The sequence below is a fragment of the Pleurodeles waltl genome, chromosome 5, assembly GCF_031143425.1.
Source record: "Pleurodeles waltl isolate 20211129_DDA chromosome 5, aPleWal1.hap1.20221129, whole genome shotgun sequence".
Lineage (NCBI taxonomy): Eukaryota > Metazoa > Chordata > Amphibia > Caudata > Salamandridae > Pleurodeles > Pleurodeles waltl.
Window position 1 is genome coordinate 940446982 of NC_090444.1, and position 144179 is coordinate 940591160.

Below are 144179 nucleotides of genomic sequence, written 5' to 3' on the forward strand. Positions count from 1 at the left end.
TTGGTGCACATCAAAATTTAGAGGCAAAACCCAGGGGACAAGGACATGAATAGGTCCTCTTAATGGTGCATTGCTCCCCTTGCCATGGATGCTGTTTTGCGCAAACGCACTTCTCACATCCCTGCCCTTTGTTTTAACTTATTAAAGAAGGCCCTAAGGCCAACTGACATATACTCACAATTGCAAAACAGGAGTCAGCCACAAAGAGTGTGTACCCACAGTTCCACTGACCTTGATTCCAAGGTGGGCCTGTTCCCTGGTGATGATGTCTGCCCAACAGTGTTTCGTTTGGAGGGCAGCGCATTTTACCTTTAAGATACTGGTCATTTGGGATGTTACCTTCCCCCACCGGAGCTTGCATGCCTACATCGGCATTCTTGTAACACTCTTCCCCCCAAGGCCACAATATTAGGGAGGTAATGAGTGACCAGCCATAGGAAGCCTCCCAATTCATCCTTACTGAGGTGATGGTCTTTTCCCTTCCTTGTCAGGTCCTTAAACAAACCTGCAGTACCCTTAAAGCAAATAAAACCCCAAACTTCCCCCAACTAACCCGATGGACAAAAGTACCCCAAAGACAAACACCCGACAATACAATCTCAAAACAATATAATTAACAAATATACACGATGTTAGACATGGAGTCTGTTGTTGGCAGTGAGGTTACCCCCTGTCCAAGCAAGGACCCTCACTCTCATCAGGGTAAAGGAGAATCACCCTCAGTTAACCCTTGCTCACTCCCTTGGTAGCTTGGCACAAGCAGGCAGGCTTAAGTTCAGAGTCTAGGTGTAAAGTCTTTGTACCAACACACACAGTAACTCAGTGAAATTGCTACAAAATGACACAACACAGGTTTAAAAAAATAGGAAATATTTATCGAAACAAAACAAGACCAAAATGACAAAGATCCAACATACACAAGTCAAGTTATAAGTTTTAAAAGCAAAAGAGACTTAAATTCTTGAGAAAACAGTAAAAACACTGCTAGCGTTGAAAAGTACCTGCGTAGCGTCAAAATAACACACACGGGCGAGTGTGCGTCGGAAAAGGTTAGCGATGCATTGATTTCTCACCCGAAAGCGAGACTGTGCGGCATTTCTCCTCCTCTGGTTGGGTTGGCATTTGTCGGTTTTCCTCTCCGCAGGAGAGCGATGAGGCGATCTGGGCAAGCACTCATGTCTGGGCAGGCTTTGTGTTGTTTTTCCGCACCCAGCAACGTTTGTGTCGAAAATCCTGCTGCACACTATCAGCAAAACCGTGCAATGTTGGTTTGCTACTTTATCAGCCTCTGTCAGCGGGTGTTGTGCGTACATTTTCCAGCTGTGTGTGCCAATTTTCATGACACGCTGCCAGTGGATCGTCGATTTCTGCTGTGAAGCCAACTGCGTGTCATTTTTCAGCTACTTCTCGGAAGGTGTGTAGATATTTTCTCCACACGGCTGGTCTGCCAGCTTCACCTTCCAAGGCCCCAGGATCTGGATAGGGCACCACTTGGCAGGGCAGGAGTCTCAGCAGAGAGTCCAGGTGCTGGCAGGAGAAGTCTTTGATGGCCCTGAGACTTCAACAATAGGAGGCAAGCTCAGGACAAGCACTTGGAGATTTCTTCACAAGCAGAAATGCACAACAAAGTCCAGTCTTTGTCCCCTTGCACAGGCAGAAGCAGCAACAACAGGATAGCTCCACAAAGCACAGTCAAAGACAGTGCAACACTTCTCCTCATTCTTCAGCTCTTCTCCAGGCAGAGGTTCCTCTTGATGTCCAGAAGTGATCTAATTTTCAGGGGTTTGGGTGTCCTTCTTATAGCCAGTTCTGCCTTTGAAGTAGGCCTACTTCAAAGGAAAGTCTCTCTTGTTTGTGAAATCATGACTTGCCCAGGCTAGGTCCCAGACACTCACAAGGGGGTTGGAGACTGCATTGTGTGAGGGCATGCGCAGCCCTTTCAGGTGGAAGTGACCACTCCTCCCCTCCCTCCAAGCACAGATGGCTCATCAGGATATTACACCCCAGCTCCCTTTGTGTCACTGTTTAGAGAGAGGTGCAAACAGCCCAACTGTCAAACTAACCCAGACAGGGAATCCACAAACAGGCAGAGTCACAGAATGGTTTAAGCAAGAAACTGCCCACTTTCTAAAAGTGGCATTTTCAAACACACATCTCAAAACCAACTTTACTAAAAGATGTATTTTTAAATTGTGAGCTCAGAGACCCCAAACTCTACATGCCACCTGCTCCCAAAGGGAATCTACGCTTTAATCATTTTTAAAGGCAGCCCCCATGTTAACCTATGACAAAGATAGGCCTTGTAACAGTGAAAACCTAATTCGGCGGTATTTCACTGTCAGGACATATGAACCACATTAGTATATGTCCTAACTTAAACATAAACTACTACTGAATTGGTGGCGGGTTAAGCCTTAAAAATGCACCTGTCCCTAACTACCATGAAATTATGAAAGTCTATACGCTGTATTATAGCCTAATATCTATGGCTAATGCGTGTGCACAAATCACAGCACCTGCCACCAAAAGGGCAATCACAACGGGATTAAATACAAAAGATATAAAGATAGTGCACCACTGCGCAAAGTCAATAGAGTCCAGTAACACAACATTGTCTTGTAACCGTCTTCATTTTTTTATTATTGCTTTTTCTTGCATCAACAAACAGTCAGCCAACGTGTTTCATTCTAACCAAAAGGACTTCATCAGGGCTTATATTTGTACAGTCTTTGAATTAATTGTCTTTTCATATTATTGAACTAGTAAATATCCAATGCTAGCCCATTGTTACCCATAACATAAGGGATGAGCCATGTCCGTCCCAATCGAAAAGCTTTTCGATTGGGACGGACATGGCTCATCCCTTATGTTATGGGTAACTGTGGGCTAGCATTGGATATTTACTAGTTCAATAATATGAAAAGACAATTAATTCAAAGCCTACCTTAAACATACACTGCACCCTGCCCATGGGGCAACCTAGGACCTACCTTAGGGGTGTCTTGCATGTAAGAAAAGGGAAAGTTTAGGCCTGGCAAGTGGGTAAACTTTCCAAGTCGAATTGGCAGTTTAAAACTGCACACACAGACACTGCAGTGGCAGGGTCTGAGACATGATTACAGGGCTACTCGTGTGGGTGGCACAACCAGTGCTGCAGGCCCCTAGTAGATTTGATTTACAGGCACTGGGCACCTCTAGTTGTAGGAAAGTACCATCTTCCATGGCATGTTACCCCCATTTTTACCTGTATGTCAGTATGTTTTTGCCTGTCTCACTGGGAACCTGCTGGTCAGGACCCCAGTGCTCATAGTTTATGGCCTAATGTGTATGCCTGTGTAGTGCCTAACTGTGTCACTGAGGCTTTGCTAATCAGAACCTCAGTGCTTATGCTCTCTCTGCTTTTAAATTTGTCACTGTATGCCAGTGACCTAATTTACCAATTTCAATTGCCACAGTGGAACCCCCCTTATAAGTCCCTAGTATATGGTAGCTAGGTACCCAGGGTATTGGGGTTCAAGGAGATCCATATGGGCTGCAGCATTTTTTTGCCACCCATAGGGAACGCAGACAAACCCTTACACAGGACCTCCACTGCAGTCTGTGTGAAATAGTGCACACACTATTTCACCGCCATTTTCAATTCACTTAAGTAACTTAGAAGTCACCTATATATCTAACCTTCACTTGCTGAAGGTTAGGTGCAAAGTTACTAAGTGTGAGGGAACCCTTGCACTAGCAAAGGTGCCCCAACATAGTTCAGGGCCATTTCCCCAGAATTTGTGAGTGTGGGGACACCATTACACGTGTGCACTGCATATCCGTCAATATCTATATGTAGCTTCACAATGGTAACTCTGAATATGGCCATGTTACATGTCTAAGATCAAGGGATTGTCTCCCCATTCCACATCTGGTACTGGGGAGCCAATTCCATGCATCCTGGGGGCTCAACCATGGACCCCCAGTACTGGCAAACCAGCTTCCTGATGCTTGCACTGCAGCTACACCTGCTGCCACCTCACATACAGGGTTCTGCCCTCATGGGGTCTGGGCAGCCCAGTTCCAGGAAGGTAGAACAAAGCATTTCCTCTGAGAGCAGGGTGTTACATCCTCTTTCTTTGGAAATAGGTGTTACAGGCTGGGAAGGGGTAGCCTCCTCCAGCCTCTGGGAATGATTTGAAGGGCACAGATGGTGCCCTCCTTGCATAAACCAGTTAACACCGGTTTTGGATCCCTTCTCCCCTGCTCTGTTGCGAAACTGGACAAAGGAAAGGGGAGTGACCACTCACCTGTCCATCACCACCCCAGGGGTGGTGCCCAGAGCTCCTCCAGTGTGTCCCAGACTTCAGCCACCTTGCTTTGCAAGGTGTGGGGGCACTCTGGAGGGCTCTGAGTGGCCAGTGCCAGCAGGTGACATCAGAGACCGCTCCTGATAGGTCCATACCAGATAAGGTAGCCAATCCCCCTCTCAGGGCTGTTTATGGTCTCTCCTGTGGGTTCTCATCAGATTCTGCTTGCAAGTTTCCTTCAGGAATCCTCTGCAACAACCTCAGCATCCTCTGACCTTGGATCAACCGTAGCCTGCTCCAAGAAACACTGTAACTGCATCAAAGTATCTACATGAGATACCCCCTGTCTTCATCCTGCTTCAGAAAGGTCGAAGAAATCTCCTGTGGAGTGACAGAGTCACTCCCCTGCTCCAGCAGGCACATTCCAATACGACGACCAGTACGCTTGGACTCCTCTCACAGCGACGAGCATGCGCCTAAGGACACAGAGGGTGGACATCATCGACAGACTGTCCTGAGGTCCTGCTGAGGCAATTTGGAGGAGGTAAGACCTCTTCCCTGAGAGCGACGATACCCCTGTGTACTGTGTCTAATTCACCTCCTGAGGCCTCTGTGCACTATTTGCAAAATTCCTTCATGCACAGCCTGGCCCAGATCCCCAGCACTCCATCCTGTGATGCTCAACTCGCTGAGTTGCTCTCCGGCGGCTTGGGACCTTCTTTTGTTGTGCTGCATCAACCGTGTTTTGCACCTCCTTTGTACCCAGATCCTGCAATTCCTGTGGGTGCTGGCTGGCATTCTGAGGGCTCTTTAAAGTGCTGAGAGCCCCCCTTCCTCCTCACACACAGTTGAGTCCCCCAGGTCCCTCCTGGGTCCATCCTTTGCCATTTTGATGCAAAATGCACTTTTGTCGTAGCCAAGGTTTGTTGGTGACTTCCAACACGAAATCACATCTGCAACGACCTTCACGCCGAGGGACGTCTTTTGCATCATGCAGGAACCCGCTGGCATCTTCCTAGGGTGCATTCCTGCAGCATTGGCTAACCGGGGACTCTTCTTTTGCACCCTCTTCTGGGTTGGCAGGGGCTCCTGTCCTTCCTGGAACTTCTTTTGACCTTGGACTTGGTCCCCTTCCTTTGCAGGTCTTCTGGTCCAGGAATCCAGCAGTTGTTATTTGCAGACTTGGTTGGATGCTGCAAAATACCTATCACGAGGTGTAGTGTGTCCTAAGGAAACTTGCATTACCTTACTCCTGCTTTTCTGGGCTCTTTCTGGGGTAATTTACTTACTTTTACTATAGTCTTACTCTCCCAGCGATTCTGCACACACTACACTTGTCTAGGGGGGAATTTGTGATTCACATTCCACTTTCTTAGTATATGGTTTGTGCTGCCCCTAGACCCATTTCCCCCATTGTTTTCTATAGCATTTCCTATTGTTTTAAGACTATTTACTTGTCTAATTTTGGTGTCTAGTGTATATATTGTGTATAATACTTACCTGCAGAAGGAGTATTGACTCTAAGATATTTTTGGTACTGTGTCACCCAAATAAATACCTTTATTTTTGGTAACACTGAGTATTGTCTTTACTTGTGTATAAGTACTGTGTAATTGTAAGTGGTATTGCATGAGCTTTGCATATCTCCTATTTCAGCCTAGCTGCTCTGCTATAGGTACCTCTATCAGCCTAAGCTGCTAGAACACTACTACATCACTAATAAGGGATAACTGGACTTGGTGTAAGGTGTAAGTACCCAAGATACCCACTACATACCAGGCCAGCCTCCTACATTGGTGGTGCAGCGGTGTGATAAGTACTTGCAATTACTTTACTACTTTGTTACCTATGCTTTTCACAATAAAAGCTAGCTCCAGTACGTAGAGCATATATCAGATATGCCTAGAAACAATTTTCTAACTTTCTTAAAAGTTATTTTAAACTTTGCAAACATTTTTACAAAGTTCTGAAAAGTTTTCTTCTTTTCTTTAAAAAGTTATCTCTATTATTCTACTAACTTTTTACACACTTTTCTAAACTTTTTTCTTTCAATATGTCTTCCATAGATGCTACCCATAGAGTTGTGAAAACAACATATGAAAATCTTAACTTTAAAAGTTTGAGGGGTCTCTGTATTGAAAAACGTTTGGGGATTGGGAAGAACCCCAATAAGGAGTTCCTCTTAAATCTTCTCCTCCAAGATGACCAGGGACTCAGCACTGGTCCACATCAGACAGGGTAAGAGGTAGAGGATGACTCTAACCAGGAGTGCTCAGAGGAGCAAGATGACAATCCTGGGGACGGTACTTCCACAGACCTATCTGTCAACAAGCCCCCTAGTATAACTGGTAGTGGGAAGGGTTCACACACAAGTAGGGCTCCCTTCACCCCTAGAGGCCAGGTTACTAGAGTGGCCCCTGTTAGAGATAGGTCAGCCTCTACAAACTCTCATGTTACCTCTGTTTCAGAGGCTTCACATAATTCTATCCCTGTGGACCAGTCCCTAGATAGGGAACTCAGAAAGCTGAGGTTAGATGAGGCCAGGCTGAAGCTAATGCAGCAGCAGTTTGCCTTAGACAGGGAATCCCTGGCTGTGGAGAAAGTGAGGCAGGGTTTGGGGTTAGGTCCCCATGGTGGCAGCAGCAGTTTTAGAAATACAAATGTTAGGGAACCTTCATTTGATTCTAGGAATCTGCACAAAGTTGTCCCTCCTTACAAGGATGGTGATGACATCAACAAGTGGTTTGCTGCACTTGAGAGGGCTTGTAAAGTTCAGAGGGTCCCTCATGTACAGTGGGTTGCTATCCTTTAGTTATCCTTCTCTGGCAAGGGGAGAGACAGACTTCTAATTGTCAGAGTGGATGATGCAGATAATTACCAAATTCTTAAAAATGCACTCTTGGATGGTCTGGGCTTAACCACTGAACAGTATAGACTTAAGTTCAGAGAGACCAGAAAGGAGTCATCACAGGACTGGACAGACTTTGTAGACTGTTCTGTGAAGGCCCTAGAGTGTTGGTTACATGGCAGTAAAGTGACTGATTATGAAAGCCTATATACCTTGATTCTGAGCGAGCATATCTTAAATAATTGTGCGTCTGACTTGTTGCATCAGTATCTTGTGGACTCAGATCTGACCTCGCCCCAAGAATTGGGAAAGAAGGCAGTCAAATGGATCAGAAAATGGGTGAGCAGAAAAGCTCATACAGGGGGTGACAAAGATGGCAAGAAGAAGGATGGTAAGTCACATGACAAGGGTGGGGACAAAGATAAAAAATCATCAGAGTCTTCATTAGGCCCACAAAAAACCTCTGGGGGTGGTTGGTCCAAATCCTCTTGTCATAAAGATAAGAAACCTTGGTGTTATATATGTAAAGACAAAGGCCATTGGGCAACTGATCCTCATTGTCCAAAACAAAACACCAAACCTCCCTCCACCACAACCCCAACTGCAACCACTAGTGCCCCTAGAATTAGCAGTGGTGGTGGGAAGAGCACTAATAATAGCCAGTCAAAGGGTGTAGATTGGCTCACCATTGGTAATCTATTTGGGGTTGGTCTAGTTAGGGAGATCACTTAGGCTGTTTTAGTCTCTAATGGTGGCATTGACCTAGCCACTTTAGTTGCTTGCCCCCTTAACATGGATATGTACAAGCAGCTACCCCTGATTAATGGTGTTCAGGTTGAGGCCTACAGTGACATAGGTGCCGGTGTCTCCATGGTGATGGACAAACTGGTTGCCCCTGAGCAACGCCAACTTGGTCTCCAGTACCAAGTGACAGACGCCCATAGCAACACTGTAAGCCACCCCATGGCTGTTGTGAATCTCAACTTGGGGGGTGGTTACTGGCCCGAAGAAAGTTGTGGTAGCCACTGATTTACCTGTAGAATGTCTGCTAGGCAATGATTTGGAGACTTCAGCTTGGGCTGAAGTGGAGTTGAAGGCCAATACAGCAATGCTGGGCATTCCTGGGCATATCTTTGGCTACAGCCTCTTTGAACTCCTATTTGGTCACTGTAGGAGGCTGGCCTGGCTTATAGTGGGTACCTTGTGGTACTTACACCTTGTGCCAGGTCAGTTATCCCTTATTAGTAGATTATAGGTGTTCTAGCAGCTTAGGCTGCTAGAGGTAGCTATAGCAGAGCAGCTTAGGCTGAACTAGGAGACATGCAAAGCTCCTACTATACCACTTATATCACTTAGCACTATGTCATAAGAAACACAATACTCAGAGTTACTAAAAATAAAGGTACTTTATTTTAGTGACAATATGCCAAAAGTATCTCAGAGGATATACTCCCTTAGGAGGTAAGTAATATACACAAAATATACACACACAAACCAAAATCAGGTAAGTAACAGTTAGAAAATTAGTGCAAACACTGGGGAGCACAATAGAATGCAATAGGAAGAAATAGGCCTAGGTGCAACACAAACCGTATGCTCCAAAAGTGGAATGTGAGCCACGAATGGACCCCAGGCTTAGTGTAGTGTGTAGAGGGTTGCTGGGAGTGTAAGACAACACTAAGGGTGTCCAAGATACCCCATCCCAAGACCCTGAAAAGTAGGAGTAAAGTTTCCCTACTACCCCAGAAAGACAGTAAAGGCGAGATACAGGATTCTGCAATGACAACAACTGACTGCAAAGCACTGAAGAGGGATTCCTGGACCTGAGGACCTGTAAAGGAAGGGGTCTAAGTCCAAGAGTCACGCAAGTGTCCAGGGTGGGCAGGAGCCCACGAAACCCTGGATGAAGGTGCAAAAGGGCTGCCTCTGGGTGGAAGAAGCAAAGATTCTGCAACAACGGAAGGTGCTTCTCTTTTGGTCAGAAGATGTCCCACGCCGTGCTGGAGGATGCAGAGTTGTTTCCACACAGAAAGACCTTAAACAAGCCTTGCTAACTGCAAGAGCCAAAGTTGAGGATTTTGGGTGCTGCCAGCGCCCAGGAAGGACCAGGAGGTCGCCCCTTGGAGGAGGAGACAGAAGGGGCGCTCTACAACACAGAGAGCCCATGCAGAAGCAGGCAGCACCTGCAGAAGCACCTGAACAGGCACTTAGAAGATCTGAGGATGACGGTCGACTTAGAACAACAAAGGAGGGTCCCACGACGTCGGAGTCCAACTCATCGAGTTGGGCAATGCAGGACGGAGTGCTGGGGGCTTGGGCTAGGGTGTGCACAAAGGAAGTCTTGCAAAAGTGCACAGAAGCCCGAGCAGCTGCAGTTCAAGCAGTACACAGGATTACTGTCTGGCGTGGAGAGGCAAGGACTTACCTCCACCAAATTTGGACAGAAGGGCCACTGGACTGTCCAAGACACTTGGACCCAGCGCCTGTGTTCCAGGGACCAAGCTCATCAGGATGAGAGGGGACCCAGAGGACCGGTGATGCAGAGGTTTGGTGCCTGCGTTGGCAGGGGGAAGATTCTGTCGACCCACAGGAGATTTCTTCTTTGCTTCCAGTGCAGGGTGAAGGCAGACAGCCCTCAGAGAATGCACCACCAGGAAACAGTCGAGAAAGCCAGCAGGATGAGGCGCTACAATGTTGCTGGTAGTCTTCTTGCTACTCTGTCGTGGTTTTGCAGGCGTCCTGGAGCAGTCAGCGGTTGATCCTTGGCAGAAGTCGAAGAGGGAGGTGCAGAGGAACTTTGGTGAGCTCTTGCATTCGTTATTTGGTGAGATACCCACAGGAGAGTCCCTAAATAGCCCTCAGAGGAGGATTGGCTACAGAGAAAGGTAAGTACCTATCAGGAGGGGTCTCTGACGTCGCCTGCTGGCACTGGCCACTCAGAGCTGTCCATTGTGCCCTCACACCTCTGCATCCAAGATGGCAGAGGTCTGAGACACACTGGAGGAGCTCTGGGCACCTCCCCTGGGAGGTGCTGGTCAGGGGAGTGGTAACTCCCCTTTCCTTTGTCCAGTTTCGTGCCAGAGCAGGGCTGGGGGGATCCCTGAACCGGTGTAGACTGGCTTATGCAAGGAGGCCCCGTCTGTGCCCTTCAAAGCATTTCCAGAGGCCAGGAGAGGCTACCACTATCAGGTCCTTCACACCTATTTCCAAAGGGAGAGGGTGTAACACCCTTTCTCAGAGGAAATCCTTTGTTCTGCCTTCCTGGGACTGGGCTGCCCAAGCCCCAGGGGGGCAGAAACCTGTCTGAGAGTTGGCAGCAGAGGTAGCTGCAGAGAAAACCACGGAAAGTTTGTTTGGCAGTACCCGGGCTCTATGTTGGAGACTCTGGGATGCATGGAATTGTCTCTCCAATACCAGAATGGTATTGGGGTGACAAGTCCATGATCCTAGACATGTTACATGGCCATGTTTGGAGTTACAATTTTGACGCTACATATAGGTATTGACCTATATGTAGTGCACGCGTGTAATGGTATCCCCTCACTCACAAAGCCCGGGGGGAACAGTGTGGGGGCACCTTGGCTAGTGCCAGGGTGCCCACACACTAAGTAACTTTGCACCTAACCTTCACTAAGTGATGGTTAGACATATAGGTGACTTATAAGTTTCTTAAGTGCAGTGTAACATGGCTGTGGACGTTATTTCACTCAGGCAGCAGTGGCAGTCCCGTGTAAGAATTGTCTGAGCTCCCTATGGGTGGAAAAAGAAATGCTGCAGCCCATAGGGATCTCCTGAAACCCCAATATCCTGGGTGCCTAGGTACCATATACTCAGGAATTATAAGGGTGTTCCAGTGTGCCAATCAGAATTGGTGAAATTAGTCACTAGCCTGCAGTGACAATTTTAAAAGCAGAGAGAGCATAAACACTGAGGTTCTGGTTAGCAGAGGCTCTGTGATACAGTTAGACACCACACAGGGAACACATACAGGGCATACTTTATGAGCACTGGGGTCCTGGCTCGCAGGATGGCAGGATCCCAGTGACACAGGCAAAAACAAACATACATACAGTAAAAATGGGGGTAACATGCCAGGCAAGATTGTACTTTCCTACAGAACCCCCCAAACGAGGGATAATAAGGCTAACCTTGCCAAATGAGTCTTCATTGTCTAAGTGGAAATATCTGGAGAGTCCATCTGCATTGGAGTTGGTACTCCCAGGTCTATGTTCCACTGTATAGTTCATTCCCTGTAGGGATATGGACCACCTCAACAATTTAAGGGTTTCACCTTTCATTTGTTTTAGCCAAAGTAGAGGTTTGTGGTCTGTCTGAACAATAAAGTGAGTACCAAACAGGTATGGTCTAAACTTTTTCAGTGCCCAGACCACAGCAAATGCCTCCCTCTGTATGGCAGACCAACGCTTTTCTCTAGGGGTCAACCTCCTGCTGATGAAAGCAACAGGTTGATCCTGGCCCTCATTATTAAGCAGTGATAGCACTGCCCCAATCCCCAATTCAGAAGCATCAGTCTGGACTATGAACTTTTTGGACTAGCAAGGGATTTTTAGGACAGGTGCAGAGTACATGGCCTGTTTGAGCTCATCAAAAGCTTTTTGACAGCTAGCTGTGCACAACACCTTTTTAGGCATCTTTGAACTAGTGAGGTCACTAAGAGGAGCTGCAATGGGGCCATCATTTTTCTTAATAAACCGCCTAAAGTACCCTAAAAAGGCTCTCAACTGGGTTTGAGTTGCAGGGGGAGCCCATTCCATAATGGTCTGGATCTTCCCCTGCAGTGGGGCAATCTGTTACCCACCTACCAGGTGGCCCAGATAAACTATTTTTCCCTGCCCTACCTGGCACTTTGAGGCCTTGATAGTGAGGCCTGCTTTTTGCAGGGCCTCCAAATCTTTCCACAGGTGGACCAGGTGATCACCCCAGGTGGAGCTAAAGGCAGCTATATCATCCAGATATGCTGCACTAAAAGCTTCCAACCCTTGCAGGACTGTGTTCACCAACCTTTGAAATGTGGCAGGTGCATTCTTCAGACCAAAGGGCATCACAGTGAACTGAAAGTGCCCTCCAATAGTTGAGAATGCAGTTTTAGGTTTTGCATCTTCTGATAACTTAATCTGCCAATACCCTGCAGTTAAGTCAAAAGTGCTCAGATACTTGGCGGAAGCCAGTGTATCAATCAGCTTATCTGCCCAGGGTATAGGGTGAGCATCAGTCTTGGTTACTTGGTTGAGCCCTCTATAGTCAACACAAAACCTCATCTCTCTTTTTCCATCCTTACTGTGAGGTTTAGGGACAAGCACCACTGGGCTAGCCCATGGGCTTTCTGAAGGGTCAATAACTCCTAAGTCTATCATTTTCTGAACCGCTTGTTTAATGCAGTCCCTGACATGGTCAGGCTGCCTATAAATTTTACTTTTGACATGTAAACTGTCTCCAGTGTTGATTGTATGCTCACACCAAGTAGTGGTAACTGGTATCAGTGAGAAGAGTTCAGAGAACTGACTTAAAAGATTTACACAGTTATCTTTCTGCTCAGCAGTTAGACAATCTGCCAGTACTACTACCTCCACTAAGCCATCAGCTTCAGTGGTGGAGAAAAGATCAGGGAGAGGATCACTCTCTTCTTCCTGTCCCTCATCAGTTGCCATGAGCAGGGTGAGATCAGCCCTGTCATAGTAGGGTTTCAGACGGTTGGCATGGAGCACCCTAAGGGGACTCCTGGCAGTGCCAAGGTCTACCAAGCAGGTAACCTCAACCTTTTTCTCAACAATGAGATGGGGTCCACTCCATTTGTCCTGGAGTGCTCTTGGGGTCACAGGTTCCAATACCCACACCTTCTATCCTGGGTGTTACTGAGTCAGGACAGCCTTCTGGTCATGCCATTGCTTTTGCAGCTCCTGGCTGGCCTGAAGTATTTTACTGGCCTTTTTCATGTACTCAGCCATTCGTGATCTTAGGCCAAGTACATAATCCACAATGTCTTGTTTAGGAGCTTTTAAAGGTTGTTCCCAACCCTCCTTAGCAAGAGCAAGGGGACCTCTCACAGGGTGCCCAAAGAGGAGTTCATAGGGGTTGAAGCCCACTCCTTTTTGCGGTACCTCCCTGTAAGCAAAAAGGAGGCAAGGACATCCCATCTCTTTATGAGTTTTTCAGGGAGTCCCATTATCATGCATTTGAGAGTTTTATTAGACCTCTCAACCAGACCATTTGTTTGTGGATGATAAGGGGTAGTGAACTTGTAAGTTACACCACACTCCTTCCACATTGCCTTGAGGTATGCAGACATGAAGTTACTACCTCTGTCTGACACCACTTCCTTAGGGAAGCCCACTATGGAAAAGATTCCCAGGAGGGCCTATGACACTGCAGGGGCTGTAGTGGTCCTTAAGGGGATCGCTTCAGGGTACCTAGTGGCATGGTCCACTACCACATGGATAAACCTATTGCCTGAAGCTGTTGGAGGGTCAAGGGGGGCAACTTTGTGAACCCCTACCCTTTCAAAGGGCACCCCAACCACAGGAAGTGGAATTAGGGGGCCTTTGGAGTGCCACCAGTCTTGCCACTGGCTTGGCAGGTCAGCCAAGAACGACAAAACTCTTTTGTGTCCTCTGACATATGAGGCCAGTGAAACAGGGGAACAAGCATGTCCCAAGTTCTACTTTGGGCCAAATGCCCAGCCAAGGGAATGTCATGTGCCAAGGTAAGAAGAAACTCTCTGTATTGCAATGGAATGACCAATCTCCTGGCAGCTCCAGGTTTAGGTTCTCTTGACTCAGTATACAAAAGGTTGTCTCCCCAATACACCTTATTGCTATCACTGACATCACCATTCTGCTGTTTGACAGCTTGCTGTCTCAAACCCTCTAGTGTGGGACAGGACTGCTGTGCCACACTCAGCTCTTCCCTAGCAGGCCCCCGCACCCAAAAGCTCAGCAGTGTCTGCTGCCAGCTCATCTGGTGTAGGTTCTGCACAGGGAGATGATTCCTCTTACTTAAAAGGGGAATCTTCTGGAGAGGGAGGGATAGTGGGCAAGGATTTACCCTTCCTACCCCTAGCTTTTGGGAGCACTTGATCCATTGTTCCAGGATCCAAGTTGCCCTGTCTTTTTTCCTTTTTGGCCTGAGCCCTTGTTAAAGCAAAAATATGCCCACGAATGCCCAGCATTGCTGCATGAGCCCCCAACTCTACTGCAGCCCAAGCTGATGTCTCCAAATCATTGCCTAGTAAGCAATATACAGGTAATTCAGTGGCTACCACAACTTTCTTTGGACCAGTAACCCCCCCCCCAGTTGAGATTCACAACAGCCATGGGGTGGCAAAGTGTGGTAATGTGAGCATCAGTCACTTGATAGTGCTGACCAAGTAGGTGTTGATCAGGGTGGACCATTTTCTCTATAACCATAGTTACACTGGCTCCTGTATCCCTGTAGGCCTCAACCTCAACACAGTTTATTAAGGGTTGTTGCTTGTACTTACCCATATTAAGGGGACAAGTAACCAAGGTGGCAAAGTCAATGCCACCATCAGAGACTAAAACAGCCTCTGTGGTCTCCCTAACAAGACCAACCCCAACTACACTGCCAATAGTGAGCCCAGCTACACCCTTGGATTGGCTATTTGTAGTAGACTTCCCACCACCACTGCTATTACTAGGGGCACTAGAGATTGCAGTTGGGGTTGTGGTGGTGGGAGGTTTGGTGTTTTTCCTTTGGACAAGTGGAATCACTTGCCCAATCGCCTTTTTACTTTACATAAATAACACCAAGGCATTTTCTGATTGTTAGAAGAGGATTTGGACCCACCACCCCCAGAGGATTTCTGTGAGCCTGATTAAGTTTTTTATCTTTGTCCCCATCCTTGTCAGAAGACTTACCATCCTTCTTCTTGCCATCCTTGTCACCCCCTGTATGAACTTTTTTGTTCACTCTTGTTCTGACCCATTTGTCTGCCTTCTTTCCCAATTCTTGGGTAGAGGTCAGATCTGAGTCTACCAAGTACTGGTGCAACAAATCAGACACACAATTGTTCAAAATATGCTCTCTCAGGATTAGATTATACAGGCTTTCATAGTCAGTCACCTTACTGCCATGTAACCAACCCTCCATGGCCTTCACTGAACAGTCTACAAAGTCTGTCCAGTCTTGAGATGGTTCTTTTCTGGTGTCTCTGAATTTAATCCTGTACTGTTCAGTGGTTAAGCCAAATCCATCCAAGAGTGCATCCTTTGTATTTATTAGCATCATTTTCTCTGACAGTAAGGAGCCTATCCCTACCCTTACCAGTGAATGATAGCCACAAGACAGCTGCCCACTGCCTTGAGGGACCAACTGTACCATACAGGCCCTCTCAAGTGCAGCAAACCACTTGTTAATGTCATCCCCCTCCTTGTAAGGGGGGACTATCTTATGCAGGTTTCTGGAATCTTGCTCTCTAACAGGATTGCTATCAAAAACACTGCTGCTGCCACCATGGGGAACTAACCCCAATCTCTGTCTTTCCCTCTCTACATCCAGAGATTCCCTGTCTAAGGCCAGCTGCTGCTGCTTAAGCTTCAGCCTGGCCTCTTCCAACCTCAGCTTTCTGAGTTCCCTTTCCATTAAGGTATCCTCAGGGTGGGAGGCTTGGGAATTGTGAGACACAGAGGAAATATGGGAATTGGCAGAGAGAGACCTGTCCCTAACTGGCTGGACTCTAGTATCCTGGCCTTTAGGAGTGAAAGGTGCCCTAATAATGTGTGACCCCCCTCCCACTAACAGTGTCACTAGGTGGCTTGCTAGCTGGCAGGTCTTTGGAAGAACCCTGCCCAGCATCCTCAGGGGACTCCTCTGAGTCGGGCTGGGTACCCCCTCTTCTACCTCCTGTTCCTGGGATGGGCCAGACTGGTTCTGGTCATTTTCTAGGAGAAGGCTAAAGAGAAAATCTTTGGTAGGATTCTTGCCAATGCTTAAACCTCTTTCTATCCAAATACCCCTCAAACTTTTCAAGTTTAAACTCTCATATGTTGCCTTAACAACTGTGGGAGTAAGCTCTACTGCAGACATGATAAAAAAGGTTTAGGACCGAAAGAAAACATTTTTGGGACTTTGAAAGAACAGAGAAAAAAACTTTTTCAAACTTTTTAGAAAGTTGTAGAGAAGGACAGTTAAACTGTTTAGTTCAATGTGTATATCTTGAAGTATTTGGTATATGTTTTTCTCATGAAAAGTGTAGGAAAATACCATCTTGCCTGGCATGTTACCCCCATTTTTCACTATATGTATGTTGTTTTAGCCATTGTGTCACTGGGATCCTGCTAGGCAGGTCCACAGTGCTCATAGTATGTGCCCTGTATGTGTTTCCTGTGTGGTGCTTAACTGTATCACTGAGGCTCTGCTAACCAGAACCTCAGTGTTTATGCTCTCTCTGCGTTCTAAATGTGTCACTACAGGCTAGTGACTAAATTTACCAATTCTCATTGGCACACTGGTACACCCATATAATTCCCTTGTATATGGTAATGAGGTACCCAGCGTTTTGGGTGCCAGGAGATCCCTATGGGCTGCAGCATTTCTTTTGCCACCCATAGGGAGCTCAGGCAATTCTTACACAGGCCTGCCACTGCAGCTTGAGTGAAATAACGTCCACGTTATTTCACAGACAATTTTCACTGCACATAAGTAACTTATAAGTCACCTATATGTCTAACCCTCACTTGGTGAAGGTTGGGTGCCAAGTTCCTTAGTGCAGGACAAATATCCCGGACTTTGTGAGTGCGGGGACATCATTACACGCATGCACTATACATAAGTCACTACCTATGAATAGCGTCACAATGGTAACTGCGAACATGGCCATGTAACATGTCTAAGATCATTCTGGTATTGGGGGGACAATTCCATGATCCCCCGGGTCTCTAGCACCGAACCCGGGTATTGCCAAACTGCCTTTCCGGGGTTTCCACTGCAGCTGCTGCTGCTGCCAACCCCTCAGACAGGATTCTCCCCTCCTGGGGTCTAGGCAGCCCCAGCCCAGGACGGCAGAACAAAGGATTTCCTCTGAGAGAGGGTGTTACACCCTCTCCCTTTGGAAATAGGTGTGAAGGGCTGGGGAGGAGTAGCCTCCCCCAGCCTCTGGAAATGCTTTGATGGGCACAGATGGTGCCCATCTCTGCATAAGCCAGTCTACACCGGTTCAGGGATCCCCCAACCCTGCTCTGGCGTGAAACTGGACACAGGAAAGGGGAGTGACCACTCCCCTGACCAGTACCTCCCAGGGTAGGTGCCCAGAGCTCCTCCAGTGTGTCCGAGACCTCTGCCATCTTGGAAACAGAGGTGTTGGGGGCACACTGGACTGCTCTGAGTGGCCAGTGCCAGCAGGTGACATCAGAGACCCCCTCTGATAGGCTCTTACCTCTCTTGGCAGCCAATCCTCCTTTCTTGGTAGCCAAACCTCCTCTTCTGGCTATTTAGGGTCTCTCCTCTGGGGTATTCTTCAGATAACGAATGTAAGAGCTCACCAGAGTTCCTCTGCACTTCCCTCTTCGACTTCTGCCAAGGATCAACTGCTGACTGCTCCAGGACGCCTGCAAAACCTCAACAAAGTAGCAACACAACTACCAGCAACATTGTAGCCCTCCTCCTGCCGGCTTTCTTGACTGTTTCCTGGTGGTGAATGCTCTGGGGGTCACCTGCCTTCAACCTGCACTGGAAGCCAAGAAGAAATCTCCCGTGGGTCGACGGAATCTTCCCCTTGCTAACGCAGGCACCAAAAGACTGCCTCACCGGTCCTCTGGGTCCCCTCTCATCCTGACGAGCCTGGTCCCTGGAACACAGGAACTCTATCCAAGTGACTCCCACAGTCCAGTGATCGTTCAGTTTAAGTTTGGTGGAGGTAAGTCCTTGCCTCCCCACGCTAGACTGCAAACCTGTGTAGTGCGTGATTTGCAGTGGCTCTGGCTTCTGTGCACTACTCCAAGGATTCCTTCATGTACAGCCTAGCCTGGGTCCCCAGCACTCCATCCAGAAAGTGCTCAACCCTCTGAGTTAGACTCCAACGTTGTGGGACCCTCCTTTGTGACTCTGAGCCATCTCCAGTTCACAAATCTTCCAAGTGCCTGCTCTGGTACTTCTGCAGGTGCTGCCTGCTTTTGTCTGGGCTCTCTGAGTTGCTGAGCACCCCATCTGTCTCCTCCTCCAAGGGGCAACATCCTGGTCCTTCCTGGTCCCCAGCAGCACCCAAAAACCTCTACTGCAACCCTTGCAGCTAGCAAGGCTTGTTTGTGGTATTTCTGCGTAAGAACACTTCTGCAACCTTCAGCACGCAGTGTGACATCTTCCTTCCGAAAAATAAGTTCCTAGCTCTCTTCGTTGTTGCAGAATCCTAAGCTTCTTCCATCCGGAGGCAGCTTCCTTGCACCTTCATCCGGGGTTTCCTGGGCTCCTGCCCCCCCTGGACACTATCACGACTTTTGGACTTGGTCCCCTTGCCTTTCAGGTCCTCAGGTCCAGGAATCCGTCTTCAGTGCTTTGCTGGTGTTTGTGGTTCTTTCAGAATCCCCCTATCACGATTATTGTGTCCCTTTGGGATAGTAGGGGTACTTTAATCCTACTTTTCAGGGTCTTGGGGTGGGGTATCTTGGACACCCTGACTGTTTTCTTACAGTCCCAGCTACCCTCTGTGAGCTCCCATAGGTCTGGGGTCCATTCGTGATTCGCATTCCACTTTTGGAGTATATGGTTTGTATTGCCCCTAGACCTATGTTCACCTATTGCATCCTATTGTAATTCTACACTGTTTGCATTACTTTTCTTACTCTTACTTACCTGTTTTGGGTTTGTGTACATATAACTTGTGTATATTACTTACCTTCTTACTAAGGGTACTCACTGAGATACTTGTGGCATATTGTCAGAAAATAAAGTACCTTTATTTTATGTAACTCTGAGTATTGTGTTTTCTTATGATATTGTGCTATATAATATAAGTGGTATAGTAGGAGTTTTGCATGTCTCCTAGTTCAACCAAAGCTTTGCCATAGCTACCTTCAATCAGCCTAAGCTGCTAGAAACACCTCTATTCTACTAATAAGGGATAACTGGACCTGGCACAAGGTGTAAGCACCACAAGGTACCCTCTATAAACCAGGCCAGCCATTGGTGGTGCAGAGGTGGGATAAGTACTTGCAACTGCTTTACCACTTTGTCATTTGGTACTTTTCATAACAGAATCATATACCAAATAGTTCAGTATATGTACACTTAACCAAAAAAGTTTCCTTTTCTATTCTAAAACTTTTAACAAAGTTCTGAAAAGTTTTTTTGAAAACTTCTAAAAGTTTTCGCAAAATTTGAAAAAGTTTTTCTGTGCTTTCTAAAGTTCTAAAACGTTTTTCTTTCTCACTATCCTTAAACCTATACTATCATGTCTGTTGTAGAGCCCACTCCCAAAACTGTTAATGCAACATATGAGAGTTTAAACTATAAAAGTTTGAGGGATCTCTGCCTGGATAGAGGTTTGAGTATAGGAAAGAACTCTACAAAAGAGTTTCTCTTTAACATGCTCATTGTAGATGACCAGAACCAGTCTGGCCCACCTCAGGAGAGGTTAGAAAAGGGAGAAGCTTCCCAGTCAGATTCAGAGAAGTCCCCTGGAGAAGCTGGGGGGGTATTCTTACAAGGGCCTGCCCCCTAGCAGGGCACCTAGTGATGCTGATAGTGATAGAGGTTCCCACAACAGTAGGGCATCCTTCATCCCTAGAGGCCAGGTTACTAGGGTCCAGACAGTTAGGGACAGGTCCACCTATGAAAATTCCCACATTTCCTCTGTGTCAAAGCATTCCCAACCCACCCACCCTGAGGATAACTTATTAGAAAGGGAACTCAAAAAGGTGAGGGTTGAAGAGACCAGACTGAAGCTTAAACAGCAGAAGCTGGCCTTAGATAGGGAATCACTAGACATAGAGAGGGAAAGACAGAGGTTGGGGTTAGTTCCCCATGGTGGCAGCAGCAGTATTCCTGATAGCAATCCTGTTAGAGAGCAAGATTCCAGGAATCTGCACAAGATAGTTCCCCCTTACAAGGAGGGGGATGACATTAATAAGTGGTTTGCTGCACTTTAGAGGGCCTGTATGGTACAGTCGGTCCCTCAAAGGCAGTGGGCTGCTATTTTGTGGCTATCTTTCACTGGAAAGGGTAGAGATAGGCTCCTTACTGTTAGAGAAAGTGAAGCCAATAACTACAAAGTTTTGAAAGATGCACTCTTGGATGGATTAGGCTTAACCACTGAACAATACAGGATTACGTTCAGAGACACCAGAAAAGAGTCTTCTCAAGACTGGACAGATTTTGTGGACTGTTCAGTGAAGGCCTTGGAAGGGTGGTTCCATGGCAGTAAAGTTTCTGACTATGAAAGCCTGTATAATCTTATTCTGAGAGAGCATATTCTTAACAATTGCGTGTCTGACTTGTTGCACCTATACCTACTGGACTCTGATCTGACCTCTCCCCAAGAATTGGGAAAGAAGGCAGACAAATGGGTCAGAACAAGGGTGAACAGAAAAGTTCATACAGGGGGTGACAAGGATGGCAAGAAGAAGGATGGTAAGCCTTCTTTGAAGGGTGGGGACAAAAGTAAGCATTCTGAGTCTTCATCGGGCCCACAAAAATCCTCTGGGGGAGGTGGGTCCAAATCCTCTTCTAATAATCAACCTAAAAAGCCTTGGTGTTATTTGTGTAAAGTCAAAGGCCATTGGGCAACTGATTCCACTTGCCCAAAATAAAACACCAAACCTCCCACCACCACAACCCCTGCTGCATATTCTAGTCATGCAAGGGTTGGAGGCTTTCAGTGCAGCATATCTAGATGCTATTGCTGTCTTTAGCTCAACCTGGGATGATCACCTGGTCCACCTGTGAAAAGCTTTGGAGGCCCTGCAAAAGGCAGGCCTCACTATCAAGGCCTCAAAGTGCCAGATAGCGCAGGGGAAAGTGGTTTATCTGGGCCACCTGGTTGGTGGAGAACAGATTGCACCACTACAGGGGGAAATCCAGACTATCATGGATTGGGTTCCCCCTACAACTCAGACTCAGGTGAGAGCCTGTTTATGCCTCACAGGGTACTATAGGAGATTCATCAAGAATTATGGCTCCATAGCAGCCCCTCTTAATGATCACACTAGCAAGAAAATGCCTAAGAAAGTGTTATGGACAGCTAACTGTCAGAAAGCTTTTGAGGAGCTCAAACAGGCCATGTGCTCTGCACCTGTCCTAAAAAGCCCATGTTACTCCAAGAAATTCATTGTTCAAACTGATGCATCTGAATTAGGGGTAGGGGCAGTACTATCACAACTGAATTCTGAGGGCCAGGATCAACCAGTTGCTTTTATCAGCAGAAGGTTGACCCCTAGAGAAAAGCGTTGGTCTGCCATAGAGAGGGAGGCCTTTGCTGTGGTCTGGACACTGACAAAGTTGAGGCCATACCTGTTTGTTACTCACTTTATTGTTCAGACAGACCACAAACCTCTACTTTGGCTAAAGCAAATGAAAGGTGAAAACCCTAAATTGTTGAGGCGGTCCATATCTCTACAGGGAATGGACTATACAGTGGAACATAGACCTGGGAGGACCCACTCCAATGCAGATGGACTCTCCAGATATTTCCACTTATACTATGAAGACTGGACAAGGCTAGTCTTATTGTCCTTCGTTTGGGGGGGTTGTGTAGGAAAGTACCATCTTGCCTGGCATGTTACCCCCATTTTTCACTGTATGTATGTTGTTTTAGCCCTTGTGTCACTGGGATCCTGCAAGGCAGGACCCCAGTGCTCATAGTATGTGCCCTGTATGTGTTCCCTGTGTGGTGTCTAACTGTATCACTGAGGCTCTGCTAACCTGAACCTCAGTGTTTATGCTCTCTCTGCTTTTAAAATTGTCACTACAGACTAGTGACTAATTTTACCAATTCTGATTGGCACAATGGAACACCCTTATACTTCCCTAGTATATGGTACCTAGGTACCCAGGGTATTGGGGTTACAGGAGTTCCCTATGGGCTGCAGCATTTCTTTTTCCACTCATAGGGAGCTCAGACAATTCTTACACAGGCCTGCCACTGCAGCCTGAGTGAAATAACGTCCACGTTATTTCACAGCCATTTTACACTGCACTTAAGTAACTTATAAGTCACCTATATGTCTAACCCTCACCTGGTGAATGTTAGGTGCAAAGTTACTTAGTGTGTGGGCACCCTGGCACTAGCCAAGGTGCCCCACATTGTTCAGGGCAAATTCCCCTGACTTTGTGAGTGCGGGGACACCATTACACGCCTGCACTACATATAGGTCAATGCATTTATGTAGCGTCACAATGGTAACTCCAAACATGGCCATGTAACATGTCTAGGATCATGGAATTGTCACCCCAATGCCATTCTGGTATTGGGGGGACAATTCCATGCATCCTTGGGTCTCCAGCATGGAGCCCAGGTACTGCCAAACTGACATTCCGGGGTTTTCTCTGCAGCTACCGCTGCTGCCAACCCTCAGACAAGTTTCTGCCACCCTGTGGCCTGGGCAGACTGGTCCCAGGAAGGCAGAACAAAGGATTTCCTCTGAGAGAGGGCGTAACACCCTCTCCCTTTGGAAATAGGTGTGAAGGGCCTGGGAGGAGTAACCTCTCCTGGCCTCTGGAAATGCTTTGAAGGGCACAGATGGTGCCCTCTCTGCATAAGCCAGTCTACACCGGTTCAGGGATACCCCCAGCCCTGTCCTGGTGCGAAACTGGACAAAGGAGAGGGGAGTGACCACTCCCCTGACCAGCACCTCCCAGGGAAGGTGCCCAGAGCTCCTTCAGTGTGTCCCAGACCTCTGCCATCTTGGATACAGAGGTGTGAGGGCACAATGGACTGCTCTGAGTGGCCAGTGCCAGCAGGTGACGTCAGAGACCCATCGTGATAGGTGCTTACCTTTCTCTGTAGCCAATCCTCCTCTGTGGGCTATTTAGGGTCTCTCCTGTGGGTATCTCACCAGATAACGAATGCAAGAGCTCACCAGAGTTCCTCTGCACTTCCCTCTTTGACTTCTGCCAAGGATCAACAGCTGACTGCTCCAGGACGCCTGCATAACTGCAACAAAGTAGCAAGAAGACTACCAGCAACATTGTAGCTCCTCATCCTGACGGCTTTCTCGACTGTCTCCTGGTGGTGCATGCTCTGAGGGCTGTCTGCCTTCACCCTGCACTGGAAGCCAAGAAGAAATCTACTGTGGGTCAACGGAATCTTCTGTTTGCTAATGCAGGCACCAAACTTCTGCATCACCGGTCCTCTGGGTCCCCTCTAATCCTGAGGAGCGTGGTCCCTGGAACACAGGAGCTTGGTCCAAGTGTCTTCGACAGTCCAGTGGCCCTTCTGTCCAAATTTGGTGGAGGTAAGTCCTTGCCTCCCCATGCCAGACAGTAATCCTGTGTACTGCGTGAACTGCAGCTGCTCGGGCTTCTGTGCACTTTTGCAAGACTTCCTTTGTGCACAGCCTAGCCCAGGTCCCCAGTACTCCGTCCTGCATTGCCAACTCACTGAGTTGGACTCCGACGTCATGGGACCCTCCTTTGTGACTCAGAGTCAACCGTTGTCCTCAGATCTTCTAAGTGCCTGTTCAGGTGCTTCTGCAGATGCTGCCTGCTTCTGCGAGGGCTCTCTGTATTGCTGAGCACTCCCTCTATCTCCTCCTCCAAGGGGCAACCTCCTGGTCTTCCTGGCCCCTAGCAGCACCCACAATCCTGAACCGCGACTCTTGGAGAAAGCAAGGCTTTTTGTGGTCTTTCTGCGTGGAAACAACTCTGCATCCTACACTACGCCATGGGACATCTTCTGACTGAAGGAGAAGTTCCTGGCACCTTCCGTTGTTGCAGAATCTTTGGCTTCTTCTACCCGGAGGCAGCCCTTTTGCACCTTCATCCGGGGTTTAGTGGGCTCCTGCCCCCCCTGGACACTTACGTGACTCTTGGTCCCTTTCCTTTACAGGTCCTCAGGTCCAGGAATCCGTCTTCAGTGTTTTGCAGTCAGTTGTTGTCCTTGCAGAATCCCCTATCTCAACTTTACTTTCTTTCTGGGGTAGTAGGGTAACTTTACTCCTACTTTTCAGGGTCTTGGGGTGGGGTATCTTGGACACCTTTAGTGTTTTCTTACACTCCCAGCGACACTCTACACACTACACTAGGCCTGGGGTCCACTCGTGGTTCGCATTCCACTTTTGGAGTATATGGTTTGTGTTGCCTCTAGGCCTGTTTCTCCCTATTGCATTTATTTGTGATTCTACATTGTTTGCACTACTTTTCTAACTGTTTTACCGGATTTTGGTTTGGGTGCATATACTTTGTGTATATTACTTACCTCCTAAGGCAGTATATCCTCTGATATATTTGTGGCATATTGTCACTAAAATAAAGTACCTTTATTTTTAGTAACTCTGAATATTATGTTTTCTTATGATATAGTGCTATATAAGTGGTATAGTAGGAGCTTTGCATGTCTCCTAGTTCAGCCTAAGCTGCTCTGCTATAGCTACCTTTATCAGCCTAAGCTGCTAGAACACCTCTAATCTACTAATAAAGGATAACTGGACCTGGCACAAGGTGTAAGTACCATAAGGTACCCACTACAAGCCAGGCCAGTCTCCTACACGAGGTGGTCCATTTCCCTACAGGGGATAGACTATACAGTGGAACATAGACCTTTGGAGTACCCACTCCAATGCAGATGGACTCTTCAGATATTTCCACTTAGACCATGAAGACTCATCTGGGCAATGTTAGCCTTATTGTCCCTCGTTTGGCGAGGGGGGTTGTGTAGGAAAGTATAGTCTTCCTTGGCATGTTACCCCCATTTTTACCTGTATGTCAGTATGTTTTGCCTGTCTCACTGGGATCCTGCAGGTCAGTACCCCAGTGCTCATAGTTTATGGCCTAATGTGAATGCCTGTGTAGTGCGCAACTGTGTCACTGAGGCTCTGTTAATCAGAACCTCATTGCTTTTGATCTCTCTGCTTTTAAATTTGTCACTGTAGGCCAGTGACTTTATTTACCAATATCAATAGGCACACTGGACCCCCCCCTTATCAGGCCCTAGTATATGGTACCTAGGTACCCAGGGCATTGGGGTTCCAGGAAATCCATATGGGCTGCAGCATTTCTTTTGCCACCCATAGGGAGCTCAGACAAAATCTAACACAGGACTGCCATTGCAGCCTGCGTGAAATTGTGCACACACTATTTCACAGCCATTTTCACTGCACCTAAGTAACTTATAAGTCACCTATATGTCTAACCTTCACTTGCTGAAGGTTAGGTGCAAAATTACTAAGTGTGAGGGTACCCTTGCACTAGCAAAGTTGCCTCCACATAGTTCAGGGCCATTTCCCCAGACTTTGTGAGTGCGGGGATGCCATTACACGTGTGCACATATAGGTCAATACCTATAAACAGCCTCACAATGGTAACTCCAAACATGGCCATGTAACATGTCTAAGATCATGGAATTGTTCGCCCATTACAAATCTGGTATTGGGGATCCAATTCCATGCATCCTGGGGGCTCCACCATGGACCCCCAGGACTGCCAAACCAGCTCCCTGAGGCTTGCAGTGCAGCTACAGCTGCTGCCACCTCACAGACAGGGTTCTGCCTTCCTGGGGTCTGGGCAGCCCAGTCCCAGGAAGGCAGAACAAAGCATTTCCTCTGAGAGCAGGGTGTTACACCCTGTCCCTTTGGAAATAGGTGTTGCAGGCTGGGGCAGGGTATCCTTACCCATGCTCTGGAAATGCTTTGAAGGGCACAGATGGTGCCCTCCATGCAAAAACCAGTCTACTCTGGTTCAGGGACCCCTTCTGCCCTGCTCTGGCGTGAAACTGGACAAAGGAAAGGGGAGTGAGAAATCCCCTGTCCATCACCACCCCATGAGTGGTGCCCAGAGCTCCTCCAGTGTCTCCCAGACTTCAGCCATCTTACTTTGCAAGGTGTGGGGGCACTCTGGAGGGCTCTGAGTGGCCAGTGCCAGAAGGTGACGTCAGAGACCCCTCTTGCTAGGTCCATACCTGATAAGGTAGCCAATCCCCCTCTCAGGGCTATTTAGGGTCTCTCCTGTGGGTTCTCTTCAGATTCTGCTTGCAAGTTCCTTGAGGAATCCTCACCAACAAGTTTAGCATCCTCTGACCTCAGATCAACCGCAGCCAGCTCCAAGAAACGCTGTAACTGCAACAAAGTGTCTGTAGAAATAATTTTCTTCAGCAACCTCAGCTCCTAGTCAGCAACTGCAACAGTTTCCACTGTGTTCACGCTCTGGGGACTCCCTGTCTTCATCCTGCACCAGAAGGGCTGAAGAAATCTCCGGTGGAGTGACGGAGTCACTTCCCTGCTCCAGCAGGCTCCTTCCAAGATGACGAACAGTACCTTTTCACTCCTCTCACAGTGACGAGCATGCTCTTAAGGACACAGAGGGTGGACATATTGATATACACTGTCCAGAGGTCCTGCTGATGCAATTTGGAGGAGGTAAGACATTGCCTTCCCTGAGAGCGACGGTACCCCTGTGTACTGCATCTTCTTCACCTCCTGAGGTCTCTGTGCACTCTTTGCAAAATTCCTTCATGCACAGCTTGGCCCAGGTCCCCAGCACTCCATCCTGTGACGCTCAACTTACTGAGTTGTTCTCTGACGGTGTGGGACCTTCTTTTGTTGTGCAGCATCAACCGTGTTTCGCACCTCCTTTGTACCCAGATCCTGTGACTTCTGGCAGTGCTGGGTGGCATCCTGAGGACTCTCTAAAGTGCTGAGAGTCCCCTCTTCCTCTTCACACAGAGTTGAGGCCATCAGGTCCCTCCTGGGTCCATCCAGCACCATTTTTGACGCAAAACACACTTGTGTCCTAGCCAAGGCTCGTTGGCGACTTCCAACACGAAATTTCAGCTTTAATGATCTTCACGCTGTGGGACATCTTTTGCATCATGCAGGAATCTGCTGGCATCTTTCTAGGGTGCATTCCTGCAGTCTTCGACTAACCAGGGGACTGTTCTTTTGCACCCTCTTCTGGGTTGGCAGGGGCTCCTGTCTTTCCTGAAGCTTCTTTCAACTTCTGGACTTGGTCACCTTCCTTAGCAGGTCTTCAGGTCCAATAATCCAGCAGTTGTTCTTTGCAGACTTGGTTGGTTGCTGCAAAATACCTATCAGGAGGTGTGGTGTGTCCTAAGGAAACTTGCAGTACCTTACTCCTGCTTTTCTGGGCTCTGGGGTGGAGTAAATTACTTACCTATACTGTATTCTTACTCTCCCAGTGATTCTGCACACACTACACTTCTCTAGGGGGGAATTTGTGATTCACATTCGATTTTCTTAGTATTTGGTTTGTGTTGCCCCTAGACTCATATTCCCCCATTGCATTCTACAGCATTTCGTATTGTTTGCATTGTTCTATGACTATTTACTTGTCTAATGTTGGTGTCTAGTGTATATATTGTGTATAATACTTACCTCCAGAAGGAGTATTGTCCCTAAGATATGTTTGGTACTCTGTCACCCAAATAAATACCTTTATTTTTGGTAACACTGAGTATTGTCTTTACTTGTGTATAAGTACTGTGTAACTATAAGTGGTATTGCATGAGCTTTGAATGTCTTCTAGTTCAGCCTAAGCTGCTCTGCTATAGATACCTCTATCAGCCTAAGCTGCTAGAACACTACTACTTCACTAATAAGGGATAACTGGACCTGGTGTAAGGTGTAAGTACCCAAGATACCAACTACAAACCAGGCCAGCCTCCTACTCTAGTGCACTGTACTAGGGACTTACCAGTAAATCAAATATGCCAATCATGGATAAACCAATCAACAGTACAGTTTACACATAGAGCATATGCACTTTGGCACTGGTTAGCAGTTGTAAAGTGTCCAGAGTCCTAAAGCCAACAACAGGTCAGAAAAAAATAGGAGGCAGGAGGCAAAAAAAATGGAGATGACCTTGCAAAATGAACAAAGGCCAACACAGGACAAAACAGTCATCAGGGACACTATGGAGACAGAATACAGCACAAAAGACACCTCTAACAGCACTCTCAAGCGCAGCTCACAAAAGACACCACGTCTGTTCAACAGAGTCAAAAAGACTATGGCTCTAATAGAAAGTGACAATAACTTTGAGTTTCCTGATGTGCAGTATGGTAGATCCATTACCTCACTTCCCGCGGTGATGAGCTACGTTTTTGACAATGCGTCTATTTTTTTACGCTACTCGACAGTGCATGTTTTTTATGTCTCATGACAACGCACCATGAGGCCATTCCGACATATCACATTGGATGCATCATTTATGCCAGATGCAATGGCTCCAGAAAACAGGCATTGGGACGAGGCATCAATTATTGTGATGCAAGGACTGCAATATGTGTAAAGATATATGGTGTCTTGTGGAATTCATGTTTACATGTTATGAGTCATGTGGATTGTTGTGTTTCCTGTGAATAGTTCTCTTCAACATACTCCTCTGTTTCCATGTGTGCAAGGTAGGTCTTGTAAGGCTACATGGGTGATGGTACATGTCTTACTAGGATCAGACAATGCATAGGCTAAATTTCTTATGAGTCATTGACATGTCAACTTCATAGGTTTGCCTCATGAGCCAAATATGGGGCACATTTCCAGGCCCCTTGCGCCCCATTTCGCTGCCATAGCCTAATTTATTTTTACTCAAAAGCGATGCTAAACAGGCCATCACTCTGCATCATATTTACAAAGTGAGACAATAATTGCATTGTGCCACTTTGTAAACCCTTGCATCACATTATACCTCCACCGGGGATAATGTATGCAAGGAGTGCGTTCCCTCGCAGGGAGGTCAAAAAAACGGTGCAGTGAAAATTACAAGGTTTCTTTGCACCATTCTATCTTCATTTGTTAATGACTACCCAGTGCAGGCATTAAAATAATGCTTGTGCTGCATCTAATGGGCCTACTTGAGCTTTGCTGGACTAGCACCACATTTTTTGGTGCTAGTCCAGCAAAAGTGCTACAACTGCGCCAAAAATGTTTTCACAGTTGTGCTGACGAGTGCAATGGTGTGCTGCATTGTAAATGCAGCACTACCATGGTGTCCTTAGTGGGGAGCAGGGCAGCACAAGGAAACTGGTGCATTAGAACCATTACACCAGTTCCTTTTTAATATGCTCCTATGTGTTGGCATCTCAGTCCATTATTTAGTTTACCCCCAGGGATGCCATGGAATGTGGCCCATACACCCACATGTAGGACTGCACACATATCAAACAATATGTGTTGCGTCCCAAAGTACAGACAGCAGGCTGTCACATGGGGGGGGGTGGTTACAATGTGTAGTGGTGGCAAGTGTAGTGATACTTAGGCCCATATTTATACTTTTTGACGCACAACTGCGCCAACGCAGTTGTGCGTCAAAAATGTTACTGCCGGCTAACGCCATTCCAAAGCGCCATGCGGGTGCCTTATTTATTGAATGACGTTAGCCGGCGTAGGGGAAAATGGAGGTTGGGCGTCAAAAAATGGGGCAAGTCAGGTCTGAGGCAAAAATTCAGGCCTCAACCCGATTTGCGCCATTTTTTTTTATGCCCAACCTCCATTGACATGACTCCTGTCTTAGCAAAGACAGGAGTCATGCCCCCTTGCCCAATGGCCATTCCCAGGGGACTTATGTCCGCTGGGCATGGTCATTGGGCATAGTGGCATTTAGGGGGGCCCAAATCAGGCCCCCCTATGCCACAAAAAAAAACGAAAAAAAATACTTACTCCAACTTACCTCAACTTCCCTGGGATAGGTCCCTCCATCTTTGGGTGTCCTCCTGGGGTGGGCAAGGGTGGCAGGGGGTGTCCCTGGGGGCATGGGAGGGCACCTCTGGGCTCCTTCTGAGCCCACAGGTCCCTTAACGCCTGTCCTGACCCAGTCGTTAAAAAACAGCGCCCATCAGGCTGGGTGCCGTTTTTTAAGGCCTGCCCCTTCCTGTGCGTCAAAATTACTTCAGCGTATAAATATGAGGCACAGGCCTTAAAGTCATTTTTTGGAAGGGAACGCCTACCTTGCATATAATTAACGCAAGGCTGGTTCCCCCTTCCAAAAAGTGACGCACATGGTGGAACTTTGACGCCCGCGGGGTCGGACGTCAAAGTATAAATATGGGGCAGGGTTTGCGCCGATTGTGCGTCAGAAATTTTGACGCACATTCGGCGCAAACAGAGTATAAATATGCCCCTTAGGGTCTCATTTACAAGAAGCTAGCTCCTTAGGAGTTTCACTATTAACCCCTTTGCTGCCAGGCCTTTTCCCTCTCAGGTGCCAGCCATTTTTTTGACTATTTGGGGCAGTTCGCGCTTAGACCCTCATAACTTTTTGTCCACATAAGCTAGCCATTGCCAAATTTGCGTCCTGATTTTTCAAACATCCTAAGGATTTTAGAGGTACCCAGAGTTTGTAGGTTCCCCTGGAGGAGACCAAGAAATTAGCCAAAATACAGCAAAAAATTGTTTTGTTTTTTAAAATGGGAGAAAAGGGCTGCAGAAGAAGGCTTGTGTTTTTTTCCTCTGAAAATGGCATCAACAGTGCTGGATCTCGGAAAGCTAAACATTTCTGAAAAGTAGACAAAGTTCTTAATTCACCAAGTGGCCATTTGTGTAGATAATGCAAAGTTTTCCTGTAGAAAATAATAGCTGAAATAAAAAAAATGAAATTGAGGTGAAAAAAAGCCATTTTTCTCCACGTTTTACTCTCTAACTTTTTCCTGCGATGTCAGACTATCAAAAGTAATATACTGTTACGTCTGCTGGACTCTTCTGGTTGCGGGATATGTTGGGCTTGTAGGTTCATCAAGAACCCTAGGTTTCCAGAGCCAATAAAAGAGCTGCACCTTGCGAAGGGTTTTCCTTGTATACCTGGTATACAGCGATTGATTTGGTGAAATATAAAGAGTCAAAAATAGGTATCAAGGAAACCTTTGTATTTCCAAAATGGGAACAAGGTAAGGTGTTGAGAAGCAGTGGTTATTTGCACATTTCTGAATTCCAGGGTGCGCATACTAGTATATAAATTACAGGGCATTTTTCAAATAGATGTCTTTTTTACACACTGTCTTACATTTGTAAGGAAAAAATGTAGAGAAAGACAAGGGGCAATAACACTTGTTCTGCTATTCTGTCTTTTCCAAGGTCTCCTGATAAAAATGGTACCTCACTATGTGGACATATCAAAATTATCAAACACAAAACTACCTGTTTTTGCGGGGGCACCTGCGTTTTTGGTCCTGGGATCAGCAGCCATGTAGGGAAACTTACCAAACCCAAACATTTCTGAAAACTAGACACCCGAGGGAGTCTAGGGAGATGTGCCTTGTGTGGATCCCCCAGTAGTTTCTTACCCAGAATCCTCAGCAAACCTCAAATTTAGCCAAAACAAATTCAAAATTTTCCTACATTTCTGTGTGGGCGAATTTGCTACCACCCAACGTTCCCCTCAGTCTCCGGATAAAAATTATACCTCACTTGTGTAGGTGGGCTAAGTGCCTGTGACAGGGAAAAGCCAAAAACATGTCCAAATTGAGGGGGAACTAAAGCGGGTTCAAGAGGGTAATTAAAAAAAAAACTTTTTAGGTTGACAAGAGGGGAAGAATTTTTATCGGTATAGATGGGTGGTAGGAATTTTGTGGATTCCTTCAGATTCTGAAAGGTTCCATCACAAAACTGGGAAAAATGTGTGATTGCAAGCAAAATTGGAGGTTTGCAGGGCATTTTGGTAAGAAAATGGTGCGGTGTGCATGTGAAGCACACCACCCAGATGTTTAGTTTTCAGATGTGTCTAGGTCTTGTGGATTTTTCTACATGGCAGCGTCCCAAAGTCCATAAAGTGCACCCCTCACCATTCCAAGTGGGACGATTTTGAGAGTTAGACAAGCTCTTATGCTGGCCGTGGGATAAGATGTTTTAGTGTGCGGGGGAAGAAGTGAAAGACGGGTATCCCCTTAGGTTGGTGTTGGGGCATAACCATGCCAATACTGGTTGGTAGCCACCACCCCACAAATGTTTTTTTTAAATTCCCTGGCATCTAGTCGGCTTTCTGACCCCCGGGGAGTAGATTGGGAGTAATTGCCCCATCTGCCCACCGGTGGGCAGAACAACTTTGCCCCCATTTATTTTGGGTGGGGGTATGGCCATACCCCACCCTCTTTAAAAAAAAAAAAAAATCTTCCTTGGTCTCTGGTGGGCTTTCTGCCCTCCTTGGGGGCAGATGGACCATCCAAAATAGGCTGATCTGCCCCAAGGGTAGATATAGCCAACAGTAAAGTGCCCCCATGGGAAATGGCTCTTGCCTAAGGGGCTGCCCCCCCAAACAAAACACAATCATGCACACACACCATTCCCTGGTGCCTAAGTGATTTCTGCCCCCCCAGGGGCAGATCAGCCTAATAGAAATAGGCCAAACTGCCCCGAAGGGGGGCAGAAAAGGCCTAAAATAAATTAGCACTCCAGGGGAATGACCCTTGCCTATGCGGTCGCTCCCCTTGCGTAAAATTGACCCAAAAAATAAAAAACCCAGGTGTGTAGTGGTTTCTGCCCCCCTTGGTGGCATATTGGCCTAATAAAAACAGGCAGATCTGCCCCCAAGGGTGGCAGAAATGGCTGAAAAAGATTTTTCCCCCAGGGGAGAGACCCTTGCCTATGGGGTCACTTACCACATCTAAAGAAATAAAAATAAAAAATAAAAAAGATCCCTAGTGCCTAGAGGTTTCTGCCCCCCCCCCCCCCCCCACGGGGGGCAGATCGGCCTAATTACAATAGGCTGATTTGCCCCCAAGGGAGGCAGAAATGGCCTAAAATAAATTTGCCCCCCAGGGTAGCGACGCTTGCCTAAGGGGTCGCTCCCCTTCAGAGAAAAAAATCCCTGGTGTCTAGTGTTTTCCGCCACCCTTGGGGGAAGAATGGCCTAATAAAAATAGACTGAAGAAATGGCCCAAAAATTATTTGGACCGTAGGAGAGCAACCCTTGCCTAAGGGGTCGCTCCCCTCCTGTAATAAAATAAATAAATAAACAATCCCTGGCATCTAATGGTTTCTGCCCCCCTTGGGAGCAGATTGGCCTAATAAAAATAGGTCGATCTGCCCCCAAGGGGGGCATAAATGGCCTAAAAATAATTTGCCCCCTAGGGGAGTGACCCTTGCCTAAGGGGTCGCTTCCCGCCTGCAAAAAAATTAATAAATAAACAATCCCCGGCGTCTAATGGTCTAAGTACAGTACGCCGATCTACCCCCAGGAAGGGCAGAAAAGGCCTTAAAATTATTGCGAATTAGGGAGCGACTCTTGCCCAAGGGGCCGCTCCTCTTATTCATATATATGAAAAAAATAAACTCCCTGGTGTCTAGTGAGCATTTCTGCTGCTCGATCGCTTCCAGATCGGGAAGCAGAACTCCTGGGAGAGACATCAAGGGAAAGGAAAGGCCATTCCTTTCCTTTGATGCCTCTCCTGCCCCACCTCCCGGTCAAAAGAGAAATGCTTTTGCATTTCTCTTCTGGGAGGTGACGTCTGATGAGCTCAGCATGCGATTTGCATTCTGACGTCATTAGACTTCACTGGGTGGGTGGGGTCGGGGTGTAAGGGGAAACAATTCCCCTTCCATCCCTGCCCTGGGGGGATGGGAGGCTCATGAGGGGAGCGCTAGAACTCCCCTGTGGGATGGGTGCAGGACGAGCTGGTCTCGTCCTCGGCACACAGCAACCATGGCGGAGGAGGAGACCAGCTCGCCCCAGGCACCCGAGAGGTTAACTACCTTCCTGTCTTCCATATATACAATATGTTTACTGTGAGTGTACATATGTGAGGGTACATGCATTATTGGGATCAGACTACACAGATGGCGCAATTCCACAGTTTATGTAGCCACACAGCTTAGGATAGCTGACCGATGTGCTCAACACGTTCATGCATATGATACCCTTGCTAAGAGTTTCTCCAAGGATGCTCTTAACTTTTCATGAATTGTGGCCAGCTAAACCACCCCTATAACAGTGCATTTGTGTGACAATCTACTGTGTGTTTCAAAGAGCAGACATCAGACTGTCACCCAATATGGATAACTTACAGTTCCCCATGCAGGCAAGTGTTGGGATATGCTGGACAAACATGAGCCATGGATGTGTTCATCATGCCATGCATGTGGGTGGTTTGTGTTCTTTATATGTGATTTATTCTGCCTACTATAGTGGGGTAGTTAGGGATATCAGTTCACCAATCTCCATGATTCATTCATGAGTTATGGCGCTCCTTCAGAGCAATAGCGTTGCTCATATCAGTGGATATCATGTTACCCTCTGTAGCTACATTGCTACTAAATGTAAGCATTAAGAGGAGGTTTCCCCAAACACCAGGTGCTATGATGCATATTTTAATTTGTCCATGTGAAAGTTGCGGGGCACACAGAGATTGGGTCACTTAGGGGGGACTTTAAGGTTGCATTTTGTGACAATGTTCTTTGTACATACACTTTGACTGTACAATTCCTCACCATGTAGTTTTACACAGACTTTCCTTTTAGCACATAGTCTGCATGGCAGGGCTGCCATCAAACAGGGATGGCAAGCTAATAGCAGTGCACACTCAAGTGCAGGTATACAACTATACAACTATACTCCCTTACTGTGTTATCTACTAGGGACTTACAGGTTGTTGATGTCAGCCTTATCCTATTATCTACTAGGGACATACAGGTGATTTATGTCAGCCTTGCCCTAGTGTCAACTAGGGACTTACAGGTGATTTATGTCAGCATTAGCTTATTATCTACTAGGGACTTTCAGGTAATGTGTGTGAGCATGGCCCTATTATCTAGTAGGGGCTTGCAGGTTGTTGATGTCAGCCTTGCCCTATTATCTACTAGGGACTTACATGAGTCTGTGAATTGGGATGGTGTTTTGCCTTTATTGCATTGGCAATCCATTGGTGGATAGTGGGACAGGGACATGCCTGCACACCTAGGGTACAGATAGTGTCAATTCACACATGCATGACTCATACTTGTTTGTGCAAGGCAAGCGCACAAATGGACTTGTTGATAGTGTCTCTAGAATGTTAAGTAGCCTACACAATGTGTGTGCTTATGTGTGTGGGCTTACATATCTACAATGTTGTGTTGCGGAGTGATTTTGTAAGATTGTGCGGTCATTCCAACATGATGAACCAGATTGTGTATTGCAGGCCCTAAGTCCCACGTTGGTGGCACTGTTTGGATCATTTATACTTGCTCCTCATCTTCCTCATCCTCACTGACCAGTCCTTCGTGCATGTCACAGTATATTGTCCATATGATATTTGCAATGAACATTGAATCTTCTGTATACAGGATGAGCGACTTACACCCACACATCTCCGGACTCTAGCCGCAGCACTTGTGTAGTCTGTGAGCCACCTCCATAAAGTGGCTGTGCTAGTTCAGTACAGGAGTGTATCAGCTGTACTTCAAAATGTGTGTGTTTTACATTGGTACTCACACACAGCTGCAGCCAACATCCTTTGTCAGATGCACAATGAGTGTAGGAAGATCCTCACAGCTATGAGTACAACATGCATGTGAAAATTTGTCTGTGTCCTGATTGACACATGGAGTTTGCCAAGGATATGAGGCATGTTATGAATTTGTTTGACATACATATGAGATGACATCTGATTTGAGTAAGACAGTCCTAGACATACTGGTGCAGTGTCCTCTGTATGTCACACACTATTTGTCATACAAGTGAGTGCCACTGAGGGTTGTATTATGAGTTGTCACCTGGGATTGTGACATGAAAGCATTGCGTTATCACATAGCTGATGCTGACCTACTATTTTTGGTACTGACTACTCTTGTTCTACCAAGGCCTAACATATAGACAACATTCATCACATGGAGTTCCAAATTGGCTGATGTCAAACCTCAAACAGACAGATTTGTGTGATATGTGTGTTGCTATGTAAAATGTATGTACAACTGGCAATGCATACATTACACCCACGCATTCCTTTATCAGTGCTTTGTGTGTATTTGTTTGGTCTACGTGAGTGTGTTCCTACTTGTTTTCTTACTGTTGCGGTCTAGTCTTGCTTTTCTAGATGTGTTTGAGTTACTGCAGCATTTTAATGTGACAGACACTCCAAGACAACTGTGTGATTAAGTGAGTTGTGTACAAATTGTAGCAATGTGAAATATTAGTTTCAATGTTAATGCAAAGAAGTTTTGCACAATATGTGTAAGTCTGCGTGCCCCAGCAGCAGTATTTGTGTTTCCCTCTCCTGAGGTGGGGCTTCATTGTCCTTATCCTCCTCCCTGGGATCCTCAGTCTGTTCATCCCGGGGACATTAGTCCACACACAAATGTTGTGGAATATGGCACACACCATGATAATTTTGCAGACAAGGGGTGATGAATATAGGAGTCTCTCCCCTGATAAATCAAGGCATCTGAAATTGGACTTCAGAATGCTGAATGCCCTCTCAACAACATTCCAGGTCCGGATATGTGCTTGATTGCATATCTTCTCTACATTTTTCTATGGTTTTACTTACGGTGTCATTGCCCACGGCTGTATGCCATATCCTTGGTCCACTGCAATGAAAGAGGAGAGACAGTGTGAGACTTGCCCTTCTGTTTCTTTTCAACTGACCTTGCACAATATTTGTCTATGAAGTAGAGATTCAGACTTGCATCTGGCATTGTGTGTGCTCCTGTTTGCCTGCATGATTGTAGTTGTGTGTGGTGGTACACCTTCCAGTCAAGGGTACAGCCTCAGGGGCATGGTGATTGTGTGATTTGTGTGGCTTGAAAATCACCCATGCGCGATGTGTGTTGCATGTAATCCCCCTGCCATGGACATGGTATTCCTCCCTTGCACACAGAGCTTTTATCAATATTTCCTGGCAGGCATGCATGTGTATGTGTAGACCTCAGGCAAAGTGTAGCATAGTAGCTTAAGATGTATTATCATGTATGTGGTTAATTTACAAGTCCCTGTGGCACATGATAGGGAAGGAATTGTCTTTATGCACCACCTTGAAAGATCGAGAAAAGTGTCATTTCTGTCCTCTCTCTCTGCGCTGGCACTGAGTCAGCTGCCAAGCTCCAATGTAGGCACCCTTGCACAATGGTGCACAGATGCCTGGGTAGCGGTGGTGATTGATTATGTGCAGGAAGGTGTCCGTCCTCCACATAACCAATTAATGATGTTGATTTACTCTTTCTGTGTGTGCTGCAGAATGCAACACACATAGGAGAAGCAAAGACAATGACAGATTCAAGTGTTTCTCCTCGTTGCACCATGGTAGTGCCACCCCTAGTGTGGCATTTTTTGGTGCTGCCTCAGGTTTACAGTTTCTCATAAATGCAGGGCTGCACCAAAATGCAATGTGCGATGTGGTGGCATGCCCACTGCAACACGCTTTGCACACCCCTTCCACACTAAGTGATGCGTGTGAAGGAGCTACATTTACAAGGTGGCATTAAGATTTAAAAAGTGGCTTAACACCGCCTTTTAAATGTGGAGCGGGCATTGCTCCATTGGAGCATCAGTAAAAGTGATGCTCCAGTGGTGCTAGGGTCTTGTACATTGGGCTCAATGTGAGGGTGATGTGCAGTGGATGTGTGGAGTGATGCATGTTGCGATTGTGTTGATCAGCAGTCATCTATGAGTCACTATCCATGTGTGCTGAGTGGGGTGTGTGTATTGTTTGCCCCATATGTCTTATTTGTTGAATGTGTTATGTAGTTGCTGCTAGCTTATCTACAAGTAGGCCATTGCCCTAGTGTCCATCCTGGAAGTGTTGGTTGATAATGGAGTGCTGGAAGATATAAGCATTATGCATACTACCAGGATACTTTGCCAGCACATTTGTAAATAGCCCTCCATGGTCCACTGCACATTAATGGAGTGTGTGTGCTTCCTGTTCCGATAAAGATGTTCTGTTGCAGCCAGAGGGACAAGTTCCCCATGTGTGCAATCCTTGGCACCCCTCACATGTGGAAACCCAGCAATTGCATGAATTCCTTGTTTTGTCTCCTGCTGCAGTTGCTGTGTGTTGGGGAAGAGGATGTGGTGGGAGTGAGGCAGATTATTGCATCCAGTACAGATGGAAGGAAGACAGAGAAGGCTGACTGGATATTTCGCCCACTCGTGCTGCAGTCGTCTGAAAGGAGCCAAAGTGCAGCATGTGTAGCACAGCCAGGAGCGTTGTCAGGCGTGGAATATTTGTCGGCCTGTCAACTCTTTCCATGATTTTGGGTGTGTGGGAGGCTGGCCTGGCTTGTAGTGGGTACCAAGGGGTACTTACACTCTGTACCAGGTCCAGTTATCCCTTATTAGTGTAGAAGAGGTGTTTCTAGCAGCTTAGGCTGATAGAAGGTAGCTATAGCAGAGCAGCTTAGGCTGAACTAGGAGACATGCAATGCTCCTACTATACCACTGGTGTCATATGTACAATATCATAAGAAAACACAATACACAGATATACTAAAAATAAAGGTACATTATTTTTATGACAATATGCCAAAAGTATCTCAGTGAGTACCCTCAGTATGAGGATGCCAAATATACACAAGATATATGTACACAATACCAAAAATATGCAGTAATAGCAAAAGGAAGTAATGCAAGCAATGTAAAGTTACAGTAGATTACAATAGGAGCACATAGGTATAGGGGCAACACAAACCATATACTCCAAAAGTGGAATGCGAACCACGAATGGACCCCAAACCTATGTGAGCTTGTAGAGGGTCACTGGGACTGTAAGAAAACAGTGAGGGTTAGAAAAATAGCCCACCCCAAGACCCTGAAAAGTAGGTGTAAAATGCAACTATAACCGCCAGAGAGCAAAGAAGTCGTGATAGGGGGTTTCTGCAAGGAAGACCAACATAGCAAAGCAACAACAGTGGATTTCCGGACCAGAGTACCTGTGAAACAAGGGGACCAAGTCCAAGAGTCGCGACAATGTCGAGAGTGGGCAGATGCCTAGGAAATGCCAGCTGATGGTAGAAGCTGTGGATTCTGCAAGAACGAAGAGGGCTAGAAACTTCCCCTTTGGAGGATGGATGTGTGAGAAAGTAGCCTCTTTCTAGCCTTGTTACCCCCACTTTTGGCCTGTTTGTAAGTGTATGTCAGGGTGTTTTCACTGTCTCACTGGGATCCTGCTAGCCAGGGCCCATTGCTCATAGTGAAAACCCTATGTTTTCAGTATGTTTGTTATGTGTCACTGGGACCCTGCTAGCCAGGACCCCAGTGCTCAAAAGTTTGTGGCCTATATGTATGTGTTCCCTGTGTGATGCCTAACTGTCTCACTGAGGCTCTGCTAACCAGAACCTCAGTGGTTATGCTCTCTCTGTACAAATTGTCACTAACAGGCTAGTGACCAATTTTACCAATTTACATTGGCTTACTGGAACACCCTTATAATTCCCTAGTATATGGTACTAAGGTACCCAGGGTATTGGGGTTCCAGGAGATCCCTATGGGCTGCAGCATTTATTTTGCCACCCATAGGGAGCTCTGACAACTCTTACACAGGCCTGCCACTGCAGCCTGAGTGAAATAACGTCCACGTTATTTCACAGCCATTTTACACTGCACTTAAGTAACTTATAAGTCACCTATATGTCTAACCTTTACCTGGTAAAGGTTGGGTGCTAAGTTACTTAGTGTGTGGGCACCCTGGCACTAACCAAGGTGCCCCCACATTGTTCAGGGCCAATTCCCCGGACTTTGTGACTGCGGGGACACCATTACACGCGTGCGCTACATATAGGTCACTACCTATGTGTAGCTTCACAATGGTAACTCCGAATATGGCCATGTAACATGTCTAAGATCATGGAATTGCCCCCTCTATGCCATCCTGGCATTGTTGGCACAATCCCATGATCCCACGGGTCTCTAGCACAGACCCGGGTACTGCCAAACTGCCTTTTCAGGGGTTTCACTGCAGCTGCTGCTGCTGCCAACCCCTCAGACAGGTTTCTGCCCTCCTGGGGTCCAGCCAGGCTTGGCCCAGGAAGGCAGAACAAAGGACTTCCTCAGAGAGATGGTGTTACACCCTCTCCCTTTGGAATAAGGTGTTAAGGCAGGGGAGGAGTAGCCTCCCCCAGCCTCTGGAAATGCTTTCATGGGCACAGATGATACCCATTTCTGCATAAGCCAGTCTACAACGGTTCAGGGACCCCTCAGCCCTGCTCTGGCGCGAAACTGGAAAAAGGAAAGGGGAGTGACCACTCCCCTGACCTGCACCTCCCCTGGGACGTGCCCAGAGCTCCTCCAGTGTGCTCCAGACCTCTGCCATCTTGGAAACAGAGGTGCTGCTGGCACACTGGACTGCTCTGAGTGGCCAGGGCCAGCAGGTGACGTCAGAGACTCCTTCTGATAGGCTCCGTCAGGTGTTGCTAGCCTATCTTCTCTCCTAAGTAGCCAAACCCTCTTTTCTGGCTATTTAGGGTCTCTGCTTTGGGGATTTCCTTAGATAACGAATGAAAGAGCTCATCAGAGTTCCTCTGCATCTCTCTCTTCACCTTCTGCAAAGGAATCGACTGCTGACCGCGCTGGAAGCCTGCAAAACTGCAACAAAGTAGCGAAGACGACTACTGCAACTCTGTAACGCTGATCCTGCCGCCTTATCGACTGCTTTCCTGGTGGTGCATGCTGTGGGGGTAGTCTGCCTCCTCTCTGCACTAGAAGCTCCGAAGAAATCTCCCGTGGGTCGACGGAATCGTCCCCCTGCAACCGCAGGCACCAAAGAACTGCATCACCGGTCCCCTGGGTCTCCTCTCAGCACAACGAGCGAGGTCCCTTGAATCCAGCAACTCTGTCCAAGTGACTCCCACAGTCCAGTGACTCTTCAGTCCAAGTTTGGTGGAGGTAAGTCCTTGCCTCCCGACACCAGACTGCATTGCTGGGAACCGCGTCTTTTGCAGCTACTCCGGCCTCTGTGCACTTCCGGTGGATATCCTTTCTGCACAGCCAAGCCTGGGTCCACGGCACTGTAACCTGCATTGCACGACCTCCTAAGTTGTCCTCCGGCGGCGTGAGACTCCTTTGTGCAACTTCGGGTGAGCACCGTTTCACTCCTCTTTGTAGTGCCTGTTCCGGCACTTCGGCGGGTGCTGCCTGCTTCTGAGAGGGCTCCTTGTCTTGCTGGGCACCCCCTCTGTCCCCTGACGCAATTGGCGACATCCTGGTCACTCCTGGGCCACAGCAGCATCCAAAAACCCTAACTGCACGACTTGCAGCTAGCAAGGCTTGTTTGCAGTCTTTCTTCAGGAAACACTTCTGCACAACTCTCCACAGTATGGGACAACCATCCTCCAAAGGGGAAGTTTCTAGCCCTTGTCGTTCCTGCAGAATCCTCAGTTTCTACTGTCCAGTAGCAGCTTCTTTGCACCCACAGCTGGCATTTCCTGGGCATCTGCCCACTCTCGACTTGGTCATGACTTTTGGACTTGGTCCCCTTGTTCCACAGGTACCCTCGTCTGGAAATCCATAGTTGTTGCATTGCTGGTTTTGGTCTTTCCTGCAGAATTCCCCTATCACGACTTCTGTGCTCTTTGGGGAACTTTAGTGCACTTTGCTCTCACTTTTCAGGGTCTTGGGGTGGGCTATTTTTCTAACCCCCACTGTTTTCTTACAGTCCCAGCGACCCTCTACAAGGTCACATAGGTTTGGGGTCCATTCGTGGTTCGCATTCCACTTTTGGAGTATATGGTTTGTGTTTTCCCTATCCCTATGTGTCCCCATTGCATCCTATTGTAACTATATGTTGTTTGCACTGTTTTCTAATACTATACTGCATATTTTTGGTATAGTTTACATATATCTTGTGTATATTTGCTGTCCTCATACTGAGGGTACTCACTGAGATACTTTTGGCATATTGTCATAAAAATAAAGTACCTTTATTTTTAGTATATCTGTGTATTGTGTTTTCTTATGATATTGTGCATATGACACTAGTTGTACTGTAGGAGCTTCACTCGTCTCCTAGTTCAGCCTAAGCTGCTCTGCTAAGCTACCATTATCTATCAGCCTAAGCTGCTAGACACCCTATACACTAATAAGGGATAACTGGGCCTGGTGCAAGGTGTAAGTACCCCTTGGTACTCACTACAAGCCAGTCCAGCCTCCTACATTGGTTGTGCAGTGGTGGGATAAGTGCTTTGTAACTACTCACCACTTTTGTCATTGTACTTTTCATAAGAGAAAAATATACAAAAGAAGTTCAGTGTATGTACACCTAACCAAAAAGTTTTGCATTTTTTTTCTCACTTCTTTTCTAAAGTGCTGAAAAGTACCTCTAACTTTCTAAAAAGTTCTTAAAAAGTTGTAAAAGTTTTTTTTCTGTCTTTCCAAAAGTTCTGAAAAACTTTTTTCTCACTTTTTCTATCCCTTAAACACTTTCTAAAATGTCTGGCACAGGCCAAACTGTTGATCTGTCCAAACTTGCTTATGATCACCTTAGCTGGAAAGGAGCAAGGAGTCTCTGCATAGAAAGAGGTTTAAGTGTAAGGAAGAATCCCTCTAGAGAACTGTTGGTTAACATGCTTGTTGAACAAGATAAAGCCAGAGGTGGCACCTCTGGTGAAAAATTAGCTGATGGTTCCCACTCTGATTCTGGGGCACCCCTAGCAAAAGATGTGGGAGGGAAGATTTCCAGCCTGCCCGCTAGCAAGCCACCTAGCATAGCTGGTACTGATGTAGAGTCACACCATACTGATAGTGTTGTCTCACATCACAATAAGAGTATCCCTTCTCATCATAGTAGAAGTGCTGTTTCTGTTAGCCAAGCTGTTAAGTTGCCATCTGTTAGGGACAGGTCTCCTTCTGTTCATTCTCACCATACTTCTGTTTCAAGGAATGACCCACCCACCCACCCTGATGACAGAGTGTTAGAAAGGGAGCTCAATAGATTGAGAGTGGAACAAACCAGACTGAAGCTCAAGAAGCAACAGCTGGATTTGGATAGACAGTTCTTAGAAGTGGAAAGAGAAAGACAGAAATTGGGTTTAGAAACCCATGGTGGCAGCAGCAGTATTCCCCATAGTCATCCTGCAAAAGAGCATGATTCTAGGAATCTGCACAAGATAGTTCCCCCTTATAAGGAGGGGGATGACATTAACAAGTGGTTTGCTGCACTTGAGAGGGCCTGTGTTGTACAGGATGTCCCTCAAAGGCAGTGGGCTGCTATCCTATGGCTATCATTTAGTGGAAAGGGTAGGGATAGGCTCCTTACTGTGAAAGAAAGTGATGCCAATCATTTTGCAGTTCTTAAGAATGCACTCATAGATGGTTATGGCTTAACCACTGAACAGTACAGGATGAAGTTCAGAGAAACCAAAAAGGAGTCTTCACAAGACTGGGTAGACTTTGTTGACCATTCAGTGAAGGCCTTGGAGGGGTGGTTACATGGCAGTAAAGTGACTGACTATGAAAGCCTATATAACATAATCCTGAGAGAGCATATACTTAATAATTGTGTGTCTGATTTGTTGCACCAGTATCTAGTGGACTCAGATCTGACCTCTCCCCAAGAATTGGGAAAGAAGGCAGACAAATGGGTCAGAACAAGAGTGAACATAAAAGTTCATACAGGTGGTGACAAGGATGGCAAGAAGAAAGATGGTGAAAAATCTCAAGATAAGCATGGGGATAAGGGTAAAACCAAAGATCCCACTTCAAATCTTAAACACTCTTCAGAGGGTAGGGATAAAACAAATTCTTCCTCTTCTTCTCAACCTGCACACATTAAAAAGCCTTGGTGCTTTGTGTGTAAAAACAGAGGCCATAGCCCAGGGGATATGTCCTGTCCAGGTAAACCCCCTGAGCCTACCACCACTAATACATCAAGCTCTAGTGCCCCTAGCAGTAGTGGTACTAGTGGTGGGACTGCTGGCGGCAACAGTCAAGTGAAGGGTGTAGTTGGGTTCACTTATGGGTCCATCATAGAAACTGGGGTAGTCAGTCCCAAGACAGTTTCTGTCACACCTAGTGGCATTGGCCTTGCCACACTGGCTGCTTGTCCCCTTACAATGGATAAGTACAGGCAGACAGTTTCAATAAATGGTGTTGAGGCCTTGGCCTACAGGGACACAGGTGCCAGTATCACTTTGGTGACTGAAAACCTAGTGGCTCCTGAACAACACATCATTGGACAACAGTATAAGATTATTGATGTCCATAACTCCACTAAGTTTCTTCCCTTAGCTATAATTCAGTTTAGTTGGGGTGGAGTTACTGGCCCTAAGCAGGTGGTGGTATCACCTAGCTTACCTGTAGACTGTCTCTTAGGTAATGACCTAGAGGCCTCATGTTGGGCTGAGGTAGAGTTTTATGCCCATGCAGCCATGCTGGGCATCCCAGAGGAATTGTTCCCTCTCATTTCTACTGAAATGAAAAAGCAAAGGAGAGAAGGCCTGAAAACTCAGGATCCCTCTCCATCAACAGGTAAAAAGGGTATCACAGAATCCCCTAACCACCCTGCAAATCAGGATATCATTCCTGTGGTAGGAGAAACCTCTCCTGGGGTGGCACCTGTTCCAAGGGAATCATCAGCTGGCATAGCTGTACTCCCTGAGGTAGAAGTACCTCTCTGTGGGATAACTAACATTGGTGAGAAAAAGAGCACCATTTTAGTTAACATGGAGCATCCCTCCAACCTTCCCAGAGAAACTTTAGTGCAGAAACCCTGCACTGCCTCACAACACTTAGGACAGCATCCCTGCCCTAGTGTGGAGCTCATAGGACAGCATCCCTGCCCTGCTCCAAATCAAGAGAAACAGCATCCCTGTTCTCTCTTCCAGCCATATGGACAAAGTTATTGCCCAGCTATGGCTTTATTGAGACAGCATCCCTGTCTGGCATTTTCATCACTACAAATAGGTTCAGTGAACAATTCCCACTGCTCTAAACTAAAACTTACTGATAGAAACTCTGAAAATACATCTTCACATTGTTGCTTAGCTAAAAAACTTCAAACAGGATGGTTTACATCCCCACAGGGAAGTAACCATATAGTGGATGATAAAGGTAGTAACAAGTCTATTGCAGAGCTACTCTCTACTTATCACCACTTAGACAATAAAGTCTCAACTGGCCAAGGTTAGCCTTATTGTCCTTCGTTTGGGGGGGGGGGTTGTGTGAGAAAGTAGCCTCTTTCTAGCCTTGTTACCCCCACTTTTGGCCTGTTTGTGAGTGTATGTCAGAGTGTTTTCACTGTCTCACTGGGATCCTGCTAGCCAGGGCCCAGTGCTCATAGTGAAAACCCTATGTTTACAGTATGTTTGTTATGTGTCACTGGGACCCTGCTAGCCAGGACCCCAGTGCTCATAAGTTTGTGGCCTATATGTATGTGTTCCCTGTGTGATGCCTAACTGTCTCACTGAGGCTCTGCTAACCAGAACCTCAGTGGTTATGCTCTCTCTGTACAAATTGTAACTAACAGGCTAGTGACCAATTTTACCAATTTACATTGGCTTACTGGAACACCCTTACAATTCCCTAGTATATGGTACTAAGGTACCCACGGTATTGGGGTTCCAGGAGATCCCTATGGGCTGCAGCATTTCTTTTGCCACCCATAGGGAGCTCTGACAATTCTTACACAGGCCTGCCACTGCAGCCTGAGTGAAATAATGTCCACGTTATTTCACAGCCATTTTACACTGCACTTAAGTAACTTATAAGTCACCTATATGTCTAACCTTTACCTGGTAAAGGTTGGGTGCTAAGTTATTTAGTGTGTGGGCACCCTGGCACTAGCCAAGGTGCCCCCACATTGTTCAGGGCCGATTCCCCGGACTTTGTGAGTGCGGGGACACCATTACACACGTGCGCTACATATAGGTCACTACCTATGTGTAGCTTCACAATGGTAACTCCGAATATGGCCATGTAACATGTCTAAGATCATGGAATTGCCCCCTCTATGCCATCCTGGCATTGTTGGCACAATCCCATGATCCCACGGGTCTCTAGCACAGACCCGGGTACTGCCAAACTGCCTTTTCAGGGGTTTCACTGCAGCTGCTGCTGCTGCCAACCCCTCAGACAGGTTTCTGCCCTCCTGGGGTCTAGCCAGGCTTGGCCCAGGAAGGCAGAACAAAGGACTTCCTCAGAGAGAGGGTGTTACACCCTCTCCCTTTGGAATAAGGTGTTAAGGCAGGGGAGGAGTAGCCTCGCCCAGCCTCTGGAAATGCTTTCATGGGCACAGATGGTGCCCATTTCTGCATAAGCCAGTCTACACCGGTTCAGGGACCCCTCAGCCCTGCTCTGGCGCGAAACTGGACAAAGGAAAGGGGAGTGACCACTCCCCTGACCTGCACCTCCCCTGGGAGGTGCCCAGAGCTCCTCCAGTGTGCTCCAGACCCCTGCCATCTTGGAAACAGAGGTGCTGCTGGCACACTGGACTGCTCTGAGTGGCCAGGGCCAGCAGGTGATGTCAGAGACTCCTTCTGATAGGCTCCTTCAGGTGTTGCTAGCCTATCTTCTCTCCTAAGTAGCCAAACCCTCTTTTCTGGCTATTTAGGGTCTCTGCTTTGGGTATTTCCTTAGATAATGAATGCAAGAGCTCATCAGAGTTCCTCTGCATCTCTCTCCTCACCTTCTGCCAAGGAATCGACTGCTGACCGCGCTGGAAGCCTGCAAAACTGCAACAAAGTAGCGAAGACGACTACTGCAACTCTGTAACGCTGATCCTGCCGCCTTATCGACTGCTTTCCTGGTGGTGCATGCTGTGGGGGTAGTCTGCCTCCTCTCTGCACTAGAAGCTCCGAAGAAATCTCCAGTGGGTCGACGGAATCGTCCCCCTGCAACCGCAGGCACCAAAGAACTGCATCACCTGTCCACTGGGTCTCCTCTCAGCACAACGAGCGAGGTCCCTTGAATCCAGCATCTCGGTCCAAGTGACTCCCACAGTCCAGTGACTCTTCAGTCCAAGTTTTGTGGAGGTAAGTCCTTGCTTCCCCACGCCAGACTGCATTGCTGGGAACCGCGTCTTTTGCAGCTACTCTGGCCTCTGTGCACTTCCAGTGGAAATCCTATGTGCTCAACCAAGCCTGGGTCCACGGCACTCTAACCTGCATTGCACGACCTCCTAAGTTGTCCTCCGGCGGCGTGGGACTCCTTTGTGCAACTTCGGGTGAGCACTGTTTCACTCCTCTTCATAGTGCCTGTTCCAGCACTTCTGCGGGTGCTGCCTGCTTCTGAGAGGGCTCCTTGTCTTGCTGGGCACCCCTTCTGTTCCCTGATGCAATTGGCGACATCCTGGTCTCTCCTGGGCCACAGCAGCATCCAAAAACCCTAACCGCATGACTTGTAGCTAGCAAGGCTTGTTTGCAATAATTCTTCAGGAAAACACTTCTGCACGACTCTCCACGGCGTGGGACATCCATCCTCCAAAGGACAAATTTCTAGCCCTTGTCGTTCTTGCAGAATCCTCAGCTTCTACTGTCCAGTAGCAGCTTCTTTGTACCCACAGCTGGCATTTCCTGGGCATCTGCCCACTCTCGACTTGGTCGTGACTTTTGGACTTGGTCCCCTTGTTCCACAGGTACCCTCGTCTGGAAATCCATCGTTGTTGCATTGCTGGTTTTGGTCTTTCCTGCAGAATTCCCCTATCACGACTTCTGTGCTCTTTGGGGAACTTTAGTGCACTTTGCACTCACTTTTCAGGGTCTTGGGGTGGGCTATTTTTCTAACCCTCACTGTTTTCTTACAGTCCCAGCGACCCTCTACAAGGTCACATAGGTTTGGGGTCCATTTGTGGTTCGCATTCCACTTTTGGAGTATATGGTTTGTGTTGCCCCTATCCCTATGTGTCCCCATTGCATCCTATTGTAACTATACATTGTTTGCACTGTTTTCTAATACTATCCTGCATATTTTTGGTATTGTGTACATATATCTTGTGTATATTTGCTATCCTCATACTGAGGGTACTCACTGAGATACTTTTGGCATATTGTCATAAAAATAAAGTACCTTTATTTTTAATATATCTGTGTATTGTGTTTTCTTATGATATTGTGCATATGACACTAGTGGTACTGTAGGAGCTTCACTCGTCTCCTAGTTCAGCCTAAGCTGCTCTGCTAAGCTACCATTATCTATCAGCCTAAGCTGCTAGACACCCTGTACACTAATAAGGGATAACTGGGTCTGGTGCAAGGTGTAAGTACCCATTGGTACTCACTACAAGCCAGTCCAGCCTCCTACAGGATGAAGAAGCTTGCAGAGGTGTTCCCACGCAGAAAGACCACAAACAAGCCTTGCTAGCTGCAAGGGTCACGGTTAGGGTTTTTGGGTGTTGCTGTGGCCCAGGAGGGACCAGGATGTCGCCACTTGGATGAGGAGACATAGGGGGTGCCCAGCAAGTCAGGGAGTCCTCACAGAAGCAGGCGGCACCCGCAGAAGTACCGGAACAGGCACTTGGAAGAGGAGTGAACCAGAGTCCACCTTAAGTCAGAAAAGGGAGTCCCACGACGCTGGAGGACAACTCAGAAGGTTGTGCACTGTAGGTTAGAGTGTCGGGGACCCAGTCTTGGCTGTGCACAAAGGAAATCCTGGGAGAGTGCACACGAGCCGGAGCAGCTGCAAATCATGCGATACCCAGCAATGCAGTCTAGCGTGGGTAGGCAAGGACTTACCTCCACCAAACTTGGACTGAAGAGTCACTGGACTGTGGGGGTCACTTGGACAGAGTTGCTGAGTTCCAGGGACCACGCTCGTCATGCTGAGAGGCGACCCAGAGGAACGGTGATGCAGTCTTTTGTTGCCTGCGGTTGCAGGGGGAAGATTACGTTGACCCAACAGGAGATTTCTTCAGAGCTCCTGGTGCAAGAAGGAGGCAGGCTACCCCCAGAGCATGCACCACCAGGAAACAGGCGAGAAAGCCAGCAGGATGAAGCGATACAAGGTTGCAGTAGTCGTCTTTGCTACTTTGTTGCGGTTTTGCAGGCGTCCTGAGCAGTCAGTGGTCGATCCTTTGGCAGAAGGTGAAGAGAGAATTGCAGAGGAACACTGGTGAGCTCTTGCATTCGGTATCTGAAGAATTCCCCAAAGTAGAGACCCTAAATAGCCAGAAAAGGAGGTTTGGCTACCTAGGAAGGAGGATAGGCTAGTAAGAAAGGTAAGAGCCTATCAGAAGGAGTCTCTGACGTCACCTGATGGCACTGGCCACTCAGAGCAGTCCAGTGTGCCAGCAACACCTCTGTTCCCAAGATGGCAGAGGTCTGAGGCACACTGGAGGAGCTTTGGGCACCTCCCCTGGGAGGTGCAGGTCAGGGGAGTCGTCACTCCCCTTTCTTTTGTCCAGTTTCGCGCCAGAGCAGGGCTGGGGGATCCCTAAACGGGTGTAGACTGGCTTATGCAGAGATGGGCAGCATCTGTGCCCATCAAAGCATTTCCAGAGGCTGCGGGAGGCTACTCCTCCCCAGCCTTCACACCTATTTCCAAAGGGAGAGGGTGTCACACCCTCTCTCAGAGGAAATCCTTTGTTCTGCCTTCCTGGGCCAGGGCTGCCTGGACCCCAGGGAGGCAGAAACCTGTCTGAGGGGTTGGCAGCATCTGCAGTGGAGACCCTGGAAACGCAGTTTGGCAGTACACGGGTTCTGTGCTAGAGACCCGGGGGATCATGGAATTGTCTCCCCAATGCCAGAATGGCCACAATTCCATGATCTTAGACATGTTACATGGCCATGTTCGGAGTTACCATTGTGACGCTATACATAGGCAGTGACCTATGTACAGTGCACACGTGAAATGGTGTCCCCGCACTCACAAAGTCCAGGGAATTTGCCCTGAACGATGTGGGGGCACCTTGGCTAGTACCAGGGTGTCCACACACTAAGGCGGTCATTCTGACCGCGGCGGTCGGCGGTCACCGCACGCCAAGCGGTTCCCGCCGAAAGACCGCTCAGCGGTCAAAAGACCGCAGCGGCCATTCCGGCTTTCCCGCTGGGCCTGCGGGCGACCGCCAGAAGACCGCCGGCCGGCCCAGCGGGACAGCCCCTTCAACAATGAAGCCGGCTCGGAATGGAGCCGGCGGAGTTGAAGGGGTGCCACGGGTGCAGTGGCACGCGTCGCGAATTTCACTGTCTGCACAGCAGACAGTGAAAATCTTTGTGGGGCCCTGTTAGGGGGCCCCTGCACTGCCCATGCCAGTGGCATGGGCAGTGCAGGGGCCCCCAGGGGCCCCACAGCAGCCGTTCCCGCCATCCTGGTTCCAGCGGTGGACACCGCCACAAACAGGCTGGCGGGAAGGCGCTCGGAATCCCCATGGCGGTGCTGCAAGCAGCACCGCCATGGCGGATTCCCTGGGCCAGCGGGAAACCGGCGGGAAACCGCCGGCTCCCCTTTTCTGACCGCGGCTTTACCGCCGCGGTCAGAATCGCCCAGGAAGCACCGCCAGCCTGTTGGCGGTGCTTCCGCCGCACTCCGCCATGGCGGTCTTGGACCGCCAAGGTCAGAATGACCCCCTAAGTAACTTTGCACCCAACCTTCACCAGGTAAAGGTTAGACATATAGGTGACTTATAAGTTACTTATGTGCAGTGTAAAATGGCTGTGAAATAATGTGGGCATTATTTCACTCAGGCTGCACTGGCAGGCCTGTGTAAGAATTGTCCGATCTCCCTATGGGTGGCAAATGAAATGCTGCAGCCCATAGGGATCTCCTGGAACCCCAATACCGTGGGTACCTCAGTACCATATACTAGGGAATTATAAGGGTGTTCCAGTATGCCAATGTGAATTGGTAAAATTGGTCACTAGCCTGTTAGTGACAATTTGTAAAGCAGAGAGAGCATAACCACTGAGGTTCTGGTTAGCAGAGCCTCAGTGAGACAGTTAGGCATCACACAGGGAACACATACATATAGGCCACAAACTTATGAGCACTGGGGTCCTGGCTAGCAGGTTCCCAGTGACACATAACAAACATACTGAAAACATAGGGTTTTCACTATGAGCACTGGGCCCTGGATAGCAGGATCCCAGTGAGACAGTAAAAACACCTTGACATATACTCACAAACAGGCCAAAAGTGGGGGTAACAAGGCTAGAAAGAGGCTACTTTCTCACAGGGTGCAATATGGTGGAGTAGCTGGGAGTCCATTTCAGACGGTAAAAGTTAATGACCTCTTCTTCTCTTGTAGTGTGGTCAGTTTTACGTATTCGTTGCGCTTTAGCTTCAGGCTGTAGGCCTTTGTGCACTTTGCCCTGAATATATTTTATTCATTTGCTGACAGCTTAGAGCCTCTCTGCACTTTGCTCTACATGCTTTTTATTGGGCTTCGTACTGTTATTTTTCGAATAGCCAGTTCTACGGTGTTGTTTTGTTATTCATAGCACACTGTTTTGCCTACTTCAGCACTGGAGTTCTCCATAACATATTTACTCTGTGCTTCAGTCAAGGATACAGTCTGGTACATTGCCGATAGACGTGGTAGGAGTTTAGACTTGGCATTCCTGCGTAGGGACATTTTGTGATCACGATGACATGTTAGTTATAAAATCACTTCCTTGTCCCAATACACGCAAGAGGGAGATTCCGACCAGGGAACCACAACTAGACTCTGACTGCCTCGTTGCAGATGCTGAACCAAGATCACAGGTCTTTGCTCAGGTATGAGGTCTGATGTCTCCACAGTGATTCTGACAGGCAAGCTAGAAGCTTAACATGCTGTGCCCCAAATAGAACAAGCAGAGGGAGAGTAGAAACTGTTAGACAATATGATAGCTTTGTTCTTATGTTTTACTCTCCTGGTGACTATTTCAATCCTACTGTGTTGTATCGTTCTGGTTATTGCGGCTCACGCCTTAATATCTAAAATACAGTCGTTTTATTAAAATATTATATAAAACTTATACTGTCTTTGTCATTTGTATATGAGATCATATTGGAAATAAGAGAGTTGGTTTGGATCTGAGTGACCACGACTTCCCTGAGAAGTTCCAAAGATGTCATGCGCTCGGCTGCCAAATCATTCCTTCCTCATGGGAAAAATGAGGCACTGCTAGTTAGCCGGAGCAAAAACCGGATTTAGGGTGACAGAGTTCTTTACACGTGGGTCAGACTCAGTCCCCCACACCGTTATCGATCCTGCCGCCTAGAAATCCAGTAGTCTCATTTAGAATAATGAGAGCCCACGCGACATGGCGCCGCCAAAGTTTGGTCTGGCTCTGATGTTTAGGTCCGACTGACTCTCTTGGTCTCATATATATTTTGACTCCTCAGTTACGTATACGGAGACGTCCGTGGGGCTGAGGCTTTCCGCCGCCACGGGATAGGTGCTTCCTATTGCTTAGTGGTTGGTTGTTCAAGCTTGAACTTTGAAAGGAAAACCCCGATATTGGTGTGCCTTCTCTGACCTGGAGCTATTTTTTATAAATGGCGAATCCTAATGTAGTGAATATAGCAATCAATATGCGTCAACCGCTCACAGGACATCTGTTGGCACATGGACTGACGGTCCAGGGGGGTCCAGTCACTTTTGTGGTGGACGCCCATGCAGCCTATAGAACGGAACTTTTTTATTCTTGGGTCGGATTTCCAGCAGTGGATGGGGGTACAAATACTTTTCACGAATACACTGTTGCGAATGTCCCTGGACAATACAGGGCTTACGCTTACTTAGAAATGCCTCTATCTTATCAAGAACACCATAATTGGCTTGATGGCGCCCTCCCACACACAGTTGCACAAGTTAGGTTAGGTCCACTGAGTAATGATGGTCCTACCTGGCCTTTATTGGCTACGTATACACCTCATCCTGCGGTAGCTCAATTGGCAGTGGTTGAAGTTCGTCGTTTATATACAGACTTAACGGCTACATATAGACGATTAGTTCAGTTTGTAATGCAGACACTAAATACAAATGCAGCGCGTGCTGCTCCAGCGCACCCAAAGGCAGTGGTTCCTGGTATTAATCCGGCCACTGTACACTCAGTTATGGGTAAAGTACCGGCTAAACGAGAGGAGACTCCATTTTGGCTGGCGCAGAAAATTAATACGCTGGAAGCAGTATTTCCCCATATGGGACCTCGGGATAAACATAGAATTTTGACGATGTGTTTGCCGTATGGGATGGTTACTCCGGTGGACCTTTGTAATACCTGGGGCACGGTGTTTGCCGTGCTCTACACTACGGCACACGGTACACCGACATTAGCTAATTTACCGGACGTGCTTAAACAAATTCAAGATGAATATGGGCTGCCCCTGCCTTAGATTTGGGCATGCAGTTGCTGGGCAATTTTGCCACAGTTTCTTCTATTATTTTGAGCAATCTCAAAGGAGAGGCAGTAGCACTAGCGGTGCGAATGCGTCTTTGGGATGTTCCGCTGCTTAATCAGGAGCGGGAACTTCCGAGAATAATAGCGGAAACATATTCTAGTATTGGTCGAGATAGCCTAGGTGCTAGACCACAGAAACCCCAGTTACAGGGTAAAAATAATAAAGATAATGCTAAACAGCAACAACCTGAGGGTTCAAAAAAGCGCTGGGAAAAGAAACAGCAAACACCTAAAAAAGATGGTGGGCAGTCTCCGCAACCGGAGACCCCACAGAATAAGTATAATCTCAAGAACAGGGATACTTTGAAGACGCCTGATAGATATCAATATACTGATACACGCCAATCTCGTTCCTTTCAGGACTCCTCGTAAAAGAGAAGTGAGAGAGGTGGGCGGTCAGAGCGGAGGACGGAGTACGTGAAACCGAGACAGGATTCACAACGCTCGGCGGAGGTTTCTATTAAACAAGAAGAGAAACCGCTGCAACAAAAACAGCAATTTAAAAAGAAGAAAGTGGCAGCAGTCTCAGTTAGACATGCCGCTCAAGAAGAGAGTTCTCTTGACGAACAAGACATGGGCATTAGCACTGTTAGACAGCGCAGCAGAGGTCACAATAGTTCGCCGGAGTCTTCTAGAGCATCTGGAGGTGAAAGCAACTGATGACTTCATACAAGTCGAGACGGCGGATATGCGAGTCTCTGATCATGATAGAGTATATGAAGTGACTCTGCGATTGGAAGGGGACATTGACCGTATTATAAACGCCATTTTTTGGGACCATGTGGTAAAATCATATGATGTTCTGCTGGCCGAGCAGGATTGGCCACCTGACTTTGTTCGCGACTGTCCGGTTGGGGAGGAGGTTATTACACCTTCCTTCTCACCACTTGTTCCGAGAGAACTAGCGGAGTCATATAGTAAATCATGGGCTCTAGCACAGGCTCCTGCCTTGTATAGAAATAACGTGGGGTGGGATAGACAATCACCTTATCACGTAATTCCGATAAAGGGCGAACCTCAGCCACAACCGCAGTATCCTATCAAATTTGAAGCAAGGGCATCGGTTAGGAAAATTCTTACACAATTGGAGTACCAGGGTGTAATTGAGCCCTGTGTCTCGCCGATGAATAATCCCTTATTTCCGGTTGCTAAACCGGACCATTCATATAGGATAGTGGTGGATTATAGACATTTGAATAGTCATACACGCACATATGCAATACAGAATTCACATAGCGCAGCGCTTATGAATAATATAGTGCGTAAAAAATACAAAACTACATTAGATATCTCGAATGGATTTTTCTGCCAGAATATAGCGCCTGAAAGTCGGGACTATACCAGTTTCAGTGTGTTTGGCTCTCAGAAATTTTTTTGTCGTTTGCCTCAGGGGTATAAGAATAGCCCAGGACTGTTTTCGGCTCGTGTAACTGAAATGCTGCACGAGTTCGACCCTGAAGCGTTATCATATGTTGATGACATATATCTGATGGACGATGAGATTCTGCAACATCTAAGGCGTGTATCGCGCATTGTTGTGGGGTTTGCTGATATTGGCTATAAGTTTAATTTTAAGAAATCAAAGATTGCCTTCCTCAGCGCCATTTTCCTGGGATATGAGTTGTCGAGTGAGGGCAAGAGCTTAGCGCCACATTTTTTGGAGAAATGTGCTTTATTGCAGCCTCCTAATACGATCGGAAGCTCCAGTCATTGTTGGGGTTTCTGAATTTTGGCAGAACTTACATTCCTGATTATGCTACGCGTATAAAACCCTTATACGAATTGATTCGCCCGAATTTTTCGAGTAAATTTTGGACGATTGAGCATACACACATACTACAAGAGTTACAGACTGATCTCTTAGCAGTTAAACACTTACACACACGGGACAATAAGACACATTTAGTCATCAGGGTGATACCTGGGGCTGTTGGGTTTACGTATGTCACCTTTAATGAGGGTGAGACAGTCCTGATTGCATACAAGTCCCACTTGTACTCTGCTGCAGAACAACGATTTGTACAGACTGAGAAAATACTCACTGCAGTACAGATGGCTGTGATTAAAGAAAGACCGCTTGCCCAGGGCCAACGCATCATTGTCATTTCCACGATTCCGGCCTTAGAGGCTGTTACAAAAGAGAGTGTTCCTAATTCGAAAGCTTTACACCCGCGATGGATACAATGGGCTACGTCTTTGACAGCCACTGATGTAGATTATGTGTTTGACCCTAAACTGCAGACTCAAGAATTTCTTCAATATGAAATGGAGTACCCAGTTCCTGCTGGTACGTTGCCTATTGACCAATATCAGGTGGTCATGTATACCGATGGCTCTGCGCAACCAGCGGTTGGGACTAAACAACAGTATTCTGCTGCATGTGCGGTGGTGAGCGGCACTATGGAGGGGGAAGTGTTCTGCCCCCGACATACTTATACTAAAACCTTGGGAGATTGCACAGCACAGCTGGCTGAGCTCAAAGCTCTATTGTTAGCGTTGGAGCACGCGGATCCGGCGATTTTAATCTTGATGGTCTGTGACTCCTACTACTGCGTACAGTCTTTCAATGAATATCTACACTATTGGAAGATGAATGGGTTCAGAGATTCTAAAGGCAACACCATTAAACATAAAATGTTGTGGGGTAAGGTTGCGGATCTGAAGGAAACGCTTCCTAACGTCCATGTTGTGCATACACTTGGACACCCGCGCGTTGGAATACACGTTGCTGGGAATACTTTGGCTGATGAAGCCGCGAAATCGGCAGTGGCTGTCGCCACTGTGGCCGCAGTGACTCGTTCGAGTTCCAAACCAGACACAGAAATTTCGGCTGCCATAAAGTTGCACCGTATTCCAATAAGCAAATGTTATTGACCAATACTAAATTACTGTATTCAAATTTGTTTGTATCTAAACTTTCGGTCGAGGGGTATGAATACTGGTTTAAAACTGTTGATTTGAAAAGTGTTTGGGGTTCAAAAAATTGGCAAATTCGAGGCAGGGACACGTTGTTTAGAGCATGTATTATCCCTGTGCAGATGATTTTCCTCAATGACACAGTACAACAGACTAGCTGTTTGGGCTTAGCGACAATTAGGGAGTTGACTTTGCCTAGTATACCTGTCCCTTCTAAATTGAAAGATTGGCAGCATTATGTGAATGCTACCTTTAGTGAATTTACACATTGGGTCTAGAATGGTACGCTTAACATTTCATCGTTACATCCAGGCGGGTGGTTATTATGGCCTGTAGACACTAATGTGTGCCATCAACGTTTTGTCACCTCTTCAGGGGGGTTCAGGACTAGTAGGGCAGACCCTCGTTACGTTTCACCAGAACATGCTGATATGATAACTACATACAGTGTGGGGAAGCTTTGTCAGCAATGGTTGAAGTCATCCACGCTGGATGCAGTTAAGTCACATCTCACGTTACTGTCTAATGATACTGATTTACAAGATTTTTTGTCGGGTCCCAAAGTACCACGGAAGAAAAGGTTCTTATACGAAGTTTATAATGAGATTTGGAAGCTTTCACAACAAGAGGCTGCAGCCCGGTTGAGGCAGATTGATCAGGAAAACCTGATGCAGACTTTGGGGGTCATTCTGACCCTGGCGGTCGGTGATAAAGCGGCGGCCAACCCGCCAACAGGCCGGCGGTCAAAAAAATGCAATTCTGACCCTGGCGGGAACCGCCAACACAGCCCGCCGCATTAACACTCCGACCGCCACGGTGGAACAAACAAACAGCGCGGCGGTCACCGCCAACAGCCAGGCGGCAGACAATGTACCGCCCACCCTATCACGACCCACCAATCCGCCACCTTTTCCGGGGCGGGAGCCCCGCCGATAAAAACACGGCGGAAACAGACATTTTCAATGGAAAACGCTCACCTCGACACACTCCACGCGGAATCCGGACAGCATGGAACCCGAATTGAACATCATACCTGCTCTCGTCTACCTGCTCATCTACCACGAGTACGAACTCCGGCGCAGACGTCAACGGTGAGTACTGCACCTACGACACACGGGAGGGGGGAGGAAGAAAGGTTATGGGCATACACATATGCGACCCCCCCAATATGTACACACCAATGCAGAGCAGGAAGTCACAGTGACACCACACAAACACCCTTTAAAAATACAATGACACAACCAAATTTTGAATAAATTTTCATGTACAAAAAAAGCACCTGGAAATAATTGAGCAACCGTGAAAAATATTTACAAAAACCAAAAAGATATACACATCAGTGTATCACTGAAGTAACAAGTCCTGCACATCCTACGAATCTAACATGTCCGTGGGCCAAGGTTCTGCGAAACAAGGGCAAAGCCCACACACGAGACCTGAGTCCTTTGGAGAGAACACTGCAGGGGCATCCGATGTCAAAACTACAGGCACCTCAGGGGGAAGGGAAGGGGGGCCACCACAGCCACATGAGTCCACGACGCCAGATCCACGAGGACCCACCATGCCCACTGTACCATCCTGGGGAGTGCAAAGCCACAGTCTCTCAAGTCTCTGCAGTGGGTGGGTTGCCCACTGTGCCATCCTGGGGAGTGCAAAGCCACAGTCTCTCAAGTCTCTGCAGTGGGTGGGTTGCCCACTGGACCATCCTGGGGAGTGCAAAGCCACAGTCTCTCAAGTCTCACAAGTGGGTGGATTGCCCACTGGACCATCCTGGGGAGTGCAAAGCCACAGTCTCTCAGGTGGATTACAGAGTCCACTGGTCAAGGAGGAGGCATGGTGGGCACAGTGAACCATAAACAGTGCCTGAGACGGCGGGACCCAGCGCAGCGGTGCATGACATGGCGATGTCCAGCGGAGCGGTGCTTGAGACGGCGGGGCCCAGCGGAGCGGTGCCTGAGACGGCGGGACCCAGCGGAGCGGTGCTTGACAGGAAGGGCCCAGCGGAGCGGTGCTTGACAGGAAGGGCCCAGCGGAGCGGTGCTTGACAGGAAGGGCCCAGCGGAGCGGTGCTTGAGACGGCGGGGCCCAGCGGAGCGGTGCTTGACAGGAAGGGCCCAGCGGAGCGGTGCTTGACAGGAAGGGCCCAGCGGAGCGGTGCTTGAGACGGCGGGGCCCAGCGGAGCAGTGCTTGACAGGAAGGGCCCAGCGGAGCGGTGCTTGACAGGAAGGGCCCAGCGGAGCGGTGCTTGACAGGAAGGGCCCAGCGGAGCGGTGCTTGAGACGGCGGGACCCAGCGGAGCGGTGCTTGAGACGGCGGGGCCCAGCGGAGCGGTGCTTGACAGGAAGGGCCCAGCGGAGCGGTGCTTGAGACGGCGGGGCCCAGTGGAGCGGTGCTTGAGACGGCGGGGCCCAGCGGAGCGGTGCTTGACAGGAAGGGCCCAGCGGAGCGGTGCTTGACAGGAAGGGCCCAGCGGAGCGGTGCTTGAGACGGCGGGGCCCAGCGGAGCGGTGCTTGACAGGAAGGGCCCAGCGGAGCGGTGCTTGACAGGAAGGGCCCAGCGGAGCGGTGCTTGAGATGGCGGGGCCCAGCGGAGCGGTACTTGACAGGAAGGGCCCAGCGGAGCGGTGCTTGAGACGGCGGGCCCCTGTTCAGCGGTACCTGTCTTCACGGCGGGGCCCTGTTCAGCGGTACCTGTCTTCACGGCGGGGCCCTGTTCAGCGGTGCTCTTCTGCACGGCGGGGCCCTGTTCAGCAGTACCTGTCTTCACGGCGGGGCCCTGTTCAGCGGTACCTGTCTTCACGGCGGGGCCCTGTTCAGCGGTACCTGTCTTCACGGCGGGGCCCTGTTCAGCGGTGCTCTTCTGCACGGCGGGGCCCTGTTCAGCGGTACCTGTCTTCACGGCGGGGCCCTGTTCAGCGGTACCTGTCTTCACGGCGGGGCCCTGTTCAGCGGTACCTGTCTTCACGGCGGGGCCCTGTTCAGCGGTACCTGTCGTCACGGCGGGGCCCTGTTCAGCGGTGCTCTTCTGCACGGCGGGGCCCTGTTCAGCGGTACCTGTCTTCACGGCGGGGCCCTGTTCAGCGGTACCTGTCTTCACGGCGGGGCCCTGTTCAGCGGTACCTGTCTTCACGGCGGGGCCCTGTTCAGCGGTGCTCTTCTGCACGGCGGGGCCCTGTTCAGCGGTACCTGTCTTCACGGCGGGGCCCTGTTCAGCGGTACCTGTCTTCACGGCGGGGCCCTGTTCAGCGGTACCTGTCTTCACGGCGGGACCCTGTTCAGCGGTACCTGTCCTCACGGCGGGGCCCTGTTCAGCTGTGCTCTTGCAGTATGTCAAGGGAGTCATACCTGGCCTGGACACCCTGCTCAGTCGCCCTCCGACCGTGCTGTGTCAGGCCCCTTCGGGGAGTGAGTCCTGGGCCCTTTGGTGTCGTCCCTTGCAGCCGGGATGGGGCTTGTGGGGCCCTCCTGCTACGCGCTCCTGGTGGTTGTCCTCTCCGCCCTGCTGTCCTTCCGCTCCTTAGATGGGGCTCTCGGGCCCTTGCCTCCCCTGGCTGCTGTGGCCGGTGAAGTGGCCGGAGTCACCTCCTTGGGGGCAGCCGTCTCTGTCCGCTCACGGCGGCCCTTCAATTTCCGGGTCCTCTTGCCTGGGGGGGGGCTGGCTGTCCCCTTGCTGCTCACCGAAGTGTTACTGCCGCCAAAGGGTGGACTCCACATGCCATGCACCACTTGCACTGTAGTAGTTGGGCTGGTGGTGGCTGAGGTGCCCTTGGGACTTTTCCCAGTTGGAGGGGGTGGGTCGGGGGAGGGAAAGAGGTCAAAACTGGAGAGGTAATTTTTCTTGGGACCAAGGTAAGGGGTAGGAGTAGTGGTGAGAGAAGTGGAGGAAGAGGATGTGGTTGTATGAGAGCCAGGTGTGCTGTCCTTGGGTGCAGGTGACTGGGACGTAGGATGTGGTGAGGTGGTTGGCTGTTGTTTGGGTTTCTGCCTGCGTTTATGTGTCTTGGAAGAGGGGGTGACAGACACAGTGGGAGAGGACACAGGGGACGTGTAAATGCCAGTGGGGGTGGTGACTGCAGGTGTGCGGGCTGTAGTGGAGGGTTTGCTGGTGGTGGAAGAACTGGCTGATGTTGGGGTGCATGCAGGTGTGAGTGTAGACGTCACAGGGAGGGAGGAGGGAGACGAGGAGGACGGGGACACAGAGGTGGTAGTGACTGTTGATATGTCTGCATCTGTGTGTTGCTTGGGTGAATGCTTGTGTTTTCTGTGGTGCTTGTGTTTGGATGAGCTGCTCTTGGGTGTTGAGGTGTGTGCAGGCTGGTCTGATGGTGTGGATGGGATAGGTTGAGGTACAGGAGACAGAGAAAGGGTGGAGGCAGATAGAAGAGGGAGACTGGAGACAGGGACAATGGCTGCCGTCAGTGCTGAGGCCAGAGCAGTGAACGCTCGTTGATGGGCAGCCTGACCCGAATGAATGCCCTCCAGGTAGGCATTGCTCCGATGCACCTCCCTTTCCACCCCCTGGATGGCATTCAGAAGGGTAGTCTGCCCAACAATGAGCGTCCTCACCAGGTCAATGAGCTCCGCACTGAAGGCAGCAGGGGTAACAGAGGCAGGGGCTGAGGTGCCTGGGGCGAAGGAGACGCGCGCCTTCCTGGCCGAGCAGCCACGGAGCGAAGACTGAGGGGCTGCTGGGAGGGCGGTGCTGGTGCGCTGGGTGGCGGCTGTACCTGTTGTTGCGGGGGGCACAGATGGTGCCGCCCCCGCTAGGGAGCTCCCAAACGAGGACGTGTCCGTGTCGCTGGTGTATCCACCGGCCCCCGTTGTGGTGCTCCCCTCGCCCTCCGGATCACTGGTGCCCTCGGTGTCTGTGTCAGTGCCCACCGGGGCCTGGTGACCTGCAGCTCCCTCCTGCTCCGACGCCAAATCTCCTCCGCCTGATGATGCTAAAACACAAGAAGACAAAGATTTAGGGTGGGGGGAGAAATTAAACAAAGTTGAGTGCATGCCTTAGCAATACCCTTTGCGGAGAGGACAGACACAGGTGCCTTGTGCACTAAGTCGCGAACTTGGGGTACCCTACTCAGTACTTCTGACTAGGCAAACAGGTCTAGGGACAACACACGCGCACATGTGTGACGCTGGAGCATGGGTAGCTGCACTTGGCACCCTACAGAGGTGGGGGGCGGGGGCACAGGGCCATGCCTAAGGGAGCGGACTACACTACAGAGAGCGCCCGGGCCTAATGTCACCCACAGCCCTCCTCCCCCACCCAGACGCCTCCAATGCGCATACAGATAGGAGAATGTGCGGATACTCACCCCCTTGTGTCTGCTGTGCTGTCCTCAAGCGCCCATCCAAATTAGGGTAGGCCACCGCCAGGATCCGGGACATCAGGGGGGTCATGGTGCGACTGGCACCCCTCCTAGGTCGGGAGGCCATCCCCAGCAGTGTTTCTGCGGTCTTCCTCGTTCCGCGGCGGATGTCCTCCCACCTCTTGCGGCAGTGGGTGCCCCGTCTGTTGTGGACCCCCAAGTTCCGGACTTCCTCGGCGATGGCACGCCAAATATCGATTTTCTGGTGGGCGCTCACCTGTTTGACATGTACAGGGTGGGAAAGAGAAACCGTCACATATCTGCATGTTTGGAGTACATGCCCCCCCCTCCCCAACCTTGTCATGGTTCCCATTCTCTCATCTGTCGTGCGTTGCACTCCCCATTCCCTCCACACCCCACCAACTTACATCCCCCCCCCTCCACACAGGCATAACCCATTCAATGTGCACTGAGTGTACTCACCTGTTGGTCTGGAGGACCGTAGAGTTGCGCATACTGGGGGAGGACCCCGTCCACGAGCTTCTCCAACTCTTCTGAACTGAAGGCGGGGGCCCTTTCACCAGTAGCAGCAGCCATTGTCACTTCCAGACCGAGTTCACAGCAGCACTTGCAGTATAGGTCCTCTCCTGTGGATGATCAGGTCTCGAATGATTGAGCAGATAGAAAATGGCGGTCACGCCCGCGGCGCTGCGTACCGCGGCGGTGCGTCCCGCGACCGCCGGCGCACATCGTCATTGGCTCCTGAAACCCATAGGCTTCAATGTTAACCAATGCGTCTTCGCACAGCGGTCTTCGACCGCCTACCGCCACGGTGCGCCCCGCCAGCGCAGTGACCTCACATCCCATTGTCCCACTTCACAGGTCAGGCATCGGCCATTTCAAGGGCCCACATGGCTTAATTTCTAATGCGTCACACAGGCCTAGGCCTTGCAATGGCACACATACAAACATATCAAACCATACATTTACCTGTACTGTGCAAGCTGTGTTGTACGTACCTGTGAGTGGATTGACTCTGTACTCCATATTCTCCTTCCTAGGCACCGTCCCCTGGGACTAGCGATGAGAAGGAGGAATCCTCGCGTGTACCGGCCACTGGTGGACCTGTCCACAATGGAAGAACGCAACATAATACTATGATACCGACTTGACCGAGCCTCCATCCATGAACTGTGTGCCCAGCTGGAGCCAGCCCTGATGTCCCCCATCCGCCAACCCACAGGAATTCCCCCTCTAGTGCAGGTTCTGTCTGTCCTCCATTTCTTTGCAACTGGCTCATTCCAGACAACAGTGGCCATGTCATCTGGGATGTCTCAGCCTATGTTTTCCAAGATCTTATCCAGAGTGTTGTCTGCCCTGATGAAACTCATGCGGAGCTACATCATTTTCCCAGAGGAGGGTGATTTGCCTACAGTGAAAGCTGATTTCTATGCCCTTGGACACATCCCCAACATCATTGGTGCAATTGATGGGACACATGTGGCTTTAGTCCCCCCAAATGACGATGAACAGGTGTACAGGAACAGGAAGAATTACCATTCAATGAATATCCAGGTGGTCTGTTTGGCTGACCAGTACATCTCCCATGTAAATGCCAAGTTCCCAGGGTCAGTGCATGACGCGTATGTTATGCGAAATAGCAGCATTCCCTATGTGATGGAACAGCTACAGAGACAGCGTGTGTGGCTAATAGGTGACTCTGGTTACCCCAACCTGCCGTGGCTATTGACCCCAGTGAGGAATCCCAGGACCAGGGCAGAGGAACGGTACAATGAGGCCCATGGGCGTACTAGGAGGGTGATTGAGCGAACCTTTGGCCTCCTGAAGGCCAGATTTAGGTGCCTGCATATGACTGGTGGATCCCTAATGTACTCACCAAAGAAGGTGTGCCATATCATCGTGGCGTGCTGTATGCTCCACAACCTGGCTTTGCGACGCCAGGTGCCTTTCCTGCAGGAGGATGGTCCAGATGGTGGTGTTGTAGAAGCCGTGGAGCCTGTGGAGAGTGAAGAGGAGGAAGACTCTGAGGACGACACAGACAATAGGGACAGAGTGATACAACAGTATTTCCAGTAAAACACAGGTAAGAATCACCCACGCCATTTCACAATTGCTTATAGCCTCCTGCATCTGTACTTTCTGTAGTTCCCCACAGATGTTTTTCATTAATTTTTGCCTTTCCCTTCCCTTCTCAGTGCTGTCTGACTCAGTACCTGACTTCTGCTTGGTTCGCCCATGAAATACAGCGTATTGACATTGGTATGTTGTCATGACTAATTGACAGGACAGAAATCGAACAGTAATATGTAATACATTTGTCAATAATACAGCATGACTCAAAACAGATTTGTGTGCAAAATGTGATTTATTTACAGTGCTAGATATCGGTACATGTGATTCTAAGGGTGATGGGTGGGGGTGGAGGAATATCCATGGCAGAGTCCAGTTCTCAGTCTCACAGGTGCATTGTCCTTTTGCCTGTGGAAGGATGGAGCATAGGCAGTTCATGGTTGGACAGGGTGGCAATGTGGGACAGTGGGAAGACTTGAGGGGGTATGTCCTGCTAGCGGGGGTCTTGACATCCTACTCTGTCTTTTTTTTTGGTCTCAGGCTCCTCTTACGGGGTGGTTGTTCTTCAGCAGGAGGTGGGGTTCTGGGGGGCTGTCGAGGTGTTGGGACCTCCTGTCCACTAGCGCCGGCGGAGGTGGTAGGCTGTTCCTGGTCCGGGCTAGTGACAGGGGCCCTGTGTGGTGCACCATGGTCCCGCAACGCATCCTCTATCCTGTGGAGGGCCAGGACGATGGTCCCCATTGCGGTCCCGATGATTCTCAGCTCCTCCCTGAACCCCATGTAGCGTTCCTCCTGCTGTGCCTGGATCTCAGTGAACCTGGCCAGTACCGTCGCCATCGTTTCTTGGGAGTGGTGGTATGCCCCCATGATGGTGGTGAGGGCCTCTTGGAGAGTGGGTTCCCTGGGCCTCTCCTCCCCCCCCTGTCGCACAGCAGCTCTCCGAGCTGCCCGGTTTCCCCCGGCCTCTGTCCCCTGGACGGTGTGCCCGCTACCACTGCCCCCAGGTCCCTGTTGTTGTTGGGGTGTTGGGTTAGCCTGGGTGCCCTGTAGTGGCAGACACACCGCTGATTGAGCTGTCCTAGAGACAGAGGCATGGGCCCGCTGGGTGGGAGCTGTGCTGGTGTTGGCAGAGGGGGTCGGGTCTGGTGTGGCCTGTGGCTGCCTGAGGGGAACCGACTGCCCAGAGGTCCCCGATGGTCCGGGCTGGTCATCAGGTTCACTGTCGACAGAGCTGCTATCCTCAGTGTGGGCCTGTTCCGGTGGTGGGATGGACACTTCTGGACCCTCCTGGCTGGTGTGTTGTCGTTCGGGTCCTGCATGGGGTAAGAGAGTTTGGTTATTGTTTCTGTGTGTACAATAGCGTGCGTGTTATGGGTGCCCTTGTCCCCCAGTGCAGGCATTCCCTTGAGGGAGGTGTTGTGAGGGTAGTTAGTGGGGGGGGGGTAGTGCAGTGGTCATGCTTAGGTGATGGGTGCCCATGATTTGTGTTGGCATGCAGGAGTTGGTGTTGGGATGGGTGGGTTGTGCTGGTGAGACATTGTCAGGGAGGATGTGTGCTGGGGGGTTGGGGGTGAGGGTGGGGGTGTGGGTTGGCATGCTGGTGGGGTGGGGGGGATATAGTAGTTGAGATTGGACTTACCAGAGTCCATTCCTCCGGCTACTCCTGCGAGGCCCTGAGGATGCAGGATGTTCAAGACGTCTTGCTCCCACGATGTGAATTCGGGAGGGGTGGGTGGGGGTCCGCCGCCAGTCTTCTGGACCGCGATGTTGTGCCTGGAGACCATCGATCGGACCTTCCCCCGTAGGTCGTTCCATCTTTTGCGTATGTCCTCCCTATTCCTGGGATGCTGTCCCACCGCGTTGACCCTGTCCACGATCCGCTGCCATAGCTCCGCCTTCCTAGCTATACTGGTGTGCTGCACCTGCGAGCCGAAGAGCTGGGGTTCCACTCTTAGGATTTCCTCCACCATGACCCGGAGTTCTTGGTCCGAAAAGCGTGGGTGCCTTTGGGGTGCCATGGGGTGGTGTGGGTGAGGTGTGGGGTGGTGTATGTGATGATGAGTATGTTGGTGAGTGGTGCTTTGTGCTACTATGTGGTGTGTGTGATGGTGTAGTGTGCCTCAGTGTGTCTTGCTTTGGATTGTCTGCTGTGTCTCTCTCTCCTTCTCTCAGTAATTATGGTCGCAGGGGTTTGTGGGTGATGTGGGTGTGTGTTTTATAGTTGGTTGATTGTGTGGGAGTGGTGTGTGTATGTGTATCAGGTGTGTGTATTTCAAATTGTCCAATGTGGCTGTGTTTTGGTGATGTATGTGTATTCTGACCGCCGCGGTGTGTACCGCCAATGGAATACCGCGTTTGAATGACCGCCGTGTGGATTCGTGGGTCGTAATGGCATGGGCGTATTTCTGTTGGCGTGACGGTGGAGGTTTGGTCATCTCCAGTTTATCGCTGCCCGCTGATGTGGCGGGCTGCAGTGGAGGACGGAATTTTGGAGGTTTGGCCATTGTGGGTCAGAATGACCGTGGCGGTTAACCGCGGCGGTGTTATGGCGGTCTTCTGACCGGCGGTAAGGGCCTTTTACTGCCGAGGTCAGAATGACCCCCTCTGTCTGTTGTTGATAATGGCATGCATACCCTTTCTGACCGTGTTTACACAATTGACAGCATTGTTTCCTCTGCCATTGACATTATTAAATCGGACATGTCTTCTTTATATCATGGGCAGAGTCAGACGCGGTCCATCATGCAGCTGGGTTGGCCTCTTCAGACCTTGAAGGCGGGTCGCGTTCCATGGCAGCACGTTCGTGCCAGAGAGATCTTTATCTCTTTTAATTTGACTCATCAGCAACAACTGATGGCTAAAAAGGAAGCGACATATGTTATGTTGAATATTGAGAAATGAGAGAAACTGCCTTTCACTGTAGCTGAGATTCCGTCAGCTGAGTGGTTGATTCATGGGGTTATTAATTTGCCTATCTCCACTTTGCAATTTACTTCGTGTTTGAAGCACATTCCGGTGGGTAGATATGAACTATTGGGAGACAGTTACATACACGAGGTGTGGGAGCGTCCCTTTCAGTACAGATGTGTTAATGGTTTGAGGGAGGTTTTTCTTAGCGGCAGCGAATGTGAAGCTTCTGTCAGCCATTCAATGGTTTGTAAACAGCTGTCCTTGCACGGGGCGTGTAACGCTTCGATTGCTAACTTAGCTTGTTATCTGAAGGGAGTTCCAGTCCCAGTTATTAAAAACACTTTCCAGGTGCTTTCTAATGGCAGTTACGTTGTTCTTATCAGCGAACGTTGCTGTGGCATGCGTGCCGGAATAGTTTACATCGTCGTTGTCAACAAGGCCGTTACGTGCTGCGGGAATGTGTTGTTTCCCCCCACTCAAATTAGGGAGGTAGCAGACATCTGGCCTCATATTGCTACTTCCAAGGTTGATTTCGACAAGTTGAGTAGGCTAAAAGCTTTATTGTTTCAAAAGCATGTGGCCCTTACATCTGCTAGCGAGACCTACGCACTTCAAGTGGCAAGGTCATAGGCGGAGATACAGTCCCTTTTGAATACTAACTTTCCAAGTCACTTCGGTGAACTTGTGGGACGGATATTTAATGCATCCAGCACTGCTGGTATTGCACATTTTTTCAAAGCCGTTGGTGTTGGTTTTACTCACACCTTCTCTTCCATATTCGGTTTGATACCTTCGGCTATACATTCTATTTTCGGAAGCATTTTTGGGGATTTCCCGATTACTTTGGCTTTATTGGCTGGAGTTTTGCTGTTGTTGCTATTTTTTCGCAATGGCTGTCCCGTCACGACGAGATCCTGTATTACTGCTCCCGTCAGCGCAGCTGTGTCGTGAACGCATGATGCAGCATTTTGGAGCGACACTCCTGGGACATTTGGAGTGTGACTGGTCTCTGTCATTTAGACCGGTTTTGGATTGTGCAACCCGTGTTTCGATGCCTTTGGTGCTCGTTTGAACATGCACTGGCTCTCTGTCTCTCACTGCAGCGCTCTCCAATGATCGATACTGATCTGTTGATGTTCCCGATTATGGCTTATTCCCAGACTTGTGCACTACGGATGCGCTTGCTTCGTGAGGCGGTTTATGAGATTCCCTTCCTGGAGGAAGATGGTATTGTCTCTTTCATAGGCCCTGCACGGGGTGCCGCCCTGAATGGTTTTGGGGCTTTGGACCACACCTGCTCCATGGTACTTTGTGGCGTGGATCTTCCGGTATTAACATATATCGAAGTGGAGGAACTCCTGCGTTCTGTTGCTTCTGTTTGACGATTGGATTTTTTTTTCCTTTTACGAAATTGACACAATATTAAATTTGGTTTTATGGTCACATGTTTCCTAAATTTATGACTTTGTTGTCTTCTCATCTTGTCGAAATATATGATTTTATATATTGTTTATATCTGGGGCATCCTTTTATATTATTGGAACCACTTGCTACCGACAAGGGGAGGGTGTAGTGTGGTCAGTTTTACGTATTCGTTGCGCTTTAGCTTCAGGCTTTAGGCCTTTGTGCACTTTGCCCTGAATATATTTTATTCATTTGCTGACAGCTTAGAGCCTCTGTGCACTTTGCTCTACATGCTTTTTATTAGGCTTTGTACTGTTATTTTTCGAATAGCCAGTTCTACTGTGTTGTTTTGTTATTCATATCACACTGTTTTGCCTACTTCAGCACTGGAGTTCTCTATAACATATTTACTCTGTGCTTCAGTCAAGGATACAGTCTGGTACATTGCCGATAGACGTGGTAGGAGTTTAGATTTGGTATTCCTGCGTAGGGACATTTTGTGATCACGATGACATGTTAGTTATAAAATCACTTCCTTGTCCCAATACACGCAAGAGGGAGATTCCGACCAGGGAACCACAACTAGACGCTGACTGCCTCGTTGCAGATGCTGAACCAAGATCACAGGTCTTTGCTCAGGTATGAGGTCTGATGTCTCCACAGTGATTCTGACAGGCAAGCTAGAAGCTTAAGATGCTGTGCTCCAAATAGAACAAGCAGAGGGAGAGTAGAAACTGTTAGACAATATGATAGCTTTGTTCTTATGTTTTACTCTCCTGGTGACTATTTCAATCCTACTGTGTTGTATCGTTCTGGTTATTGCGGCTCACGCCTTAATATCTAAAATACAGTCGTTTTATTAAAATATTATATAAAACTTATACTGTCTTTGTCATTTGTATATGAGATCATATTGGAAATAAGAGAGTTGGTTTGGATCTGAGTGACCACGACTTCCCTGAGAAGTTCCAAAGATGTCATGCGCTCGGCTGCCAAATCATTCTTTCCTTATGGGAAAAATGAGGCACTGCTAGTTAGCCGGAGCAAAAACCGGATTTAGGGTGACAGAGTTCTTTACACGTGGGTCAGACTCAGTCCCCCACACCGTTATCGATCCTGCCGCCTAGAAATCCAGTAGTCTCATTTAGAATAATGAGAGCCCACGCGACACTCTGAGGCCAGGAATGGATGTCCGTTGGCGATGGATTCGCTCTCTTCTCCTGTGCTGCCCTTGTGGTTGCTGTTTTGGTGATAGTGAATGATGCGGTGGTACTGGTGGTGCTTGGCATCACCATTGTCGTTGTCTCCATGTGCCTAGCTGGGGCAGTAGCAGGTCCATGTTGTCCTGTGGGTTGTCAGAGTGCCTTGTGTGTGCTTTCCTTATATACCTGTGCCGTGCATCATTTTAAAGCCTGGTCTGACCAGGCGTTAAAATGTTGACACTAGTCAGAGCTAGCGCCATTTTTCCTCAGCATGCAACTTTTTTCAGGAGGCTTGTAAATATGACACTAGTGGGCTAGCGTAATATTTAGGAGAGAATACCTACCCTGCATATCATTGTCAGTAGACGGCCCAGGGTGAAGCAGCACTCCTAAAAAAATTACATATGCCTAGGGAAAGTGGCTCTAGACAGGTCTAGTGCCACTTTGTTAATATGGCTCTGAGTTAGCGCCACTATTGCACCAAAAAATGGCCCAACAGCTGCACTAACCTCTTGAAAATATGTCTCATGATGTTTTAATGAAATCAAGGTAGCTTCTGCTAATAGTTGAGGTAATAAATTGGAAAAATGCAGCTCCTCAATATACGTCCTGGAATCCTGGTTGTTTAAGATGTTTTAATCTTTGTCAGATGAGTGTTCAATAGTTCAGCTTCCTATTTGAAAAAAGAAATTCCTGTTCCATCAATGTGTTCCTTCTTGTAGGATGGAAAGGCAGCTAAGAAATCAGGAGTGCTCCATTCTGTTAATATGTTTTTAGCTTTATCTGGAAGAAGGCTGGATCTTTGCTCTGGATAGCCCAATGGGTGAGGCAGAGTATCATGAAAGGTGAATGTCCGACGAATGGAAGCCAATAGAGCACCTGGAACACTTGAAGAGACAATTAAATGTAGTCATGTAGAAACAGACCACATGGTAACTTGTATCTCGGTTATTCTGTACTAGGAAGACATGATTCTCCCTTAACTCACTTTGGGGATCTACGGCAGGAAGCCACCTAAAGAAGTTAACTTTTTGTGAGCATCTTCCTCTTTCATTTAGGAGTCCAGGTAGATTGTGTACTCCTAGCCCACAGCAATTGGACTATAATATAGAAATGGAAGCTTAGCAATCATTTCTTTGCTTCTAAGAGTCTTCTGAGATTGCTTCAAGAAACCACCCAGAGGTAAACCTAGCTAGGCTCAACTTTTTGAATTCCGCAGATACTAAAATGACAAATTGTTTTATAAATACATTTTAATAAGGGCTTTTTGTTGGGACACGCAGAATAGCTGGCTTTCCCCTGCGTTGAACTGCCAGTCAAATATTCGAACAATTAACTAGTGCTTCTCCACGGTATCATGCTGTTTAAAATTATTTCAGCATCCATAGAAACTAAGATGTGTCTAGAGAGCAACCATTTCAAAGGCAATTGTTTGCTATAATTTGCTGTCAGTGCTGTTGCGGGACCACCAGTCAGCTACTGGGATACCTGTTCTAACGTGTCCCGTTTTAGGTATCTTACTTGATCGGGGTCTCGTTTTAGGCCAATGAATCTTTTGACCCTGATTGGAGACACCTTAAGACGAGATAACTAATCAGCATGTCAATCAATAGACCAATAACCTCATCAATATTCACAATGGCAAATCAATCAAATTAGTTAATTACATTAATAAAAATCAGAACACACCATGACCTTTCAGTCATGAATAACCACACAATTTTTTTAAAGATTTATGATATTTAGGGCCAGATGTAGCAAACTTTTGCGAGTCGCAAATGGCCGGAACCGCTATTTGCGACTCCGCAAAATCGGAAATGGGATGCAAAAATCCCATTTCCGACTCGCAAAATGCGATGTGTGCCGGTACTGACTTGCAAAATTTGCGACCCCATTTTGCGACCGGCTAATAGGAAGTCGCAATTTGCGAGTCCCAAACCATATGCAGTAGCAACTCGCAAATTGCGACTAGTCGCAAAAAGCCCAGTTTGCATGTCCAATTTACCACTAACTCAGAGCAGGTGGTAACCATTACCAAAGTATAAAAGGAGACCCAGAAGGCATCTGGGTTACTCAAGATGGCGGAGATATACCTGATAGCAGTGAGGAGGAGAGCCCACGCAGCCCAGCAGAGGAGGAGGAGCCAGAGACAGGAGAAGATTTACAGAACAAGGCAGACTCTTTTCCAGCAAACTGAGGAGGAAATATATGACAAATACAGACTTAGCAGCGCAGCTATACTAGATTTAATAGATTTACTCAAACCACAGCTAGAACGCCAGACTGTGCGCGGCTGCGCCATCCCTACGCATGTGCAAGTGCTATGCTCACTGCACCTCTTGGCCTCGGGGAGCTATCAGGGGGTCATTGCTGTGGCAGGTGGGGTATCCCAAAGTGCACTATCAAGGTTCCTCAGGGCATTCCTAGATGCCTTACTCACACACATGTCCCGATACATATACCTACCCAGGAATGAGGCAGAAATTAACAGTACCAAGTTGGACTTTTACCGGATTGCCAATGTCATAGGGTGTGTAGATGGGACACATATTCAAATATGCCCTCCTGCAAACCTGGAGTATCTGTTCCGCAATAGAAAGTGTACCCACTCACTCAATATTCAGGTGGTATGTGACGCCCATTATGTCATCACTGACATGGTTGCTAAATTTCCAGGCAGTACTCATGACTCCTACATTTTTAGGCACAGTGGGATACACCAACGCCTGGAACGGGGGGAGTTTGGAGACGGATACCTCCTAGGTAGAGCTGCATACACCTTGTAGACATGCACACAGAGCAATGTGCAAACCAACCACGACTTGCTAACAGTGTACGTTTTGTGCCCAACAGGTGATAGTGCATATCCACTACGGCCATGGATACTGACTCCGTACTTAACACCCAGCAATGAATGTGAGAGGCGATACAACAGTGCACATAAGAGGACCAGGTACTTGATTGAAAGAACCTTCGGACTGCTGAAAGCACGGTTCAGATGCCTCCACCGAAGTGGAGGTGCCCTCCAGTATACCACCATAACGGCATTCAAAATAGTTGTCGCATGCGCTATCCTGCACAACATTGCCACCCGACGTGGGCTACCTCTCACCCCTGCAGACCCAGATTCTGAGGATGAAGAGCAAGAGCAACCACATCGCCATCATGGGGATAGGAGCATTGCAAATCAAGGCAGACTTAGACGGGAACATATTGCAACCCAATACTTTGGAAGGTACGTGCCAACTTCTACCACACTCACCAATAGAACAAACACTCCATGTGTTAAGTGTAATGAACAAAATATTTAATATGTGCAAAAACCAAACTATATACAAGGAAAAACTGTTCAGGGACTTTAAAAAGTCCACCTGGCATGGGACACATTGCCATCATGTGCCCCAACATCAGGGACAGTGGTTAGTTCACAGCCTACGGCGGGTTCGGCCAGCCTGGCTGGTACCAGGTTGCTCAGCAGTGCTCTGCCTTGTACTCCCACTCCGTAGCACCCTGGTGTCACCAGCAGAGACACTGCTGACAGTGGAGCCCTCCTCACTGTCTTGTGGGGTGTCACCTGTACCCCTGGACACCTGCCGTGCCTCCATGAGGTCTATTGCGTGGGTGATCCGGCCCAGTCCCCGTGCCACATCACCCGCAAAGTGGCCCATGTCAACCTGGAGGCTGACTGTTCTCCTTGACAGCCCAGTTGTGTTCACTGCCAGTCTGACAATAGAGGAGGCCATCCTGTCCAGCCTTTGGAGCAGTTGGCGGTCCCTGCGCCACGCACCCTCACTCTGCATTAGCAGTCCAGCCACCAGTTCGCGCATTGACAGGGCTAGGTCACCTGTGTTGTTCCCAATGGCCTCCAGTTGTGCATGCACCTGCTGCATGCTGTTGGCATGGTTCCTCTCAAAGCGCTGCAGAACCCCACTAATCCGCCCTAACTGTTGATTTTGCAGGCACTGACCCCGTAGCAGTTGGGCCTCCTTCGGTGTTGTGGATGGAAGCCCTGACTCTGCCTGCTGCCCTGCTCTCCTCATCCTGCATTGCCTGCGCAGCGGTGGAGGCCCTGTGATGTCTGATGTGGCACTCCGGCTTGTAACTGGTACAGGCTCCAAGAACACTGATGCAACGGGTGTTGCCAGAGAGGGGATGGTGTTGGTGGTGCAGGTGGGAGTGGTGGCTGCTCCTGTTGTCTCCTCTTGGGGCTGGCTGACCATTGGCACCTGGCTGCTTTGGCTGGTGTGGGTGTCTTGTGGGAGACCTGTGGGACATGGGGAAAACACTGTCAGTGTCTACTATCTGTTAAACACTTCCTAATAAACATTTGCCTATTAACTGCCTACTTGACTACATTGCCCATAATGCATCATGCTGGTGTTTGCTACTCTGAAATGGAGCTATCTTGGGTGTACATGGTGGGTGAGGGTATGGCATTGATGGGGGTACAGGCATATCACATGGTACTCACCGGTTGATGGTCCGGGCTCAGAGGTGTCCAGTTCTCCAAATCCAGTTACAGACTCCGGCTCCAGGGTCTCCTCCACCCTTTCCTCCAGGGGTGTGGGTGGTGGTATGGAAGATGGTCCCCCTCCTGTGCCTCTCATCTCCCGGAGCCTTTCTGCCACCCTCTCCTTGGTCCGGGAGCAGAGGTCGTACCACCTCTTCTTTAGTTCATCCACACTCCTGTGGCTGACCCCCAGGGAGTTTACCTTCTCCTGGATTTCCTGCCAAATTCATTTTTTGTCAGAGTCTGGCACATTGAGGGCTGCCTTCCCAAAAAGCTCATCATGGTGCTGACAGCACTCATCTGTGAGCACCTCCAGCTCCTTCTCTGCAAATTTGAGCTTTCTCCTCCTGGGAGTGTCAGCCATGGTTGCTGGTGCTCTGTTAGCTGTGCTGCAGTTAAAAAGGGTGTGGTCCTCCCTCCTCCCAGGTGAACTTCCTGGCTGTGATGTCATCATCATGTGCCAGGAAGTGTTTTCCTGAGTGTTCTGGAGTGGTTTCTGGAGTGTTCTGCAGCATCTGCTTTCAATTTTCAGCACAGTCGCATTTTGCGACACCCACTCGCAAATTGCGAGTTCGCGGACTCGCTATCTGCGGTGCGACTCCGGGTGCGAGTCGCAATTTGTCTGTGCACTTTCTACCTGCATTCCAGTTAGCGACACGCAAATTGCGAGTGGCACATGCTCGCAAATTGGGAGTCGCTAATTTTTTTGTACCTACATCTGGCCCTTATTCCCTATTGATTACACTCTACTAGCAAGTATATTAATCTCAATACCATAAAACACATTAGCACTCTCACAATATGGCAACACAAATAAGATTTCAGCAAAACAAAGATTTTAAATATTAGAAAAAAACACGACGTCAACATGGATTAACTTTAGCAGAGTATCATTAGCGCATTGTTCAACAAAGCATTGATTCAGTCATTTGTTTATTTGCGTCCGTTTAGTGAACCCCCTTAACTAGCTCGAATAAGCAATGGCATGTTGGGCTTCATGCAAAATGTCTGACTATGGCCTCTGTCAAAATATGCAGTTGGTACCTAAAAAGAAAAGGCAAGCAGACAATTACAATTTCATTATCATATAGTTACCCTCCGTTATGGATCAGCATACAGAGTCAGTCTTCGTCCTCAGGACATCAGTTGATTTGCCACCAGCCTGGAAACTCAGCAAAGTTTAGCAAGAATGGTAATAAGGAACACTTCCCTCAGAAGGAGGAAAATTATGAAACGGGTAAGGCAAGGGTAAGGATGGTTTGAAGAGTCTAACAGCAAAGTCTTTAAGACAGAGGGACAAAGTGGCTAGGTACTAGCAAAGAATGGCACGTAATGGCTGATTTCTCCTTGTGACACGGGGTTATATTAATCTTGTTGTACAGTCTCCTAATTTCCAATTGGGCAAATTTTGGTGCATCATTATCTCCAACCAATAAGTGGGTCGTCACCTCATTAGGATTTTCACTTTAAACAGTTCTCACGTAGTTCATTGGCTCCTGTAATTGACGTCTCCAACGGGTAGAACGTCAGGTACAAACTTTTATTCTTGCAGGCTCAGTCAGTAGTCCCATTTACCAGTTCAGGCGACCTTGTACCTGTTGCAAGTCTACACTCTTGCATTCAGCAAGAATGTCTCCTTGAGCATGTCGGGTCTCATGAGAAAGAATTTACTACGGTTACACACATCTTCTAGCTTCTGGAAAAGTACGGCTTCATGTCCTTCAGCAAGTCAGCACATTGTACGTTAGAAAAACATATTCAATATGAGACCAGCAGCTAGGCCCCGACTCATGCTAACTAAGGCCTAGTAATTCATTTTAGCAAGATCTTAACATATGACTAAAGATGCACACAATCACCAACACGTACCTCAGACCTCCACACACAGTCATCTAAATAAAATCCAATTGCATTCTGTTAAATGGACCTCCTGCTCTCCCAATGTGGCTCAAATTCACCACGGTCCCTTTCCCCGCATTCATCTGCTGACAGATGATGCACCTGTGTCAGATTGCTTCTGCAGCTTGTCTGAATTTCGGATTGAACCAATCGATTTTGAACAACCTGATCATGGCATCTCTCCCAATATGTGCTTGACCATGGTAAGACCTTGCAAACTGTGACAAGAGACTGTTAGGCAAAACCATTTTCCCCTCGTCCGAAACACACAAATCATCTGATCTTTGTACACACTGCATTTTAAGCCAAGAACGTTTCTCTTCTCTGCTGGCACGTCTCTGCAACAATTTTAACTCTTCCATTGTGTCAACCACCCTCAATGCATAAGCTGTGCATTTCTTATTTTCTGTTTCAGATAACAATTCCCACTGATCTTTGAATGATATACAGTTCAATGCACAAAACCTTGCGACTTGGTCTGCATATCCGTTTCCCATTGACACAAAGTCTTGTGATTTCACATGAGCATTGCATTCCACCACGGCAATTTCAAGAGGTAACTGAATCGCATGCAACAACTCCTTAATTCTTTTGCCATTTTTCACTGGAGAACCAGAAGAGGTCATGAAACCCCTCTGTGACCATAGTTGACCAAAATCATGGACAATTCCAAGAGCAACCAATTTAGCCACTTGAGCAGAGTACACTCTCTCAAGCCAAGATGCTTCCAGGATACCAGTTATTGTTCATACAGCGTATCCGGCTCTCAGTACTCCTACTGAGTCTCTCAGGCATGAACCAATCACAAAGATAATGTAATCATTTTCTTCCAATTGGGTACCTTTAATGTCAGGTCTCGGTTTGGTGCACAGTTCTGTTACCTCAAGACAATCATGTTCTACCTCTTAGGCATCATCAACATCTGTATTCTCATTAGGAAGCAAAGTTGCCGGGTTTAGCACAGTACAGCGTTTCAATGACACATCAGGTGACCCCAATATAATCGTCTCGTATTTGGTCAGGCGGGCATTTGTCATATGTTGTGTCTTGGTTCGGGTGAGTAGTATTTCGACTGAGTTTGGGACCATTACTGTTAAGGGATGTCCCATTACTATACCTTCACATTGAGTGAGGCTTTGACCAACTGCTGCAACTGCACGCAGACAACCCGGTAAGGCTGCTGCAACTGGGTCCAAAGTAGCTGAAAATATGCTACTTGGCGGTTTGCACCTCCATGGACCTGTGTCAGGACAGACAAAGAACAAGCATCACGTTCATGATAAAACAGGACAAAAGGCTTTGTGTAATCAGGCATACCTAAAGCTGGAGCCCTGCACATACGTTCTCTCAGTTCAATGAATGCCCTCATCTCTTTCTCGGACATAGGGTATCCGGGCCATCCTTAACCTCCTTGACAGTCAACCTCACCAAAGGCTTAGAGATAATTGAGAAGTTGGGAATCCACTGGCGGCAGTAGCCCACCATTCCCAAAAACATCCTAACGTCTCTCTTGGATGTCGGGGGACTCATCTGTAATATGGCTGTCACTCTTTCTTTGGATATTCTCCTTGACCCCTTCTCAATTAGGTGGCCTAAGTACTTCACCTCTTTCTGACAGTACTGTAGTTTCTTGGGGGACACATTATGTCCGTTCTTCCCCAAATGATTCAGTAAGGCAATAGTATCATACCTGCAGTCATCTTTCGTTTTGGACGCAATCAACAAATCATCAATGTACTGCACTAGAGTCAAATTAAAAGGCAATTCCAATGATTCCAAATCCTTCTTCAATATCTGATTGAGGATGGAAGGCGATTCTGAAAACCCTTGAGGAATTCAACACCAACTGTAAACCTTGTCCAAGAATTTAAAACTGAAAAGAAATTGGCTATCCTCATGAAGAGGCACAGAAAAGAACGCTTGGGACAAGTCCATGACTGTGAATCACTCTGCATCACATGGAACCTGGAACATGATCACAGCTGGATTTGGCACTATGGGGCAACATTTTACCACTATCTCATTAATTTTCCTCAGGTCTTGGACAATTCGAACTTTCCCACAAGGCTTTCTCAGTCCCATTATTGGTGAATTACACGGGCTGCTCATCACTTCTTTTAGGACCCCTTCCTTCACAAAGTCCACAATTATCTGCGTCACCTGTATAAGGACATCTTGTGCCATTTGGTACTGTGGTACCTGGGGAAACACGGCATTTGGATTCACATCTACTTTGAATGGTTCTACTCCTTTTATCAGTCCCACTTCTTTTCCTGTCAAATCCCACACTTTCTCTGTGACTGTTCCCTGTAATTTGATTGGCAAATCTGTCACTGTGATCATTGGGAAAAAGTTTATCAAAGGGTACTCCTCATCTGTGGTCTCCGTCTCTGGTCCTGAGATCTGACCATCATCCCCTTCATCATCACTGTTGGTCTGCACCTCAATTCCTTCATTGGAACAGGTGATTTAACACCTTGTCTTACAAAGCAAGGCCCATATTTATAATTCCTTAGCGCCGCATTTGCAACGCTTTTTGATGCAGAAACGGCGCAAACTTACAAAATACAATTGTATTTTGTGAGTTTGCGCCGATTTTGCGTCAAAAAATTATGCAAATGCAGCGCTAAAAAAAGTATAAATATGGGGCCAAGTCTCTTCCCAGCAGGGACACAGGACTCGAATCACAGACTACAAACCTGTGCAATCCCTGAAAGGTACCAATCTCAACCTGAACCGGATCTGTAATTGGATTAGTCAGGAGCTGATTTGCCACTCCTTACGCCCTGAGAGCAGCAATTTCTGAACCTCTGCACTTCTGACTGTAGAGCGTGTAGCTCCTGTGTCAACCAGGAAAGAAACCTTGTGACCCATCACCTTTCCCTGCACATAAGGTCCTCTCTGATCTACTTCTAAGGATGCTGCAAGCCTGCACTGCTCACTATCCGAACAGTCATCCGACCATTCATCGTTTATTCCATTCTCACCACACAATGGGAACTGTTGTTCTGCATTATTTTGACTCATTGTTTGACCTGTGACCTGTTGAGGAAGCATCACCTGTTGCTGTCCCATCGGAGCTAAAGGCAACTGCTTTTGCTGTCTAGGTACCATGGGAATCTGCTGTTGTACTTGCTGCACCTGCCCTGGTTGTACACCTGGCATTTGCATTTTTTGCATGGGCTGGAGACCCTGCATCTGAAACATGTTATTCTGGAAGTTCAGGTTTGGACCCCTCATTCTTGGACCCCTCACATTTTGAAATGCACCAACATCATTGCTTTGTTGAACAACACCATCCTGCGCCATCATCGGACATTCCCGCCTCCAGTGTCCCATGCCCCCGCACGCATGGCATGGTGACACCTTTTTCATCCCTTGCACGTCATTTTGAACCACAACAGTATTCAAGTCTGGACCACGGTTCACAAAACCTCCCCGACCTCTGCCTTTTGTTTGCGGCTGAAACATTCTGTTTCCTTGCTGTTGCTGTACCATCTGCTGCACTCCATTTCCCAGCATCCCTGCTTGAGCTGCCTTAATTTGCATCACCATCACCTTCTCTTTCAGCTTTCTCTGCTTCAACTCAATCTCATCACTACAGTATTTCGCGTACTGCAACACCTCAACAATCGGCTTCGCTTGCCAACAGATCAAATGATTCTTAATCATCTGGCTAATCTCTGGTCATAATCCTTCAACGAACCTGAACACAAGATGAATCATGTCTTTCGGTTCTATGACCTCTGTGCCACTGTAGTGTTTGAACGTCTTTAACAACCTCTCATAGTAAGCATGTGTCGACTCTTTGCCTTCTTGTGCAATTCGATCAATTTTCTGCTGATCAATATTCTGTGGCAACACCTTCTGCTTCAAGAACTCAGTCACCTCATAGTAGTATTTCATCACCTCAGGAGACGGTGCTCCTGTAGCTCTGTCCCTTGCCGGTTCTGGTGTCGGCCAATCCACACTTCTCCTGCACTCAAGCCACAAATCAGCAGGAAATATATGGGCATATTTATACTCCGTTTGCGCCGGAATTGCGTTGTTTTTTTTTACACAATTTCGACGCAAAACTAACTTCATATTTATACTTTGGCGTTAGACGCGTCTAGCGCCAAAGTCCATGGAGTTTGCGTCATTTTTTAGCGTGGACACCTACTTTGCGTTAATGAGATGCAAGGTAGGCGTTCACGTCTAAAAAATCGACTCCGAGGCATGTACGTCGGATTTATACTCCCGGGCAAAATTCACGCCCAGGAGTGGGCGGGTCAAAAAAAATGACGTACGCCCGCTTTTGCGCCGTTTTTTAGCGCCTGCAAAAGGCAGGCGTTAAGGGACCTGTGGGCTCTGAAGGAGCCCAGAGGTGCCCTCCCATGCCCCCAGGGACACCCCCTGTCACCCTTGCCCACCCCAGGAGGACACCCAAGGCTGGAGGGACCCATCCCAGGGACATTAAGGTAAGTTCAGGTAAGTGTTTTTTATTTTTTATTTTTTGTGGCATGGGGGGCCTGATTTGTGCCCCCCTACATGCCACTATGCCCAATGACCATGCCCAGCGGGCAGAAGTCCCCTGGGCATGGCCATTGGGCAAGGGGGCATGACTCCTGACTTTGCTAAGACAGGAGTCATTTCTATGGGGGTTGGGAGTGAAAAAAAATGGCGCAAATCGGGTTGAGGTGAAAAAATTGCCTCAACCGGACTTGCCCCATTTCTTGACGCCCATTTTCCCCTACGCCGGCGCTGCCTGGTGTACGTTGTTTTTTTTAACGCAGCCCAGACCGCGCCGGCGGATAACGCCGGCTAACGTCATTCAATAAATACGGCGCCCGCATGGCGCTTCAGAATGGCGTTAGCCGGCGCTAATTTTTTTGGCGCAAAACTGCGTTAGCGCAGTTTTGCGTCAAAAAGTATAAATATGGGCCATAATCTCAAACAATGTAATCAAGTCTTCCCAAAGACATTTTGCAAGCTTCATAAACCTGTCTGTCTGCTGATACCATTCTATCGGCTTTGCCCTTAGTCTGGGAATGTCATTTGTGAATGACAGAATGTCACCTCTAGACCATGGTACATGAACTAGAACCCCTCCAGGTGTTTCTCTCATCGGTAACATCTTTATTGTTCGCGTGTCTGGCACAGCTTTCGCCTACTGCTGTTCCAGGCTGTCACTTTTCCTCTTATCTCTCTTCTTTGCCCATCTGCCTTCCCACTTCTCTAATGCTCCCCAAACTTGAGCACTCTGTAGTATCTCTTTAAGGGGCAGCAAATGTAGATTTGGCTCAATCTGCACTAACTTTTATCTTGTGTATACTGGATCAAGCAGCACCATCAAATTCGTAGTCGTCTCTAATACTGGGACATCAGGGTAGAGCCTCTGAACTGGTGGTGGCTGCAACTGTATCTGCGTCTCAGGTGCGGTGGATACACTAGCACCATTCTGTATCGGAGCTGATGTGGTAACATTATTTGCCTGTACTCTATTCGTGATCCCCTGATTCTGTGTCGAACTTACAGGACCGGCACTAGTACTCGGTCTATTGTCATTTATGGCATATGGTGGTGGTCGATCATGTAACAGCTGATTGAGAAACTCATCATCATCCAAATCGTCTGCATCTATCCAAGACTTCTGAGTCTCCTTTTGCTTACTAGAGCCCTAATCTGTTTTACAAGTGGCCTTTCTCCCCTGTGTTTCGACTTGTTGAGTTATTGCCGGAAACATCCTAACTCCGTCTATTATTTCCCTTCTCCACATCCTGGTCTCACTATCCCACCTCGCCTCCGCTAGAGTCTTTTCTGCTTTCCTCAGTCTCCTCTCAAATTTCTGTTGCCTCTGTTGTATGGCCATTAATTCCCAAATCGCTAACGCCTCAAACTGAGCTGGTCTCGGAGGCGGCTTTTGCTCATTTAACGCCTTCTGCAAATTCTCTAGAACCCCTATGTTAAAGGTTCCATTCTCTGGAAATGCCAAACACCCATCTTTCTCTGTTAATTTGCACCATTGCTTTAGCCAGACATGGCGCGACTCCCTTCTACTCCATTACGGCATAAGCCGTAGTATCCTCTTGCGGTGTAGGCTCTCCCACACTCGCTGTAATGTACACATCTCCCCTCAAAGCGTTCTTTAAAACCTTGAAAAACTTCATTTTTTCGTCTTTTATTTCGTTTAGAGTCTAATCAGGAAGTGACTTTAGTTCCCAGAACACTCTTCGCCTACCTTCTCAAGCAATTGCCTCTCACGGACGGCTGCCAATCGTGCCCGACCCTTCTTACTAGCTGACCTATCCCAGCGCGGCTCCAATGATGTCACACTCACACACACTGCAGCTGACAAAGCCCTGTGGCTTATCTTCCTCACCCTTTATTCACACCAAACTAATACAGTATATTGCGGGCACCTTAATAACAAAACTCAAATTTGCTGGTTTACTACAGGAAGGGTAACACAATCGCTTCAGAACTTTACAGAGATTTCACTTGAAGCCTCGGCCGCTACTCTCTCCTTCTCAGATCCCGCACCCGCAAGCAGAATTTGCCCCGCAAATTCTACTCTCGACTTGTCAATGGTTCGTCCTAGTGCACTTTAGAACTTACCAAATCTCCATCGAAGGTTTCACTCACACACTTTGACTCAAACCCGACTCGCCAATCACGCCCGAATGACCTATTAAACCGCGCAAATTACAACATAAACTAATGTCATTTGGGACTTAGGGGCACATCATCTCTCCAATTTGCATTATTTCGAAAATACTTCTAAAACAATGGTCCCTCGTCCTAGGGCCCCAAAGGGCCTCCACCGTCCTCTGCTACCAGAACTGCTAACGCATCCCGTTTTAGGTATTTTACTTGATCGGGAACTCGTTTTAGGCCAATTAATCTTTTGACCCTGATTGGAGACACCTTAAGACGAGATAACTAATCAGCATGTCAATCAATGGATCAATAACCTCATCAATATTCACAATGGCAAATCAATCAAATTAGTTAAAGACATTAAGAAGAATCGAACACACCATGACCTTTCAGTCATTAATGACCACACAAAATTTTGTAAGATTTATGATATTTATTCCCTATTGATTACACTCTACTAGCAAGTTTATTAATCTCAATACCATAAAACACATTAGCACTCTCACAATATGGCAACTCGAATAAGATTTCAGCAAAGCAAAGATTATAAACATTAGAACAAAGCACAACGTCAACATGGATTAACTTTAGCAGAGTATCATTAGCGCATTATTCAACAAAGCATCAATTCAGTCATTTGTCTATTTGCGTCCGCTTAGTGACCCCCCTTAACTAGCTCGAATTAGCATTGGCATGTTGGGCTTCATGCAAAACAATTTAGCAACACAAAATTTAGAAAACGTCTGACTATGGTCTCTATCAAAAGATGCAGTTGGTACCTAGAAAGAAAAGGCAAACAGACAATTACAATTTCATTATCATATAGTTACCCTCCGTTATGGGTCAGCATACAGAGTCAGTCTTCGTCCTCAGGACATCAGTTGATTCGCCACCACCCAGGAAACTCAGCAAAGTTCAGCAAGACCGGTAATAAGGAACACTTCCCTCATAAGGAGGAAAAGTATGAAACGGGTAAGGCAAGGGTAAGGATGGTTTGAAGAGTCTAACAGCAAAGTCATTAAGACAGAGTGACAAAGTGGCTAGGAACTAGCAAAGAATGGCACGTAATGGCTGATTTTTCCTTGTGACACAGGGTTATATTAATCTTGTTGTACAGTCTCCTAATTTCCAATTGGGCACATTTTGGTGCATCATTATCTCCAACCAATAAGTGGGTTGTCACCTCATTAGGATTTTCACTTTAAAACAGTTCTCACGTAGTTCATTGGCTCCTGTAATTGACGTCTCCAACGGGTAGAATGTCAGGTACAAACTTTTATTCTTGCAGGCTCAGTCAGTAGTCCCATTGTCTTTACCAGTTCAGGCGACCTTGTACCTGTTGCAAGTCTACACTGTTGCATTCAGCAAGAATGTCTCCTTGAGCACGTCGGGTCTCATGAGAAAGAATTTACTACGGTTACAAACATCTTCTAGCTTCTGGAAAAGTACGGCTACATGTCCTCCAGCAAGTCAGCACATTGTACGTTAGAAAAACATATTTAATATGAGACCGGCAGCTAGGCCCCGACTCATGCTAACTAAGGCCTAGTAATTAATTTTAGCAAGATCTTAACATATAACTCTTAATACTAAGACAAAACCACACATTAGTACATCAATAATTCATTATTAGTCAACTTCATTTATCATCGTATACATTGGTGGCCACTCCCCGTGGGCACATTTCAAGTGCATATGTTAAAAGCACATTAATACATTTTCTATGCGACATCAGTACACATTAATTTGCAAACATTTCATGTTACTTTTTTATTATAATAACTACACTCTAACACCTGTACTGTGAACAATGTGACTGAGCCTCTTACATCACGATTACTAAGATGAGAACCATGAGAAATATTTCTGGAAACAAAAAATAAAACACAGGTATCTCAAATAGTAAAAATACCTCAAGGATGCAACACTCCTCTATGTATGGCAGCGCCTTTGACAAATGCATTTGTCAAGGGTGCCATATACACTCAATTCCAGGAAGTGCTGAGGAGCTCTGAGAGAGAGACTGCTGGGAACCCTTCAGCTTTGCAGGTCAGATTCAGGTGGAAAGGAACCCTTTTATATGTACATTTTGCTGTGAGGGATGGAATGACACGGCCACAGTTATTAAAAGTGCCGAAGGTGCTTGAGTGCCGCGTGTTTGTGAAATTTTCTGTCAGCTGTAGACATCTTGTAAATGGTTATGAATAATCAAAACCTTGAAAAAATATTACTTACTACCAAGCTACCTCAAAAATTTATATGTTGAAAATTGTTTTCCATTTTCTGCAGACTCGTTGTTCCCTTAGCCGCTTGTGCTCTTTTTACTTTTATCATCTATGATTTCTCAACAGCACAAAACAGCGTAGTGCAAGAAAAGCCGGTAAAATACTTTTTCGTTGAAATTGACTTTTATATTTTGCTTTGGAGCATGATATGTTTCTCTAATGGTGAAATATAAATGCCATTTATCTGAAAAATGAGCAAATAAGAATGAAAGCAATGACAGTGTTCAATTAACATGAATCACAGCACAGTAGCCGTCTGAGCAGCCATGGCAACAAAATCTGTGGGCACCGAAACAAGGTCTGGCTAATCAAGTTATCGGGCATCAATCTGTTTCTAACATAACAATTATTGTAGTGTTTTCTCTACTGCAACTGATATGTAGAACGCATATTTCACAAACTTCCAGTAAATTTCAGATCACGGTAGTAGCATCATGCCCACAAAGAAAGCTGCTGTCTTATGGCAGGGTAAGTGGGCTCTACCTACGGCCCTATGGTGACATTGTACATCAATACATCAATACTGCCTGGCCCAGACAGTAAGTTACTACCCAGACCTGTGCAGTGTCATACAATACAGTTTACAACAGGATGTAAGGCCTTACTTATAGTTGTTTCTTCAACACGAAACAAACATTCACATGAAACTCACTTGTCCCAAATGTATGATCAGGCAGAGAGTACTGCTTTTGAATGAATCAACTCGAACAACAGTTGGGATCCAATAATGAAGACAGTTAACAAATCTGCCTAACGTATGTAAATAAGAACCACTACTTGAACTGCATATACATCCACATCATATTTCTTTAATTTTCTTAAATTAAAAACAGAGTTGCATTGGTGAAAAAACATAAACTAGTGAAAGAAGTGCTACCAAAGTTAAAAACACCAATTTAAACAATTTCGTTCTTTGTTTGAAAGCATTTGTTGGTGTACTTATACATGAAGACAGCCCTAGCTGACAGTTATTCAAATGCATCCACAGGATGGTTACTTTTGTGGGACAGACAGTGACAGGGTCGGTCTTTACAAGTGTCAATGGTGTTCGACCCTGTTGAAGACACAAGGGTCTAATTAGGACATAGGATGACCTGGGGGATGGTTGCCTGAGAAATGTCTGGAAAATGGATTTCTTGTCAGAAAAGCTAGTTCTATAACTTCTTTTCTGTGACAGGTATAATAAATCTAACATTAGCAAGTTGTTGGATTTATTATAACTATTATTTTAAGTCCAAGAAGGACACTGTAGCTCTTTCTTAGCAACAATTATACTTTAATAAAGTATTCCCATGTTAGCCTTTGGAGCTAATGTACTACAATTGGGGGAAATTAAATTGCCAGTTTTTACCTCACAAGGGCATATACATCTTTTGTAATGTCCCTGCTTATAGTTACAAGTCACCCTACCCTGGGACATTTAGGGGTAACTTGCGTGTAAAAATAAGGTAGTTTGAGACTTTGGAAGTACCTTTAATTCAAAAGTCGAATTTGCATATAAATGTACTTTGAACACAGTCTGCATAGTATAGTTGGCTTTTAAAGTGACAGCAGTCCACACAGCTATGCACAGTTAAGTGCATTAAATCTGCTGAATCGTTAAACCTACATGCCCTATAATATACTAGGGATTGGCAGGTAGGTTGTCATGGCAATCATAAGTATGCCTAATTTGTCTATACTTTAAATCAGAGCACAGACCAGGGTCTGGTTAGCAGAGCCCAGGGCACTCTCAGAGTCAGAAAAACAGTATCTAATAGTTACAAATGGGGCAAAAAGTGGGGGGGACACTGAAAAAAACCCTGGTTTCCTAGAAATATGTTCTGTGCAAAGTAAGCAGATGATTTTTTCTTAGGAGAGCAGACATAACCGATTCATTCAAAGTACGCATAGATATGTGCCACTTATTCACTAACTCCAGTAATCGCAGGTCTTTCCTCCAGAGCTCCTCAGGCTGTGTAAAATCTCCATCAGCTGCTTCCACTTCCACTTCGACCATTACTATAATTGAACCTCTTTCTTCTTGAGAGAAGGTCTTTTAGCTGATCCACCAAAGATGCATGACTACCATTCACCTGAAATAGAGCTTGGGTCCAGCTAGACAGCTGATAATACTTATATCAGGGCAGTTTATCTTCAACAAATAGCTTCCCAGGGTAGCAAACATTTGTCCTAAATATGTTAGCCCCAACTATCTATTCCTGCATTTCTCAGGGGGGCTCATAGTTGATTCCTTAAACTATCCAGAGTCACTGGTGAATTCCAGCTAGGGACAAATTCACTGTAGTATAGTATCCCAATAACTGTTCTGATTTGCACTCAGTGTCTGATAGCTGCTTGGAGAGTTTTCAATTTAGCATTCTTGAAGAACTTTACATCCCCAAATGTATAGAAAGTGTGATTCTCCTTGATGAATATTTTTTTGCATGGCCTGTAACATAAAGCCTGTCTGATTAGTTTCGGCCCACAGCAACATCCTACTATTTTTCCATTGAACAGCCCAACAGTAATATTGGAATTCTGGAGATGCTAGACCCCCCTTTTCCTTTCTCTCACATAACTTATTCCAAGCTATTCTGACCCTTTTGGAAGTCTAAATAAAGCTGTTTAGTCACCCATTCAACATATTAGACTTAATAGACATATTCTAAGTGACAGTGGAACGGTGTGAGAAAGTAGTCTCTTTCTAGCCTTGTTACCCCCACTTTTGGCCTGTTTGTGAGTGTATGTCAGGGTGTTTTCACTGTCTCACTGTGATCCTGCTAGCCAGGGCCCAGTGCTCATAGTGAAAACTCTATGTTTTCAGTATGTTTGTTATGTGTCACTGGGACCCTGCTAGTCAGGACCCCAGTGCTCATACGTTTGTGACCTATATGTATGTGTTCCCTGTGTGATGCCTAACTGTCTCACTGAGGCTCTGCTAACCAGAACCTCAGTGGTTATGCTCTCTCTTTACAATTTGTCACTAACAGGCTAGTGACCAATTTCACCAATTCACATTGGCATACTGGAACACCCTTATAATTCCCTAGTATATGGTACTGAGGTACTCAGGGTATTGGGGTTCCAGGAGATCCCTATGGGCTGCAGCATTTCTTTTGCCACCCATAGGGAGCTCTGACAATTCTTACACAGGCCTGCCATTGCAGCCTGAGTGAAATAACGTCCACGTTATTTCACAGCCATTTACCACTGCACTTAAGTAACTTATAAGTCACCTATATGTCTAACCTTTACCTGGTAAAGGTTGGGTGCTAAGTTACTTAGTGTGTGGGCACCCTGGCACTAGCCAAGGTGCCCCCACATCGTTCAGGGCAAATTCCCCGGACTTTGTGAGTGCGGGGACACCATTTCACGCGTGCACTATACATAGGTCACTACCTATGTATAGCGTCACAATGGTAACTCCGAACATGGCCATGTAACATGTCTAAGATCATGGAATTGTCACCCCAATGCCATTCTGGCATTGGGGAGACAATTCCATGATCCCCCGAGTCTCTAGCACAGACCCGGGTACTGCCAAACTACCTTTCCCGGGGTTTCACTGCAGCTGCTGCTGCTGCCAACCCCTCAGACAGGTTTCTGCCCTCCTAGGGTCCAGCCAGGCTTGGCCCAGGAAGGCAGAACAAAGGACTTCCTCAGAGAGAGGGTGTTACACCCTCTCCCTGTGGAAAAAGGTGTCAGGGCTGCGGAGGAGTAGCCTCCCCCAGCCTCTGGAAATGCTTTGATGGGCACAGATGGTGCCCATCTCTGCATAAGCCAGTCTACACCGGTTCAGGGATCCCCCAGCCCTGCTCTGGTGCGAAACTGGACAAAGGAAAGGGGAGTGACCACTCCCCTGACCTGCACCTCCCCTGGGAGGTGCCCAGAGCTCCTCCAGTGTGCTCCAGACCTCTGCCATCTTGGAAACAGAGGTGCTGCTGGCACACTGGACTGCTCTGAGTGGCCAGTGCTAGCAGGTGACGTCAGAGACTCCTTCTGATAGGCTCTTACCTGTGTTGCTAGCCTATCCTCCTTCCTAGGTAGCCAAACCTCCTTTTCTGGCTATTTAGGGTCTCTGCTTTGGGGAATTCTTTAGATAACGAATGCAAGAGCTCATCAGAGTTCCTCTGCATCTCTCTCTTCACCTTCTGCCAAAGAATCGACCGCTGACTGCTCTGGACGCCTGCAAAACTGCAACAAAGTAGCAAAGACGACTACTGCAACCTTGTATCGCTGATCCGGCCGCCTTCTCAAAGTGTTTTCCTGGTGGTGCATGCTGTGGGGGTAGTCTGCCTCCTCTCTGCACGAGAAGCTCAGAAGAAATCTCCCGTGGGTCGACGGAATCTTCCCCCTGCAACCGCAGGCACCAAAAGACTGCATCACCAGTCCTCTGGGTCCCCTCTCAGCATGACGAGCGTGGTCCCTGGAACTCAGCAACTCTGTCCAAGTGACTCCCACAGTCCAGTGACTCTTCAGTCCAAGTTTGGTGGAGGTAAGTCCTTGCCTCCCCACGCTAGACTGCATTGCTGGGTACCGCGTGATTTGCAGCTGCTCCGGCTCCTGTGCACTCTTCCAGGATTTCCTTTGTGCACAGCCGAGCCTGGGTCCCGACACTCTAACCTGCAGTGCACAACCTCCTGAGTTGTCCTCCGGCGTCGTGGGACCTTCTTTTGTGACTTCGGGTGAGCTCCAGTTCACTCTTCTTTGTAGTGCCTGTTCCAGCACTTCTGCGGGTGCTGCTTGCTTCTGTGAGGGCTCTTTTTCTTGCTGGACGCCCCTTCTGTCTCCTCACGCAATTGGCGACATCCTGGTCCCTCTTGGGCCACAGCAGCATCCAAAAACCCTAACTGCAACCCTTGCAGCTAGCAAGGCTTGTTTGCGGTCTTTCTGCGTGGGAACACCTCTGCAAGTTTCTTCACGACGTGGGACATCCATCCTCCAAAGGGGAAGTTCCTACTCCTCTTCGTTCTTGCAGAATCCACAGCTTCTACCATCCGGTGGCAGCTTCTTTGCAACCTCAGCTGGCATTTCATGGGCATCTGCCCAATCTCGACTTTGTCGCGACTCCTGGACTTGGTCCCCTTGTTCCACAGGTACTCTCGTCCAGAAATCCATCGTTGTTGCATTCCTGGTGTTGGTCTTCCTTGCAGAATTCCCCTATCACGACTTCTGTGCTCTCTGGGGAACTTAGGTGCACTTCACACCTACTTTTCAGGGTCTTGGGGTGGGCTATTTTTCTAACCCTCACTGTTTTCTTACAGTCCCAGCGACCCTCTACAAGCTCACATAGGTTTGGGGTCCATTCGTGGTTCGCATTCCACTTCTAGAGTATATGGTTTGTGTTGCCCCTATACCTATGTGCTCTCATTGCAATCTATTGTGACTGTACATTGCTTGCATTGCTTTCTATTGCTATTACTGCATATTTTTGGTATTGTGTACATATATCTTGTGTATATTTGCTATCCTCATACTGAGGGTACTCACTGAGACACTTTTGGCATATTGTCATAAAAATAAAGTACCTTTATTTTTAGTATATCTGTGTATTGTGTTTTCTTATGATATTGTGCATATGACACCAGTGGTATAGTAGGAGCTTTGCATGTCTCCTAGTTCAGCCTAAGCTGCTCTGCTAAGCTACCCTTTTCAATCAGCCAAAGCTGCTAGACACCTCTTCTACACTAATAAGGGATACCTGGACCTGGTGGAGAGTGTAAGTACCCCTTGGTACTCACTACAAACCAGGCCAGCCTCCTACAAATGATATTACAAAGAAATGTAAAGTTGGGTATGATTGACACCTTCCTATATTAGATCTGCATCATACTATTGGAGGAAGATTCATTCATGATCTTAACAATCTTCCCATTTTCTGACAAGACCTTTTTGCAATTGATCTGCACCAACATATCTAGATGTTGCACCACCTGTATCCCTAGGTATCTTATCTCATTCTTTAATAAGGTTCTGTCACAAAAAGTGTTTGAAGCCATGATCTCTGTCTTGGAGGCCTTCACAAGATATTCCAAGCCCCGCCAAACTCATTAACTATCTTCTTATAATGGGGTAAAAATTCTCTAGATTAGATGTATAAACCATCAAGTCATCTGCATATAATGCAACCTTCCTTTTCTAATGCTACAAGAAAAAGAGCCTAATACCAGAGTCCTCCATCAACCTTCTTGCCAGCAGCTCTATGTATAAATTAAATAGCAGGGGTGAAAGTGGGAAACCCTGTCTCATATCTCTTCTTATTTTAATTTGTGGTGTAGGCCTCCACTTTTTTTTTTTTAAACAGATTTTATTGTACTTCCTTCTTCACATCTCTCTGTATAACACATTGGATTTATTTATTTGCGCGCTTAAACTGGTAGAGATTCATTCTTAGTAAACATTATTTATTTGGTATCATCAAAATCCAACTTCCCCCCTCCCTATTCCCACCCTAACCCCTCGGTCCGGATACCTATTTAATGATATTACATCTGCAATAGGAAAGTTGGAGACTTTGAATTAACTTAATTGAGTCTCTGGGGGTAGTTTGCATGTGTAGGGGTCAGCTGACTTTGTCCATGGGAGAGCTATGTTTTGTTTTTGAGGGTTGAATGCTTTTGTATATTTGTATAGGCAACTTGGGCTTGGCTATGGAGTGTTGGGGGAGTGCTGTATGGTTAGTTCGGTTTTTAGTGAATCCATTATTAGTTCCCAGTTATCTGATACTTCAGGAGGTCTGATCCCGGTTCTGGCTTCTTTTTGTAGCAGAGTACCTTCGGCAGTAGCCCACTTAAGTAGTTCATTTTTCCAGTTTGTTAGTTTAGGGCCCACAGGATTTTTCCAGTTGCTGGCTATTTCTCTTTTTGCCAGGGTTAGGGCTAAGTCCAAGAATCTGTCTGAGGCTTTATGTTTAGTAGAATGTGTAAATGTGTGCAAGAGGCAGGTGTCAATTGAGCATGACACAGTCCTATCTAGTATCTGGGATAATTTTTGGCAAATCTCAGACCAATAAGATGTCAGTGTTTGGCATTTCCAAAACATGTGGTTGAATTCTGCATCTATTATCTTACATCTTGGACAAAACTCTGCGGTTTTGTTGAAGTATTTGTTAATACGGGCGGGTGTAAGGTAGGCTTGATGTAGGACATAAAAATTGATCAGTTTAAATCTGGCGTTCCGCGATGCTTTAGGTAAGTTCTGTAGTGTACGTTCCCATTCTGTTTCAGAGATATCTCTGTTAAAGGTTTTTTCCCATTGTTGTTTCAGGTATGAAAGGGGGACTGTATTATCTGTTCTAATCAAAGCATATAAAGTAGAAATAACCCTAGTCCTGGGAGTTGAGGATGCCAGGTACGTGCATATACCCTGCGCTGGTGGTTCAGAGTTTTTTGTTCGCCAGTGGTTGCCTATGTTAGCCTTTAAGGTCCCGTAAGTTAAAAAATGTTTTGCCGGAATGTCATATTGTGCTCTAACGGTCTCAAACGATTTCAACGTATTGTTCTTGAATAATGTGCCTACAGTATTAACCCCGGCCTCCAGCCAGTCTCTAAGCTCAAGTTCAGCCCTTTTCTGAGTTATTGCTTGCAGCGCACTGAGAGGAAGTTCCGCTGAATAGGGAGTTTTAGTTTTAGTTTTGTGTAAGTGCGATTTCCAAACTTTAGCTATTATTTTCACTTCTGGGCTGTCCTGTTTTCCTTCTTTTGTGGGGCCTAGCAGTATTTCAAACAGTCTTGCTTTCTGTGGCAAGGGGGACTCTGCATTAGGTTGTAACACCAAGCTGTTAGAAATCCAAAGTGCCAGCCATTGTAATTGAGCCGCAATGTAATATGACTCAAAGTCAGGTGTGGCTAGGCCCCCACTTGACATCTGTCTCTGGAGCTTTATTAGAGCCACCCTTTTCCTGCCTCTACCCCATACAAATGAGCTTACTGTTGAATTAAGATCCCTGAAGAAGGACTTAGGAATCCATATCGGAAGGGCCGCAAAATGGTATAACAGTCTTGGTAGTACTATCATTTTAAGGATCGCGATGCGACCCATCACCGAAAGAGGGAGTGTTTACCAGAATGCCATGCAGGATTTTATGGAGCGGAATACGCCGCCTAAATTTCCATCAAAAATGTCTCTTGTCTCATGATATATTTTTACTCCTAGATATGGAAGCCCATCAGGTATCCATCCCAAAGTCAGTGGGTGTTGATGATGTTTCACCAGGGGGAATAAACCCGTTTTGTCCCAGTTTACCTTTAGGCCTGAATGTTTTTCGAAGTTGGACAGCATTAGTTGAGCTACAGGGAGATCCCTCTGCATGTCACCCAAAAATATCAGGAGGTTGTCTACATATCAGGCTATGAAATGTCTTACGTTTCCGATCAGTATTCCAGGTCCTCCCTGTCCCGCCCTGGCCGCCGCAGCCAGAGGTTCCATTGCTAGTGCAAACAACAGGGGGGAGAGGGGGCAACCCTGTCTCGTCCCGCGTTCCACCGCGTACCTGGATGATATAATACGTCCCGTACGGACTCTAGCTGCGGGGTTAGTGTAAAGCAGTTTCACCCATGCAATATAATGAGGGCCAACTCCCATTTGGGCCATAACCTTATAAAGGAAGTCCCATTCTAAGCTATCGAAGGCTTTTTCGATGTCTACTACCAATATGCCCGGAGACTCAGTCGAGGGGGCTATTCCATTCATGACTGCGAAGAGCCTGCGTATGTTACCTGCTGTGTTACGGCCTGGGATGAAGCCTGCTTGGTCTGGGTGGATGAACGAGGGCATCAGAGGTAGGAGTCAAGTTGCCAAGATTTTGCTGAGTATCTTATAATCGAGGTTCAGCATGGAGAGGGGCCTGTATGCCCCCATCCCAGTTGGGTCCTTGCCGGGCTTGAGCAGCAGGACTATAATGGCTTCCCTAGTAGTTTCAGGTAATAGGCCCTGATCCTTGGCGCATTTAAACATTTTTTCCAAGCGGGGTGTGAGTATCTCAGCAAAGGTTTTGTAAAATTCAGCAGGCAGACCGTCAGTACCAGGTGTTTTTCCCCTTGCCAGGTCTTTCACAGCTCCTTTGATCTCATCTGGTGTGATATTTCCTTCTAGTGCATCAGTGGATGTTGATTCCCAGGGTTTTAAGTTTATTGTTAATAAATATTGCTCAGTTAGGTCCCTGTTTAGGTTAGATCTTTTTTGGTATAGTGATTCATAAAAAGCTAAGAACTGGACGTTAATCTGATTAGGGTTGTGTATTTGGGTCCCATCTCTTGCGGTCAGGTTCATTATGGGGGGGGATTTTTCTGACTGCGATATTACCCAGGCAAGCAGTTTACTCGCTTTATCTCTTTCGCCATGCACTCTTGCGAGGTACTGCTTATGGTCGAAACATCTGAGGCGTTCGACACAGTGTGCTACTTTTGATCTGTTTTTCTGTATTTGGGGTTGTAAATGAGGGTTTCCAGGTCTATTTTTCTCTGTTTCTCTTAGTATATCCTCGGCCTTCTCAGTCTCTCCTAATAAGGTCCTACGAATTCCTACTGTTTCAGCAATGCATCTCCCTCTTATTACTACTTTAAAGGCATCCCATTCTACCAGCCCGCTAGTCGTGGTGTTGTTGTTTTCTTCGAAATAATGTTCTATGGCTTGGTGGATATCATCTCGGAAGGGGGGATCTTCTAGTAATTCGGGTCTAAGTCTCCATGCAGGTATACATGGGATGGAGGACCCCCATCCTAATGACAGCAACTGGGGGTTATGGTCAGATATTGTGCGAGACAAGTATTCTGTGTTTGATACAAGTGAGTGTATGTCTGGTGAGCACAAGAAGGAGTCTAATCTAACATGGAGCTCGTGGAGGGCAGAGAAAAAGGAGTAGTCTTTGGCACTAGGATGTAGTTTACGCCAGGTATCAATGAGGCCCCAATTTGCTTGCCATGTGGTGAACTGTTGAGCTATCTTCACTAATGGAGAATGTGGTAGCGGAGGATGTGATCTATCTGCCCCTATGTCGCTTACACAGTTAAAATCACCACCCTCTATTAACGGGGCTTGCAGGAATGTCGCTAATGAGTTGGATAGTCGAGTAAAGAAGTCGCCCTGTCCTGTGTTAGGGGCGTATACATTGATTAGTGCTATGTCCTTCCCCTCCAGTCAGTCTGCCTTTGATCGCTATGAATCTCCCCTCTGGGTCCACTTGGCTATCTGTCAACTGAAATGGGACCCCTGCTCGGATCCAAATCAGAGTGCCCCTCGAGTATGCTGAATAAGTAGTATAGAATGCCTGACCTCTCCATCTTTTTTGTAAGGCTTTGCCCTCTTTCGATGTTAAGTGAGTTTCCTGTAACATAGCTATTTGAATACCCCTTCTCTGCAAATAAGAAGATATCTTACATCTCTTGACTAAAGAGTTCATACCCCTGATGTTCCAGATCAGGACCTTATACGGTTTTGGTGTAGCCATAGTAGTGTTTTTGTTGTTCTACTGAGGGGTGATTTCTGGTAGCCTAGTATTATAATGGTTTCCCTGGTGATTTCTTGCTCCCTGCTCCATTTTGCAATTTCTGTGGTGATTCTCGGACCGATATTAAACCCTAGAAAATTCCCCAACATAATAACTCCCCAACTCCCCATCCCTAGGACAAAAGTCGAACCTCTCTCGCCCAAACTTGTGTGAAAAAAAAGTTAACTGTCCAACAACGTGGGGGGTGCTTCAGATAGAAAACCGAAGCTCAGCAAGGCGACCTCTCCTCAGCCCCCGGGTGGAAGAAAGACTGAAATTCAGTGGCTCCAGGGTTTCGATTATTGGGTGTCAGTGGGCTAGTCTCTTCTTGCAGACTTTTAATTCGGTTTTAGAAGCTGTAGGTGTGCTCCTGGTTGTCCCTGAGGTTTACATATGTCATATCTCCCAGGAACTCTGTTTGTAATTCAAGAATGTAATTCAGATTATGGTGTCTGATGTCCCTGGGGTTACATCCGGGCCCTTTTGGTTAGGCGTGAGTGACAAATCTGATTCATGTTCCGAGTCTGATTGGTTTACGTCACTATGTGTTTGCTTAGGTGAACTCTGTTCAGAGCAGCCGAGGGACGCAGCTGCCTCTACTTCTTTTTGACGGTCGCTTAGAATCTCCAGAGGGGATGGACTAGAGCGTCTTGTAGTATTTCTGCTGTTAGATTTTCCTTTAAGGTTTAGTTGGTGTTTTTCAGGGTTAATTCGTTTCTCGTTGAGATGTTGCTTGTCCATCCAGTTCCAAACCTCCTCCTCCGAGTTAAAAAACTGTGAGCCTGTTGTGGTTATTATTCGAAGTTTGGCCGGGAATAGCATCCTGTATTGGACCCCTAGATTTCTGAGTCTCTGTTTGGCCTCCCTGAAAGAAGCCCTCTGCTTTAATACCTCTCGCGAGAAATCAGGGAAGATCCGAATCACTTGGTTGTCCAATAAGCAGTCTCCCTTTTTCCTGCTTTGAGTGAGTAAATGGTCTCTGTCTTTATAGTGCAATAATTTTGCCACCACCGGTCTAGCAGTAGCGCCCGGCGGAGAGGACGTTCCGGGACTCTATGTGCTCTTTCCACTGCAAAAAATTGGGATAGTCCTTCATTCGCTATATTTTCCTTCAACCATTTTTCAAGGAAGTCAACCATGTTGGTTCCTTCAACTTTCTCCGGTAGCCCCATGATTCTGATGTTATTTCTTCTTGATCTGTTTTCAGCATCTTCCGCCCTCAGTTCCAAATCTTTTATTCTTTTCTCCATTTGTCTTGATGCTTTGGAAGCGCCTTGAAACTCAGGTCCCAGTTCTTTCAGCTGTTTTTCTGTCGAGGTCACTCTTTCTGCTAGGCGCCGGTGATCGTCTCTGAGCACTGTGAAGTCTGACGCGAGAGAGTCTATTTTCATCTCCAGAGCGGTTCTGGAGGCAGCGATAGCCTGTATTACATCCTGCAGGGTAGGCTCTTTTATGGCTCCCTCCTCCACAGAGGAAAATTTCCCCACAACCTCCTGTTCTGGGGGTGCATTGTCTGTTATATCCCTAGTATTATCGTCTTCTCGTCTTCTATTTGGTTTGCCCATCTCTGGCGGTGTGCGGCGCTTTTGCTGGTGATCGCTTGAAAGTGTAAGGGCAGTATAGAGCCGATGATAGTGTTTACCTGTTTTCCAAAAGTTGCTGGATGGGCCCGCCTGGGTCCAGCACCTGGGGGGGTGGAGGCCTGTCTTTTATTGAGCCAAATGTCTTAATTACAGATTATTAAGATGGATTGGCAAACAATCTGTTTGACCATCCGATTTAAGCTGATGGCTATTTTTATTAACGTGTCGGAACTTAGGGGTAAAGCGTGGAGCCGGGCTGCATTTTTAAGTTACGCCATCATTCCTTTCTTTATTCGATCGCTAGTTGACTCACCTATTAGAAAGGTCTGATTTGGATATTGTTAGGTCGGTGTCTTCCCAGCAGCCGTCTCTCAGTGTTCCGGCTTGGGGGGGCGTCCCTCTGCTCTGGTTCCCCGTATTGCTGGACCGGCCGATCTCCCACCCCTTCTTTAGCGGCCTCACTGGGTTTCAGCCTCGTTACGTCAGGCCCCTTCTCACCTTCGGTTGCTTTCTCGCTATTCGGGTCTCCGGATTACAGTACCCCGGGCCATCTCCTCCCGGTGGGTTTATCACGGTCTACTGTGTCGGATGGTCGCGCCCTCGATCCCCTTTTGACGCCAGGCCTCCTCACCTCCTCTTATAACGTCTCCGCTGTGCCGGGCCGTCTCCTCCAGCATTGCCTGTCTGCCAGTTTCTTTCTTCTCTCTGCTCGTCTTGGATCAGTAAGGTTCGACCTAGGCCTCCGTGTTTCTCTCAGTCAGCCGAGGTGATGGCCAAGGGTGCTCTCCCGGCCGCCCAGATCCCGGAGTGCCCGGCAGCCGCCATCTTGTCCCCTCGAGCTCTCTTCCGACTCACATCTAGCCTGTTCGTGTCGGAGCCCAAACTAGTGGTTTCTATGGGTCAGAAGCCGAACTTCGATAGCCCGGAGGGGCACCACGCATTCCGCTCCCTCTGTGCGGAATCTGGAGCCGCATTGAGTGTTATAGCCCCGAGGGTGAGGAGAGAAAGGCGGGAGTCTCAAGAAGAAGCTGCTACCGCCATGGCGCCAAGCCACGCCCCCCGTCGAGGCCTCCACTTGAGAGCAATTATTGCCACTGATTCTCTGTATATTAACTGGACTGCCCTGCAAGAATTCTTTCTCAAACTATTACGCCTGAGAACTAAATAAAAAAATGACCAACTCACTCTGTCAAATGCCTTTGCAGCACCAGATGTTATGATTGCTAGTAGGAGTTTCCATGACGTTGCCAGATCAATTGCTCCAAAGGCGGCTGGTGACACTTGAAAGTGGTGGGGCATAAAAGTTCGGGATGAGTGCCCTGTGGCAAGCGAGAGCAGCAAGCAAGCCCGCCCATCATAAGGGGGTTTGGGCCAGGTTTTTCCCCTGGGAACATTTTAAAAAGAGAATGGGCAAAAAGTGCATTTTCAAGAAAATTTGAGAAAGCAAGAAGGTAAATAGAGCAAATTGTGGAAGTGTAGTTATGACATCAATAAGGCAGTAGGGCACCCTACAATGCACTTTATGTGTCATTCAGAGGATGAAAAAATATGATCACATCACGTCCATCCTGCTGGAAACTCCATTAGCTCTCTTTGCTGGTCTACGACATCATCAAAACCAGCTGCATTGTTTACAAACATTACAAATGATCCAGCTGTTTTTCATGATGTAGTGGGCCACCAAAGCCATCATGACCTGCCGCACCTCTCTTATCTTGGGGACAAGCTTGGGAGCCCCACATATTATCAATATGAATTAAATAGGAAAGTAGAACAAAGTTAACAAAAATTAAATTCATTTTTTGGATCAGATAACAATTGCAAAGAAGGCTGTATGAACAAACCAACACAAGTTAATAAAAGAAAGGCTGCTAAAACAAAATCAGAAAATGAAGGACTCTGCAGGGTCTCAAATACTCAGTTTTGAGTTTCAGAACAACCATATGGCAAATGTTAGACAGAATTAAGTCAGGCATACACCAGTGATTTCAATGACTCCAATATCTGTATAGCAGATGAGGAATAACTGAGCAGGTCACAAACTCCCACCATTCAAGGACTACCAGGATTAACACATATTGGCCCTCATTAGAACCCTGGCGGTCGGTGGTAAAGCGGCGGTAAAACCGCCAACAGCCCAGCGGTAAAGGAAAATGGAATTATGACCATGTTGGAAACCGGCAACATAGACAGCCACTTTAACACTCCGACCGCCACGGCGGTACAAACAAACAGCATGGCGGTCAACGCCAACAGACAGGTGGAAGACAATGTACCGCCCACACTATTATGACAGGCCAATCCGCCACCTTTTCCCGGGTGGATTCAACGTGAACAAAAACACGCCGGAAACAGGACTTGGAAGGGGAAACACTCACCTCTATACAACCCACGAGGAACCAGGACGCCATGGAGCCTGAACTCAATATACTCCCTCCGATAGTCTTCCTGCTCCTCTACCAGGACCACGACCGACGGCGCCACGACCGCGGTGAGTACTGCACCTACAACACAGGGTAGGGGGGAGGGAAAAGAGAGTGACACCCCCACGCAACACGCAACACCCCCACCCTCACCCACAAAACACACACCAATACATGCTGAAACATTACATTTACACCCCCCAATCCCCCTGGAAGAACACAAGGACAAAAGGAATTGATTGTAACCGTTGTAATCAATAAACATCCATTATTCCAAAATTTATAAACACTATAAACAAATATGTACACAAAGAATTCAAGTCCAGGTGCTGCACCTATATAGTCAGTGGACCACTGGGCCCAAAATGCTTGGGTGAGGCCTACACTTGATACCCGATCGAAATGGAGAGAACACTGCAGGGGCATCAGATCGAAATAAAATAGGCACCTCAGGGGGAAGGGAAGGGGGGGGCACCTCTGCCGGATGAGTGCACGACGCCAGCTCCACAAGGGGGCTCCATGCCCATTGATATATCCTAGGGAGTGCAAAGCCACAGTCTCTCAAGTCTCACCAGTGGGTGGGATGCCCACTGCTTTATCATGGGGAGTGCAAAGCCAAAGCCTCTCAAGTCTCTCCAGTGGGTGGTTTGGCCACTGCTTTATCCTGGGGAGTGCAAAGCCACAGTCTCACAAGTCTCTCCAGAGGGTGGTTTGCCCACTGCTTCATCCTGGGGAGTGTTAAGCCACAGTCTCTCAAGTCTCTCAAGTGGGTGGTTTGCCCACTGCTGCATCCTGGGGAGTGCAAAGCCAAAGTCTCTCAAGTCTCTCCAGTGGGTGGTTTGCCCACTGCTTTATCCTGGGGAGTGCAAAGCCACAGTCTCTCAAGTGGAGAACAGTCTCCACTGGTTCTGGAGGGGGCATTGTGCCCAGAGTACTTCATCTTGCCAAGGACTGAGGTAGTGGATGTGATACTCCACTGGTTCTGGAGGGGGCTTTGTGCCCAGAGTGCTTCATCCTGCCAAGGACTGGGGTAGTGGATGCTTTTCTCCACTGGTTCTGGAGGGGGCTTTGTGCCCAGAGTGCTTCATCCTGCCAAGGACTGAGGAAGTGGGTGTGATACTCCACTGGTTCTAGAGGGGGCTTTGTGTCCAGAGTGCTTCATCCTGCCAAGGACTCAGGTAGTGGATGAGATTCTCCACTGGTTCTGGAGGGGGTTTTGTGCCCAGAGTGTTTCATCCTGCTAAGGACTCAGGTAGTGGATGAGATTCTCCACTGGTTCTGGAGGGGGCTTTGTGTCTAGAGTGCTTCATCCTGCCAAGGACTCAGGTAGTGGATGCCTTTCTCCACTGGTTCTAGAGGGGGCTTTGTGCCCAGAGTGCTTCATCCTGCCAAGGACTCAGGTAGTGGATGAGACTCTCCACTGGTTCTGGAGGGGGCTTGACTCAGGTAGTGGATGAGATTCTCCACTGGTTCTGGAGGGGGCTTTGTGCCCAGAGTGCTTCATCCTGCCAAGGACTGAGGTAGTGGATGCCTTTCTCCACTGGTTCTGAAGGGGGCTTTGTGCCCAGAGTGCTTCATCCTGCCAAGGACTCAGGCAGTGGATGAGATTCTCCACTGGTTCTGGAGGGGGCTTTGTGCCCACAGTGCTTCATCCTGCCAAGGACTCTGGTAGTGGATGAGATTCTCTACTGGTTCTGGAGGGGGCATTGTGCCCACAGTGCTTCATCCTGCCAAGGACTGAGGTAGTGGATGTGACAGTCCACTGACGGTGGGGCAACATGGAAGCTGCCCAGGCCCCTGGAACTGACCACCAGCCACGTACGGATTACCACTGGGCAACGGCAGCCATGTCTACGGTAGTGCCACTGGCTCAGGTTGCCGCGGGTCCGCTGGCGGGTCTGGCGGAGGTGCTTGCGGTGGTCATTGTGGCGGCGCTGCTGGTGGCGGCCTCACTGACTGCGGTGCTGGTGGCTGGCTCACTGACTGCCGTGCTGGCGGCTGGCTCACTGACCGCGGTGCTGGCGGCGGTGTCAGTAGCGGCGGTGCTGGTGGCGGGCTCACTGACCGCGGTGCTGGCGGCGGTGTCAGTAGCGCCGGTGCTGGTGGCGGGCTCACTGACTGCAGTGCTGCTGAAGGGCACAGTGTCTCCGGTGCTGGCGAAGGGCTCAGTATCTGGGCTGCTCTCGGCGGTGTCCGTGACGACGGTGCATGTGGCGGTGTCGGCATTGGTCTTGTCCGCCGTGCAGGTTGGCGCCGATGTTGACTTGCCTTTCTTCTTCAGGCCCTTCCCCACCTTGGATGGTGGCGCAGCTGTCTTGCCACTCCCCACAATTGTCTTGCCTGAGCCCTTGGTGGCAGGTGTTTTGGCCTTCTCCCTCCGGAATGTGGGCAACCTTTTCTGTTTTGGAGGTGGGAGAATGTTCTTGGCCTTGCTCCTTGGGACACTGGCAGCCCTGTTGCTTGGCGCACTCCAAAATCCGGGTATTGCTGGCACCACTGTGCCCAGTGATGTGGTGGCTGAGGTGCTGGGTTGGGACCTGGAAAGGCGGGCCCTAGGAGACGGACGGGGGGAGGTGTAGGGAAGAGGTCAACATTTAAGAGGAAAAGTTTTTAAGACACACTGGGACGGGTAGATGGAGGGGTTTTGGGAGTGGAGGAAGAGGTAGTGGTTGTAGGAGGTGTTCATTGGCTGATTTTGGGTGAAGATGCATGGGCTGAAGGCTGTCGTGAGGTGGATGGCTGTTGGGTGGGTGTGTGACTGCGTTTGTGTCCTTTGGGAGTAGGGCTCACAGACACAGTGGTAGAGGACACAGGGGATGTGGGGGTGGTGAGTGTACGTGAGCTGTGTGTGGTGATGGGCGTGCTGGAGATGGAGGTAGTGGCTGAAGATGTAGTGCATGCAGGTGTGAGTGGAGACGTGACAGGGAGGGAGGAGGGAGATGTGGAGGAGGGGGACACAGTGGAGGCAGTGGCTGTTGGTATGTGTGCATGGGTATGATGCTTGTGTGAGTGCTTGTGGGATGTGTGGTGCTTATGTTTGCTAGAGCCACCCTTGTGTGTTGAGGTGTGTGCCTGCTGGTCTGACGGTGTGCTTGGGATAGGCTGAGGTATTGGGGATTGGGTCTGGGTGGAGGAAGTTGGAGGGGGGAGGCTGGACACAGGGACAATGCCAGCCATCAGTGCAGAGACCAGAGCCTGAAATGCTCTCTGTTGGGCTGCGTGGCCAGAATGAATGCCCTCCAGGTATGCATTTGTCTGTTGCCACTGCCTCTCTACACACTGGATGGCATTCAGAATGGTAGACTGCCCAACAGTGAGGGATTTCAGGAGGTCAATAGCCTCCTCACTGAGGCCAGCAGGGCTGACTGGGGAAGGGCCTGAGGTGCCTGGGGCAAAGGAGATGCCCACCCTCCTGGGTGAGCGGCCACGGGACACACGCTGAGGGGCTGCTGGGAGGGCGGTGCTGGTAGGGGGGGGTGGCGGCTGTACCTGTAGATGCGGTGGGCACAGAGGGGCCCGCCACCGCAAGGGAGCTCCCATCAGAGGAAGAGTTGGAGTCGCTGGTCTCAGCTCCTGTCCCCGCCGTGGAGCTCCCCTCGCCCTTCGTCCCACTGGTGAACTCAGACTCCGTTGTCTGGCTCTCCAAGGCCATGTGGGATGCAGCTCCCTCCTGCTCCGGTGGCACAGCCCCTTTGCCTGATGTTGCTAATGCACACAAGAATGGGGAGACCCCTAAAAGGGGGGGGAGAAAGAAGAAAGACATGTTCAATGCATACAATACCGCTACCGTCGGCGGACACTACAAACACAGCAGCCTTCTGCATTACGCCATGCACTTAGAGTTCCCTAATTAATGACAGGGACATGGGGTACATGGCCTATGCCCAATTGCTGCACACATGGAAGTCACAGGAGCCTGACTAGGTTTAGATGGTTCTTACCACTGGTGGGGATGGGGTGCCACTTAGCCTGCCTCACGAAGGGTCCTTGCCTACAAAGCTCGCCCTAGCCTCGGAGAACCCACTGCCCACCTCCTCCACCCAGACACCTCCAATGCGTGCAGAGTCAGCTGAATGAGAGTGTACTCACCCCCTTGTGGCTGCTGTGATGCCCTCAAGCGCCCATCCAACTCCAGATATGCCACCGCCAGGATCCGGAACATCAGGGGGGTCATGGTGCGACAGGCACCCCTACCACGTTGGGAGGCCATCCCCAGCTGGGCCTCCGCCGTCTTCTTGCTCCAGCAGCGAAGGTCTTCCCATCTTTTACGGCAGTGGGTGCTCCGTCTGTGGTGGACCTCCAGGGTCCGGACGTCCTTGGCGATGGCACGCCAAATATCCTTCTTCTGGTGGACGCTGACCTACAGGAATAGTACAGGGGAAAATTTTAAACGTTTACCATCTGGACCGTCACAGTCATTGTCCCACGTTCCCACCCTTGCCCTGACGCACATACACTCACCGTCCGATCATGCAGGCCTCATCTCCCCCCGTATCTTCCATCCACACCACTCCAAACAGGCATTGCCCATACAGCATGCTCACAGTGTACTCACCTGTTTGTCTGGAGGACCGTAAAGTAGGGTTTAGTGGGGGAGGACCCCATCCACTAGTTTATCCAACTCCTCGGATGTGAAGGCAGGGGGCCTTTCCGCAGACACATGAGCCATCGTCGCTTCCAGACTGAGGTCACAGCAGCACTTGCATTGTAGGTCCTCTCCTGCCCACAAAGAAAGTTGCTGTCTTATGGCAGGGTAAGTGAGCTCTACCTATGGCCCTATGGTGACATTGTACATCAATACATCAATCTTGCCTGGCCCAGACAGTAAGTTACTACCCAGACCTGTGCAGTATCATAAAATACAGTTTACAACAGGATGTAAGGCCTTATTTATAGTTGTTTCTTCAACATGAAACAAACATTCACATGAAAATCACTTGTCCCAAATGTATGATCAGGTATCAAGTGAGTGAACAGAGAGAAAATGGCGGTCACGTCTGCGGCGGTGCGTACTGCCACCGTCGGTGTACATCGTCATTGGCTCCTGGAACCCATAGGGCCCAATGTTAACCAATGCAGGATTGCGCCGCAGTCTTCGACCGCCTACCGCGACGGTGTACAACGCCAGCGCAGTTACCTCATATCCCCTTGTCCCACATTACAGGTCAGGCAGCTGCCATTTCAGAGGGCCACATGGCATCAAATTGTAATGCGTCACACATATATAGGCCTTGTATATACACAGAGACAAGCACATAGCGAATTGACAAATGTGCGCAATAAAATTATTGTTTTACTACCTCAGTGTTGGCTGACTCTGTGCTCGCTGTTCTCATCCATAGGGCACGTCCGCTGGGGCAGGTGAGGAGATGGCGGCATCCTCCGGTGTATAGACCGCTGGTGGACCTGTCAACAATGGAAGAGAGACATGTAATAGTCACCTACAGACTTGATCGTGCCACAATCCGAGCCAGACCTGATGTCAGCTATCCGCCATCAAAACAGGAATCCCCCCTCTAGTACAGGTCCTGTCAGTACTCCATTTCCTGGCAAGTGGGTCTTTTCAAACAACAGTGACCCTAGCATCACGGATGTCCCAGCCTATGTTCTCTAACGTGTTGTCCAGAGTGTTGTCTGCCCTGCTGAAACACATGCGCAGCTACATCGTGTTCCCTCAGGTGGAGGATTTGCCTACTGTGAAAGGTGACTTCTATGCCCTGCAACATATCCCCAACATCATAGGTGCCATTGATGGGACACATGTGGCCTTGGTTCCCCCGCGCAGGAGTGAACAGATGTACAGAAACCAGAAGAGCTACCATTCAATGAATGTGCAGATGGTGTGTTTGACCGACCAGTACATCTCCCATGTGAACGCCAAGTTTCCAGGCTCAGTGCATGACGCTTACATTTTGAGGAATAGCAGCATCCCTTATGTGATGGGGCAACTCCAGAGGCACCGTGTGTGGCTAATAGGTGAGGACAAGGACCCTATACCCTGTGAATAGTTGTCTGGGTCTGGGATTGTCCCTAGGGGTTAGTGTGTGTCTAACAGTTGTCCCTCGACATTTGCAGGTGACTCTGGGTACCCCAGACTTCCCAGGACAAGGGCAGAGGAACGCTACAATGAGGCACATGGGTGAACTAGGAGTATTATTGAAAGAACCTTTGGCCTCCTGAAGGCCAGGTTCTGGTGCCTCCATATGACAGGTGGTTCTCTGTACTACTCACCAAAGAAGGTGTGCCAGATCATCGTGGCCTGCTGTATGCTGCACAACTTGGCTTTGCGACGACAGGTGCCTTTTCTGCAGAAGGATGGTCCAGAAGGAGGTCTTGTGGCAGCTGTGGGGCCTGTGGACAGTGAAGAAGAGGAGGCAGAAGAAAAGGACATAGACAACAGAAACAACGTGATACAGCAATACTTCCAGTGAAACACAGGAAATAAGACATCACTGCCTCCTACATCTGATAAAATTGTTAGACCTATCATCTGTCTGTCACTTTCACCCAGTGTATGGACCCTGAATTTATCACTTTGCCTTACCATTTCACAGATGTGGCTCCCACTGTGTGACCTCTGCTATGTTACCTCATGGACTAGAGCTGTGTGACATAGGTATGTTGAAAATAGTATGGACATTGCTATTTTCCTCAGTTATTACAAATATACATTTGTGAAAGCACAGACTGACTCCAGATTGTTTTGTGATTCAAGGGTGTTTATTTAAGTGCTAAATTAGTGGAGGAGGTTGTAAAATGGTCAGGGGTGATGGTGGAGGAATGTCCATGGCAGAGTCCAGTTATTAGTCTCACAGGTACATTGCCAAAGGGACATAGGAAGTGGAGCTAGGGCAGTTGATGGATGGACAGGGTGACAAAGTGAGGCAGAAGGATGACATTCAGGGTGGTCTCATTTCTTGGCGGGGGTCTTGGTCATTGTTCTCTGTCTTTGTCCTGGATCTCAGGGACCGCTTGCGGGGTGGTTCTCCATCTGTAGAGGGTGGGGTGATGGTGTTGTGGTCCTGTGGCGGTGCCTCCTGTCCACTAACGCCGGCAGAGGTGGTGGGCAGTTCATTGACCAGGCTAGTGTCAGGGGCCCCTTGTTGTGCCACAGTGTCCCTCCTGGTGTTCACAAGGTCCTTCAGCACCCCTACAATGGTGCCCAGGGTGGTATTGATGGACTTGAGTTCCTCCCTGAACCCCAAATACTGTTCCTCCTGCAGCCGCTGGGTCTCCTGAAACTTGGCCAGTACCATTGCCATTGTCTCCTGGGAATGATGGTACGCTCCCATGATGTTGGAGAGGGCCTCGTGGAGAGTGGGTTCCCTGGGCTTGTCCTCCCCCTGTCGCACAGCAGACCTCCCAGTTCCCCGGTTTTCCTGGGCCTCTGTCCCTGAACCGTGTGCCTGCTGCCACTGCCCCCAGGTCCCTGCTGTTCTTGGGCTTGTGGGTTTGCCTGGGTTGCCTGTACTGGTGGACACACTGCTGCTTGATGTGTCCTGGGGACAGAGGTGTGGGCCCACTGGGTGGGTGCTGTGCTGGTGTTTCCTGAGGGGGGAGGCTCTGTGGTGGCCTGTGACTGTGTCAGGGGAACCGACTGTCCCGAGGTCCCAGATGGGCCGAGCTGGTCATCTAGATCCAGTTGGACAGAGCTGCTGTCGTCACTGTGGGCCTCTTCTGTGGGGGGTGGACATGTCTGGAACCTCCTGTCCGGTGACATTGGGTAGGGGTCATGCAGGGGTGTAAAGGCATGATCATTGCATCTGTGTGTGCCATGGTGAGCAATGGGTGGGTGACCCTGTACCCCAGTGTTTACATTCTTGTTTAGGACCTTGGGTGATAATTGTTTTGGGGTCTGTGTGGGTATGTGTAGTGGACATGCTTTGGTGATGGGTGTCCATGCTTTGTTGTTGCATGCAGGGCTTGGTGTTGGAATGTGTGGTTTGTAATAATAGGACATATGTGAGGAGTTGGAGTTATGGGGGTGAGGGCGAGGGTGGGGGTATGTGTTGGCATGCAGGTAGGGTGGGGGATATGGTAGTTAAAGATTTGACTTACCAGAGTCCATTCCTCCAGCTACTCCAGCGAGGCTCTCAGGATGCAGTATAGCCAAGACCTGCTCCTCCCATGTTGTTAGTTGTGGGGGAGGAGGTGGGGGTGAGCCGCCAGTCCTCTGAACTGCAATGTGCTGTCTTGAGACCACAGAACGCACCTTCCCCCGTAGGTCGTTCCACCTCTTCCTGATGTCATCCCGTGTTCTTGGATACTGTCCCACTGTGTTGACCCTGTCCACGATTCTGCGCCATAGCTCCATCTTCCTAGCTATGGAGGTGTGCTACACGTGTGATCCAAATAGCTGTGGCTCTACCCGGATGATTTCCTCCACCATGACCCTCAGCTCCTCCTCAGACAACCTGTGGTGTCTTTGCAGTGCCATGGGGTGGTGTGGGTGATGTGTGAGGTGGTGTCTGTTGTGATGTGTAGGGTGATGTTTTTGGGTTGTGTGGGGTTTTGTGCGTGGATGTGTATGAGTGATGGTGTTGTGTGCCTCTGTATGCTGGTGTGGTCTTTGCTTTTCTGTCTCTCTGCTTCTTCCCAATTTTTCTTTGTAAGGGTTTGTGGGTAATGTGGGTGTGTGTTTTATATTGTAATGGATGTGTGGGAGTGGTGTGTGTATGTGTCTCAGGTGTGTGTATTTCGAATTGTCCAATGTGGTGGTGTTTTGTAAATGTGTGTGTATTTTGAGCGTGGCAGTGTGTACCGCCAATGGTTTACCGCAGTTGAAAGACCGCCGCGTGGGTTGGTGGGTCGTGATAGTGTGGGCGTATTCCTGTTGGCGTGACGGTGGAGGTTTTGTTTTCGCCAGTTTATCACTGACCTTTGGTGTGGCGGACTTGTGTGGGTGTCTGGATTTTGGCGGATTCCGAGCTGTGGGTTGTAATAGTTGTAGCGGAATTCTGCGGCCGCGGCGGTGTGTTGCCGGTCTTCTGCATGGCGGTAAGCGGGATTTACCGCCAATGTTGTAATGAGGGCCATTGTTCACTTCTTGTAGACAAAATGAGCACATCTGTCTTTAACAGCTGAAAACGTCTCAATGACTTGTACTTTAAAGTCTGGGATTCTCTTAATAAAGTCTTTCTCTACAGAAAGTGTTCTTAAAGCATTCAAGGTCAGATTTACGAGGCCCTAACACCTCATAGCACCACCCTAGCATAATTTCTTTATGCTAATGAGGTGGTAAGGTAGCTAGTCTCCTTCGCTATATTTACAAAGTGGCACAATGCTTGCACTGCACCACTTTGTAACGCCTTGCGCCACATTATGCCTGCGCCAGGCCTAATGTATGCAAGAGGAGCATTCCCCCACAGGGAGGCCCATAAAAATGGCGCAGTGAAATTTGCAACATTTCACTGTGCCATTTTTAGCATCCTTTTTAGCGTCTGCTCAGAGCAGGTGTTAACGTGACGCACCCATTACAATCAATGGGCCTCACTTTACTTTGCAGGATTAGTGCCACAACTTATAGTGCTAATCCTGCAAAGTACCACAATAGCGTCATAAATTCTGATGTCACTGTCTTAAGGTGCGCCATGGTGTACCATATTGTAAATACAGGGCACACATGATGTCGTTAGGGGGTGCAGGGGGCGTAAGAAAAGTTGCGCATCAAGTGTGGCCTTCAGCCTTTCCTCAATCATGATGTTTCATAATAATTTCTTGATTCTATTCAATGTTGAAAAGCATTGTTCCGACTCTGCTGTTGTCAACGGATTGGTTATGAGTATTTTTTGTAAAACCAATGTCCCTGTAAGTGATTTTTCCATATTAAGTTTTTGAATTAAATTGAGCAAAGAATCAGCATCAGTGGCCTGCGGATATACCTGTATTCCGTATGGTAGAGATAACTCAGTTCTCAGATTGTCTTTGTTGAGCAAAGGATAAGCTTTCACAGCCTCATTCAGTGCTTGCTCAGGGAAGGAAAGATCATAATTTGCAAACTGACCCCTTTCCAGTAATGTGGTGCTCAACAAATGCTTTGTGAACGAAAAATGTTTCTTTGCATGCACAACTATAGAATGCATAATTCCTTTGCAATTCAGACCAAACTGCTGATGTTTTTTCTGTGGTTTGAAAAACTAGAATCTTTTGGCAGTCTGCTGTCTCAATTGTAAATCCTTTCTCTGACTTTGTTCATGGAGGTGACAAACTGAATGATAGCTCTTTGCACAAATACTCTATATATTTCTCTTTTCTGTACCTGGTTATATACTATGCCAACATGAGGCATTATTTCATAAAACAAAAGCAGAAAACCTGAAACTCTCTGTCTTATTGTGTTCTAGCAAAGCCACAGGCCTCATTTCGATGTTTGCATTCAACGTCACAATTGGCTTCTATGGTGTCAAAACATTTCTCAAGATCAACTCTATATTGGTATTTTAGGCTGATTGTCCATGTGTGAAAGTTCCAGTGTGTTGGGGATCTATTTGAAAGCGTTAGGGCCACAATGTCCTGAAGTATTTCCAATCTTTTGGGCTAACGTGAAAAGAATGCTGCCATGATGCTGCCATGCCTGCTCCATCCAAAAAGAAAATTTGTACATCACAGATCTTTACTGCTGCCTATTACATAATAGGTTTAAGTTGGTGGGCATAACAGTGCATATGATGGGAATTAGGGTATTGTACTCCACCAAAGATTCCACTCATTACTGAAGCGCCATTGTAGTTTTGTGCAATAAGTTTTTGTTTTTGAGGGTGCTCTGAAAAAAATCACATTCCTTTCCTTGAGTATATCTGTAGCAATGGTTTCTGCACTAGAGTCTCTAAAGTGTGTGAAACCATAGAATCTCTCTACCACTTTACTGTCATTGTCAAGATACCAAAAGATTAATCAGTCTGAATAGCCACAACGTCTGTGGTTTTCCATTGTTGCACAATATAGCTTCTTATAATCTCTAGCATGCACTTGAGAAGTTCATTTTGTATTGTTTTAGAAGAGCCCTTGAAGACTATGGTGGTCATTACAACCCTGGCGGACGGTGTTAAAGCTGCGTAAATACCGCAAACAGGCCGACGGACAAAAAAAGGGAATTATGACCCTGGCGGAAACCACCAACTAAGACAGCCACTTTAACACACCGCCCGCCACGGCGGTACAGACAAGCAGCGCTGCGGTTACCGCCAACAGACAGGCGGAGACAATGTACCGCCCACAGTATTACAACCCGCCAATCCGCCACCTTTTCCGGGGCGGATTCACCGTGGTTAAAAACACGGCGGAAACAGCTTTTGCTATGGGAAAACGCTCACCTGAACACATCCCACGAGGAAGGAGGCGGAATTACAAATACTCCCTGCCCTTGTCTTTCTGCTCCTCTACGACCAACAGCTACGTAGGCGCCGAAGACACCGGTGAGTACTGCACCTACGACACGGGGGAGGGGGGAGGCAAAAGTTAGGGGGACACCCACCAAACACCCCCACACCCACCCTTGCATATTACAACATAAACACCAATGCTTTCACAAAAATCACAGTAACAACCCACAATCCCCCTGGAAGAATGCAAAGACAATGTGAAATTCGGTCAAACATTATAATGTGCCAATATACATGTCATACGAAAATATACAGATATATATTTGTAAATCAGTCATAATTATATATACAATACGAGAAGTAGTGCAGATATGTACACAACAATGTCCGTGCACCAACAGTCCAAAAAGGCATGGGCGAGGCCCACAAACTATACCTGACCACAATCGGAGAGAACACTGCCGGGGCATCAGATAGAAATACTACAGGTACCTCAGGGGGAAGGGAAGGGGGGGCACCTCAGCCAGATCAATGCAAAGCCAGATCCAAGACGGGGCTCCATGTCCATTGATGTATCCTGGGAAGTGCAAAGCCACAGTCTCTCAAGTCCAGTGGGTGGGCTGCCCACTGTGCCATCCTGGGGAGTGCAAAGCCACAGTCTCTCAAGTCTCTACAGTGGGTGGTTTGCCCACTGTGCCATCCTGGGGAGTGCAAAGCCACAGTCTCTCAAGTCTCTACAGTGGGTGGTTTGCCCACTGTGCCATCCTGGGGAGTGCAAAGCCACAGTCTCTCAAGTAGATGCAGTTCTCTACTGGTACTGGGTGGGACTGGTGCCCAGACTGGATGAGTCTCCCCGTGAAAGTTCATGTCCTGTCACTGTCCCAGCTGCACATGGGATAAGGATGCCTGATGTGGCGGCCTTTTCATTCCTACACGGTGCTTGCCCTGTTCAGTGGTGCTTTGCCATGGCGGTCTTTGCCCTGTTCAGCGGTGCTTTGCCATGGCAGTCTTTGCCCTGTTCAGCGGTGCTTTGCCATGGCGGTCTTTGCCCTGTTCAGCGGTCTTCACCATGGCGGTCTTTGCCCTGTTCAGCGGCGCTTTGCCATGGTGGTCTTTGCCCTGTTCAGCGGTGCTTTGACATGGCGGTTCAGGACTGTTTAGCGGTGCTTTGCCATGGCGGTTCTGATATGGACATTGGTGTGTGGCATGACGATCTATACACTGGGCATTGGTGTGTGGCATGACGTCCTCTACACTGGGCATTGGTGTGTGGCATGACGTTCTCTACACTGGGCATTGGTGTGTGGCATGACGTTCCATCATTGCCCAGCGGGGCTGTGGCAGCCGGGGCCCTCCTGGGCTGTGACTCCGGCGGTGGTCTCCGGACCAGTGACAATACTTGTGCCCTCCTGGGCTGTGACTCCGGTGGTGGTCTCCTGACCAGTGACGATACTTGTGCCCTCCTGGGCTGTGACTCTGGTGGTGGTCTCTGGACCAGTGACGATACTTGAGCCCTCCTGGGCTGTGACTCTGGCGGTTGGCTCTGGACCAGTGACGATACTTGAGCCCTCCTGGGCTGTGACTCTGGCGGTGGTCTCTGGACCAGTGACAATACTTGTGCCCTCCTGGGCTGTGACTCTGGCGGTGGTCTCTGGACCAGTGACGATACTTGAGCCCTCCTGGGCTGTGACTCTGGCGGTGGTCTCTGGACCAGTGACGATACTTGAGCCCTCCTGGGCTGTGACTCTGGCGGTGGTCTCTGGACCAGTGACGATACTTGTGCCCTCCTGGGCTGTGACTCTGGCGGTGGTCTCACTCTGGCGGTGGTCTCTGGACCAGTGACGATACTTGAGCCCTCCTGGACTGTGACTCTGGCAGTGGTCTCTGGTCCAGTGATGACGGTGCTGGCGGTTGTGTCTGGACCGCCGGAAATAATGGCGGATATCTCCACCGTGACACTCACAACAGGCTGGGCAGACTTCCTCTGGACATTCCCCACCTTTGTTGGAGTCACAGCTGACTCACCAATCCCCTTCGAACCCATGTCAGTTGTTGTTCCACCAGGAGTCTTAAGATGGTCCCGTCGTCCACTCTCCAATTTTAGAGCCTTTACATGGGGTGGGCTGCCAGTGCCTTGGCTCCGGGTCCTACTGCCTGCCCTAGTGGCCGGTGCACTCCACAAGCCTTCAACACGCACCACTGGTATTGGAGGCTTTTTGGCTGAGGCGCTATGACGGGACTGATGAATTGGAGGCGGGGTGGGGGCAAAAAGGTCAATTTTACAGAGGGACAGTTTCTGACGAACACTGGGATGGGTAGCTGGAGGGGGTCTGGGAGTGGAGGAAGAGGAGGTGGTTGTCGGAGGTGTCCCTTTAGCTGTTTTGGGTGCAGCTGTAGGTACTGGAGTCTGTCGTGAGGTGGATGGATGTTGGGTGAGTGATTGCCGGCGTTTGTGTACTTTAGGAGGGGGCGTCACAGACACACTGGGAGAGGACACAGGGGACGTGTAAATGGCAGTGGAAGTGGTGAGTGCAGGTGAGCGGCTTGTGGTGATGGGTGTCCTGGTGCGATTCCTGGTGACTGTAGATGTGGTGCATGCAGGTGTGTGTGTAAACGAGACAGGGAGGGAGGAGGGAGAAGAGGAGAAGGGGGACACAGTGGAGACAGTGGATGTTGCTGTGTCTGTATGGGTGTGATGCTTGTGTGAGTGCCTGTGGGATGTGTGGTGCCTATGTTTGATTGAGCTACTTTTGGGTGTTGACTTGTGTGCATGCTGGTCTGTAGGTGTGCTTGGGATGGGCTGGGGTGCAGGGGATTGGGTCTGGGTGGAGGAAGTTGGAGGGGGGAGGCTAGACACAGGGACAATGGCTGCCATCAGTGCTGAGGCCAGAGATTGCAGGGTTCGCTGAAGGACAGCCTGACCAGAATGAATGCCCTCCAGGAATGCATTACTGTGTTGCAACTCTCGTTCTACACCCTGGATGGCATTCACAATGGTAGACTGCCCAACAGTGAGTGACCTGAGGAGGTCAATGGCCTCCTCACTGAGGGCAGCAAGGGTGACTGGGGCAGGGCCTGAGGTGCCTGGGGCAAAGGTGATGCCCACCCTCCTGGGTGAGCGGGCACGGGGCGAACGCTGAGGGGCTGCTGGGAGGGCGGTGCTGGTAGGGGAGGTGGCGGCTGTACCTGTTGAAGTGGGGGGCACAGATGGTGCCGCCACCACAGGGGAGCTCCCATCGGCGGACGAGTCCGTGTCGCTGGCTGGTGATCCTGTGGCCGACGTGAAGCTCCCCTCGCCCTCCGTCCCACTGGTGCATTCTGAGTCCGTGGTGTGGCCCTCCATGGCCATGTGGGATGCAGCTACCTCGTGCTCCGGTGCCACTGTACCTCCGCCTGTTGATGCTGATGTACAAAAGGACACGGACAGCAGGAAAAGGGGGGAGACAGAAGCAAGAGAGTTTTAGTGGATGGCATTCCGCTACCGTTGGCGGACAAGACAAACGCAGCAGCCCCCTGCATTACGCTGTGCTCCTGCACTCTGCACACGCAATTTCTGGGGTATGGCCTACATGGCAATGGTGGACATCTGCGCACATGGATGCCACAGGGGCAACTATACCTCGACTTGGCACTCTGCTGAGGTGGGGTTGAGTGCCACATGGCCTACATTACGGAGGGGCCTTGCCTACCTAACTCGCCCTGGCCTAGGGACACCCACAGCCCACCTCCCCCACACAGACCCCTCCACTGCACGCAAAGTCAGCAGAATGAGGTTGTATTCACCCCCTTGAGTCTGCTGTGATGTCCTCAAGCGCCCATCCAACTCCGGGTAGGCCACCTCCAGGATCCGGAACATCAGGGGGGTCATGGTGCGACAGGCACCCCTCCCACGTTGGGAGGCCATCCCCAGCTGAGCCTCCGCCATCTTCTTGCTGCAGCAGCGAATGTCCTCCCAGCTCTTCCGGCAGTGGGTACCCCGTCTCTGGTGGGCCCCCAGGGTCCAGAGCTCGTTGGCGATGGCACGCCAGATGTCCCTCTTCTGGTGGGCGCTGACCTACATGACATGCACAAGGGAAGAGGAACAGTCATTACCAACTGCACCGTCAATGTGAGTGGCCCCCTCCCCACTCTGGCCATGTGGCCCATTCATTCCCATGCATTAATGTCCTATGAACTCTGCCCCCTTCCCTCTTCCACCCAGCCCTCTCCACCCAGGCCTAGCCCATACAACGTGCTCCCTGTGTACTAACCTTTTGGTGTGGAGGACCGTAGAGTAGCGTGTACTGGCAGAGGACCCCATCCACAAGTTTCTCCAACTCCTGTGCAGTGAAGGCAGGGGCCCTTTCCCCAGATGCAGCAGCCATCGTCGCTTCCAGACCGAGGTCACAGCAGCACTAGCAGTGGAGGTCCTCTCCTGTTGAAGGTCATGTATCTAGTGATTGAACAGATAGAAAATGGCGGTGACGTCCGCGGCGGTGACGTCTGCGGCAGTGCGCATCATCACCGCCGGCGCACCTGTTCATTGGCTCCTGGGACCCATAGGGTCCAATGTTAACCAAAGCAGCATTGCGCCTCGGTCTACGACCACCTACCACAACGGTGTGCAACGCCAGCGCAGTTACCCCACAATCCCATTGTCCAAGTTTAGAGGTCAGGCAGCCGCCATTTCAGGGCCCCACATGGCTTCATTTACTACTGCGTCACACATAGCTAGGCCTACACTCAACACACATACAGGAAGGGTTTTGTGTCTGGTGTAGTCTTGTGTGTAACTGTGGGTACATACCTGGAGGAATAGTGACTGGTTCTTCGCTGTTGTCCTTCGTAGGCACCGTCAGCTGGGACATATGAGAAGATGGCGGAATCCTCCGGTGTACCGACCACTGGTGGACCTGTTGACAATGGAAGAAAGACATGTCATCGTCACCTACCGGTTTGAACGTGCCACTATCCAGGAACTATGTACCCAGTTGGAGCCAGACCTGATGTCACCGATCTGCCATCCGACTGGAATCCCCCCTGATGTGCAGGTGCTGTCAGTGCTCCATTTCCTTGCAAGTGGGTCATTTCAGGCTACTGTGGCCATGGCATCAGGGATGTCCCAGCCTATGTTTTCCAACGTCTTGTCCAGAGTGTTGTCTGCCTTGCTGAAACACATAAGGAGATACATCGTTTTCCCTCAGGTGGAGGATTTGCCTACAGTCAAAGGTGACTTCTATGCCCTGGGACATATCCCCAACGTCATAGGTGCCATTGATGGGACCCATGTAGCTCTGGTCCCGCCCCACAGGAGTGAACAGGTGTACAGGAACAGGAAGAGTTTTCATTCCATGAATGTACAGATGGTCTGTTTGGCAGACCAGTACATCTCGCAGGTAAATGCTATGTTCCCTGGCTCAGTGCATGACGCCTACATCCTGCGGAATAGCAGCATCCCTGATATGATGGGTCAACTCCAGAGGCACCGTGTATGGCTATTGGGGGACTCTGGTTACCCCAACCTTTCCTGGCTACTGACCCCAGTGAGGAATCCCAGGACCAAGGCAGAATAACGGTACAATGAGGCCCATGGGCGGACTAGGAGGGTGATCGAATGCACCTTCAGCCTCCTGAAGGCCAGGTTCAGGTGCCTCCATATGACAGGTGGATCCCTATTCTACTCACCGAAGAAGGTGTGCGACATCATCATAGCCTGCTCCATGCTCCATAATTTGGCATTGCGACGCCAGGTGCCTTTTCTGCAGGAGGATGATCCAGATGACGGTGTTGTAGCAGCTGTGGAGTCTGTGGAGCCTGTGAACAGTGATGAGGATGAAGCTGAGGAAGAAGAAAACGACAACAGAGTGTCAGTCATCCAGCAATATTTCCAGTGACACACAGGTGAGAACATTTTCTGGTTTAACATTACATTAACTTTCACACGTCTACCTCTATCCTGTTCCTTGATTTCAATCACTATTTGTTAACTGAGTTGTACCCTTCCATTACGGTTTCACAGGTGTGGTAACCTACGTGTCAACTGCTTGCATCCTTCAAGGGCTTGTGATGTGTGACATAGGTATGTTAGCCTTACAATTGTACAGCCATTATTGAACTGTGATTGATAATACAAATTACCAAATCATAGACTGACTCCAGATTTTTTTGTGTTTCAAGGGTGTTTATTTAAGTGCTCAATAAATGAAGGGGGGTTGTCAAATGGTGATGGGGGATGGTGAAGGAATGTCCATGGCAGAGTCCAGTCTATTAGTCTCACAGGTGCACTGCCCATCTGGGCATAGGAAGTGGAGCTGGGGCAGTTCGAATATGGACAGGGTAACAAATTGGGACAGTGGGAGGACAATCAGGGTGGTCTCATTTCCTGGCGGGGGTCTTGCCATCTTGCTCTGTCCTGTTCCTGGATCGCAGGGACCGCTTGCGTGGTGGTTGTCCGTCTGCAGGGGGTGGGGTGCTGGTGTGGTGGTCCTGTGGCGGGGCATCCTGTCCACTAGCGCTGGCGGAGGTGGTGGGCAGTTCATCGTCGTGGCCAGTGTCAGGGGCCCCTTGGAGTGCCACGGTGTCCCTCAAGGTCTGCTGTATGTACTTCAGCACCCCTACGATGGTGCCCAGGGTGGAGCCGATGGTCCTGAGCTCCTCCCTGAACCCCAAATAGTGTTCCTCCTGCAGGCGCTGGGTCTCCTGCAACTTGTCCAGGACCGTTGCCATCGTCTCCTGGGAGTGGTGGTATGCTCCCATGATGGAGGATAGGACCTCGTGGAGAGTTGGTTCCCTTGGCCTGTCCTCCCTCTGTCGCACAGCAGCCCTCCCAGTTTCCCTATGTTCCTGTGCCTCCGTCCCCTGGACCGTGTGTCCACTACCACTGCCCCCAGGTCCCTGTTGTTGTTGGGGTGGTGGGTTACCCTGGGTGCCCTGTAGTGGTGGACACACCGCTGATTGACCTGTCCTGGGTAGGGAGGTTTGGGCCCGCTGGGTGGGTGCTGTGCTGGTGTTACCAGAGGGTGGAAGGTCGGTGTTGGGCTGTGCCTGTGCAAGGGGAACTGACTGTCCTGAGGCCCACGATGGTCCGGGCTGGTCATCAAGATCCAGTAGGGCAGAGCTGCTCTCGTCACTGTGGGCCTTTTCTGGGGGTGGAGTGGTGTTGTCTGGACCCTCTGGTGTGGTGACGGTCCTTTGGGTTCCTGCAGGGGCATAAGAGCATGATTATTGCATGTGTGTGTGTACTGGTGTGCAATGGGTGGGTGTGCGTGAACCCCAGTGCAAGCATTCCTGTGTTGGGGCTTGTGTGATGATGGTTGGGGGGGTGTTCTGGGTATGTGCAGTGAGCATGCTTTAGTGAGGGGTGACCATGCTTAGTTGTGTCATGCTGGGCTTGGTGTTGGGATGGGTGGTTTGTGTTATGGGTACATTAGTGAGGATTTGGGGTGATAGGGAAGGGTATGATGGAGGGGGTGTGTGATAGCATGCAGGTAGGGTGGGGGATATGATAGTGAAGATTTGACTTACCAGTGTCCCATCCTCCACCGACTCCTCCGAGGCCCTCAGGATGCAAGATGGTCAAGACTCGCTCCTCCCATGTTGTTAGTTGTGGGGGAGGAGGTGGGGGTCCGCCGCCAGTCTGCTGCACCGCGATGTTGTGCCTGGAGACCGTGGAACGCACCTTCCCCCATAGGTCGTTCCACCTCTTCCTGATGTCCTCCCTATTTCTTGGGTGCTGTCCCACGGCGTTGACCCTGTCCACTATTCTGCGCCATAACTCCATCTTCCTGGCTATTGATGTGTGCTGTACCTGTGAGCCAAATAGCTGTGGCTCTACCCGGACGATTTCCTCCACCATGACCCTGAGCTCCTCCTCGGAGAAGCGGGGGTGTCTTTGGCGTGCCATGGGGTGGTGTGGGTGAGGTGTGGGGTGGTGTATGTGTTGATGAGTGTGGTGAGTGTAGTGGTGTGTGGTGTTTTGTGCGTGGATGTTGTGTGGGTGTTGGTGTTGTGTGCCTCTGTGTGATGGGGTTGTCAATTGCTGTGCTGTCTCTCTGGCCTTCTTTCAGTATTTCTGGTCATAGGGGTTTGTGGGTGATGTGGGTGTGTGTTTTATATTGTGTTGGGTGTGTGGGAGTTGTGTGTGTATGTGTCTCAGGTGTGTGTATTTGGAATTGTCCAATGTGGCGGTGTTTTGTAGATGTGTGTGTATATTGAGCGTGGCGGTGTGTACCGCCAATGGAATACCGCGGTTGAAAGACCGCTGCGTGGATTCGTGTGTCGTAATAGCATGGGCGTGTTTCTGTTGGCGTGAAGGTGGAGGATTCGTTTCCGCATGTTTATCGCTGACCTTTGGTGTGGTGGTGTTGTGTGGGTGTCTGAATTTCGGCGGATTCCGAGATGTGTGTCATAATAGCTGTGGCGGTCTACCGTGGGCGCGGCGGTGTATTGGCGGTCTTCTGCACGGCGGTAAGCGCCTTTTACCGCCAATGTTGTAATGACCCCATATAGCACTTGCTAAATGTGCTCGCATTTCACTGTCTATGCTCATGATTCTATTTACAAGGCCTCTGATTATACCTTTATTTGATGAACTTTCAGATTTATCATGCCCTAATGAGGCCAGTTCAAATGCACCACAGAAAAGGTCACAAGCAGTTATTTTTGACAGTATGTGTCAATTCCTAATGACTGCTTCATTGTGTTTCTTTATTGCTTTTCGGGATGCATCGTTTATGTGGGCTTCAATAGGTGTGTCTCCTAACATTCCCAGGTGCATATTTACGAGAACCTCACATCACTGTTGCGTAACTATTTGTGATAACAGCTGTTCAACCCTTGAAATAATATCTACGAGACCACGCAAAGCTGCTTTTTGTGGCTTTCAATGGCCTCATAGATATGGATTATGGCAAGGAAGCTCAAATCGCTGTGCGTGCAGCACTCATGCATTTTGATGAATCCCCAGATTTAAAATATTTTGTAAACTTGGGAACGCACCAAAACCTTATGCCTCCCCAGGGGAGGTGCAACGAGGAGAAACATCCTTATTTCTTGTTGGTTTTTCCTATTTCAATGTGAGCTGCACTCTATAGCACACACAGAGAAAGAGGAAAAAGTCTTCCAGGATTGTTTTTGTGCAGGGATGTGCCCCTTCCTACAGAAAAACAGTCCTGCCTCCAATGCAGACACCCTTGTACCATGCTTCAAGGGTGCCTGTATTAACGCTAGGCTGCCAAAACTGCACCAATGCAGTGGGAAATGACAAGAATGCACCATGTGCCATAAATAAGGGACATTCCTGCCCTTTCCTTTTGATGAAGGGCAGTGCAGCAAGGTGATTTGCTGCCATGCCCTGTGCCAAAAGGCTATTAATATGGACCCCAGTCTTGTTAGGTTTTCCATATGGATTCCTGGTGTCTGTGCTTCTTTATTTTATCTGACAAATGCTTCAAGTCATTTGCTCCTTTTTTGTCCATGAATTTTCACCACCAAACAGAAAACAGGGGAAGTAGAACAGAGAATTTGTTGAATTAGTTTGTCTTCATAAATCAGTTCAAGGAATGGCTTTCCAGTTGGCTGCTCTTCTGTATTCATGGTGTCCAACCAATATTTAAGGTACCTGTTAATAAATTAGTACAATGAGTATGGTTTGTGGAGACTTAACTCAAGTTTCTGTATAAATGCATATCTTGTGTATTTTAGCAATGTATCTCCATCAATATCCTTTTGCACATCTTGACCGTTATTAATAAAGCCCTATAGCCTGCTGCCTTGGGCTATATCGGGATACAGCCCGAACCACGGGTAAGAGCCTATAACAGAGAGAGGGCCTTTAACAACTGGTATAGACTGAGGCAGCTGAGTTTGAAGACTATCATTTCATTCCATCCACTGAGAGTCCAAGGATGTTCTAAATTAAAAGCAAGAAACAGAAAGACAAACATTGGAATGTTGTAGTAGAAGGCTTATACCAGACGTTATTAGCCTGGAATGGAACCCCCATCATAACATTCCAATCTTCTAATATTGATTACAGAGCTCCATCCCTCAAATTGTTACTGAATGATGTGACCCCTCCCACTGTGTAGACCACATGCAAGATTAATTGCCATTAACTACTGTGTAAAAATAATACAGCATCAGTTTCCTCACCTTACACCCTGAGGTTTCGGTCGTACAAGAGCAGAAAAGGAGTTTGGGTTATTTGCAAGACCTCTTCTTTGACAAAAAGTGATGTGGACTTCTTCAGGCTGACCGGCTTTAACAAATCGTGAAGAGCAACATATTACACAATTAGTGGTGGCAATCAACACAAAGTACACCTCAAAGAGTAGTTAGTTCATACTATGCTGTGAAAATCACTTCAGATGAAAGGGATTCCTTTGAAAAGGTTCCCTAGTTTTAGTGCTGACATATAAATAGTAGACAGAAGCACCTGTTATGGTAGGATGTAAACACATTTCGAACTCAATCAAATGTGAATACCATGAAATTAACTGTAAAAATATTTAAAAATATGTCAGCAGTTAGGAACGAACAGATTAAGCACGTTTTGGCAGTTTTGAAGTGTGATTGATTGAAACCCAGTTTCCACACATTATTGCATGCATGCTTTAAAATTTTATAAGTAGAACTCCATGATTGTCTGTGCAAATGTAGTGGACATTTCAAATAGAAATTGACTATTTGTTAAAGACTGTGTGCAATGCTGCCACACCATCCTTTAGCAATATATTTGTGACAGTGTGGCTCAAGAAGCACCGCAAGCTACATACTACACTTATCAATTGTACTTTGTGCACTACCACCCTTGATGTTTTCACAATCGCTATCATTTCAGTCATGCAAAATTGATGGCAGCACCCCCACTCTAAAAATTGTTCCAGCATCACTGGAGCCTTCAATCGTGGCAGAGCACATCAACCTTCATCTGATGCCTGCCCATGCACTTCCATACTGAGGCTGGGCCTGATGATGCTGATGGTAAGTGATGCACTTTTTTGATCAGCATCATCAGGCCCATAATAAAAGCCGCTCATCTGCTTTTGCATTGAATTGGAGATTTTTATTTTTACTGGACATGTCTTGCATCCTCCCTGTGTTGTCAGAGCCAGCTACAGTGTAAAGCTCTAGTGGTTCTAAAAATGTAATAGTAATTGTTGTAACTAACTAGCACAGGAACGAAAAGCACAGTGATTGATCGATGAGCCATGGGAAGCTTATCTAAAGTGCTCCAATACCTTTAGGTCGCGTTTGCACTATATAGAACTTCAAATACACGTGTTACTGCAATAGCGATAGCAAGAGGCTTTAGTTATTACAGGAACTATTAATTCAAACGTGATGATCATGGCATGCAACACAATCACTGCTGTTCATTCTTGTGCGACACAAATCACATTCAAAACTGTTTTTAGAAGATTTTCTATAACTTCTTGCAAGTAAGAAGCCGCTTCTGCATGTTATATTGATATAAATTATACAGATGACAATATAGTCTGCCCCTTTGTGCTGCCGAAAAAGCTGCACAGCACAGTTGTGAACTCTCTGTCTGGTCTGGTCAAAAGCAGACTAGTGGGCATTAAAGGCAAGGCTGGGTCCTTCTGTCCTTTCTTTCACAAGGCCTGTTTATGCTACAACAAATTGTAGCCCGAGGCCGTATGTTCATGCCATCTGAACTGTTAACAGGCCCCGTGTTTATGCCCTGACAAATGGTTTAAATTTATTGCTTGAATTTGGAACCTGCTTTTTGGAGGGCAGCAAGCCATTTGTCAGGCTATTTACACCGGGCTCAGGAGGAGGCTGCAAACTACTTTGGTGAAGGAAATCCCAGGCGCCTTGCCTTTGACTCGCACGCACAACAGTGGAGTCCACTGTGAGAGTTATATTTTTTATTTATTCATATGTGAAAGCAGCAGACCACAAAAATGAAATCAACTGCAGTATATAAATAGTGCAATGTATATAATATATACTGTATAGAAAATTTAACAGGTATTTCCAGAAGGAAAGTTGAAACCTTTTAAACTTTAAAGTGGGTAAATATGTGAAAAGGACACAGATGTTTGTGAAGCTAAGCTCTGAATCATAGTTAAGTGTACCTTATGCCAATATCATGAAAGTCTGCCGTGGATCCTGCCTTCCTGACGTCTGGTCATGATGGAAGAAGGAAACTTCACTTGATTTCCTGAATTGATGAAAAGTTTTTATCGTGGGCATATTAATGCTGCTGCACAGAACTGTTTATGTAATGCTATTTAAATATTACCATTTTAAACAATACCTTTACATTGTATTGTGACTTCGCTTTTCAACAGAGGGCCCAAATACTACCATGCATGGTAAGGCATTTTCAATCATCCAAGAAGCACTGACCGGGATATTCATTCATAAAGAGTTCAAAAGCATTTCATTTTCTTGCCAAAACGGTCAATTTAATATGATCACCCAAAGACATGAGTTAGGCCTGTTGCTTTTCTTCATGTCAATTAAATGATCAATGAATATGCACAGTGCATTCGGACACCCCTTCAATCATACCCGCTGAAAAAGACAGCCTTGCTTGTCATTACTTCCACAATCCATTGAATACAAAATTGGTGTGATTTACTACTTGTGTCTCTCCTGCTTGGCTTGGTCTCCCAGTATTTTTACCGCTATCGTTCATACCAAATGCCAGCCAACAACCGTCTATTTTCATCACAGAGAGGTAAAAATTGAATGGCGGGATTTAACATCAGTGTTTGACAGATAGGATCTAGAGGTGACCAAGAAGCCCTGAATACAGAAAACACCCACTCCATTGTCATGGTGTGATACTCAGCAGCGCAGCAATGTCTGATGTGAGTCGCAGACTTGCAGAGCTTTGATATTCATGCGCCACCATGGCCTGTAAAGGAGCACAGATAGACATTTTAAATTATTTTAAAATCTCCGTTTGAGTTATGCCTGATTGATTACTGAAACAGCACCACACTCACGTGACTGGTGACTAGAAAAACAGCCACTTTTCATGCCACTCTTTTTTATAGCCTGATCTCTCCCAAATGAGCATGCTATAATCCTATTGCCCCTGTTTGTGGTAGTTTACTTCTTGGTTTTGCATGCTACATTGTGCACGCAGTGTATGAGTAACCCAACCCTGCAGGGTACCAATTATTTCACTAGTGCATAACAGAAGTAGGCAGCTACCCACACTTCCGGTTTCGGGTTTTGACACACTACGATTTATGGTGTTTGGTCTTCCAGAGGGCCACAAACACACACCGTGGTTGGAGGTTTAGTGTCCTGTAGAACATTTAAAAATGTTAAAAAAAAATAAGAAATGGTTAAGGTGAACCGAACGTGCACAGGTCTGTCAAATTGCTCAACCATTATTGTGGATGAGGCCTTTAAGAGCAGCAGAGAGTTTCCTCCACTGACAATCGAGGTAGCACACAGGTCAGCTCAACTCACCCACATTGTTGTAGGTCAGTGGGCCACTCTTTTTTAGGTTTCGCCTGCACAGTCCTTGTGCTATGCTTGTAAGATCTATTGTATTTAATGCAACTCTAAAAATGGGCTTACATCCCACCCCCTTGCTTTCCTTGCTTTTCATTGGTTCCTGTGCTTGCCACTTACTTTTCCTGTGTTTCTATTGGCTGTAGCACTATTTCCTGCATTTACTAATACTTTTTCCTCATGTGTGTGCTCTTATCAGTGTCTGAGGCTAAAATACTGTGTTCATCCACTTTAGTTTCAGAACTTCTGTTGTTAATTGGTTTGCTACTTTACACGAAGCGCAAACCCTGCATTTCAAGGGTGAACGCCGCAGCTCATCCTGCGCCTCGGCCCGCACAGCTTGTACCGACAGGTGCACACTATGCCTGTGTTAACGCGTCCCTTTATGATATTTTCAGGACTCGTTTCAGGCCAATGAATCTTTTGACCCAGTGGAGAGACACCTTAGGACGAGATAGCTAATCAATATATCGATCAATATGTCAACAATGTCATCAATATTTATCACGACAATACACTTCACTATAGTCAAAGTCATTAATCAATTCAAGATTCTACCATGACCTTGCAGCCATGAATAACCACACCAGTTTAGTAGAATGTTATAAGTTGTATTCCCTATTAATTACAATCTAAAAGCAGATGGGTTAATCTCAACACTAAGAAACATAATAGCTTAGTCACGATATGACAACTTTGATGAGATTTCATTAAAGCGAGAATCACAAACATCAGAACATAACACGGCGTGAACATAGATCAATTTAGCAGAGTGTCAATAACGCGTCAGTTCAACAAAGCATAGTTTTGGTTGTTTGTCTATTTTGCTTGGTGAACACCTGTCCTAACCACTGATTAGCATTCGCATGTTGAGCTTCATGCAAAACAATTTAGAACACCAATTTGGAAAACATCTAACTAGGGTCTCTGTCAAAAGTAAGCAGTTGGTACCTAGAAAGGAAAAGCAAGCTGGCAAATTACAATTGCATTGTCATAATTACCCTCCAAAGTTTAGGTCAGTACACAGGTTCAGTCTTCATCTTCAGGACATCAGTCAATTCGCCATCAGTCAGAACTCAGCTCCGGGTCAAAAGGGCACTTCCCTCATCAGGAGGTAAAGTGTAACATGGACAAATCTAAGGGCGAGGATGATTTTAAGTAAAACAAGTAACGAAGCAGAGTGACAAAGTTTCTGGATAAAATCAATAGCATTCCCTACCTAATTCTAAATGACTCCCGTGACATGGGTTTTCATCCCTTTTTAGTTATACATTCCCCAAAATTTTATTGGACATTTGTTATACCCCACTATCTTTAACCTATCAGAAAACACATTAGGTCACCTAACTCTTCACCCCATATTATTTTACAAGTCTTTGATTGGTCTCCATAATTGACGTCTTCAGAGGTGGCACGTCCGGTATGATTTCATCTTTCTGCAATTCTTTGCACATCTTTTGGTCAGTAACTTCATTGTCTTCACCGGTTTGAATGACCTTGTACATTACGTTAATCTACACTGTTTCATTTTGTTTTTAACATTTATTCTGCAAGCAAGAAAAGGCTATGAGAACGGATCTAACATGGTCACATTCGGCTTCTAGTTTGAAGGAAAAAGAACATACAGGGTTATGTCCTTTTATGAGTCAGCACACTGCAAAATAGAAAAATATATTTAATACGAGAGCCAAGCAACTAAGCTTCGGCTCATGCTAACTTAGAGCCTATGAGGATTTCAGCACAGATTCAATAACGCAATCATTAGTATACAATATAAACATTTTAGTCATCATTATTAGTCTACGTATACATTGGCGGCCACTCCCTATGGTCACATTTCAGGTGCACGTTTTAAGCAAAATTGTTATTATAGTTTCTATGCAGCATTATCACACATTAATTCATAAGTATTTCATGTTAATATAGATTATATAAGCTACGCTCTCTCACCTGCACAATGCTCCATTGATGTACATATTAAACGATTTTAACAGACAGCGCCTAAAGTTATATTGCTGTGGGCATACAAGTACAACCATTGTCACTATAGCAATGCTTAAATCATGTGTTTCTCAAAAAAAGGAGAGCCAAAAAAAGTGTTAGTTGAGTGTTACTGGTGGCATGTAAAGGACCTACATTGTTAGGAAATGCACAGTTTATGCTTCTCTTATGATCTCCATGGAGCATTCTACTAACTACGGCAGGCGCAGACACACAGAACAGTGATTACCAAGTGACTCCGGAAGTGTTTTGCTAGCTCCATTCCATTTTAGTGATGCCGTGCATTCACAATGATTAAACTGAAGACTGTTTAACCATGGCATTATGAACTCAAAGCCCATATTGTAACCTATATTAACTTGTTAACACAGGGACCCTGCCAGTAGACTGTGATCATTTTCTGTGACTTTCTAAACTTGTTCTGATCATATTTTTTTGTCCTAAGGGGTGATTTGTTTGAGATCAAAAATATTGCACCATTTATGCTTGAGACTTTTTTTACTCGACTTTTTAAGAACCTGTGTAGAATGCTGGACCTGTGCATATAGCCAGCATTCTTTGTCTGGACAAGATGCACAACTACACTCAGCACCCCCAGGCACGTAATGCTGCCGAAAAATGTTTTCATTATTGGTAATTGCCAGAATTTCCCCTCTATGGCCTGAAAAAAGACCAGTCACGTTGCTCTGTAAAAAATATGCGCCCCTACACAGTGCACAAATTCAAGATCCGACCGTTCCAAATTATTTTCATCCATTTTATTTTTATGCCCACAAATTAACACCATTTTTTTTTACATGGATGAAGGTAATTTCATTTACAGGTGCCATGTGCTCAAGACACATTAGTAAATATCTGTAAGAAACTGCCTTGAAAGTGCAGCATTAATAATTAAGTGCCCGGGACCAGATGAATTACTTTGCACAAGGCAAGAGGAAGAACATACACATTTATGGAAAATCTATAATGCAGCTGATGAGAGTTGTGTGTGTTATTTAGTACTAAAGAGGGCATCAATTGCATATAATAGGTATGCTTTATGTACACATGCTTCTATTTCAGAAATTCTTTGATGACTGATTGGCAACACTGTCCAGAATTAATAACTGTTTTCTATGATGCTTGGTGCACTTACTTTTCCTCCGTTTTTATTGGCTGTAGTACTGTTTCCTGCATTTAACAATGCTTGTTCCTCGTGCTCACCAAGCTAAATCATGCAACAACAAAAACATTAATATTAATCACATTGGCAAAACCTAATGTAGTTACCAGTGCTTGTTAATTTTAGTTCACCCACCTGATGATAAAATGCCCAATGGACTTCAATGGAGTTACATATTTTTCAAACTTAACCAAGCATTCTCTGTTGACTTAGAATCGCATTTGTAAAAGCCGGACTTCATCTGCATTTATTTCTGAGGGATGTGAGGTGATCAATATGGCCTAGGGGTTGATATCATTAGCCAGTGCCTTGCAGTCATGTTTGCTATATGCTGCGATCCAAGGCAAACTCTCATAAATACTTGCAGAGTAAAACCCCCTTTTTTTTTTTATACACAGCTTTTCCAACTGCAACTCCCATTACTGCTGATGCCTTTAGTTTCATCCAGGCCCTTAACCTTCACTTAGAGTGGAAGGTGACAAGGTAAGAAGAAGGGGAATACTCCTCATCTCCACTGCGTCCTTGTGTGCAATTCCAACTGGTAGTAAGGTGCATGAAGAGAGACGGAGAGAGCAAGTGCAGAAAGGGCCAATCACTACATGGCCTTATAATAAAGCTATGCAGTGATTGTTTGCTCTGTCAACCTGAACTTCCCACCTGCATGCCACTTCATGTGTAGGACCACTGCACCAGAGGCATAACCATGTCTTTTCAACCAACCCAGACACTGCTGTCTTGCTGCAATGTTGCCAGAACAGCATGACAGTAGTACAGGGTTGGCCTAGGTTGAGGAAATCAGCATTCATTAGGAGACCAGGGGGCTGTGACTGCTTCCCCCAGCTCTCTAATTAATAAGGTGGTGAGAGGCCTCTAGTGCACATGTCGGGCTGGCCACAGAAAGACTGCAGTCCAACCCAACATGCACATTACAAGGCCAAGGTGAACCTGAGCATGTTTAGTGTGCGGAACAGTGAGTCTGTTGTCAATTATTTTTAAGCCCCATCTCTTATGCACTGCCATCCTCAGGAACTTACAGCATCTGTTCCCTGGCTGAAAAAAAAACTGAGTGCTGCGGCCAGAAAAAAAAGTCACCAGTTTTAAAACAGGGGATGGGGTACAAAGAGGAGTCAGGGGGGCACAAATGTGGCAGGGCAATGCCCTTCCACTCTAAAAGAGGAACTGCCCCTGAGTTAACCCAGTAAGCCAAAGTGTCGACTCATATAACTGTTGACTATAAAACCTTTCTTGCCTTTGTGAACAACAGTCCCAACCACTTTATTTAACCTCTTTGCTATACATCATGTAAAAAACGTATAATTGTCGTTTAACAGGTAGATTAGCCTCTACAATTTGCCCAGTTTTGCGTCCTTATTCAGTTTTAGGAGCACACTAATTGTTGCGTCTCCACCATTTGTGTGTGTGAAAATGCTGATCCCCTAGAATATATCTTCCACTAATCTAGTAAATACAGGAACTATCTTTTCCTCCAATGCCATGGACAACTAATTGTGTAGACCGTCGGGGCTCGCTGATTTATCTTTTGTACTTTCTCTTAACACTTCCTGTAATGATATTTGTGTTTTGACCGCTGACTCCACTTTGCACTAAGCCTAGCAGCACACCGTGACATTAGTGACCATCAGCTTCATTATGCCTATTGACTTTATTTTAGCATTTGCCACCACCACGTTAAAAGCTGCAAGTAGTTTTCCACGTTGTACAATGTGCTCATGTTTTTATTCTACTTGTTTTGCGTGTTCTTTTCCGACCAAGGGCTTAGGCTGATAAGAATGTACTAGGATGGCTGAGAATGGTTGTGTTTTGACTCAGGGCACCTTGGAATTGTGGCCAAGTCCTGACGTGTTCTTTTCAAAGCTGGCCTTAAGTTATTAGCATTTTTTTGATAATAAACTTCTGCAGTGAGAGGGAGGTTCTAGAATTTTCCTCTCTTGTTTGTTCAAAGTATAAGAGACCGAGACCAGAGAGACCGGGGACCGAGAGTGATTCAGATCTCAGACATGCCCAGGACGCTGGGGTGTGTCATCCTTCCCGTGAGGATAATCATACTCTCTCTCTCCTCGATCGATTCTGGGATCTTTCGATCTGATGCTGATAGGAGGAAGATGAAGCAAATGTGCCCTTGCTTCAGAGTGATGCATACTTTTTAATTCTTGTTATCTGCTTTGCATTGTGATATATAGATATATAGATAAATATATTTGCTGTATATATTTCAGTGGAGAACCAGTTGTACATGTTTTCATTTTATTGCTGTGACCATTTTTAAACGTGTGCTTTCAGCATGCTGTCCTTCCTTTACAAACCTTGCGAAGTGAATTAATAAATGTCTTCTTTAGACTAAGAAGCTCATTCCAGAGATTTTTTTCAGTGCATGAGAGTTTCTGCTCAGTCATTAGTGAAGCAAAGCACTTCCCTGAGCTCCTCTTCTATTTCCCAATTCAAAACTGCCTTTTATTCTATTTTAAACTTCTAGAGTTAAACCTCACTTTGGCAACTTTCTATTTGCCCTTTTGATGCACCAGGACCCCTGCTATATAGATCCTTGCCTTTTATCCTTCTGGTGCAATTTTTCATATGACTCATTTTGTTTTTTCAGGCCAGGAGTTTACTCCATCCTTCCACATACTGAAAGTGAGCTAACCTTCTCCTCTCCCACCTTCTACACATTCTCTCTTCTAAATTCCCAGGCCTCTTGCAATCTTTTCATTTGACTGACCCACTTATCTCCTCCCCTCGGAGTCTCCTGTACTGCCCCTTATAAACCTGAAATTCTCTCCTTGAGGTCAAGAAGCTCGTTTCTACCTTCTTTATTCCTATAAGCAGCTATTCCCAAAACGTTATCCCTTAGCAGAAATCCCAGACTACATGGATGTAATTTTCAAAGGTAAACCTAGACCAAAAGTCTAAGTTTATGACTTTTGGTATTCACAAAGGTAACGTACGAGTAGCATCTTTAGGTCCGCACTTGGGCGGATTCTCCACACTGGAGGAAGAGTCTCTGCACTTGAGGCAGAATCTCTGCACTTGGTGCAGTGTGATTGTAATTACACACACCTGTACACTATCAATACTACCTGCAACCCCGTACCAAAAGCCAGAGAAAGGCAGCACACATCCAAGGCTCAGGTCTTTCCACACCAACACTGTGACTACCTGCTCTGTGCTTGGAAAAACTGAAGACATGCTACCCCTCAGAAGGAAGAAAAATTATACAGGGGAGGAGGACACAATGATACTTAAGTTCCTAATGAGGCATTACAAAAAACTGTATTGTCTCCCCCCCCTTATCAGCAGTGCCTCACTGAAGGCAGCCCTATGGCAGCAGTTGGCCACAGCGCTCACTGTATTGGGAAGGACATCAGTACAGTCACAGATATTAAGATGAAATTGCAGGATGAGAAGAGGAGGGTGAAGGCGAAATACAGAAGGATAGAGGTGGCTACACTTCTCCCAGGTGGACAAACTAGGCATTGTCTCCAACTCACTCCACTTGAGAGGGACATCCTTTCCACATAGACCCCTACCTGCTCCATAGGCTGCCTGTGAGTGATGATCTCAGTGTGGTGCTAGGTAATATGTCATGATCGGAACAATGACTCTAAATGATCAATGTCTGTGATACACTACAATTGCTACCATGAATGTTGTCCCAAGAATGTGCAATGTGCATGTTGAGTCAGACCCTCATGTGTCTCAATTTGTCCATTGCACTACAAGTCCCAGAACCCTTTGTAATGGAAATGGTAACTTCCAATTCCTCAGTCCCAACAGCTGCTTCATCCACTGAACACTGGTAAATGGCAATAGATAATGTACCTCCTTCACTTAACATTACTGTTGGCATGTAGATGCATTTGTGTACATGTGTAACAAGTTGCCCATATGCAACAAATATTGGTTAACTCTGATGACCTTTTCTTTTATTGTCACATACAGCCAGAGTATAGCCACACACTGAAGCAGAGGGCCCTGCACCATCAGGGAGACAACATCATGGAGCACATCAACCCATAATGTTAGAATTGAGGTCTAGCTGGCAGTAAGTTTACACTGTGTCCAAGTAGGGGCCCTCACTCTGGTCAGGGTAAAAGGAAAGATAATGCAGATAATCATGCTCATCTCCTTGGTAGTTTGGCACAAGCGTTCAAGCTTAGCTCAGAGGTATTTTGTAAAGTATTTCCAAAAACACATACAGCTTCAGAGTGCAAACACCCCAAAAGGACTCCTCACCAGTTTAGAAAAATAGAAAATATTTATCTAAATCAAACAAGACCAAAATGACAAAGATCCAACATACAAAAATAAAGATATCAATTTTTAAAGTAGAAAGAGTCTTAATCCATAAGAATCAATGGATGAGTTGTATTAGCACAAAGTACCTGATATTCATAAAAAATAAAGCCTCATGGGTGCACGTGCATTGGAAAAGCAAGTGATGCAACGATTCCTTACTTGCAGGTCAGGCCATGCGTTGGTTCTTTCTCTGCCGGGTAAGTGATACATCCATTCTTTTCTCATCAGTTTCTGGACCTGCAGCCTCAGCTCCGTGCGGTGATGCTGAAGATTTTGATGCCCAGGGACCAGGAGTGGAAAATCCCAACACACAGCAGCGATGAATCCATGCTGAGCTGGAGCTGCGTCAATTTCACTGGCTCTGTTATTGATTTTTCTGCCACTCAGCTCCGGTGCGTGGATTTTCGTTCTCATTCTGCCAGCTTTTTCCAGGGGCCCAGGGACTGGATGTGGCACCACTTGGCAAGTCTGGGGGTCTCAGCAAGAGAGCCCAGGTATTGGCGAATTAAGTCTTTGATGTCCCTGAGTCTTCTCAACAGGAGGCAAGCTCAGTCCAAGCCCTTGGAGAATCTTCACAAGCAGGATACACAGCAAAGTCCACTCTTTGTCCTCTCTAAGGCAGAAACAGCAACTGCAAGCCAACCTAGCAAAGCACATACGGCAAAGATGCAGTACTCCTCCTCACAGCTCTCCAGTTCTTCTCCTTGGCAAAGGTTCCTCTTGATCCAGAAGTGTTGTAAAATTGTGGGATCAACAGTCCAATACTTATACTCATTTTTTCCTTTGAAGTACGCAAACTTCAAAGGGAATTCTTTGTAGTGTACAAGATCCTGCTTCTTCCTTGCCCTGCACCAGGCACACACTAGGAAGCTGGAGACTGTATTGTAGGAGGAGTGTCAGCTCCTCCCATCCACTCAACCCCAGGGAGATTCATCAGGAAATGCAGGACACACCTCAGATCAATTTGTGTCACTGTCTAGAGCAGGCGTCTTCAACGATTAGCTCTCGAGATACCCATATGTAGCTCTGCTGTGTGCACCGAAGTCTTCAAAAACTGGAAAGTGTATATTTAAAATAAACATGTAAATTTGTCTGATGTGGTCAGTATTAAAATTCTAATGATATTCATAGCTCAGGTTGATTTTCTTTGAACATAAATCACTTTTATTATAGAAAAGGTTGCTTTCCCCCATTTTATAACACCTGGGCCAGGGCAGGCATTAGGGGATCTGTGGGCCTATTTCCATGGTGGAACACCATGGAATAAGCCCAGAGGTGTCCTCCCCAGGCCCCAGGGACACCCCCACCCACACCAGAGGGACTGCGGAGGATAGGGAACCCCATCTTATGTAAGCACAGGTAAGTATTTTATCTTATTTTTTTTAAAGTGTCGTAGGGGGCCCTGAAATGGCCATTGGGGTGGTGGGCATGACTCGTGTCTTTTCTAAGACACGAGACATGTAGTATGGATGGTTTTGTGTCAGAAAATATATTTTTTGACTCTAACCTGCCTGCCGTCATTTTTTGGTGCAAAACCCCCTTCTTCCGTACCACCAGCCCCACCCAACTAATGTAATTTTTTTTACACTAGCCTACCCTTTTCACCGGCTTGCACCATTCCATAAATATGGTGCCCAGCTGGTGCACAGAAATGGTGCAAGCTGGTGCTAAGCTTTTTGGTGCAAAACTGATATAGTGCAGTTTTGCCCCAAAAAGTATAAATCAGGGCTTTAATCTATAGGCCCTGGGCACCTCTAGTGCACTTTAGTAGGGACATGCTAGTGAATCAAATATGCAAGTCACGGATAACCAAACATAATCACAATTTACACAGAGAGCACTAGCACTTTAGCACTGGTCAGCAGTGGTAAAGTGCCCAGAGTACCAAAAACCAGTAAAAACGAAATCCAGCACACAGTCAAAAATAGAAGAAGCCGAGGCAAAAAGACAGGGGAAATCATGCCAAAGATGCCATGTCCAACACATACCATTAGCACAAACTGGTACATAAATATGGCCAGGAGAGGATCCTAACTCATACATTGTGATCAGTCAACTCACAGATAAATTACCCATAAACAGACCCAAACCTGTGAAATTAACTAGGAAATGTTGTGCATCACGTGTCAACCAGAATGTAAACTGAAAACACACATATCATTGTAGGCGCTGTGATGTTGTCCAGAAATACAAAGCCTGCAGTGATCTCTGCTACCCGTATGGGTGTGACATCTGGTCAGGCATCGCACACTGGGGGATGTGGGACCCTGGCAAGTATACCTAAAAGTGGCTTTACCAAATGCTCATGTTCCTAATCTGTGGATTGAGGGCCATATTTATACTCCGTTTGCGCCGAAATTGCGTCGTTTTTTTTGACGCAATTTCGACGCAAAACTAACGCCAACTAACGCCATATTTATACTATGGCGTTAGAGGCGAATAGCGCCAAAGTTCCCGGAATGTGCGTCATTTTTTAGCGTGAACCCCTTCCTTGCGTTAATGATATGCAAGGGAGGCGTTCCCGTCTAAAAAATGACTCCCAGGCCTTTACGTGGTATTTATACTCCCGGGCAAAAGAGACGCCCGGGAGTTGGCGTGACAAAAAACGGCGCATTTGCGCCACTTTTTAACGCCTGCTCAGGGCAGGCGTTAAGGGGCCTGTGGGCTCAAAATGAGCCCACAGGTGCCCTCCCATGCCCCCAGGGACCCCCCCTGCCACCCTTGCCCACCCCAGGAGGACCCCCAAGGATGGAGGGACCCACCCCAGGGACATTCAGGTAAGTTCAGGTAAGTATGATTTTTTTTTTTTTATATTTTGTTTTGGTGGCATAGGGGGGCCTTATTTGTGCCCCCCTACATGCCACTATGCCCAATGACCATGCCCAGGGGACAGAAGTCCCCTGGGCATGGCCATTGGGCAAGGGGGCATGACTCCTATCTTTACAATGATAGGAGTCATGTTGATGGGGGATGGGCGTCGAAAATAAATGGCGCAAGTCGGGTTAAGACGATTTTTTCGACGTAACCTGACTTGCCCCATTTTAAGACGCCCATGCGCCATCTTCCCCCTACGCCGGCGCTGTCTGGTCTACGTGGTTTTTTCCCACGCAAACCAGGCAGCGCCGGTCTGATTGCGCCGTCTAACGCCATTCCATAAATACGGCGCCCGCATGGCGCTTCAGAATGGCGTTAGACGGCGCAAAACTTTTTGACGCTAAACTGCGTTAGCGCAGTTTAGCGTCAAAAAGTATAAATATGGGCCTGAATGTCAGCAGTATGGGTTGTGTATCTAATATCATTGTTGTCACTCATCTCCATGTGCTCAGATATGGCTTATAAGAGTATACCACTTGATAACATGTTGGCTAAAGAAAGGTTGACTCAAAATGTATGTGCACGCTATGTACCTAACTGCTCATATTGGCCCTCATATATGTGGATTTGGCATAGGAAAACGCATGAAGTGTAAGATTTTGGCGCATCCCCAGTTTTACATGGTTCAGTAACTCTGGGGAAGTGTCAAAATCGATGGGTGTTGTGTGGGAACACCCCAGTAATGACCATGGGACGCTACCCAAGTGCAGATTAAGGCCAAACAGTGATTTGCGCTGCCTTCTCATACTCCATAGCTAGAGGGGCTTTCAAAGCCATGCAAAATGCCTTGGCGTGGATTCATAGATTTGATTTTGTAGTTTGCGCAGCTGGAGCTGCATAAAAAGTAATGCTTCGGTGGCTCAAGGGGCTCAGAAATATGCCCCAAGGTGTCTTATGGAGAGGAGTAGCCACAACTGGTTTGAAAGTCTATAACATGGATACTCGCTGACAAAATCACAGGGCCTAAAAGGTAAAATAATTGATGTAGGTGAGGGGTGCGCTGATACCAGCAGGCTTGCGGTTGGAGAGGAGGGTTGGGGCTGGTAAGGAGGGTGTAGTAGAAGTGTAGCATATATACCTAGTGTTTGGACTGCATATGTGAAACCAGTAAAGATGGGGATCAGCCCAGCTTCTCTACTTTGACCAAATTGGATGATCCTAGCCAAATGTTGCTTTACACTTTGCCTCATACTCCCCCTTAATCACATACACGCACACCTTGGAATACAGATCTTCAGGCTGTGTGCTGTACATAACGTTATCTACTGTCAGGTAAAATGAACAATGATGTTGTTCATGTAAAACTGGAACACAGGCCAGCAAGAGTTGACAGCAGAAATGGTTGACCTCCCAGTCCACAATGGGCAATGGTGTCCCACGGGGGGAGTAGAAGAATAAATGTTACCCAAACCTTGATACATAATTTTGCATATCAAAATTCTACTCTGCAATGCACTGACATGATCTGATGTGCAAATGTGAAACAGCTCTCCATGTTGTGGAAAAGAAATTTGAAGAGACCACATCATACTTATGATGCATGATGCCTCTATAAATGAAGGTGTGTAAAATGATAGGTGTTGCAGGACACCATAGTTATTTCCATCCTGTAACAATCAGTAACATACAATACATGTTCGCCGATAAGTGTGATACCTGGTTGATATTAGGGCTGCATTGAATTAACAGCTGCTCATTGCTGCTGTTGACTAGGGGGCCGCATTGAAATGTCAAGAGGGCCTAATGTGGCCCCCTACCCGTAACTTGCAGATCACTTGTCTACACCTATGACATATACATGTAGAATCATTACCATCATCCTTTGCACTTAAATATGGACATGTATGTTACATTACATCTGCAGGCAGGACTACCTCAGTGATACAGGTGACACAATTCAGGGGTTTGGGAGACATCCTGGCTGCGGCAGTCAACCTGAATGCCTTCCATCAGTCAGGTAAGCATGCCAAATAGTGTTATAGACTATGGTACTCTACTCAAGCACAAAAACCAAATCCTTGTAGAAGGTCATTAGCAGATAAAGTCACTTTTGCATTGCATCTGAATTTGGTGTGTAAAATGCCCGCCCCAACATAATCAGTGATGTGTTTGTCAAGTGTATATATTCATATATGATTCATGCAGAACATTAAGGGGGTCATTACAACATTGGTGGTAAAAGCCGCTTACCGCCGTGCAGAAGACCGCCAATACACCGCCGCGGAATTCCGCCACAGCTATTATGACCCACATCTCGGATTCCGCCAAAATTCAGACACCCACACAAGTCCGCCACACCAAAGGTTAGTGATAAACTGGCGAAAACAAATCCTCCACCGCCACGCCAACAGAAACACGCCCATGCTATTACGACCCACGAATCCACGCAGCAGTCTTTCAACCGCGGTATTCCATTGGCGGTACACACTGCCGCGCTCAATATACACACACATCTCCAAAACACCGCCACATTGGACAATTCAAAATACACACATCTGATACACATACAAACACCACTCCCACACACCCAACACAATATAAAACACACACCCACATCACCCACAAACGCTTACGACCTAAAATTATAGACGAAGGTGAGAGAGAGAGCACAGCAATAGCCAACCCCACCACACAGAGGCACACAACACCATCACCCACACAACATCCACCACAAAACACCCCACACTACTATACATCACCACACTCATCACCACATACACCACCCCACAAATCACCTACACCACCCCATGGCACGCCAAAGACACCACAGGTTTTCGGAGGAGGACCTCAGGGTCATGGTGGAGGAAATCGTACGGGTAGAGCCACAGCTATTTGGATCACAGGTGCAGCACACCTCTATAGCTAGGAAGATGGAGCTATGCCGAAGAATTGGGGACAGGGTCAATGCAGTGGGACAGCACCCAAGAAATCGGGACGACATCAGGAAGAGGTGGAACGACCTACGGGGGAAGGTGCGTTCCCTGGTCTCCAGGCACAACATCGCGGTTCAGCGGGCTGGCGGCGGACCCCCACCTCCTCTCCCACAACTAACAACATGGGAGGAGCAGGTCTTGACCATCATGCATCCTGAGGGCCTCGGAGGAGTCGATGGAGGAATGGACACTGGTAAGTCAAATTCTAACTATCATATCCCCCACCCTACCTGCATGCTATCACACACCCCCACCCTCACCCCCTCCCCTATCACTCCAACTCCTCACTAATGTACTAATAACACAAACCACCCATCCCAACACCAAGCCCTGCGTGACACAACAAAGCATGGACACCCATCACTAAAGCATGCCCACTGCACATATCCATAACACCCCCGAACCATCATCACACACGCCCCCACACAGGAATGCTAGCACTGGGGTACACGCTCACCCACCCATTGCACACCATGACACACACAGATGCAATAATCATGCTTTTACACCCCTGCAGGACCACTACCCAACGTCACCAGACAGTAGGGTCCAGACATCTCTACCCCACCCACAGAAGAGGCCCACAGTGATGACAGCAGCTCTGGCCAACTGGTTCCAGATGACCAGCCCGGACCATTCTGGGCCTCGGGACAGTCAGTTCCCCTCGCACAGGCACAGCCCAACACTGACCTTCCACCCTCTGGAAACACCAGTACAGCACCCAACCAGCGGGCCCATACCTTCGTCCCCAGGACACGTCTATCAGCTGTATGTCCACCACTACAGGGAACCCAGGATAACCCACCACCCCAACAACAACAGGGACCTGGGGGCAGTGGTAGTGGGCACACGGTCCAGGGGACGGAGGCCCAGGAACACAGGGGAGCTGGGCGGGCTGCTGTGAAACAGGGGCCAGACAGGGCAAGGGAACCCACTCTCCACGAGGCCCTCTCCTCCATCATGGGAGCATACCACCACTCCCAGGAGACAATGGCTACGGTCCTGGCCAAGTTTCAGGAGACCCAGCGCCTGCAGGAGGAACAGTATTTGGGGTTCAGGGAGGAACTCAGAACCATCAGCTCCGCCCTGGGCACCATCGTAGGGGTGCTGAAGGACATACAGAACACCATGAGGGACACCGTGGCACTCCAAGGGGCCCCTGACACTAGCATGGACGATGAACTGCCCACCACCTCCACGGGCGCTAGTGGACAGGACGCCCCACCACAGGACCACCACATCAGCACCCCACCCCCTGCAGATGGAGAACCACCCCACAAGTGGTCCCTGAGATCCAGGAACAGGACAGAGCACGATGGCAAGACCCCCACCAAGAAATGAGACCACCCTGATTGTCATCCCACTGTCGAACTTTGTAACCCTGTCCATATTGGACCTGCCCCAGCTCCACTTCCTATGCCCATATGGGCAGTGCACCTGTGAGACTAATAGACTGAACTCTGCTATGGACATTCCTCCACCATCACCATTTTACCACTCCCTCCAATAATTAGCACTTCAATAAACACCCTTGAAGCACAAAACAATCTGGAGTCAGTCTGTGATTTTGTAAATATGTATTAGCTATGACAATGACAAAATCCGTTCGAAAATGTAATGTCAACATACCTATGTCACACATCACAAGTTCATGAAGGATGCAAGCAGATGACACACGTTGGTAACCACACCTGTGAAACCGTAATGGAAATGTACAACTCAGTTACCAAATACTGCTTGAAATTTAGAGACATGATAGAGGTAGAAGTGTGAAAGTAAGTGTATTAGTAAAGAAAGTGTTCTCACCTGTGTGTCACTGGAAATATTGCTGTATGACTGAGTCCCTGTTGTCAATGTCTTCTTCCTCTGCTTCCTCCTCATCACTGTCCACAGGCTCCACAGCTGCCACAACACCGTCATCTGGACCATCCTCCTGCAGAAAAGGCACTTGGCGTCGCAAAGCAAGATTGTGAAGCATAGAGCAGGCGATAATGATCTGGCACACCTTCCTTGGTGAGTAGAATAGGGAATCACCTGTCATATGGAGGCACCTGAACCTGGCCTTCAGGAGGCCGAAGGTGCGTTCGATCACCCTCCTAGTCCGCCCATGGGCCTCATTGTAGCGTTCCTCTGCCCTGGTCCTGGGATTCCTCACTGGCGTCAATAGCCATGACAGTTTGGGGTAACCAGAGTCCCCTAATGGCCACACCCGGTGCCTCTGGAGTTGACCCATCACATAAGGGATGCTGCTATTCCGCAGGATGTAGGTGCCATGCACAGAGTCAGGGAACATTGCATTTACCTGGGAGATGTACTGGTCTGCCAAACATACCATCTGTACATTCATCGAATGATAACTCTTCCGGTTTCTGTACACCTGTTCACTCCTGTGGGGGACGACCAGAGCTACATGGGTCCCATCAATGGCACCTATGATGTTAGGGATATGTCCCAGGGCATAGAAGTCACCTTTAACAGTAGCCAAATCCTCCACCTGAGGGAAAACGATGTAGCTCCTCATTTGTTTCAGCAGGGCAGACAACACTCTGGACAACACGTTGGAAAACATAGGCTGGGACATCCCTGATGCCATGGCCACTGTTGGTTGAAATGACCCACTTGCTAGGAAATGGAGCACTGATAGCACCTGCACTTGAAGGGGGATCCCTGTGGGATGGCGGATTGGTGACATAAGGTCTGGCTCCAACTGGGTACACAGTTCCTGGATTGTGGCACGGTCAAACCTGTAGGTGATGATTAAATGTCACTCCTCCATTGTCAACAGGTCCACCAGCGGTCAGTACACCGGAGGATTCTGCCATCTCCTCACATGTCCCAGCTGAGGGTGCCTAGGAAGGACAACAGCGACCACAGATTCAAGCAATTCAGAGGTATGTACCCACAGCTACACAGCACACGAAACAAAATCCTACAAGTTGTCTGTATGTGTGTTGAGTCCAGGCCTAGGTATGTGTGACGCAGTTGAAAATGAAGCCATGTGGGCCCCTGAAATGGCGGATGCCTGACCTCTAAAGTGGGACAATGGGATGTGAGGTAACTGCGCTGGCGTTGTACACCGTCGCGGTTGGCGGTCGAAGACCATGGCGCAATGCTGCATTGGTTAACATTGGACCCTATGGGTCCCAGGAGCCAATGACGAAGTGCGCCAGCGGTGATGATACGCACTGCCGTGGACGCCACCGCCACGGACGTGACCACCATTTTCTATCTGTTCAATCACTCGATACCTGATCTTCGACAGGAGAGGACATACACTGCAAGTGCTTCTGTGACCTCGGTCTGGAAGAGACAATGGCACGTTCGTCTGGGGAAAGGGCCCCTGCCTTCACTGCACAGGAGTTGGAGAAGCTCGTGGACGGGGTCTTCCCCCTGTACATGCTACTCTACGGTCCTCCAGACCAACAGGTGAGTACATAGGGTGCAAGTTGTATGGGCTATGCCGGGGTGGAAAGGGCTGGATGTTAGAAGGAAGGGGGCAGAGTTTTGCAAGCATGAAGGACTGTGAATGCATGTGCCACATGGCAAGGGTAAGGATGTGGGCCACTCACTTCGACGGTGCAGTTGGTAATGACTTTGCTTCTTCCCCTGTACATGTCATGTAGGTCAGCGCCCGCCAGAAGAAGGATATTTGGCGTGCCATCGCCAAGGACGTCCGGACCCTGGGGGTCCACCAGAGACAGAGCACCCACTGCCGTAAAAGATGGGAGGACATTCGCCGCTGGAGCAAGAAGACGGCGGAGGCTCAGCTGGGGATGGCCTCCCAACGTGGGAAGGGTGCCCGTCGCACCATGACCCCCTGATGTTCCGGATCCTAGCGGTGGCCTACCCTGAGTTGGATGGGCGCATGAGGGCATCACAGCAGACACAAGGGGGTGAGTACACTCTCATTCTGCTGACTTTGCGTGCAGTGGAGGGGTCTGGGTGGGGGAGGAGGGCTGTGGGTTTCCCTAGGCCAGGGCGAGTTCCGTAGGCTAGGCCCCTCCGTAATGCAGACCATGTGGTACTCCACCCCACCTCTGTAGAGTGCCAAGTACAGGTATACATGCCCCTGTGTCATCTATGTGTGCAGATGTCCACCATAGCCATGTAGGCCATATCCCAGGAACTGCATCTGTAGAGCCCAAGAGCACGGCGTAGTGCAGGGGGCTGCTGTGTCTGTATTGTCCGCCAACGGTAACGGTAAGCCATCCACTCAACCTGTCTTTCTTCTGTTTCCCCACCCCTTTTTGGGGTATCCCTGTTCTTTTGTGCATCAGCATCATCAGGCGGAGGTACAGTGGCACTGGAGCACGAGGGGGCTGCATCCCACATGGCCATGGAGGGCCACCCCACGGACTCTGAATGCACCAGTGGGACGAAGGGCGAGGGGAGCTTCACGGCGGTCACCGGATCAGCAACCAGCGACACGGACTCGTCCTCCGATGGGAGCTCCATTGTGGTGGCGGCACCATCTGTGCCCCCCACTTCTACAGGTACAGCCACCACCCCCCCCTACCAGCACCACCCTCCCAGCAGCCCCTCAGCCTTCGCCCGTGCCCGCTCACCCAGGAGGGTGGGCATCACCTCCGCCCCACGCACCTCAGGCCCTGCCCCAGTCACCCCTGCTGCCCTCAGTGAGGAGGCCATTGACCTCCTCAGGTCACTCACTGTTGGGCAGTCTACCATTGTGAATGCCATCCAGGGTGTAGAAAGGCAGTTGAAACACACTAATGTATTCCTGGAGGGCATTCATTCTGGTCAGGCTGCCCATCATCGAACCGTGCAATCTCTGGCCTCAGCACTGATGGCAGCCATTGTTCCTGTGTCTAGCCTCCACCCTCCAACTTCCTCCACCCAGACCCAATCCCCTGTACCTCTGCCTATCCCAAGCACAACATCAGACCAGCCTGCACACACCTCAACACACAAGGGCAGCTCGGGCAAACGTAGGCACCACACATCCCACAGGCACTCACACAAGCATCACCCACATACAGACACAGCAACATCCACTGGCTCCACTGTGTCCCCCTCCTCGTCGTCTCCCTCCTCCATCCCAGTGTCGTCTACACTCTCACCTGCATGCACTACCACTACAGCCACTAGGACTCACACCAGAATACCCACCACCACACCCTGCTCTCCTGCACTCACCACCCCCACTACCATTTACACGTCCCCTGTGTCCTCTCCCAGTGTGTCTGTGACGCCCCCTCCAAAAGTACACAAACGCGGGCACACACACACCCAACATCCATCCACCTAACGACAGCCTCCAGAACATGCACCTGCACCCAAATCACCTAAAGTTACACCTCCTACAACCACCTCCTCTTCCTCCACTCCCAGACCCCCTCCAGCTACCCGTCCCAGTGTTCGTCAGAAACTTTTCCTGAGCAACGTTGACCTCTTTCCCACCAACCCCCCCTCCAATTCATAGATCCCATTGTAGCACCTCAGCCAAAAAATCTCCGGTACCAGTGGTGCCTGTTAGAGGTATGTGGAGTGCACCGGGCACCAGGGCAGCCAGTGTGACACGGAGCCAAAGCACAGCCAGTCCCCCCCCTGTGAAGCACCAGAAGTTGGACAGTGCCCGAGGGGAGAGGGTGAAGACTCCTGCCGGCAAGGTCGCTCACAAGGGTCCCGGGGGGAGTGTTGAGTCAGCTGGGACTCCTCTCAAGGTGGGGAAGGGGCATAAGAAAGCGCCAAAGTCTGGGAAGAGCATCACGGCGGAGAAGGCCACCATCATCCCCGCTGCCCAGGACGCCACCGCCAGCCCCATGGTCACTGGTCAGGAGACCACCGCCAGAGTCAGTGCCCAGGAGGGCAGCACAATCGTCACTGGTCAGGAGACCACCGCCAGAGTCAGTGCCCAGGAGGGCCTCGGCAGCCACAGCCCCGCTGGGCAATGAGGGACCGCCATGGCACACACCGCTGCACAGGGCAAGCACCGCTGAACAGGGCAAAGACCACCATGGGAAGCACTGCTGAACAGGTCAGAAACTGCAAAGTCAAGCACCGCTGAACAGGGCAAAGATCGCCATGGCAAGCACCGCTGAACAGGGCAAGCACGGCTGAACAGGGCAAAGACCGCCATGGCAAGCACCGCTGAACAGGGCAAGCACCGCCAACTCAAGCACCGCTAGCCCATGTGCGGCAGGGGCAGTGACGGAACTTGGACCGTCTCGGGGAGAGTGATGCACTCTGGGCACCAGTCCCCCTCCAGAACCAGTGGAGAACAGCCTCCACTACCTCAGTCCTTTACAGCATGAAGCACTCTGGGCACCAGTCCCCCTCCAGAACCAGTGGAGACTGTTATCCACTTGAGAGACTGTGGCTTTGCACTCCCCAGGATGGTACAGTGGGCAAACCAGCCACTGCAAAGACTTGCGAGACTATGGCTTTGCACTCCCCTTGATGGTACAGTGGGCAAACCACCTAATGCAAATACTTGTGAGACTGTGGCTTTGCACTCCCCAGGATGGTACAGTGGGAAAACCACCCACTGTAAAGACTTGTGAGATTGTGGCATTGCACTCCCCAGGATGGTACAGTGGGCAAACCACCCACTGCAAAGACTTGTGAGACTGTGGCTTTGCACTCCCCAGGATGGTACAGTGGGCAAACCACCCACTGCAAAGACTTGTGAGACTGTGGCTTTGCACTCCCCAGGATGGTACAGTGGGCAAACCACCCACTGTAGAGACTTGTGAGACTGTGGCTTTGCACTCCCCAGGATACATCAATGGGCATGGAGCCCCGTTGTGGATCTGGCGTGGTGCTGTAATCCGGCTGAGTTGCCCCCCCCTTCCCTTCCCCCTGAGGTGCCTGTTGTATTTCTATCTGATGCCCCAGCAGTGTTCTCTCCGTTTCTGGACTGGTATCGTATGTGGGCCTCGCCCATTCATTTTGGGCCCAGTGGTCCACGGACATTGAATGGTGCATACCTGCACTACTAATCGTGATGTA